At 34.3% G+C, this 144179-nt stretch overlaps 1 long non-coding RNA gene across 1 annotated transcript; it reads right to left on the bottom strand.

Moving 5' to 3' along the window:
- Positions 1-39081: 39081 nt before the first annotated feature.
- LOC103103727 (uncharacterized) lies at positions 39082-90532 on the bottom strand. Its single transcript, XR_470879.3, has 2 exons — positions 89289-90532; positions 39082-41712 (listed from the first exon to the last, which is right to left on the bottom strand). It is a non-coding gene; the product is annotated as an uncharacterized LOC103103727 (long non-coding RNA).
- Between the last annotated feature and the right edge of the window lie 53647 nt (positions 90533-144179).

Below are 144179 nucleotides of genomic sequence, written 5' to 3'. Positions count from 1 at the left end.
CATTTTGATCTTGTGCAGCTTGTGGTCTGGAGGCTTCTTCATGGTGGCTTCTCTAACAGTTCAGTTTCTGGATTCAGAGAGGAGCATGTTTCTTAACCTAAAATTCTTCTCAAAAAGGAATTTAAACTTTGCAATTTAAATAATGATATTTTTTACATTCCCCCTGTTAAGAGGGTGATTAAAAAAATAGTATCACTTAGGGATCCATGCCTGAGATATGAGGCATATGAATCAATTGGCAAGAGATATTAAAAAGATATCAGAAAAATCCAAAGAAAAAAAGAAAAAAAATTCTGTATAAAAATATAGACTATCAAAGTCTTATATGGAAAAATTCCAAGTAAAAGAAAAATAAATCTATAACAGGTCCTTCAATCAGGGCCCAATCAAAATGATCGAATGTAAAATTGAGATTTGAACTCTGGACTCCATTCCCCAGGCTTCCTTGCTAGCTCCCAGAATGCCCTCTAATCTCACTGAATTCTCAGGTGGGCCGAGATCAAGAAGGGATTTAACCTGATTGCAAAGGCTTTTGTGCTTTCTTTTGGACTTCCGTTTTGGGGCAGAGGCAGCTCTTCCATGATGTGAGATTATCTTGTCTAGGCCTCTCTGGCCTAGGCACATTTTTCTTATCCTGTATTTTCTTTAATCCTTAACTTTTAATAAACCTCTAAAAAATATAATACTCCTTGCAGAGAGAAGCTAATTTCTACCTGCCTCAGTCTCCCCTAAATTTTAATCTTTAAATCTTCTATAGAGTATTTACAATAATGTCTATTCCATCCTCTCCATTTTCATGGCCACCAGCCTAGTTTTGACCCTCTTCATCTCTCATCTCAATGATTGAAGTTTAGTCCTAATTCATTTCCCAACCTTTTCCCTAGTCTCTACCCTCTAATTCATTTTCCATGCAGCTGGAAAATTGATATTCCTAAAAGAAAAATGTAAAGCTTATGCTCAGTGCCTCTATATTTCCTCTAATAAAAGGAAGAAAAATTCATTTGATGATGTATTTTATTATTTAACTTCAAACATCTATCCATGTATTCTCTATTTCACCTATACTGGTTTACTTATTTCATATTCTGTCTCATCTTTTGGACCTTTCAATGGGATGTTATTCTATCATCAACCTTTGTAATATTCTTTCTCCTCTATCAAGCTTTTTGGAATGCCTAAATCTCATCAAGGTTAATTCCTTTTTCTAATGTATCTTGATTTTACCATTCTCTTCCCACTGAAATCGCATTGTATCAGGGGTATTGATAAAAAACTGGATCTATCTATGCTGATCAGACCCTTCTCAGAAATTTACAGTCTTAGCAAACTGCCTAGAATAAGGAGAAGTTAAATTACTTGCCCAGGGACGCAGAGCCAATTTGCATCAAAAGCAAACCCTGACCATTGTATGCTAATAGAAGAATTAAAGCACCTTGAGGGCAGGGATTCATTTTGTCTGGTATATCTCCAGAATAATTCCCAACATCTCACACATATCTGACACTTCATAAATTCTCTTGAATTGAAGGTTTGGTGTGCCTTTGAGAAATTACAAAGGTTTGTTTTTTGTTTTTAATTATGCTAAATTGTTTCTCTAAAATGAAGGCCTATTCATTTCAATGCAAATGTTTTACTAGGATAACAATGACATATAATAGACTCACTCACATTTTTTAAATGCTTATAATATATCATAATGAAGAGGTACACACAGGAGATATAAACAAGTTGCAAAATGTAGAAAAAGATATTGATAAAAAATGGAGAAATAGATGTCATCAGAAAACTCTATGAACACAATGCTTTGTCTGGTCATATTGTAAGAGTGAAGGATAACCATTGGAATTGATCTCATAAGAAATCTGCTATCATAGTGAATATCAGAAGTTCCAGAATAAAGGTTTCCACATATACTGTAGAGTCTTTGTTGCAAACTTGTGTGCAAATATGGAAAGAGTCAAATAAGACTAAAAGGAATGGTTATCATGTCTCAAATTTAACAAAGCACAGATCTTTTTGTTTGAAGTTGAGACAAAAGGGAAAGGCTTTTCAGAATAGGTGGCTAGGAAGAAAGCTCTGGTTTTCTGATATTGTTCTAATTCTCACCATTGATGTCCCACAGATGTGTGTATATGTATGTGCATGTGTGTATGTGTCTGTGTGTTTGTGTGTGTAGGCAAACCTATGTACCTGGATGGTCAGCATCTTGGTAAGTTCTCTAACTCATTAAAGATCACCTGCTTCTGCCTCAGCTGTATTAATTGAGCTGAGAACACACTTTAGTCAAGACTTAATGCTTCATACCAAAGTAACCACAAATTTCTTGCAGAGAAACAGCTATACCTTTAGATGCAATTGAGACATGCCAAAGGTTCTCATAGTTCCTATAACTTCTCAAGGGACTTCAAAACTAGAAGTGTATCCTTATTTTTCATATGTGTATTTACTAATTTAAAAGGTTATGAATAATAGGATGATAACCTCAGAACTAGTAATTAATTAGATTCCATCTACTTCAGATCCTTTATTTGACTGCTGCTACTCTTGCTGTTGGGTCATTGAGCAATGCTCAACTCTTAGTAACCCTATGAATTATGTTGTCCATGGAATTTTCTTGTCAGAAATATTGGGTGTGTTTGCCATTTCCTTCTTCAGTGGACTAAGGCAAACAGAGTTTAAGCAACTTGCCCAGGGTCACAGTACTAATAAGAAAGTAAATCTAGATTTGAACTCAGATCTTCTTGACTGCAAGGTCAGTGTTTTACACACTGGTCATCTAGCTGCCCCATGCTCCACTGCTGAGACAAGTTTAAATAGCTTGCCCAATATCACAGTTAATTAAGTAGAAGGAAGAGCATTTATGTATTCCCAGGTCATTTTGCTCAAAATTCATAGTTATTTCCATTATAATATGCAATTATTCCCTAAAAGAAAAAAAATATGGCACAAAGTTGATACTTTATCTCAATACCTTCTTCTTGGCAATGGGAAAAGTGGAACTTGGCAGCTATATTCCAGTTTTCTCTATTAAAGAGTATATGCCTTTAACTCATATGCAGTGCATGAGAAGATAATCCTATATAAATACAAACCACTTCTCTATTAAGTGCATGAATCTACTGTTGACCACCAAAATGGAGAATAATTCTCCATTAACACTTCAGTTTATTCTATTGCATCTCTTTTATAAGTGACTCAAATATTATATAAAATTCATAAGCCAAAAACTAATCTAACTATAAAGAACTTGACTAGACAGCTGAGTCAACAAAATTAATGTTGTGGCTGGCTTTTTAGGAAATTTCTAAACCAGATAGATTTTTTAATAAAGACTAAGCTAGAAGAGATTATGTATTATTTGCAACCTTACATCTATATAAAATGAAAATTCTGTAGATTTCACATATAAGGAATGAGTTGATTTTTTTTCCTCCAGTAAAAAAGACAGACTCATCCTATTGGGGAGGGCATTGAGACTCAGAGGAGAATATTGAATATAATATAAGAAAGCCTCAAGTTAAAATTAATCTTACTATGATTTCATTTCATAATGTCAGTAACCTTCCTTTGGGAAGTCAGAAAAACAAAACACAGATCAAGTCTAGTCAAGTCAAGAAGCAAGCTTACTATCTGCTGGGAATTAAGCTAAATGGTGAAGAAAAGTAGCAAGTCAGACAAACATTCTGGACCTCTATTTACTGATCTATAAAATGATCTTGATGAACTAGATGACTTTTAAGTTCCCTTCCAGCTCCAAATTTATTATCGTATTATGATCCATAGCACATGTTTGGTTGTGTGTGACTCTAGGAGGGCAAACAGATTCACTGGGCATCCAGTCCACAAAACTGACCTCATAAACACTACTGCTTTTTTACATTTCTTAAACCTTTATCTTCTGTCTTAAAATCAATACTGTGGATTAATTCTAAGGCAAAAGAGTGGCAAAGGCTAGGCAAAAGGGGTTATGACTTGTGGAGGTTCACACAGCTAAGAAATGTCTGAGGTCAAACTTGAACCCAGGACCTCCAATCTCTAGACCTGACTATCAACTGAGCCACCTAGCTGCCTCCCATAAGCACAGCTTCTTAATAAATATAGAAATATATAATTTGAAAAAAATACTTTTTAAAATGAGAAAATATTGGGACAGTGATTGGTAGATGTGATAATTGAGGGGAGGGAACTTGGATGGTTTCCTTAAAGATAGCGGGGTCTGAGGACTGAGGTTGGTTGGAGAGGTTTTGCTCTGAGAGGTTGTGCTCTGAGAAGCTTGCTCTGAAGGAAGCTGGAGGTGGAGGCCCCTGAGACTGTTTCTCCATTTTGGTCACATATAGACTTCCGGTCAAGATGGAGGCTTAGAGAAAGCTAAAGTTCAGATCTACAGAAAACCTTTCCCAACTGATCTCAAACTATAAGCTCCTAAGGCACCGAAATTCAAAACGATCAACAGCATAGACCCTGGGAATCCTCCTCCTGGACCTGGACATGGATCAAAAGGTATGGCCACCCTCAAAAGTCAGAACCCAAGATCACTTGGACCTAAGGGGTATGAGTACAGAGTCCAAGGCTCCTGGAAGCCTCAGCCCCTCCCCCCTCAGAGAGCATGGTCCTCTGAAACAACAGCAAACCTCAGGGCCAACAAAAAAGCCTCACGGCTAGCTATTCTGAAAGCAACTTCCAGAAAGCAACCCAACCCAGTCCAGTCGACGGGGCACCTTAGCAGCAGGGAAACAGAGAGAGCCAGGTGAGAGTGTGGCCCGCTGGTCCGACCCTTCCATTCCAGTTCCAGTGAAAGTCATTGCCTTAAGGCATACACAGTTTAACCCAGGGAAAGCTCATAGAACCAACAATCTGCCCAGGACTAAAGCCTCTGAACACCAGACAGAGATAAGAAAAGCTAATCCTCCCCATTCAGAGATGGCAAACTCCACAGAAGCACAGAAGCCCCAAAATCCCAAGAAAAATAAGAAGAAAGGGGAGACATTGGACACATTTTATGGAGCCAAAATACAAAATACTGAGGAGATAGAAGATGATACACAAGAAAATGCTCCGAAATCTTCCAAAGGAAATGGAAACTCTCCACAAACCCATGAAGAATTTGAATCAGAAATGACCAAAAAGATGGAAGCCTTCTGGGAGGAAAAGTGGGAAATAATGCAAAAGAAATTCACGCATCTACAAAACCGGTGTGACCAAACTGAAAAGTAAAACCAGGCTTTAAAGGCCAGAATCAGGCAACTGGAAGACAACGATTGTGTAAAAGAGCAAGAATTAATAAAGCAAAGCCAAAACACCAAGAAATTAGAAGAGAACATAAAATATCTCACCAACAAGGTGACAGATCTGGAAAATGGAGGGAGAAGAGATAATTTAAGAATAATTCAACTTCCAGAAAAGCCAGAAATAAACACCAAACTCCACATCGTGATACAAGATATAATCAAAGAAAATTGCCCAGAGATTCTAGAACAAGGGGGTAATGCAGCCACTGACAGAGCTCACAGAACACCTTCTACACTAAACCCCCAAAAGACAACTCCCACGAATGTAATTGCCAAATTCCAAAGCTCTCAAACAAAAAAAAAAATCCTACAGGAAGCCAGAAAAAGACAATTTAGATATAAAGGAATGCCAATCAGGGTCACACAAGACCTTGCAAGTTCTATTCTGAATGATCGTAAGGCATGGAACATGATCTTCAGAAAGGCAAGAGAGCTGGGTCTTCAACCAAGAAACAGCTACCCAGCAAAACTGACTATATACTTCCAAGGGAAAGTATGGGCATTCAACAAAATAGAAGACTTCCAACTTTTTGCAAAGAAAAGACCAGAGCTCTGTGGAAAGTTTGATACCGAAAAACAAAGAGCAAGGAATATCTGAAAAGGTAAATATTAAGGAAAGGGGAAAGGAGAAAAATGTTATCTTCTTCTTTTACTCAAATTCTCTTCTATAAGGACTACATTTATATCAATCTATGTATACTAACATGTGGGGAAAATGTAATGTATAAATACGGGGTAAAGAAAGACCAAATAGAATAATCTTTCTCACACAAAGATTCACATGGAAAGGGGAGGGGAGAAAAAAACTCCTATAAGGAGAGGAAGAGAGGGTTATTTACTTAAACCTTAATCTCAGGGAAATCAACTCTGAGAGGGAAAAACATCCAGATCCATAGGGATCTTGAATTCTATCTTACCCAACAAGGGTAGGGAGATGGGAAAACCAAGGGGGGGAGGGGGAGAGGGAAAACAAAAAGGGAGGGAAAGAGAGGTGAAAGGGGGAGGGAACAAAAAGGGAGGGACTAAAAAGGGAAACATCAAGGGAGGGGACAAGGGGGACTGATTCAAAGTAAATCACTGGACTAAAAGGTAGAGCCGAAGAAGAAAAGGTTAGAATTAGGGAAGTATATCAAAATGCCAGGGAGTCCACAAATGACAATCATAACTTTGAACATGAATGAGATGAACTCATCCATAAAATGTAGACGAATAGCAGAATGGATTAGAATCCAAAATCCTACCATATGTTGTCTTCAAGAAACACACATGAGGTGGGTTGACACCCACAAGGTCAGAATTAAAGGATGGAGTAAGACCTTCTGGGCCTCAACTGACAGAAAGAAGGCAGGAGTGGTAATCATGATATCTGATAAAGCCAAAGCAAAAATAGACCTGATCAAAAGGGATAGGGAAGGTAACTATATTTTGTTAAAAGGGACTCTAGACAATGAGGAAATATCATTAATCAACATGTATGCACCAAATAATATAGCATCCAAAATTCTTTTTTTTAATTTTATAGTATTTTATATGATCATTTCCATGCATTATTCATTAAAGACTAAGATCATTTTCTTTTCCTCCCTCCCACCCCCCATAGCCGATGCGTGATTCCCCTGGGTATCACATGTGTTCTTGATTCGAACCCATTGCCATGCATTAGAGTGTTCGTTTAGAGTCTCTCCTCTGTCATGTCCCCTCATCCATTGTAGTCAGGCAGTTGCTTTTCCTCAGTGTTTCTACTCCATCAGTTTGTCCTCTGCTTATGGATAGTGTTTTTTCTCCTAGATCCCTGCAGATTGTTCAGGGACATTACACTGCCACTAATGGAGAAGTCCATTACGTTTGATTATACCACAGTGTGTTTGTCTCTGTGTACAATGTTCTCCTGGTTCTGCTCCTCTCACTCTGCATCACTTCCTGGAGGTTGTTCCAGTCTCCATGGAATTCCACCACTTTATTATTCCTTTTTGCACAATAATATTCCATCACCAACATATACCACAGTTTGTTCAGCCATTCCCCAATTGATGGGCATCCCTTCGTTTTCCAATTTTTGGCCACCACAAAGAGCGCAGCTATGAATATTTTTGTACAAGTCTTTTTGTCCATTATCTCTTTGGGGTACAGACCCAGCAGTGCTATGGCTGGATCAAAGGGTAGACATTCTTTTATCGCCCTTTAGCACCCAAATTTCTAATGGAGAAACTAGGAGAATTGAAGGAAGAAATAGACAATAAAACCATATTAGTGGGAGACTTAAACCAACCATTATCAAATTTAGATAAATCAAATCAAAAAATAAATAAAAAGAGGTAAAAGAAGTGAATGAAATCTTATAAAATTAGAATCAATAGACATATGGAGAAAAATAAATAGGGATAAAAAGGAATACACCTTCTTCTCAGCACCACATGGCACATTCACAAAAATTGACTATACATTAGATCACAGAAACATATCACACAAATGCAGAAAAGCAGAAATCATGAATGCAGCCTTCTCAGATCACAAGGCAATAAAAATAATGATTAGTAATGGTACGTGGAAAACCAAATCTAAAACCAATTGGAAATTAAACAATATGATACTCCAAAGTCGTTTAGTTAGAGAAGAAATCATAGAAACAATTAATAATTTCATCGATGAAAATGACAATGGCAAGACATCCTTTCAAACCTTTTGGGATGCAGCCAAAGCTGTAATCAGAGGTAAATTCATATCCCTGAATGCTTATATTAACAAACTAGGGAGAGCAGAGATCAATCAATTGGAAATACAAATGAAAAAACTAGAAAGCGATCAAATTAAAACCCCCCAGCAGAAAACCAAACTAGAAATCCTAAAAATTAAGGGAGAAATTAACAAAATAGAAAGTGATAAAACTATTGATTTAATAAATAAGAGAAGATCTGGTACTTTGAAAAAACAAACAAAATAGACAAAGAACTGGTCAATCTAATTAAAAAAAGGAAGGAAGAAAAGCAAATTAACAGCATTAAAGATGAAAAGGGGGACAGCACCTCCTATGAAGAGGAAATTAAGGCAATCATTAGAAATTACTTTGCCCAATTATATGGCAATAAATACACCAATTTAGGGGATATGGATAAATATATAGTAAAATACAAACTGCCTAGACTAACAGAAGAGGAAATAGAATTCTTAAATAATCCGATATCAGAAAATGAAATCCAAAAAGCCATCAAAGAACTTCCTAAGAAAAAATCCCCAGGGCCTGATGGATTCACCAGTGAATTCTATCAAACATTCAGAGAACAGTTAATCTCAATACTATACAAACTATTTGACATAATAAGCAAAGAGGGAGTTCTACCAAACTCCTTTTATGACACAAACATGGTACTGATTCCAAAACCAGGCAGGTCAAAAACAGAGAAAGAAAACTATAGACCAATCTCCCTAATGAATATAGATGCAAAAATCTTAAATAGGACACTAGCAAAAAGACTCCAGCAAGTGATCAGAAGGATCATTCACTATGATCAAGTAGGATTTATACCAGGGATGCAGGGCTGGTTCAACATTAGGAAAACCATCCACATAATTGACCACATCAACAAGCAAACCAGCAAGAACCACATGATTATCTCAATAGATGCAGAAAAAGCATCTGATAAAATACAACACCCATTCCTATTAAAAACACTAGAAAGCTTAGGAATAGAAGGGTCATTCCTAAAAATAATAAACAGTATATATCTAAAACCATCAGCTAATATCATCTGCAATGGGGATAAACTAGATACATTCCCAATAAGATCAGGAGTGAAACAAGGATGCCCATTATCACCTCTACTATTTGACATTGTACTAGAAACACTAGCAGTAGCAATTAGAGAAGAAAAAGAAATTGAAGGCATCAAAATAGGCAAAGAGGAGACCAAGTTATCACTCTTTGCAGATGACATGACGGTCTACTTAAAGAATCCTAGAGATTCAACCAAAAAGCTTATTGAAATAATCAACAACTTTAGCAAAGTTGCAGGATACAAAGTAAACCCACATAAATCATCAGCTTTTCTATATATCTCCAACACAGCTCAGCAGCAAGAACTAGAAAGAGAAATCCCATTCAAAATCACCTTAGACAAAATAAAATACCTAGAAATCTACCTCCCAAGACAAACACAGGAACTATATGAACACAACTACAAAACACTCTCCACACAACTAAAACTAGACTTGAGCAATTGGAAAAACATTAACTGCTCATGGATAGGACGAGTCCTACCCAAACTTATTTATCTATTTAGTGCCATACCCATTGAACTACCAAAATACTTCTTCACTGATTTAGAAAAAAATCATAACAAAGTTCATTTGGAAGAACAAAAGATCACGGATATCCAGGGAAATAATAAAAAAAAACACATATTTTGGGGGCCTTGCAGTCCCTGACCTTAAACTATATTACAAAGCAGAAGTCATCAAAACAATTTGGTACTGGCTAAGAAACAGAAAGGAAGATCAGTGGAATAGACTGGGGGAAAGGGACCTCAGCAAGACAGTATACGATAAACCCAAAGATCCCAGCTTTTGGGACAACAATCCACTATTCGATAAAAACTGCTGGGAAAATTGGAAGACAGTGTGGGAGAGACTAGGAATAGATCAACACCTCACACCCTACACCAAGATAAATTCAAAATGGGTGAGTGACTTAAACATGAAGAAGGAAACCATAAGTAAATTGGGTAAACACAGAATAGTATCAAAGCAAGACATAGAAAGAATCACAAAATGTAAAATAAATAATTTTGACTACATCAAATTAAAAAGCTTTTGCACAAACAAAACCAATGTAACTAAAATCAGATAGGAAACAAACTGGGAAAAAATCTTCATAGAAACCTCTGACAAAGGTTTAATTACTCAAATTTATAAAGAGTTAAATCAACTGTACAAAAAATCAAGCCATTCTCCAATTGATAAATGGGCAAGGGACATGGATAGGCAGTTCTCAGATAAAGGAATCAAAACTATTAATAAGCACATGAAGAAGTGTTCTAAATCTCTTATAATCAGAGAGATGCAAATAAAAACAACTCTGAGGTATCACCTCACACCTAGCAGATTGGCTAACATAACAGCAAAGGAAAGTAATGAAACCTGGAGTGGATGTGGCAAAGTAAGGACATTAATTCATTGCTGGTGGAGTTGTGAAGTGATCCAACCATTCTGAAGGGCAATTTGGAACTATGCCCAAAGGGTGACAAAAGAATGTCTACCCTTTGATCCAGCCATAGCACTGCTGGGTCTATACCCCAAAGAGATAATAGACAAAAAGACTTGTACAGAAATATTCATAGCTACGCTCTTTGTGGTGGCCAAACCTGGAAAACGAGAGGATGCCCATCAATTGGGGAATGGCTGAGCAAATTGTGGTATATGTTGGTGATGGAATACTATTGTGCTAAAAGGAACAATAAAGTGGAGGAGTTCCATGGAGACTGGAACAACCTCCAGGAAGTGATGGAGAGCGAGAGGAGCAGAACCAGGAGAACATTGTACACAGAGACTAATACACTGTGGTATAATCAAACGTAATGGACTTCTCCATTAGTGGCGGTGTAATGTCCCTGAACAATTTGCAGGGATCTAGGAGAAAAAAAAAACACTATTCATAAGCAAAGGATAAACTATGGGAATAGAAACACTGAGGATAGCAACTGCCTGAATACAGCGGTTTAGGGGACATGACAGAGGAGAGACTCTAAATGAACACTCTAATGCAAATATTATCAACATAGCAATGGGTTCAAATCAAGAAAACATGTAATGCCCAGTGGATTTACGCATCGGCTAAGGGGGGTGGGGGGAGGAAAAGAAAATGATCTATGTCTTTAATGAATAATGCTTGGAAATGATCAAATAAAATAAAAAAAAAAGAAAAAAAGAGAAAATATTAAATTCAACACAATGCCATTACTATATATCAGATTGGGTAACATCATATCTGTCATTACAGTCAAAACTTCATACTTGATGGTTTCAGGACTTATAAAATTTGATATTAAATGCATTTTGATGAGAAAAAAATTATCTCAGTACTTGACATTTGTGTGTACTCCACATGCTTACTAAAACTTGTTGGCATTGTAATCTTGGGAAATATAGGACTGCTTCAGCCAAAACAAAGGATAGCATGTTAGTTTGGGAGCATAAAGAAGAATTTAGTATTGAGGAGATGCAGGTACTTCAAAGGGAGCAGCAACAACTAGCAGTGGAGGAATTTTCTCCAGGTGAGGAAGAGGCAAAGAAGGTTGTTCCTATTTATTTCATTCATCAAGGATATGTGTGCAAAATTGGTGGAAAGGAGATACCTTGTTGAAAAATATAACCCTGAGAAAGTTTTAACGAGCAGAATTGTAAATTTTTAAATGATAAGATTATTTCCCACTTTAGAGAAATTTTGAAATGCATACAATCATTCGATAATTGTCTTTGAAATTTACACTTGGTGAGTTTCAAGCAGGTACTCCAGAAGGGTAGTTGCCCTCAGAGTTCATGAAGCTGACCCCTCTTCCAGAAAATAATATTTCTCCTCCCCAGCAGCCCTTAGACCATGAAGTCCTCTCAATACAGGTAAAGTGAAGTTAGAATTATTGTATGTAATCTTATTATTGTTTTTTATTTATGCCTTTGTATTATTAATGCATATTTAGTCATGCCATTATTGCCTATAATGCCTTAGTCTGAAGGGATTAATTCAACTTATGTTGTTTCTTATGGAATAAATTCATTTGGTACTTGATCCTTTTGGTATTAGACTTGTGTTATAAAATAACTTAATAACAAGTACTGAGGTACCTTTGTATTCCCTTTGCCAAAGATAACACTAAATTGAGAAACTCTTATGAAAGAATTAATTTGTATAGGGAACTGTGCCTACATACTATGGGAGAAGAAGACTTTAAATATCACCCACTTGTTCCCTATTTGATCTTTCACTCAAATACAATTGTATATACACTATTTCAAGTAATTCTTTTTCAAGAATCTATGGATTTCTGAAGCAAGAGAAAATCATTACCCTAAAGACATCTTTCTAGTGAAAGTTTCCTGAGATAAGGAAATGATTGGGAATGTGTAATACTTCCCCAACCCTTTTCTATATTTCCCATGACATCTAGTTTGGACTAAGTTTTAAATAATGTTGAAGGATTTTTGATTATCTAAACTTAAATAGAAATGGATCTATCATTTCTTTATCCTGAACAATCCCTCAAATTGTGGTCACAACCAATCCATGCATTTCTATCCTGCAGAATTTTTGTCTGTATATTCCTAAAAGGTCAACATTAAAAAGAGGGGTATCACTCAACATACAAAATAGAAATTGTAGAGAGATATTTATTAAAGTGCTGTAAATAATATTATTTATTATATAATATAATAAATTATTATTTACATATGAGTTTTGATGCAATATCCTAGGATTGTGGTAATGATATGTTGACATTAAGACCATTTAAAGTTATGAGTTTTCATTTCTTCAGGGCTACACTTGTCTGTAAGTTTTTCCTGATTTCAGTTTTCCTTCTTTATTTTAAGAGCATCCACAAGTTATTAAATGTACAGACATTGTTTTATGAAAATTTATAGGAGAAATGTTTAACCTCGTTGGTTTAAAACTTCACAAGCCCTGTATTTTATTTATATTTTGTAATTATAGATTTTCAAAAAAAGCCCTTAGTCATTTTAGTTATTCTTCAAATTTTGGTTAATTTTGTTATAATTTTTAAAGGTCCTGGTAATCACAATTCTGTGAAAACTAAAATTCCTATAGGATAATAAAATTTAACGTTCATTGAAAAGGAAGTGTAAGACAACTTATGAAGAAAATGATATGTATTAAGGATCTTATCAGCATTGCATCACTTATTGGGTACTCTATAAGGTACAAATTATTGTACTAGTATTTGGGGGAATTAAAATAAATCTTTTTAAAATAATCAATTCAAATCCACCCTAAGAGTTTGTTTTCTCCATTGGTATTAGTCACTTTTATTCTTAAATAGAGTCAGTAACCACACATTTACATACATACTATATTCCAGGAACTGTGCTAAGCAGCAGGATGAAAATAAAAGACAAAAACAGCTCTTGAGTTCAAAGAGGTTACAATGTAATGGGGGAAACAATATGAAAATAATTACGTACAAGCAAGTTATAAACAAGATGAATTGGAAGAAATTTCAGAGACAAGTCATTGATGTTAAGGAACACTGGGAAAGTCTTCTTTTAGAACAGTGGTTCTCAACCTCTCAATTTGTAGCAATGAGAATACATAATGCATATCAGGTGTTTACATTCCAAATCATAACTGTAGCAAAATTACAGTTTTGAAGTAGCCACCAAAATAATTTTTTGGTTTGGGGTCACAGCAACATGAGGAACTATATTGCGGGGTCACGGCATTAGAAAGGTTGAGAACCACTGATTTAGATGATTTGGTTTTATCTGAAACTTAAAGGAAGTTAGGAAAACAAGAAAGCAAAAATGAGGAGGGCTCATATTCCAGGCATATGTAAAACTCCATGAAAATGAATAGAGTTTTGATTTAAAGTGTCTTATAGATGGAAAAGCAAATGGTATAAAGTGCCTGGTTTGCAGCAAAAATAGAGCCAAGGAAGATATAAGACCAGAAATTGGAATATGAGATTTCATGGTTAGATATATACTTTATGAATATCACTTTGATGGAAATGGAGGATAGCTGGGAATGAGTAGCAACATAATATATGAAGACTAACCAGGAATCTATTGCAATATTTCAGGCATGAGATAGTGAAGGCCAGTGTCATTGTTGTGGCAAAGTCAGAGTGGAAAAGGCAGCATATGTGATAATAATGGCAAAGGTGGAATCCCCCATATTTGGAAGTAGATTTTATATGGAATGGAAGAATGAGAAAGAGGGATAAGTTGAGGGTAACATTTGCATTTTAAGCGTGGTGACTGGGAGAATGGTGTTTCTCTGGACAGTTAAATGAAATTTAGTAGAGGGCATATGGATGATAGATAAATAGAGTTCAATTTTGGAAATGTTGAACTCAATATTTCTACAGATTATCTATTGCATGAGGTCTACAAGGCAGTTGGATGTGCAAAACTAAAGGTCAGGAGAGAGGTTAAGTCTGGATAAATAGCTCAGAGAATCTTCTGAATGATTACCAGCTGTTACTGTGGCTAGAGTACTAGACTTAGAGTTAGGAAGACCTTAGTTTAAATTTTTCCTCAGATACTTACTAGCCATGTGACACTGGGCAAGTTTGCTCTCTTCTGAAAAATTGGGTTAATAATAGAACCTACCTACCTCCTGGGATTATTATGAGGATCAAATGAGAATACATTATATATAATTATATATAATCTCTCTCTCACACACACACACATATATATATATATATATATATAAACCTTTAGAAACCTTAAAACCTTATATAAACATTAGTTTTCATCATCATTATCAAAGATAATAATTGAATCCCTGGGAACTTGTGAGATCCCTATGTGAAATAATACAGAGAGAGAAGACACACTATAGAGTGTTGGGGGACACTCAAAGTTAATAGATATTAAGTGAATGGAGATTCGAATAAGGATAATATGGAATAATCTGACAAGTAGCAGAAACCAGGAGAAAATAATGTTAGAAAAATATGAAGAGGAAAGTGGATCAAGCTGAAAAGGATAATCAGTTCTACCAAAGTAGAATATAAAGGAAAGGAGGAAGCATGTATAAAGCACCTAACATAGAGGGGCAGTTAGGTGATGTAGCAGAAAGAGCATTGGGTCTGAAATCAGGGAACATGAACTCAAATATGGCCTCAGATACTTACTGGCTATGTGGTTCTGCACAAGTCACTTAACACTATTTGCCCCAATTTTTTTCATCTATAGAGTAAGCTAGAGGAGGAAATGACAAACCACTCCAGTATCTTTGCCAAAATAATCCCAAATGGGATCACAAAGACTCAGATATGATTGAATGACTCAACAACAATAAGAACAAATATATTCCAGACATTTTGTTAATTATTTTCTCACTGGCCTCACAAAAACCCTGTGATGTATATTCTGTTATTAAGCTGATTTTACAGTTGAGGAACCTAGAGCAACCAGAGGTGAAGTGATTTTCAAAGAGTAATATGAGTGGTGTCTGAGCCTGTACTTGAACTCATCTTCCTTATACCAGGCCAGCATTCTCTTCACTGCACCACCCAACTGCCTCTAAAAAGGCTAAGAACAGCTCTAGAAAGATGAGGATAGAGAAAAGTCCATTATATTTTTTGATCAAGAGGTTAGAGATACCCATGACAGAATAGTTTTAGTTGTTTGTAATGGAACTTAATTATAATTCAGTTGAATTACAATCCAAGTAATAGAGATTAAAAAGACAAAAATGAAACATTCTTTTCTCAAGGAGTTTTTGGTCAAGACCAAAGAGAAGTCAGGAAGCATATGTGAGTGATAGGCCCTGTGCTTATAAATATTATCTAATTTGATCCCCACAACAATTTTCTGGGTTGTTGATGCTGTTATTATCTCCATTTCATACTTGAGGAAACATCACACCATATCATCCTACAATTGTTCAGCTCAGTCAAAAAAAAAACCAAAAACATAGTAATGAGTCATTTCAGGGAAAAAAGTCAAACTTCTTGGGAATTTAGACAAATCCAGGGTTGCTTGCTTATATTTGATTGATCTTATGCAAATGTGTGCCTCAAAGAACTGCAAGAAAAGACAGTGCATTAACAAAAACTGTATTATTGATTGGCCTAGACTCTAAAGATCTTGGAGAAGAAACAGTGCTCTTGGTAATATATGCCAATCTTTATAGCAAGGCTGTAATATTACGGTCCTTCTGACTACAAATCTACCTTTCTTAATCTTGGGGACATCATCTTTAACAGATGCCAACTGAGTTTTTTACAAGAAAAGTATCTGTGGTTTCATTTATGATGTAATGTATCTACCACCAAATACCTAATAGACAGCTTTATCTATAACTGGAGGATTCTAGAATCATTGATATATAGTTAAAAGATCAAAATCAATACTCTATGGCAAAAGGACCATTGATTTAGGATAGAGGCCAGAGAGACCAATGACTTCATTTTACAGACAAGAATCTACAGTCCAGGAAATTAAAATCATTTATCCATCCTCCCATAGATATTGAATGGAAAATGTAGGATCCTATACCTAAATGCTCTGCCTCAGAATATACAACTCTTTCCCCTCTAACACAAATTTTCCTTAACTTATGGTGTGAACAAGAAAGTTGGGATCATATGATTTATTTAGAGTTGGAGAAAATTATGCAGATCCTCATGCCTGGCCTCCACTTTTTATAGATGAGAAAGTAGTGGTTGAATGAAGGGCTAGGTCATATTCATGACACCAGTAGTCCAAAACCTAAATCTTGATGAAATCCAATTATCCAACTCCTCCATGAACTTTGGATCCAATTCTTTTTTCACTATACCAGGATATCATCCTTGTACACCATATAAAATTAAGTACATAAATCAAAAGTTCATCAAATGTCCAAAAATTTTCATGAAGCTTTCCCTGATTACTACTGGGATCAAATAATTCAATCTTGAATCTTATGCTTTATTAGTCCATTCACTCATTTTTGTGTGTATGTTCTGGCTCACAAAGAAAACAAAACACCATGAGATTATGTACAGCATCTTGAACATTTTCTGTACTGTCTACATCTAGCATGGACCTAGCTCTGAATATTTGTTGATTTTATGAATACAACTCAAGAAAAAAACTAAACATGGGGAGAGAATAGGGGAGGAAAAGAGCAGAAGAGATTGTGGATTTCTTGGGTGAGTGCTACTAATTGATAGAGGTACATCTGAACCTTGTGTTTCATAAGAATATAAGGTAAGAGTACTTCTTATAAACCTAAGGAATTGTAAAGTTCAGTTACCATATTCAATTAAAAGGACATGAATCAAGAAATCTTTTCATACATTTGCAAGATTTGGAACAAATATATTGTTTTTGATGTTTTCATGTATAATGTAGTTTGGTATATCTTATTTTATGAATGTATATTACCTTCATTACAAGGGCTATTCACATGCTATGTATATGTTAGCAGTTTCTTTTTATTATTGAACTACTCTATTATTGTTTCTTTAATTGATTACATTATTATTTTACTGTGCCTCCTAGGGAAAGGAAAAATCAATAAAAACAAACCACTGTAGCATATTGTTCCCTTTTGGGTACATTGAAAATGTTAGAAAATTGTTTTCTTAATCACTTAAATTTCTCAGATGTTAAGGTATGATATATTATTTTATGAAAATGTCATATAAGCATGGATTTTCTTCAGCAGAGGTCTGATAAGGGAGTTATTCATTTATTGAGAAGTGAAAATTTCATAGAACAGTTTATGTACATAAATCCAATATTTTTTATTACTTTTTGTTGATGGAAAATTCTAAATTAACAAAATAAAACAGAGCATAGAGATGATATTCAAAAGTACTTGTAACTATTTTAAATGGAAATATTTTAATAGTTATTAAAGATTGCCGTGCCTAGAGTCATAGAATCATCAACAGAAAAGTTAAGCATTTAAAAATTTATTTTTAATCTTGCTATTTGTATCCTTTGCATTTACATCACTTCAGTTCTGAATATATCCATTCATACACTCCAATCTGCAAGTTATCTTTTTTGAAAACAACAAACAATAATAAGTAGAGAAAAACAGTTCATAAAAATCAACCAATTTTTTTTATCAAGTTACAAGGTAGATGTAAAATCTTTACCCATAGCTCTCTACACCAGAAAAAAACAGGAAAAAACAAAAAAAAAATGAACACATTTTAAATAGTCATTTTACTTATATGTCATTTATTTTTTTCTGTTTTTTCCCCATTTATAATGTTTTAGTCATTTATATTGTTCTTCCTGACTCCACTTAACTTTAGTTTGCAACTCATACTTCTTTGTATTTATAATTTTTAAAGCATAAAGATATTCCATTTGTTTAGGCTTTTCCCATAGACATCTTCTTTTGTAATTATTTGTTATCCCCAAAAGAGCTGATATGAATATTTTGTTATGTGTGTGTGTGTGTGTTTGTGTGTGTATGTCTTTTCTTACTAGCTTTTACTTCTTTGGGGAAGAGTTATGGAAACTTTGGGTTAATGTGTAGAACAACATTTCAGTGACTTTTTCTCAAATAATTCCAAAGTAATTCGTACAATGGTGGGACAAATTAAAAGCACTTATTCATTTCCCTATCTTCCCATCAATTAGTGAATATTTTAACCTTTTCCTACCTTTGCCAGTTTTATTGATGGGAATGTAAAACATATTGCATTGCATTGATTTAGACTTATTTTAATATTAGTGAATTTGGAGCATTTATTCATATGGCTCTTAGTATTTTGTGGTTCTCTGAAAACTATTTGTTTAAATCCATAAACCACTCAAGCACTTGGGAATGGTTTTGGTGTTAATATCATTCTGTGAATTATTTCCCTTTCTCTGATAGATACTCTTTGTTTTTGTGTTTCTCCCTGTCCTTCTGTTTATCTCTGACTCTGTCATACACATTGTGTGTATGTGTATATTTGGTTTTTTGCTGCCATTCTTTAATAGGGAGTATATATGGACTTATTTGTACATGTATATTATATAAGTATGTATACCTACATATATAGACATATATATGCACATGTCAGTAATATATATGTATATATGTCTCTCTGTATGTATGTGAATGTATATATGTATATATACATATATATACATATATACATGTAGGTACACATATAACCTTGATAAAAGAATGGCAGCTAAAGGAGTTAATTTCTAAGATTTAACTAAGAATGCCCTTTGTTTGTTTACAATATATCTCTACTAATGAGTTATGTGTAAAAAAATATACATGTACTCATGTATATAAACCTAAATATAGTAGGGCCCCTATAGTCACTGATTCTTTAGTATCTACTGGTTGAGATTGCTATGATTAGTCATAGGGAAAAATGAAAAAAAATTAGAATTTGTAAAATTGAAAAAAAATGTAAACAGTTTATAACTTTTAAATTTACCACCAAGCAAGTGCAGGCCATCAGATGGTACACTATCAGCCTAGTACAAGACATCTCCCTTTGATAGAGACAGAGAATTCTTATGTGGTTTTTATCCTTTGTTTTCAATGAGGACCAGTGACATCAAAAGGCAATATTCTGAGTGGAGCATGAATTAGATATAAATGAGGCAGAACTATTCAAAATCATCTCTTCCAGTCATCAAAATCCAGTGATACAAAAAAAAGTCAGGAGAATTGGTAATGGCTGAGCTATAGTAGATGACCTCTGTGTCTTTAATGTCTGACCAAGTGCTAAGCACTCCATAGCACCTACTTCAGCCTCCCTCATAACCCTTGGACCAAATTGTTCTCATCTGCTCATTCCAGCAGGGAATGCCTTAATATGCTTGGAGTAGACATCATCCCCACACTTGTGATCCATAATTTATCCTCAACATGATTTAGCCCATCTGTTAAGATTATTTAAACAGAGCATGCTGCATGCTATAGCTTCTTGGAACCATTGGTGACAGTTGAGTGTCAGGTGGACATCAAAGTTAAGTGAACAGACCTGAAAAAGGCACAGCAAGCTCTCACATCAGAAGTACTGGTCATCCTTAAACATCCATTTACTCCAAGAGGAAAAGAGTACAATATTTTTTGATAATTTACAATGTACTTTACTATTACTGTATTTAATGTTTGGAATTTATTAATTACACTTCATATATAAATATAGATACACATATATATGAATGTACAAAAAAATCACAGTATATATGGTGTCAGAAGGTGTTCCTTTATATTCATGGTTTCAACCATGGTAGGTAGGTCTTGGAATGAATTCCATTGGACACAGTTACCTTAATATTTGTGTGTATTACATTATCAACAATATTTTATTCAATTTTTCCTGAGTCAGTTCCATTTTTTATTCTAGTTGCATTCATTATCTTCATTTTCTTCAAAATAAATTTAAAATAAAAATTATCTATTTTGTCTTCAGTAACTGCATCTATTTGATCTTGTAATATTCTACTTTTAAAATTTTTGTTCAACCATTTTGATTGGGTTATCTTAATTTGAACCTATAAACTTTGTGACCTAAATTTGATTTTTCTTAAAAACTTTACGGTTTTCCTAGAACTTATTTTCCCATAGGAACTTTTTCTACAAGTAATTTGTAGCCTTGTGTTTATAATTTTACTGTAATATGAAATTTATTGGTTTCTAATTCTTTCTCATCAAAAAGGAAGAAAGGGGAGAAGAAAGGAAGAGAGCATTTATCAAGTTTTACAAATATTTTCTCAGTTAATACAACAGTCCTCAAATTTAGGTGCTATTATTATCCCCAATATACAGAACCAAGAAATTTGAGGCATTAAAAGGTTGAACATATTATTTGTTGTATTTGTTGTATCCATTGAACCTCCTTGATTAATCTATTCTCTAGATAGATAGATGTAAACTTAGAGAGATAGATATAAAGAGAGAGAGATAAAAATATAGATACATACACATAAGCATACTTCTCTAAACATAAATACTTATATGTATATATACTTCAATGGATACATGTGTTGTAAAATCTAAAATTATATCTCTAATAAAATATTATAGTTTATGAGGTTTATTAAAGATCATTAGAAATCAGGGAATAAAGAGAATACAAATAAAAGCCACATGCTCATGGCAGGTTAGTCATTTTCAAATTTTCCCCACTTTACCACCATCAATGCTGATGATGCTACATCATGCAGTAAAAGAGAATCTGGGAGGCATTACCCCCAATTAAATACAAATAATGTGATCCTGCCAACATGGACACTCAGGAGAGATTATAGGGGATTTTGGGAAATACTAAGGACTTCTGGGGAATTAAGTCAAAGGTTCAAATCTCAATTTATACATTCTCACCCTGAGAGCTGAGGAAGACTAGTCTCTCAGATGGGTCTTGTAAACATGCCAACTTTGAAATTACAATAATTTGAAGAAAACAGGAAAAGAGAACAAAACCAATAATTGCGAGGCACATTGACAAAAAGCCATTGGGGGAAGTCCCCTTCAGCATAAGAGTTTGCATACAAAACAAATACATTCAACCCCACACAGTTCAAATCACCACATTTATATAGTGTCAGGCCCTTGCTAAGTTCTGAGACTGGAAAGGCTTAATTTCTATTAATAGCCCTTTGAGTTTTTAAACATTTTGTCCCTCCAGATAAATTTTATTATAAAATAAACTCTTTAAGTAGCCCTTTAGTAATAGGATTGATGTAACACTAAATATAGTAACCATTTCATGTAGTATTTTAATTTATGATATCTCAACATGATATAAATACAAGTAATGGATAACCCTCCAATTATTTAAGTCATTCTTATTTTAATCAAAACTTATTTTGCCATTTTATTTGGAATTAGTATGCCTATGTAGGTTGAACTCCAGATATACTATCTAGTTTAAGTTTATTGTGAATGAGGACTTGTTTTTTATTATCTCTTTTTGTTTTATCTTGTGATCCAACAGAAATTTATTGATTTTTGTGGATTTATTTTATATCCTCATATTCTGTGATGATTTTCTGAGATTTTCTAAGTAAATCCATGTAATCTTTAAATTTCAATAGTCTTCCTTTGCCAATGCTGATGCATTCATTTCTTTTATCATTTTTAAAAATATCTAAGATTATCAGATAAGAATAATGAAATTAGAAATTCTTGCCTTACTCATTGGGAAAGTTCCAAGTATTATCTATTTACAAATACTGATACCTAGATATAGATCATTTGTAAGATTTCAGAATGTTTCATGTCTTTGCACTGTCAGATTTTAAGCATAAATATGTTTTGTTGAAGAATGTTTACTTCAAAATTTCAGCACCTACTACATGGCAGACACTACTGTATGTCTGGGGTTATTATCATATGATTTATGATTTTTGTTTAATACAATGTTTTTAAAAACATCTTATAAAATGTAAATGAATCTTTTATATATGGAACAAGTTTAATTTGTCATAAATTGTAAACATATGTATTTTGATCTAATTCAACTTTTCACTCAATGATCATAGGTTTTATTAGTCTGAAATTATCTTTTGTTTTATCCTTTCCTAGTTTAGGGATTAGAACAGTATTTGTCTTATAAAATAAGTTTGAAAAAAATTTTTCTCCTTTTCATCTCCTTTCACAAGAAGATTTTTCCAGTCCTCCTAAATCACATAAATTGATCTGCCTCATTCCCCTTCCAGAGTTACTAAAGTCCAGTGGTAAAACAAAAGACCACATGACTGAATGTAGCCTAGGAAGCTATGAATGACCTTAGCACTTTTGGTATCAGATCAAGCTCTAAACATTCAATAATGCTTGTTTCAGTAGCCCTCTTGGCCATTGGAATAAACTGTTTCATCTACCCATTCCATCAGGGGAAGTTTTCATATGCTTTGGAATGACACCTTATATGTCCCTGATGGGTTTGGGGCATTTCAGTACCCTCAACCTGGTTCAACTTGTCTGAAGAGATAATTTTAATATAATGTAGTCACTACCCATGTGACAAATTTTTAGAGTCAAAGAAAAAAGTTGGGTGCAAAATATATCTCAAAGGTAGATAAGTAGCTCTGAAAAGGCTTTAGCAACTTAGAAGTGCCAATCAGAGTGCTCAGCTTAGATTCTGGAAGACTCATTTTTGTGAGTTTAAAATTGTTGTCAAACCCTTGCAACTGTTTTACCTTAGATGAGTCACTTAACTCTGCCTTAGTTTCCCCATCTGTAAATAGGTTGGGGAAGGAATGGCAAACCACTTCACTATCTTTGCCATGAAAACTACAAATGAGATAAAGATTTGGACAGACCTGAAAATGACTAAACAACAAAAAAACCCTAATAAAATATAAGTTTCTTGAGTTTCCTCCATTAAACTGTGAGTCTCTTGACAGTGGGGTGGGGAGGATAAACATACATAAATACATATACATATATACATACATTATGTTGTTAAAATTTTATGTGGTTGGACATGAATATATTAACTGGGTGGTCGCTAGGGATTTTATTACTAAATCCCAAAATGAATTACGAAAGTAAATGTAATTTATGATAGTTTATTTACAATAAAGGAGGATTTAAGAAATGAGAGAGAAAGAGAAAACTCTGGCTTCCTCTGAGCCAGGTAGAAATTCTAAGGCCCTAATCAGGGAAAAGCATCTCAAGATGATGGGCCTTTCTCAGAGGTTTACACCTCCAGAAAGGCAGGGTCACTAAGTCAGCCTTTCACTCACCAGCTGTGACCATCTAAAAGGAAAGCAGTCTGAGGTCTCCTGCATGAGTTCCTCCAGAGATCCAGTTCCACAGCCATGTCCGATTGTCCCTCTTCCAGTCTCTCCTCCAAGTGACACTTCTTCACTCTTATAATGAATCTTGAATACTCTAATCTCCTTTCTCAAATCTCTTTGAATGATCATTCTGGCCTCTGTGGTCCTCTTTTTAAAGATCTTTTTCTCTTGTGTCACCTTCCCTAAATTTCACATCCACCAATCACAGCAGACGTTTCTCTCCAGGACTGCCCATTCTTTAGTTCACACCTTCTTTGGTTAGATTATACATTTTTTGGTTAGATCACATCTTTTGTAGTTAGTTCACACATTTAGTAGTTAAAATGGTTAGATCTACTTCAAATACTGATTTATCACCTTTTTGGGGATTAAAATCTAAAAATTAGATTGTGGATTACAATTCAATATTACCAATAAAGGAAGAGCTAAGCACCTTCATTGTTATTTACTTGTATATGTATAAGTGCATACTTTGCTTTGGCTTACTTTTTCCTATCCAGCTTTTCTATTGAAAAAATCCAAGATTACAACTTGAATATTGGTTATGCAAGTGCATATATATATATATATATATATATATGCAGATACAAATGAGTTCTCATATCTTGTATGTGCACTCAGGTTAATAATGAATATCTATTAAACAAACACACACACACTTTATTTTATGCTACAGAAAATGCAAATAACAGCAATAAAACTAGAAATAGCATGTAAATCAATAGTCAGTACAATTCTTTCCTCTCCCAAGAAAGTTCTCCCTTTTCTCCTGGGTCTTCTCAAGTCCTCCAGGCTAATTATACCACCTGTTCACTTGGAATTATTGTGGCTCATACTGAATCAGGAACTTCTAATATCTTCATTCATTTTTAACAAGCCAACTTTGTGTTTCCTTGGTCAATGTGAATTGTTAAAAGTAGTTTTGGGGATATTTCTCATAATGGGAAAAATTAGGAGAAGCTATTTTGAAATAAATAGATTCAATGAAGGTTGAGTGAAGGCCTGCTGAGGAGGAGTCAAAAGTTTCATGTGGTAAACCTGGCCACCTTAGAGTGTCATCATTTTAATCAAGGTATAAAGAACTATATAGTGTCTCATATAAAGGGTAGAGTCCATATGAATCAATTTGAATAAATGCTAATTTTCTTGGGGTGAGAGAAGGTGGTGCTAATAGATCATGTTAAAATATTTGGACATTAACTTAAAATATTCTCTTATGCCTGATATTTAGCAAATTTAATTGATTTGTATTTATGTATTATATAAGTATTATAAATATATATGTTTATGTAATCACTTAGGAAAAAAAGGAATTTTATGTATGTGTATAAATATATATATGTACATCCATAGACATATATATTTAAAAATATACATATTACCATACACATGAGTATCTGTTAGCTCAAATGATTAGTAGAACCATAGTTTTTAGCTATAAGCAGGTGATATAATTGTGATTTGCCCCCCAATTAAATCATATAATAGTATTTTGTATACTTCTGGAAACCACATTTTAAAGGATTTTGATGATTTAGAGATTACTCAGAATAAAAGCATCAGAATTATGAAGGGCCTTTCCTTTCATTCATATTATATGATGATCATTTGAATGATCAAATTAATTGAGAATATTTATCCAGAAGAAGTGAAGATTCAGCAGGTACTAAGTTGTTGCCTTCAAAAATCTAAAGGGCTCCCATGTGGAAGGAAGGTTATACTTCTCTTTGGTTCCAGACAGAAGGATCAGGAACAATGATGCTCAGCATTATTAAGCAACTAATAAATACTGTTAAGTGATTTAATTCACTTATCCAGTGTTTCAAGCTGTAAAGAAGCAACTTCATACTTGATTAATGGTAAATCTCTTTAACCTTTAAGGATATCCTGAAGTGCCATGGGATGACTCTTAATATCATTTATTCTCTAATTGAAGGTCCTCAAACATCGAGTGTGTGACCCCTTTTTTACCATGTCATAGTGAAGTTTGTTTTACACTACACATTAGACTAAATTATCATCAGAATTCCTTCCAACTTTTAAGTACTCTGATTCTGTAAGTTATCTTTTTGGGATTAGGTCTTATAAATAGTATCATGAAAAGTTCAGTTAAAATTAAAAAAAGTACTCAATTGAAAGCCTCTCCTGCCTGGATGAATGATGGTATCATTATCATCACAATTTTTATCATAATCATTTTCATCTTATTTTTATTTCTTTTTATTATTATTATTATTATCATCATTATTAATGTCTATGTACTTTACATACATTCCCTTCCTATGAGCATACTCTGCATGTACACTTTCCCCTACTGATGGTCTGATAATTTATAGGAGAGTTTATCTTTGTGGATATAGGATCATCTTTTCTTGTCACAAAATTTTCCACATTTATTTATTAAAAGAAATGAGTGAAATGGCATGATGTAAGTCTTCAAAGTTAGGATGAATTATATTCATAATTATCCATGAATCTAAATGAATTAAAAATGATTGTAATTCATCCCAAAAGAATAAGGAGTCATATGTAATTAGAGTTTCAAGAGAGAATTTGATCCAGGATGAAGTCTTCAGGAATACCTGTATGTAAGAGGAGAGATATAGCTGATATATCTACAAAGTTTGAAAAGTAACAATCCTTAGGAGCCATTCCAGTGATCTCTCAAAGGGGAGAGTCCTTCTGTCTAAGTGTGAGTTTTCAGTCTAATAATTGATGAGAGGCACTGCATGCTTAATCCTGTGTCAGGCATAACACCGTGCTCTGCTATGGCACAGAGGTTGGTTTATAGGTTCAGCGAGTACGTGCTTATCTGGCACATAATCATGTTTCAACATAAATGTTTCCATAGAACCTAACAACAGATGCTAAGCCTAAGGAGATAGTCAACAAAACATTGTTGCTATACTAAAGATAAAGATAAATGATATGAGTAGGGTGATTTGGAGGTTAGTCCCTCTCAACCTAAGATATGACCAGTTAGGGGATTCATTCTTACTTTTGGTCAGCTTTCACAATCAATCACAATTACTTGAGTAGATGGGTAACAAAACATTTTGTAGCTAAGTACAGGGTTAGAGGATAATTTAATGACAGACCAGATTTGGGGTTTCTCTCATTTTGCAAATTCTATTTTTCTTGTGTTATTTTAAAGCACCTGACAATGTTGCTTGGCCTCTCTCCACAAACAGATTCAGCGGAGTGTGTCTTGTAGATCTGGGCTTGAAGTTGATTGATGTTCTTGGCTTGCCTGGCTTATAATGGGAGTGAGTGAAACTCGCTGGATAGGGAAAGGAGGTGAGTAATGGGTAATAATCTGTAGGTTTTAATTCTGTGAATGTAATATTTCAGGGTAATAATCTGGGGGGATTAAGGTGGTATATATGTGTATTAACCTTGTAAGTATTTGCTCTCACATTATATCTCCTGTATTAGGGAGAGAAAAATAATCATAACAATTCCATTAGTAAGGGAAGTTAGAGGGAGAAGTTACACAGAAGGGGGTTCAGTGTGTACCTGCATTGCAGTCTCCATTTACCCAGACTGTGACTCTATCAGACAGCAGGGCTGATGGCTCTCCACATCTCCTCCTTTTTTTAATGGAGTGACTTCAATTCATCTTGGGCTTGATGTAGGGTAGAACTTAGTTATAGATGATGACTCTTGTGCACTGTGGACTCCTTGAGCAATGGCTTCAATGGAAGTTGCTAGGGATGTAATGCTTAAAGTGGCTTAAACTTTAGGAAATTAATTGTAGGGTATTAATGTCTAAATGTTGTTCAACAACAAATACAGTGAAGGGATTAGGACAATTGATTAAAATACATCCTGACAAGAAATTCTAAAAATCATGGGTGTATCATCCATGTCTATAGGACCACCAAGAATGTCAGAGTCACTGGTATAAAGTTGAAGGCAACAATGCAATCAGGAAGTGAAAAATCCCTGCTTGTGCTTGGGCTGCAGGTGTCTTGATTTGTTCCCAAGTTTGTAGAGCGTTCTGTGCTGTTGTCTTAACACAGTCTCTCTGTATCTGCATTGCCTTCATTGCCTTCCTGCTGGGGTGTGTCAATGCAATTTCTTGTTGGGGTGGGGGTTATGGTGAGGATATGTCCTAAAGGTCTCAACCTTTACTGTAAAAGTTTAGATTATATTTCACTTATAAATAACTAAATTATTCTTGTGACATTTAATTGTAGGCCAATCAGAATCTCAGAAATGCAGGGAAAAAGAAATATACATATTATTATATCATATATTATATATATTAGAAATACACATATACAAAACTAAGCAGCAACTATCAATAAAGTCAAAGTATAATAGATGTGATTACTTTCTTCTCAAAGAACAAAAATTTTCACCCATAATCAATAATACTCCAATTTCAATCATTATCATAATTTGGAAACAGGTTGCTTGTATGTTCACACAATCAAGCAATTGCCAAAATATTTATCTGAAATAAATGTAAGGTTCTCACTAACTTTTCTGCATTAAAGCTTTATTTATGTACATGTCACTATAGTGGTGAAAAATTATCCTAGCCTATTTTAGAGTGTGTTTAAATTTAGCATAATCCTACTTATGATAGAATTTTTAGTTCTCTCTAAGAATCTTTTTTACTGCAGTACAAAAAAGGGAGGGGTAACAGGTAATTTAGTGTAACAGGAGAAAGGGGGGGGGTGAGGACTCAGAATGAATCATCAAGTTTGTATCCTAGCAACTCTAAGCAGTTTCCTTTGAGGGGTTAATACACTTAACTTCAAAATGTGATCCTAAATTTATATCACATAGAAGCATCTACAGGAAAGACTGCCATGTTGATATAAAAAGGTAATCTAAATATTTTCTCAAAAATGTATCCTAACCACTTAAACTTTAAGTCTTTCAACTCTAATATATTTGCATTAGCATCTAAAAGAATTGATCCAATTATTCATACATCATTGCATTACTAATTTAGTTTGACTAACTTTACCATATCAATTGTTGTGACTAAGGGGGAAATCATTTTAAACAGGTAAAAGTTCTCAATTACCTTACCTAAACTTTGGAGATATAATTTGAAAGTCCTGAGAAGTCAATTGACAGCTAGATTAGATCTTGATCTGGTAATAGAATATGTTTCAACAAAAGTTAGAGTAACAGGAATTTTAAGAGTTTATTTGAGTATGTCCAAATACTATAATTTCTATATAATACTATTAAGTAAAAATATGAGCTTTTCTAAAAACAAACAAAAAAGGGTCTTTTAGTTGACACTGCACAAATGGTATAAGTGATAAAACTGCAAAAGTCCAAACTACAAATTCAGAATTCTAAAGAAGCTCTGGTAGTAAAAGAATTAGAAAAGATTAATATTATGAAAACTAAGACAGGGGAGAATATCTAGATGGATGAGGTGGTTGCCAGTATCAAAAGCATTGTAGAGATTTAAGGATAAGGACTGAAAAAACATCATTGAATCTGGAAATAATCAGATGGTTCACGTTTTGATCAAAGTAGCATAAATATCATGATGGAACTTGAAGTCATAAGTGCATAAGGCAAGAGGAAGAACAGACAAGAACTTTTGCTTAAACTTCTCCCCACTCTTAGAATGCACTGACTCTCTCTCTTTGCGAGGTCAATCTCTTTATTTCCTTTAAAGCCCACATCCACGTATACTTCTTGTTTTAAAATTTTTTCTCTATTTTCTTTGCCTGGTCATGACATATCCATTCCAATAGGTGAGCTATAAATAATAAAGTGAAAGAGCATCACAAATAACTGTTGGTCATTGTAGAGGGAGGAGAAATCATTTATTTGTGATAAATAAGGATGAAAGGCAGTCACTGGTTATTAGCACTAGCATATATAAAACTACCTTTGACATGGTGTTTCAAAGACAGAATGTATACACCAGTAGAGAGAATTAAGCAAGATATGGTGTACAGTGACAAATGTAGGTTCCTCTCCATTTGTACTACAAGAATTTTTATGGATTAAAAAAAAATATTTTACTGACTCACTGGACAATCTGAAGATTCTGACATGTCTGGATCCTCTTCAACATAGACATTTTTGTACTATATTAATGTTTGGTAGAAGTGAATGTCTGAAGGAAGGGTTCATTCACAAGAAAAGCATTTCTGAAAGTACATGAAAATCCAGCTACATCCTAAACTGCATAAATATAAAGGCAATAAGACTGAGACCTCACACACTCTTTTGGGATATGTATTTAAAAGCTCCAAATAATACATAGGAGATGAAAATTCAATTTTGAAATTCATTTTATATGTGGAATATTCACATTCATTAATCTCTAATTGAAGTTATAAAATGATTAAATATTTGTGCCAAATGTCTCATTATATTTATTAGACAATTTCAAGATAGCTGAAAAGAAACTGTGATCATCTGAGACTCTATGCATGAAGAAGGAATAACAATTAATTCTTTAATTAAGCTTCTGTTTATACTTCCTCTTTTCAGTGCAATTGTTTTTCTGTTTAATTAAGTTTTGATCAAAAGTATAAGCACATGAATGTTTTGCTGAGTTTAGGTTTATGCTGAGGAGTGCAAGACCTGCAAAATGCAAAGATTCTTTAGAAATATTAACATACTTTCTTTTGCAGATGATTATAATCCAGAGAGGTTTTTAAAGCATATGTGAAAATGACTATTTCCCTTTTCACTGATACCATACCCATATTTCCCCAGTCCAAAATGTAGTAAAAATTAAAAAAAACAAAAGAAAAAGAAAAAAGTAAACTCATTTATCCTTCCCATTATTTATCAATAAGTCCTATATCTTCCTGTCTATGTTATACTCAACAAAGCCAGCTACACTTACTGATTCCACTTACTCTACACTCACGAAAAGTGAAATCCCCTGCAATGTGGCTTCTGGCTTTATTAATAACTGTCTCTAAAGATTTTGAATCTCTAACAGCTCTAAAATAGCATTTCTTGAGCTCTCTGCAGTGTTTATGGGTTATTTTTTCTTTCTACCTATTTCTTCCCATCTTTCTCTACTTTCATGACACTGCTCTCTCTACTCCCATGTATAAGCATTATTTTGTTATTGTTGTTGGTGGTGAATGTTTATGTAAATTACTACCAACAATTGTAGATATCCCTTCCCCCATCATCTGTATCGGGATTCCTTCCTTTTTTTTTCATTCTTTCCTCTCTCCTTTGATACTTTCATGACCACTCATGGATTTAATTATCATCTATGTGTAATTGATCCATATATGTATATATTAGACCTACAATCTACCCTTTACTCCATTCTAGCAATACCAACTCTCTTATGTAACAGTTAAAAATTTAGGGAACTGAGGCAGGTAGAAATTAGTTTCTCTCTGCAAGGAGTATTATTTTTATGAGGTTTTTTAAAGATTAAGGATTAAAGAAATTACAGAAGAAGAAAACACGTGTCTAGGCCTACAGAGAGGCCTAGACACAACCTCAACTACATTATCTGCTTGCAAGTGGAAAACAGGTAAGAAAAGAAAAAACAAAAGGACCTTTTCAATCAGGTTAAATGCCTTCTCAATCTTGGCACACATGAAAATTCAGTGAGATTACAAAGCATTTTAGGGAAGTGGAGCAAGGGCTTCTGGGGATTGAAGTCCTGGATTTGAGTCTATTTTTACACTTATTAATATCTGTAATTGCATAATCCAATACATCTTCTGGCATCATTCTTTTACCCTGATTACCTTTCATGAGAATATCCCTCTTCCTTTTCACTTAGAATTTTACTTCTTGACTGACTTTTATGATTCAGTTATAACCATCACCTTCTTCAGAAGGCCTTTCTCTGAAAGTTCTCCACCCACATTTCACAATACTATCTTTTTTTACCCTTCTTTGAATTATCAAAGTCTAACTGCTTCCCTGGCATATTATAATCTCTAAATAAATGCTTGTAGATTTGACGTGACTTGTTGATTAATAAATAAATGTTAAAATTGGATTCAAGAATGATAAAATGCTTGACTATTCATGATTCTCTTTCTAAACCTAAATCTCTTCAGACAAATCACTTAAATCCTTTTCATTCCTATTTAAAATAAAGATAATGCAGTTTTGAACCTACCTAATAGGGATATTTCTAGATTAATGAGTTAATATATGTAAAATGCTTTAAGCCCTTTGAAAGACAAAGTACAACTTTCCAGAGTAAAGGATAAGATCTATTATTTTGGTTTGGCATTTCCAGCAAGATTAATTTTAATGATCTCTTTTATCCCTCCATAGAAAATTTACTACAAGTTCAGTTTAATATTGCATCTCCAGAGAAAATATATTTAGGTAAATTTGTTCTTTCTAACCAGACTGTGATACAGATATGATACCTTGCTATTTCTACAATCAAAGTGCTACCTTTTTTGATGAGCATATGAAAATACAACAGTTTTTTTTTTCATACTCTTGGAGAGCTAAAAGAAGAAAAAAACAAATACAGAAAAACAAAATTAGATAATTTATTCCTATCCTCTTAGTTTACAGATGAAGAGGCAGTGGGTGAGATAAGTTAAATCCCTTGCAGGGTGACACAGGTAGAATTAAATTAAGTATAATAACCCATGAAGGAAAGAAGGAAGGGAGGGAAGGGGGAAGGTAAGTATGAAGGAAGGAAGGAAGGAACAAAGGAAGGATGGAAGGAACAAAAGAAGGAAGGAAGAATGGAAGGAAAAATGGAAGCATTTATTAAGTGTCTATTATGTGTTAAACACTTGGTTAAGAGCATTAAATATATTTATGCTATAAGTATATCCATATATGTATGTAAATGTTACATGCACATGCATGTTCAACATACATATATGAGTGTTTATATATATGCATATAATTTTATGTTCAGCACAGCACTAAGAAGTAGGCACTATTATTAGCCCCACATGCAGTAGAGAAAACAGAAGTAGACAAACATTAAACAATTTGCCCAAGGGTCAAAAATTTTCTGAAATTGGAGTTGAGCTCAGATCTAGATTTCAAATTGTGGTTCTCTCTCAACCTAGCTTCTCAAGTAGTTGGATTCTTTCTGATATTCTTTCTTCTCTTTCAAGCTACTTGCCTGTTCATGATCTTTATTTTAAAATTATCTTATGGTAATATTATATGGACTGTAATATAACATAATATATATTTCTATGTTCACCAAGTTAAATAAGAGATATTTTGCTTACACAAGGAAAAATATATGAAGGCAAAAAACAAATTTGAATAGGAGAAGGAAATAATTCAAGTTGATTTAATATGATTAGTCTGGACATCTTTTAAGTTTTATAGTGGTAAGAAATTAAGCGATAAGATCACAATCAAGTTTATTAGCAAATTCAAGATATAAACTTAATTAAAACCTCATACAATGACAATGATATAAAAACAAAAACCCAGATTTTATAATTGCCATGATCTTACTGTCTTTATTTCTGAATCTTTTGACTATATAGTTTACATGTAAAGAGTAATCAAAGAGTAATTGTAATAGTCTAGAGTGTATTATGCTTTTTGCTAAATTAAAAAAATGGATAGAAATTGATTCCAGATGAAGCAAGAATAAAAAATGATCTAATTAAATGAAAAAAGAGGAAATTATATCTCGAGAAAAGGTATCATACCATAGATAATGAAGTAATATCAGTATTACACACACACACACACACACACACACACACACACACACATATATATATATATATATATATATATATATATATATATATGTACACATATGCACACCAAATGGCTTAGCAAGCAAATTCCTAAAGAACTTACAGGAGTTGCAATAGAAAACTATACTATAATTCTTTCATTTTCTTCTATAAAATGTATTTAATGCTTATTTTTACTTTTGATTTTTTAATGTATTTTGCCTGATTTGGGGACCCATAAATATTTTTAAGGTATCAGTAGTAAAGCCTTTCTTTGCATATACATATCCTGACTCTTACTTGAATTTTTCATTTACTTGGTCACCATGTCACACTGGCATGTTAAAGACCCTTAATTTTCCTCAGGTAAATGTCTTTTCCCATAAATAATTTTTAAAAAACGTATTTAATTGTTGTTGGTATGTTACCATTTTATTTTTTCTCAAAATTAAAACATCTATAAAAACATACTCTACTATCCACCCTAAAGTAATATTCATAAGTTTTATTTTTTAGAGATTTTTTTCCTTCTAAATTAAGTAGTTTCTAATAAAAATAATATAATACACAAATAAATCCAAAATAGACAAAATGGTAAAGAATATAATTAGCATATATTTAAAACTAATAACTATCTAGATAGTAATAGTTTTATTTTTCTGTGATGCTTTCAATAATTTTATCCTAAGGATATCTTATATTTATATGGTAATGATTATTGTTATACTCAGTAATAATATGTAGTGGACATAGTGATGCCCTAGTTGTCCCATAAAGAGACAGGTTACAAAAACTTAGCTCATTATTTGTTTTTGGCCCAAATACCACTCCCCAGAACATGCTGAATCAGTTTAAAATGTCCTTGGGAAATATTTACCAAAATAAATAAGAAATATATTAAAACATGGATAATATTACCTTTTAAAATGAAGTTAATTTTTACCCCAAGGGAATCTTCATGTACAAATTACTGATCCTCTAGTTCCTGGAGGTTCTTTGACACCTCTAATCTAAAAGAGCTAGGTCCAAAGACTGCCTTTGTTACATACAAGCTATATGACTATTCACTTAACCACCTAGTAGTCAAATCAACTCTCATTATCTAAAAGTGACTGGTCTATAGCATTTGACATAATTTCTGTATAGGGGGATCCAACTTCAATGAAATCAAAATAAAGACTGAAAAATAAAATATTCTATGTGGTTGTCTGTTATGTTGTTTTTATTATTGTTTATCATGATCCATTAATCCACTCTTTTGAAATTTGTTTATTCCTGTCATTGGTAACATGGATAATTTCTGTATTTCTTTTTTTGTGAGGTTATATCCAATGTGATAATTATGTCATATACCATGACATTTTTGCAGTTCTTATGCTATTATTAAATTTAACAAACTATTATTAAATATTATTGTTTTCCATGAAGATCATATAATAGATATATTATAACAGATATATCTGTTTCTCCATAGTCTATATAACACTGAGATCTATTAATTTTATATCTTTGTGGAAGTAATGACCATAAAATATGCCCATCTTCCAGAGTTTGAACAATCATTTCAAGTGGATATTTATGATTTTATTTAATCTTTTGTGAACTGGCCATTCTCCTTAACTTTTCTTTTGACATATTGGTATTTTTTTTAACTTTTGTTATTGCTGGAAAATATTATATTCTAAATCAGTAAGAAATAGGTAATAATTAAGGAAAATAAGTTGCCTAAATTAAAGTGTTCACACATTTGCACTGATATTTTTTTTTATTCTAAATGTATCATTTATATTGGATGTAATTCATTTTACATGATGTAATCTTTTTTTTTTCCTAATTGCTAAATATATAGTTTTCCTCTCTCTGTCTCTTTCTCTGTCTCTCTCTCCCCAGATATATAGAAAGGCAGATATAATTATATAGATAAAAATATATTTATCTTTGCATAGCAGTATATATGTTTATAAATACCCTACATAAATCTCTATTTTATTATTTTTAAATGTTTAAATTATCAAAGCAATTGCAATTAATGGTACTATATTCTATAAGTCATATAATCATGCTTTTATCAAAATTTTATATTTAAGAATGTATTAAATACCGGTCTATTGCTTGTTCTAATCATATGTGGAATGATACGTATTATTATAATGAGTATTATTATAATTATTTTATTCTGTTCCAATTATATATTTTTTTCTGTTTATGGTCCAGGTCTAGGTTGGCCATTATGAAATGAATCACTTGCTACTACCAAGAACTAAAGAAATATGTGTTAAACTATGTAAGCTCAATTTAGGATGTAAATGTGAATAGTATAACTTAAAATTACTGCTTTGGTAAGTCCTATATGCAAATTTTGAAATACTCTTCAGGTTCTTTGGGGAGTATTCATCATGATCTTAATCATAATGTAGTTTCTCTACCTGCATCCTTATAAATCATGAAACTTATTTTTTTTTCTTTTGAAGTGAAAAAGTTGTCTTCCATTTTTGATGCAGACAGGACTTCAACTCTTTCAGGATACCTCTAAGACTAGAATGCCAAAGAACCCCCAAAATCGAAGACATATAGATTTATAAAATAAAAGGCTGCAATAAAATGTATTATGCTTCTGGCAAATATAGTGAAGGAGTTGCAAAAAATGATTTATGACCAAGTAAAAGTGAAAATAGATAATGTCAAAAAAGACAAATAGGGAGATTTCATTATGCTTAAAGGAACAATAGATAAAAATAAAATCTATATTAATTATATACAATACTGTATTGTGAGACATATTTGCCAAATGCAGAAAGCATCCAGTGATCACAAAAAGGGAAGAGGAAAACCAAAGATGAAAGAGATTCATGGAATTTTGGAGGAACAAATATTTATGATATATTATTGGTGATCTGCTTTTTTTTTTCCCCCAGAACTTCATCCAAAATCTATGAAAAACACTTCCATAGATTAGCATAGACCATTATCATAGTGTCCAGAGGGCTTTGAGCTGGCCCAACATAGAAAAAAATATGACAAATAAAATTCCTTAATCAGGAGTCAGTGACAATATTTGGAGACAGAGGAGAAAGATTGCACTGTGCCAGACTTATCTAGTTCCCAACTCCTAGGTGGCATGTTGTTGAAATTGTAAAGTAAAACCTGAATTATACAGTTTCTGACTAGGTTCTCATATGTACCCAATTTAGTTTCAACATAGGGAGTAACCTTCTAAAGACTAACCTCCTGTTCTATTTTCTTTGAGACATGAACACTGAAAAAGAAACAGGACATTCTTTCAAGATAGGGCATACTAGTATTTATTTCAAACTTTAACATTTTATCTTCTCTTCTGCCTTCTTAGCCATTGGTTGAGTGACTACAAACAAAATATATATTTAAATATGAATGTGACAATGAAATCATAAATAATGTAATTCAAGAACAAATTATAAACAATAACTATTTGAAAGGATATTATAATGAAATAATGTAACAAAAATTTCTGCAAAGGAGCAATTCTCAGACAATCATTAATATATTAATTACATGAATAAATCATTACATGTATTCATTAACAAAGAAGGAAAAGAGAATGAAAGAACTGAATATATATTTAAAAAAATAAACAACAAGAAATAAACAAAAGAAGAACAAAAGAAATATTAAAATTTCATATGTAGATTGGCTAATCAATAAAATCATAGAAATGATCAAAGTAAAGGATTACAGGACTATTAAAATATAACTACTTTTTGTGGTGGAAAAAATTGGAAATTGATTGGGATACCTATCAATGGGAAATGGATAAAAAAGCTATGATATGTGATTGTGATTCAATATTATTTTGATATAAGTAATAACAAAGAGGATAGTTTAGGAGAAACCTGGGAAGAGATATAAAATGATGCTCACTTTCTTTAAGAGAAACTGGAAAAATATTGTGCACAGTAACAGAGTTATATTGATGTGAAAGACTTAGCTACTTACAAGAATCCTAGACAATTTCAAAGGTTCATGGTGGAAAATGACTACCTCCAGAGAGAAAAATGTTTAATTCTGAAAGCAGATTGAAGAATATTGATTTTATTCACTTTATTTTTGTGCTTTAAGTAGCAACCTGGACAATATAGAAGTACGTTTTGCGTGACTTCATATTTAGAATTTATATTCTATTGCTTGACTTCTCAGTGGTAGGGGAGGGAATGAAGAGTAGAGGATTTTAAATTTAATTTCTTAAAGTGTTAAAATAAAGGAATAAATAAAAATAAAAAAGCCTAATAAATTGATAAACATTTAAAGTTTTAATTAAAGTGGACAAATAAGTGAATGGGAGTGATCAACACAAAATCACAAAACCAAATTAAAATGATAATCAGTTCAGATTCGGTAGTTATTTGCTAAAAAATATAAATTCTCAACCAATAGACCAGATATAGATCTTAAATTGCCCAATCTCAGAAATGAAAATAAGTTCAACCATAAAGGGACTATCCAAAAATACCTGAAGGCAGGAACTAAAACAAACAAAACAAAATCTTGGATTATGATGCAATGAACTACTTCCCTGTGAAATAGATCAATTAGATTTGGAGGAGTTTTCAGTAAGAAACACAGCGGGAATAACATTTAAGTATTTTGATTTTATTTTAACAGAGAGGGAGAAGGAAGAAAGAAAGGAAAGGGATAAAGGAGAAATATTAACTTCTTTCACACACACACACATATACTATCTTACTTATTCTACCTAATTTCTAAGTTATCTAAAGGCAAAATCTTTCAGGGAAGAGTACTTTATAAAAGAGTTCTTGGTGAGCAAAGTCCACAAATCCCAGAAGATATGTTCACAGATGTTATTTCCCCAGTTGTATTAGCCAAATTGAATCTGCAGTCAAAAAGATGATTAAAGAGAGGACCATTCCAGTTGAAGAGGATAGAAGAGGACAATGCAGATCAAGAGGAGAATTCAGGAAATTAATGGACATTGTTAAAAGACTGAAAACTCATCCTCTGTACTGACTGAATCTAAGAACAGCAATAGAAAAGCTTTCAGAGATTCTTCTGGTATATATAATGATATATCTCCAGTATCAGTACATTGGCTTGTTGCTCATAATTTACACAATAAATCCCTACCAAGAAGATTCATGGGGCAGTCTGGCATACAAAGAAATGCATGCTCCGCACATAAATGACCTAAAGTAATCATTTTATGTTTTAATTTTGCTATTCTCTCTGGTCTTCCAGTTGGTTCTATTACTTCCATGGTACCAATAGCTCTAGAATCCTTAGGAAGACTTTGCAAAACTGATTTACTGGCTCTAGTATCAACCAAAAGATTATGTATCTGATCACCTATTGTAACAGATATATATGGTTCTGTGTTCTTTGGAGGTTGAAATGTTTCTAATACTGGTGCTAGCACAATAACATAAGTACAAAGTTCAATCATTTCCTGTCCTTCGAAGTTTATATCTGCTCGAACTACATGCTGTTCCCAGTATTTTGCATCAGCAGGTTTTACAGTACTCTCATTGGTCCTTATATTCTCCCCCTTGGTATAATTGTTCTCATTTACAATTTCATTATTATTCAGTTTATATTCTTCACTAATTTTCCTTATTTCACATTAATTAGGATTTTCTACTAAATTTATAATACAATTTTCTTTACCCTTATAATTATTTACAATAATTGTATTATTCTTTGATTCATTTAATTCATTTATATCTTCATCAACTTTATTATCAATACACTCATTTTCATTTATACTCAACTCATTATCCTTTGATTCAATTACAGATTTATTCTGGGTAAACCTTCATAACAAACATACACATTGGCTCTGGTCTCCATTGCCAACCTGGCTATACTTTGGCCTAGCTCCAGACTTTACCCAATCCTGCATAGTCATCAGATCTGGGGCTTGGGTTCCTTGGGAACAGGCATTTTGGTGCTGATTTACATTTCTCATTTGATAATAATTATTATTATTCCACTGGTTATTTCAATTATTATAATGATTATTGCTCAAGTTGTTATTTTTATATTGCCTATTAAATCCACCATTTATGTTCATCTGTCTTAAATTGGATCTTATACCTGCAGTCTCTGAAAATGTGCTCAACACAATCACATAAAAAGCACCTTCTGGGACCTGACTTTCTGTCACTAGATCTATAATTGTTCTTAGGCTACAAAGATCTTAAAGCAGACACTGCCTTGACCTCATTTATTTCACTCTCTTTGGCTTTTATCTCTGCTTCCCTAAGCTTCCTTTTTAAGTCCTCCACTACAGAATCTTTTTCTTTATATCTATCTTCAGTGTCATTAGTCAAGTAAGTTATTTTATGCCTGAGATCTTCCAGATCCATTTCTTCCTAGTTGGGGTAATTATTTTTAAAGAACTTAATCTTGGGGATTGCATTTTTAATATAGACCCTTTTTATGTGAGCTATTGTTCCTTCCTTGAACACATCCATATTTAGGAATGTCTCATCTGCTTCTGTAATTCTGTCTTAAAAGGCTGTAGGTATTTCAGTGATATTTTGTTTAATTGATTCAAATTTTGAACAGGCATTTGGTCTTTTAGGGTGGCTTCCCATGACCTCAGTGATTGCTTGCCTACACTCTTTCATTCTATCATATTGGATTTTGCTCTTCTTACCCACAGGGTAATGCTCTGGCCATGATGGTAGAATGGGGTCCTCCCTACTCTCATCAATAAATCTGTTACACTCTCTGTCAATAGCTCCTTCATCAATAATGCAAAGTTATTGTAGTCGGGATCCAACCAAATCTATTGATCTCTTCATTTCTTTTATTACTCATTTTGGTTCTTTGACAAAGCTAGGAGGTCTTCTTTTAATGGACTCCTGGTCCTCTGCAGTGAATCTCTTGTAAGTTTTAACTTGAAATATTTCATCCCTAGAGACTATAGACATAGGGTAGCCATCCTACTAGCCTCTTCTTGCTGTAATTTATTTAGTTGTTTCATTTCCCCAGTGTTTCCAGTATTCCCACACTCATGTTCCTTGTTTAACATCTTGTATTCTTTTATATATAACTCCATCTGGTCCAGCTGTTGTTTCATTTGCAACACCCTCAATTTAAGTTCTGAATCCTTAGTTACCCAGATGTATTTTTTAAGCATTTTAAGCATTTTTAAGCATTTAAGCCTTTAAGCATTTGCTGGTGTAAAAGATTGCCACTCTACACTTGAACAAGACATACAAATAGATGCAAACAATGGGGATATGTGACAGGACAGTTTTCATCTTAACTTCCATTATAGTTTTCATCCATTCATATTCTAATATCATTCTACACATATTAGAAAATAACATAAACACAATGTAAGGGATATGCAGAATGCAGTTCAAAAAGATCATTACAATATTCATTATTATATCTCCTGTCATGTTTACATTCATAGTGAAAACATTTTACACTAGTAAATTAGTGGTATTATACTCCACTGTGAATAGATTTTAAATAAAATATTACAAAAAAGTTAAAATTTGAAAAAAATGAAATTTTCCAATATGGCCACCCAAGATGGCCACCTTGTGGGATATGTGGGAATAGGTCTTTTAATATTTAAATGCTCCCACTAGCTTGCCTACAGTCTTAGAATTCCACTGACTCCACTCAGTGGACTGTCTACTGAGTGACTTTCAAATGTTCCAACTAACTGACTTTCTCTGTTTAACCCTATCTAACTAACTAAAAAAATACTAGATTCAATTTAGGTTTTACAGTCTACCTGGCTCAGCCATTGTAAGAGTACAATTAGATTTGGAGGGGTTTTAGGGAAGAAACACAGGGAGAATAACACTTAATTATTTTGATTTTATTTAGCAGAGAGAGAGAAGGGAGAAAGGAAGGAAAAGAATAAGGGAGGAATCATATATATATATATATATATATATATATATTATCTGACTTATTCTATCTAATCTCTAAGTTATCTAAAGGCAAAGTCTATTAGGAACCAGTATCTTACAAAAGAGTCCTTGGTGAGCAAGATCCAAAAATCCCAGAAGATAAGTTCCCAGATGGCACTTCCCCATTTGTATCAGCTTCTCAATCTCTGTCCAGCAGAAGACTGGAGTCTGACTTCTTATCCTCAGGAAAAGATATTCACAGGCTTATAACTTGAAATGTGATCCTCAAGTTGCTTCAGAAAAACACACCTGTCTCCTTCCTCTCCCAGGTTCAGAGAGAGAGAGAGAGTCAGTCGCTCAACTGTCCCTTAGGGATTCTACTCCACCAGGCTCCAGGAAAAATTCTGATCTCATGCACTTGTCAATCATTCTTATGCACTAAGCATTATATTGCAACACCTGAAACAATAAAGAAAAATATATCAATTTTAAGAGAATCATTAAAACATTTTATATATTATTCTAAATATTCCCATATAAAGTTTTATCAGACAAATATAATCTTACTATATCCAAAGTGGAAGTAGAAAATATATTGATAAAATAATAACCAAACATTATGAATAAATATGGGCTCAAATTTTTAGTCAAAATCTTTTAAAATATATTATAGAAATTTATTCAATAATTTATTCATCATGACCAAGTGGGATTTTTTTCCAGGGATGTAAGAATAAGAATGGTTTAACATTAGAAAAAATCAACATAATCATATTAAAAAATTTAAAACCTATCAATAGATGCAGAAAAAAACTTTGAAAATATGTAGCATTTTTAATACTTAAAACCCTACAAATTATAGATTGAGAGGGACCTAATTTAAGTTTTTACCCTCAACTTCCTGAAAAAAAAAGTATTCTTTATTTTTAAAGTTTGAACCAAATTCTCACACTCCCTCCCTGAAACAACAAAAAAATATGATATAGATTTTAAATGTGGAATAGTGTAAATCATATTTCCATGCTAACCATTTGTGAAAGAGAATTTGAACAAGAGAAATGTGAAGAAATAATGTGAAATATGGTATTTCTCAGTTGTAATGAGAGGGATTTTTAAAATATCATAAATATATACTTAAAACAAAAGTCAATATTCAAATACAATGGATATATATCACAACCTTTCCTCCATTAAATATAGATACAAATATCATTACTATTATTCGCATATTTCTTGAAATGCTACCAATAAATGGAAGAGGAAAATAAAAGAATAATTATGAGTAAGGAGAGTTAAAACTATACTTACTGGCTAATATGATAGTATGATTGGAAAATCCAAGGTAATCAGCAATTATTCATGGAGACAATACATTTAGCAAATGAGGAGAGTACAAAATGTTTTCATGAAAATTAACATCACTTTTATATAATAATAATAAAAACTAAGAGGCAAAAATAGAAATCAAAATTTCATTCAACATCACTACAAACTTAATTAATTATTGGTTTATTGATCTATCAAAGAAAATAAAAGACTTGAAGAAATTCAATTGCAAAGTGCTCCTTAAAGAAATAAAATGCAACTTAAGTACTTGAGGGAATATTCAGTATTTGAGGCTAGGCCATGCCAATATAATACAAATATTAATATATCAAAATTAATTTTACTTTTAATATTATGCCAATATAATATTATACCTCCTTACTGAGGCAGGCATTTTAATTAACTTAATAACTTAATAAAATGTAACAAAATTCATTGTAAAATATTAAAAATTGAATTGAAATGGTGGAAAGAAGTTGAGATAAAAGGGGAATAACATTCCCAGACATTGAACTATATAACAAAGCATTAGTCATCAAAACCATTTGGCATTGGTTAAAAAGTAGTGGTATATATACCAGCAGAAAGGACTAGACAAGGAAGACAACCCAGTGTTTGATGAAGTGGAAAACAAAAATGATCTAAGAATAAAACTTCTTATTTGATAAAAATTGTTGAGAAAAAATTTGAAAGTAGTCTTATAAATATTAGTCTGAGAAGAATATATAAAACCCCATTCTAAATGGATACATGGCTTTAATATCAGTGATCAAAATATTTTTAAAATATATAAAAAACATTTTAAAAAATGACAATGGAGCAAAAGTGATGTGTGTTGGAGTGGATGTCGAAAAATTGGGACCCTATTACACTGTTGGTGAATCTCTGAGTTGATCCAACTACTTTGGAAACAATTTGGAATTACACCCAGAGAGTTATAAAACTGTATATCCTTAGACTCAGCAATGATTATGTACACATGAAAAAAGTAGGTTAAATACATGAGATTTATGATTTCTTGTATGTACAATCCATTTTTTTCTTTCTATATGGAAATGTTATATTTTATTTAGTTTTCTAAAATTTAGAATTAAAGGGGAAAAAGAAAAAAATGACCCTCCTTCTGTATCAGAAAAATCTTTTTTTTCTTTTTTTGTTTTTTGTTTTTTGTTTTTTGTTTTCTTTTTTATGGGGTATTTAAAGTTCCTTATTATAAAGTTTGGGAAATTATGTATATTCTGGTATTAAAAAATAAAATAGGTTGATATAAAAACTGTAAACAAAAAGATCTTATACCTCTCACAACTATGGGCAGAAAATGCATTCTTAATCTAACAAGAGTAAGAAACAATTATAAAATATGAAACATAACAGATTATAAAAAATAAAAATAACAGTTATATTAAAATATCTACATAGACAAAATTAATGTATATAGGATAAATGAGGAATAGCTGAATGGGAGAATATCTTTGTATCAAATTTCCCTGAGGGAATTTTGATACTCAAAATATATAAACCACACATACATAGATACATACACATGTACACATACATACATACTAATAAAAGTCCCCAATCATACCAACATAATTCGGGCAACATTGTTTTGGTCTAGCAAAGAATTCGGTAGACAGCAGATGCTCCTTGATTAGAGAACAGCTAAACAAATTTTAGCACATGATTATACTGGAATACTATTGTGCTGCAAGAAATGGTCTATGTAATAAATATAGTAGAAGTTTGAAGGATCTATATTAACTGATGCAGAGTGAAGTAAATAGAATCAAAAGAACAGTGAAGTAAATGAAAAAACAAAAAATCACCGCACTCAAAAGCAAAAGCAAATGCAAGAAAATTATAAAGATCAATCACTACCTAAAGGAAGGTATAAAATAACCATATTTCCCATTGTGGAGGTGAGAAATCCATAGGTATTATGTTATTAATTGTAGTTTTTCTGCTTTTTTGATATATCACTTTTACTATTTGGGGAGGTTCCCACCCTTAATAGATACCATTTGATACATCATCTGTGGCTATAAGACGGAGAAGAAATGATGTTATTCATAACTATAATGATGTGAAAACAGAAGACATCAGTGAAACTTATTTAAAATTAAAAAATGCTGAAAATATATTTTAACACCAATAATTTTATAATTCCCCTATAGAGATGGCTTCAAGATTAATGCATTAAGACTGTATTTAGTGATATAAGCACTTATTTTTTTTACATTGATCTATTGTGGAGGTTTTGTGTTTTTAGTTAGTTTTACAAATCAAAAAGAAGTTTCACCTTTATCTTGTTGGATTGTTAATATTTGTACTGATTTTTCTATACCAAGCTTTTCTTTTGAGAAAGAATATTTACTGATTTGGGGACAAATAATTTTTCTTAACTTTTGGTATAAGGTATATTTAAGCTTCTGTCCTTTGATAGAAACATTTTATGAAATTTTACTTTGAGACTATTGCTATATGTGATGATTATACTTGTTTAATCCTCTAAACTCAGTGACAAACTGACACTAGGCTAATGCTGGAGTCTTTTTCAGCTTTGTAGGATTTGCCAAATCATCCTTCTATTCCAGCATAGACTTTGAGAACCCCAGATTACCTCAATGTCTAGAAGAGATATAATAAAAAGACTTTAGAATAGGGAAAGAACTATAACCAATGCAGAGCTATTAAAGACTTACATAATACTTTCTTCATGACAATGTGAGAAAGATAGTAGAAATATTATTATTCCTATTTTACAGAGAATCAAATCTAAAGCAAGATTATAAGACCCCCAGTGTTGGACCAGGTATGTGTGTTTTAGGACAAGTCACTCCATTCTTAAATTTACATTGTGATCAATGGACTTAGATTTAAATAATAAATCAGTCACATACTATCTATGTCACTGGGCAAATTGTTTCCTGTATTGGCATGTTTCCTCATATGTAAAATGAAGGGATTGGATTAACTGGTATCTAGAGTGCCTTCCTTTTCAAATTAGATTTTATTAATATGTTTTGCTTTCACAACACCTATATTTTCTTTGACATGTCTTCCCTACTCACTCTCTGTGAGTAATGCCTTAAAACAAAATATATTTAAATTATATGTTAGACATGACAGTTTGGAAAGGAATGAGTGTAGTTAATTTCTTGCATCTTTGAGGATATACTTGTTCTTTATAATTCAAATAATCAGTTTTCAAAGATAGTGTTTGCTGTTCTTTACATTTCCATTGTATATGCTATATACATAATAGCTTTCATATACATAATGTAAATGGAAAAAACCATCACAGAATGAAATTTTCATACATGTATACACATATGCTCTGGCCCTACTTGTTTCCCATTGTATTATAACATGAGTAGAATTCATGCTGTATTCACCATCTTCATTATATATTTTTATAGTATGTTTTACATTCTTATATCACAATGTATTTATCCCATCCCCAATGGATGGGCATTTACTATAAATTTTCATTGTTTCTTTTCTACCACAAAAAATTATTGCTCTAGATATCTGGCTATCTAAATGAAATTTTCCTCAGTTAAGATTCTGTGATACTATGAATATATTGATAAGATTGTAGTATTCCCCTGAAGATAGAACATACGGCTCAATAAAATCATATGTCTCTGAAAGAAGAAAACACACACATGTGTAATGATAAGTGCAAAATAGGAAATGCAATCTTACATGCATACAAACAAAGAAAGCAAAACACTAATTCTGCTTTCAGTTCACCTGTAGATATACTCAAATTTACTTTTGGGTAAAGCCTAGCCTGTGTTTAATGCAATAATTCAATATAACAATAACCTATAATTTCATCAATTGCAGAAACTCCTTTCACAAAGCAGAAATAATGTCTATGGATTAGTAGAGTATCATAGATCAATGTTGTGTCTGAAAAACTGATAAGTGTACATACATTCAATATGATATTGATCCTTCCCTAAGGGAAGTAGAGTGGCCCTCAGATGCCAGGCATGCTATATATCTTTAAGACTAGGTTTTGTCAGAACTGGTGTTCAAAAGAATAGCTTTAGGATACAAAGACCAATCTCTATTCCATATTTAATCATTAGAATAGGAATTTAATGGAAGGTTACAAGGGATCCAATATATTTTTTAAATGTTTTTGAAAATTTGCCAGTGATCTGGTGTGTAATCTTTCCTGAGAATCCACCATTCAACAAGAAAAAAAAAAACTAAGCAAATTAATGCACATATTTGGAAATGCTTCTATAGAATTACTTGATATTCATTTTCTACAGTGACTATGGTCTTATACCATAATAAAATAATAGTTCATGGGAGATATGATAATACCACAAAGAAATATAACACTTTAAGTAAGGGATAAAAGAAGAAACAGATAAAGTTTTAAAATATAAAATCTTTCCTTTCAATGGTTTTTAAAGAATACAAAAGTGGAGAATATGTATAAAAATAATTATTTTTTAGACTAATGTATCAGCGGGTCTTTCAACATGTTGAGATTTAATGCTAAATGTTTTTAAAGTTATGTTTATAGTCCATTTTTTATCTTACATATTAAATATCTCTTTGGTGGTTTTGAGAATGGTCCATGTGACCTCTGTTATGCTAATAGTTCTTTTAATTGTTAGATCTTCATGTTGATAGAGCCCTGGTCCTAGAATTAGGAAGTATATAAGTTTAAGTTTGACTTCAGATTTCAACTAGCTGTGCAATCTTGGGCAAGTCATTTACCCATTGTCTGTTTCAGATTTCTGAACTCTAAATTAGCAAAAATAATAGCCCCTGAGACAGCTGGATAAGCATGGTGGTCAGCTAAATGTGGCTCTCACCAACATACACCGACAAGGATCACCCCAAAGGATTTTAAGAATCTTTATCAGAGGATCTGTAGAGTGGGGCACAGCAGTGAAGGTGTGTAGGATGGGGGCTTTACTCGCCTAAAAGAGGGGAAAAGGGCTTCCACCCAAACCCAAGTGGATCCACCCTCCCCCATCCACCTATAGGGCCAGAGCCAGGGCCAACGCACGCCGAAAAGAATGAGCAAGGGGCACCTCTGAAATGAGGAGAGGGCACTTCTGTGCCCTTGGGAGCTAACTAGGATGGCAGGGGACCCCCCCCCCCACCCAAGGCAGCTAGGTAGAAAAACTCAAGACGTGAGAGAGCACAGACTTCAGGTGCCCAGAGCCAGCATGCCCACTGTAGCAAGGGAGTGAGACAGGAGTGCCTCTGGAACAAACAGGGAGAGTTTTTGGGTCCTTGGGAATTGACTAGGAATGCAGTGGACCCACCCCTGAAATTAGCTAAACCAGAAAACCAGGCGGGCAAGAAAGCACAGACATTGAGCACCCCCTGGAGGAAGGTACCAAGAAAAGCCTCAAAGCACTGAGGAAAATTAAGAGCCTGCTCATTAAGTCAATACACAAAAAACCTGCTCAGTAGACTCTGATTTTTGACTAAAGTGGGAACTGAAAGCATCCAGAAAAAAATGGCTAACTGTGCACCAAGAGCCTCAAAATCCCACCATGAAATAAAAAAGGAAAGCTGTTACCCTCGAAAATTTTAATGGAGGAAAAACCAAGGCTACAGAGGAAATACTGGATGAAATTCAAACAAAGGCAAAACCGAAAAAAAAAAAAAAGAAAATTGTCCACAAGCCCTGGAAGAGACTCAAATGGAGCTTATTATCAGAAAGATGGAAGCCCTCTGGAAAGAGAAGTGGGAAATGGTTCAAAAAGAAAATCAAGAAATTATAATAGAGAACCAAAAAATTATAGCTGAATGCCAAAAGATTAAAGCAGAAAACCAGGACTTAAGGGCCAGAATTGAGCAACTGGAAACCAATGATCTTGCAAAAACAGCAAGAATTAATAAAGCAAAGTCAAAAAATTAATGAATTAGAAGAAAACATAAAATATCTCACTGACAAGGTGACAGACCAGGAAAACTTAGGAAGGAGAGACAATTTGAGAATCATTGGTCTACCTGAAAAACCAGAGATTAATAAAAACCTCGATGCTATACTACAAGAAATTATCGAAGAGAATTGCCCTGATATTCTCTAACAAGGGGACAAAATAGAAATAGAAAGGGTTCATGGAACACCCTTTATACTAAATCCAACTATACTATACTAAAGACAACCCCCAGGAATGTAATCGCCAAATTCACAAGCTTCCAAGCTAAGGAAAATATCTTACAAGAAGCTAAGAAGAGGAACTTCAGATATAGAGGATCCCCCTATGGATCACATATGACTTAGCAGTGAACACTCTAAGAGAACACAAAACATGGAAAAAGATATTCAGAAAGGCAAGAGAAATGGGTCTCTAACCAAGAATCAGCTACCCATCAAAACTGACTATATACTTCCAGGGGAAAGTATGGGAATTCAACAAAATAGAAGATTTCCAAGTATTTGCAAAGAAAAGACCAGAACTCAGTGGAAAGTTTGACATCCAAACACAAAAAGCAAGAGAAACACAAAAAGGTAAATATGAAAGAAAGGGAAAAGGAGAAAAGTTTTTTTTTTCCTTTTATTCAAACTCTCTTCTATAAGGGCTACAATTAGATCAAATTATATATACTAACAGATGGGGGGAAATGTTATGTGTAACTTTCAAAAATTGTATGCAATAATAGAGTAATTAGAAGAATCACTCATAGGGAAAGATCAGGGCATTAACATGATTTGGAGAAAAAATAAAACAAAAAGTAAGAAAAAGGGAGGGGGAAATCGATGATGGTACTAAGATATACTTGATGAAATATAAATAAATTAAATAGAATAGTCTTTGTCACACAAAGATAAACACGGGAAGGGGAGGGGAAGAATTCTCTTATAAGAAGGATTGGAAAAGAATTGGTATTATTTAATTTTATATTACATTACATTAAATTACATCAAAAGAAATGGTATTACTTAAACTTTACTCTCAGTGAAATCAACTTTGATAGGGAAGGACATCTAGATCCATTTGGAATCTTGAATTCTATCTTATTCAACAGGGTAAGGGAGAAGGGAAAACTAAGAGAGACTGAGGGGGAGGGAGTACAAAAAGGGAGGGAAGGAGAGGGGGGATGGCAAGGGAACAAAAAGGGAGGGGCCAGAAAGAGAATCATAACAAGGGAGGGTCTAGGGGGACTGATTTAAAGTAAATCACTGGTTTTAAAGGTTATAGCAAAAGAAGAAAAGTCAGAATTAGGAGAGGATATCAAAATTCTGGGGAATTCACAAATGACAATCATAACATTGAACATGAATGAGATGAACTCACCCATGAAACATAGACAAATACCAGAATGGATTAGAATCCCAAACCCTACCATATGTTGTCTTCAAGAAACACACATGAGGCGGGTAGATACTCACAAGGTCAGAATTAAAGGATGGAGTAAGACCCATTGGGCTTCAACTGACAAAAAGAAGGCAGGAGTGGTAATCATGATATCTGACGAAGCCAAAGCAAAAATAGACCTGATCAAAAGGGATAGGGAAGGTAAATATATTCTGTTAAAAGGAAGTATAGACAATGAGGAAATATAACTAATCAACATGTATGCACCAAATGGTATAGCATCCAAATGTCTAATGGAGAAACTAGGAGAATTGAAGGAGGAAATAGTAAAACCATATTAGTGGGAGACTTGAACCAATCACTATCAAATTTAGATAAATCAAACCAAAAAATAAATAAGAAAGAGGTAAAAGAGGTGAATGAAATCTTAGAAAAATTAGAGTTAATAGACATATGGAGAAAAGTAAATAGGGACAAAAAGGAACACACCTTCTTTTCAGCACCACATGGTACATTCACTAAGATTGACCATACACTAAGTGATAGAAAAAACATGGCATACAAATACAGAAAAGCTTAAATAATTAATAAATCCTTTTCAGATGACAAGGCAATAAAAATAATGTTCAGTAAGGGAACATGGAGAGGAAAATAAAAAATAAATTGGAAATTAAATAATATGATGCTCCAAAGTTGGTTAATTAGAGAACAAATCATAGGAACAATAATTTCATTGAAGAAAATGACAATAGTGAGACATCCTTTAAACCTTATGGGATGAAGCCAAAGCAGTACTCAGAGGAAAATGCATATTACTAAGTGCATATACTAACAAAATAGGGAGGGCAGAGATCAAGGAACTGGACATGCAAATCAAAACACTTGAAAGTGAACAAATTAAAAAAACCCAGAAGAAAACCAAATTAGAAATATTAAAAATTAAGGCAGAAATTAATAAAAGTGAGAGTGATGTAACTATTGAACTAATAAATAAGACAAGAAGCTGGTAATTTGAAAAATCAAATAAAATAGACAAAATACTGGTCAACCTAATTTTAAAAAGGAGAGAAGAAAAGCAAATTAATAATATCATAGATGAAAAGGGAGACCTCACCTCAAATGAAGAGGAAATTAAGGGAATCATCAAAAACTTCTTTGCCCAATTATATCGCAATAAATAGGCCAATCTAAATGATATGGATAAATATTTACAACAATATAAATTGCCTAGACTAACAGAAGAAGAAATAGAATTCTTAAATAATCCTATATGAGAAAAATAAATCAAACAGGCCATCAAAAAACTCCCTAAGAAAAACAACTTTAATAATTAAAATAGGGGAAGACAGAAATTGTTGCAGATAAAAGAGTGGTTGCCTTAAATTGTAATTGCAGAAAATATGGTTCAAGAAAATGTCTCATTTTAAATCAAATAATATAAGATGGTAGCCAGGGAAAAATTCCCAAATATGAAATATTCCCAAGGCAACTGGGTTTTTATAGAGATTTTAGTTAATACAAATGAGGAATTAAAGAAAAGGAGAGAGAGAAAAAAGGAAATAATGAGAAAAGAATAGGCCAGCCTAGGCCAGCCCTGGCCAGCCCAGGCCCAAAACCTAAGAGAAAGATCAGTCAGTCCTTTATCCAATCACCACAAAATTTGTCAAAGCAAAGATTCTAGTGTTCAGAGAGACACCAGCTCAGCCAGCTCCATCGCCAGAGAGAGATTCTTCTGACAGTCCGGAGACTTTCTTGAGCCTCTCCGTTTAAAGGGAATTTTCTCCTATGTCACCTCCCCTAAGTTCTCACATCTACCAATCACAGTAGATGTTTTCCAAAGGACAGACCATTCTTAATTCACACCTAAGAAGGCTTAAATCTTTGATTAAGTTCATACCAGAAAACCTCTGAGTAAGTTCTTACCTCTTTGCTCCTTGTAAATTCACAAGTTGCCTGACCTTTATAGGTACTTAGGACCTTTTTGTATTAGATCTAAAAATAGTCACAGCTTAAGAACTTTTGTCTTACTATAAGTATGGGTTTAAGTATCTTTCATTGTTCAGCAAGGAGTTTCTTCCCCTAAAGCATGCTTAAGTAGGGGTGGAGTAGAGATCTCACATTCCTGATCTAAGTAAAGGTCTCACATTCCTGATCTAAGTTCCTTCATTTTTTAAAGTGGGGAATGGTCTTAACCCATTTTGACTGTGAGAACTTGTCAGGATCAGAAATAATTGACCATATCAACAAACAAACCAACAAAAATCACATGATTACCTCAAGAGATGCAGAAAAAGTCTTTTATAAAATACACCCATTCCTATTAAAAACACTAGAAAGCATAGGAAAAGAAGGGTCGTTCCTAAAAATAATAAACAGTATATATCTAAAACCATTAGCTAACATCATCTGCAATGGGGATAAATTAGATGCATTCCCAATAAGATCAGGAGTGAAACAAGGATGCCCATTATCACCTCTATTATTTAACATTGTACTAGAAACACTAGTAGTAGCAATTAGAGAAGAAAAAGAAATTGAAGGCATTAAAATAGGCAACGAGGAGACCAAGTTTTCACTCTTTGCAGATGATAGGATGGTCTACTTAAAGAATCCTAGAGAATCATCCAAAATGTTAGTCGAAATAATCAACAACTTTAGCAAAGTTGCAGGATATAAAATAAACCCACATAAGTCATCAGAATTTCTATATATTTCCAACACATCTCAGCAACAAGAATTAGAAAGAGAAATCCCATTCAAAATCACCTAAGACAAAATAAAATACTTAGTAATCTATCTCCTGAGACAAACAGGAACTATATGAACACAACTACAAAACACTCTCCACACAACTAAAACTAGACTTGAGCAATTGGAAAAACATTAACTGCTCATGGGTAGGAAGAGCCAATATAATAAAAATGACCATCCTACCCAAAATTATCTATCTATTTAGTGCCATACTCATTGAACTTCCAAAAAAAAAAAACATTTTACTGAAAAAAAAATAACAAAGTTCATTTGGAAGAACAAAGATCAAGGATATCTAGGGAAATAATAAAAAAAAATACAAAAGAAGGTGGCCTTGTAGTTCCAGATCTCAAACTATATTACAAAGCAGTGGTCATCATAAAAATTTGGTACTGGCTAAGAGACAGAAAGGAGGATCAGTGGAATAGACTTGGGGTAAGTGACCTCAGCAAGACAGTCTATGACAAACCCAAAAATGCTTTTCGGACAAAAATCCACTATTTGACAAAAACTGCTTGGAAAACTGGAAGACAGTGTGGGAGATATTAGGTTTGGATCAGCACCTCACACCATACACCAAGATAAAGTCAGAATCGATGTATGATTTGAACATAAAGAAGGAAACTATATGTAAATTGGATGAACACAGAATAGTATACTTGTCAGACCTTTGGGAAGGGAAAGACTTTAAAACCATGCAAGGCATAGAAAGAGTCACAAAATATAAAATCAATAATTTTGATTACATCAAATTAAAAGGTTTTGTATAAACAAAACCAATGTAAACAAATTGAGAAGGGTAGCAACAAATTGGTAAACAATCTTCATAACAAAAACCTTTGACAAAGGGCTAATTAAACAAAATTATAAAGAGCTAAATCAATTGTACAAAAAAAATCAAGCCATTCTCCAATTGATAAATGGCACGGGACATGAATAGGCAATTTTCAGCCAAAGAAATCAAAACTATTAATAAGCACATGAAAAAGTGTTCTAAATCTCCTATAATCAGAGAGATGCAAATCAAAACAACTCTGAGGTATCACCTCACACCTAGCGGATTGGCTAACATGGCAGCAAAGGAAATTAATGAATGTTGGAGGGGATGTGGCAAAGTAGGGACATTAATGCATTGCTGGTAGAGTTGTGAATTGATCCAACCATTTTGGAGGGCAATTTGGAAATATGCCCAAAGGGCAATAAAAGACTGTCTGCCCTTTGATCCAGCCATAGCACTGCTGGTTTTTTACCCCAAAGAGATAATAAGTAAAAAAGACATGTACAAGAATATTCATAGATGCACTCTGTCATGGCAAAAAAATGGAAAATGAGAGATGCCCTTCAATTGGGGAATGGCTTAATAAATTATGATATATGTTGGTGATGGAATATTATTGTGCAAAAAGGAACAATAAAGTGGAGAAATCCCATGGAGTCTGGAACAACCTCCAGGAAGTGATGTAGGGAGAAAAGAGCAGAGCCAGGAGAACATTGTACACAGAGACTGATACACTGTGGTACAATCAAATGTAATGGACTTTTCCAATAGTGTCAATGCAAATTCCTGAACAACTTGCAGGGATCAAGGAGAAAAAAAAAACTACCCTCAAGCAGGGGACAAATGGTGGGAGTAAATACACCGAGGAAAGGCAACGGCTTGACTAGAGGGGTGGAGGGGATATGATTGAGGAAAGACTCTAAATGAACAACCTAATGCAAAAACCAATAACATGGAAATGAGTTCAGATCGAGGACACATGTTATATATTATACCCAGAGGAATCATGCATCGCTAATGGGAGGGAGGGAAGAAAATGACTTGTTTCTAATGAATAATGTTTAAAAATGGCCAAATAAAATAATGTTTAAAAAATAATAACTCCTTCCTTGGAAGGCAATAGAATTATGAGTTATTAGAATTATGAGTTATTAACCTTTATTAATAGTATTTGAATCCAAGTTTATGTGATTAAAGTTTTCTTGTCCTCAGAATGTCACCTGATCTTAGTAATACCCTAGGGAAGCTGGAACTAGGCACAAGAAATTTTGGGTTTCCCCAGATGCTGGATTTATCCCAAACATTTTTATTTTGGGTCACCATACTGAGGACAGGCTTTGGATTCACTTGAATGTAGGTTTTGAGATTCCTTAATATGATTTATATGTGATTCATGTGCAATATCTTTTCAGTTAATTTGTGTGATTTGTGCTGAAATTTTCAAAAATATTATAAAGTGCAAACATTTCAGGATCTAGGGAAAAAATCCATTTCTTCCTTCTGACTTCCTCTCTGACTCTCTTTCTATGTCTGACTCAGTCTGTGTGTGTGTGTGTGTGTGTGTGTGTGTGTGTGTGTCTCATTCTTTTCTCCTAAAGAGCCTAATAAGTATATTTTTAAACTATTTTACATTTGCATATTTCTTTTTTTTCAAACAACTGGAACAAATGAAGTAACCTTAGTAGAGCACTTAAAAAAATGGCAGGTACACAGTAGTCACTATATAAATGCTTACTCCTTTCTGAACCTATTAAACTTTGTCTAGGTCCTTAGCATAAACTTACCACCAGTGGCTATCTTTTTCCTTTTTGTTTTCATGATATCTTTGAAATAACAGTGGTATACTCAGGTATTATACCTGTTGTCACTCACTCTTCCTTATACCCATTCAATTTTCTTTTAAATCATTCATTTTCCTATTCAAATCTTTTAATCCAGTTCATTGAAAATCCTTATTTCTTATGTGTTGCAGCCTGCTCATAACTATTGTGCACATCTCAATTACCCTCTCCATGAACCTCATTTTTAATTCTTCAGAGAATATAGTATTCTATGATTTGCAGTCATATGGCAAAACTTGGAGAGTATACTAGATGTGCTTACAAAGGACTCTGAAATTTCAGTAAAGGGGATAAAGACAGGAAAAATCATTGGGATTTAATTGAGGTTTAAGTTGATATGTGTTGTTGGGAACATAATTGTGTGGGAGGCCTGTGAAAAATTGATTTATAAGGCATCAGCAGGAGGGAAAGGTGTCAAACACATAGAAAAAATAATCAGACTTCATTTATATAAAAAGTGACCAAAACAGCAACTACTAGCCTATATATCTTTTTTCCCATTTACACGTTTTTTCCCTTGATAATCACCTATGGAATCAAAGCAATCTAATGGATATTTTTGGTTAGAATTGATGCTATTGATGATGTAATCATGATATATTTTAGTGTGGAATTGGAAGACTTTTCCAAATTATATTTCATAATATACCATCTCACAACTGGCTTATATATATATATATATACATATATATATATATATAATGGAAAAGGCTAATTTATTTCTGTTTGATGATTATGCAAAGTATTTTTGGTGGAGTAAAATGACAGAGAACTTTGGATTAGAGAGAAGAAATTACTTTTTACCAAGGGGGAAGCTCTTCTAGAATTATATACTCAATGGCCTATAGGCACTAATAGGCCAATGTCTTATCTAAATTAAGCAGTTATATTGGGACAGAGGTGGAACTTTAACACAGATCTTAGGTCTTAGTACATGTTTCTTTTTAAAATTTTGTTAGTATTTGGGCCTATCAAGTTTAGTATTTTATCAGTGCCTTAGATCTCATCATATGTAGAGATTACACAAAACCAGGGTAGAAAATCAATCTAGTTCATGTAATATTACAAAAGGAGATTTAAAGAATGGAATATTGAACTGAGATCAATGAGATAAACTTCAGTAATTATAAATGTAAACCTTGTACTTGGTTACAACAATCAAGTCCAAGAAAGGGAAGATATACATAGACAGCAGATATTCTGAAAAAAGGTCTACAAATTTCATATAAGCCAACAATGTAATGTTTTAGCCCAAAACGACCACCTTGAGCTACATTAATAAAGTCACACTTCTAGTAAAGAAGATGGTAGTCTTATTACTCTGGCCTCATCAAATTCATCTGGAATACTATATACAATTCTGTGCACTACTTTTTAGAAAAGTGAGTGTCCAGAGGATAATGACCATGATATAGAAAGACTCATTGGAGAGCCTATATGAAGAATTTCATGGTATTGGGGAGTAAAGTCATGAAATAGCAGGAACCCTATTTGTTTAAGAAGTAGAACAGTGACCATAAAAGTAGTGACTGGACTTCATACATGATCATACCACATTAGAGGCAATAAAAACCAACAGGTCCCAAAATCAAGCTATGAAAGGAGGAGATAATAAACAAAACTTAGGTCAAATCATTCCCCTCCAGCAGGTGAACAGACCCAATTCTAACATAAAGTATAAGATCAAGAAACATTGTAAAATAAGCAAAAAATTTTATACCCATAAAAAACGGCTTTGGTGATAAGAAAGCCTAAGAGAAAACTTAGAAGACAATTACTACAAAAATTACAAAAAAATTACTAAAAAACATTATAAGCAAAATCTTAAAGAATAACAATGATGGACTGCAAGTAAAATTAGAATTCTTCTAAGATAAAGATAAAAAGAGCAAACAATAAGTGAGCAATAGAGGAAAAACTGGGGGACATGTGAACTTTATAAAATACTGTGAAAAGAAAATTGCCAGTTTATTAAAAAAGGCACAAAAATATTTAAGAAAATAACTTCTTAAAAGTTAGAGAATTGGCCTAATGGCAAATAAAATACCAAAATATTGAAGAAAAAAATAAACTTAAAATCCTTTACACTGTTTTTCTCCATGTCACTGTTTAAATTGAGGTGATGAGAAAATTCATGCCTTGATATGCTGCAGTACTTTTTATTATACGTTTTTTTACATATCAGTGTATTCAAAAGTGGCATGAGTAGAAAGAGTGCTAGGTATTAGTTTTTTAATCCATAAAATGGACTGGAGGAGGAAATGGCAAAACACTAGAGTCTTTGCCAAAAACATTCCAAGTGAGGTCCCAACAAATCAGACACAACTAATAAATAAATGAACAATAACAACAAAAATTTAAAAAGGAGAGTAAACTATTCCCTACACTGATTTCCCATAGACAAAATAAATTTAGAGTTACAAGTAGAGAAGAGAAACAATAGTTATAGAGTAGAAGTTATAAATTTTAAAGAAATATAAAAGTCTGATAATTTCATTGTCCAATGTCCAAAAGCTATAACATACAAAAAGATAACACTAGCTGATGTTGTGCTAATATATTAAGGCATAAAATATTTTTTCACAAAATCCCTATTTGGTCTATATTATAAATATGATTCTTTCCATCCATCACACAGATAAGAGAACTGAGGATCAGAGCATTGAAGCAAAGTGATTGTTGACAATGTAATAATTGGCAAAATCAGACCTCAAATAGAGTTCATGTGAATCCAACTACACTGCTCTTTCCTGCACATGAAATTTTATAACCTCAAGATTATAGAATGTTCCACATCAAATTATTTTCCCTCCTGCTATTCTCCTTGACAGCTTTATTTCACAGGCATTCCAGTAGACCTTGTCTTGAATTTCCTCCATGACACTGTAGTGTATTCCTCATCCAAGAATAAGTATTCATTACAATCACAGGCACTGGAACAGAGTTGGAAGGAGAATGAAAGTCTTTTTGACATTTTTTTCCCAACCATTTAACAGCTGTGAAGATGAACAGATGCAGTTGATTAGCTGTGCAATGTTGCTGATTCTTGGTAATTGTTATGAGTATTGAAATGTGTCTGAAATGATATGCTTGGTAATATCAATTTCTGCAGCATCTTATTCCTATTCATCACATTTGTAATTCTTCTGTTTACCCAGTTCATGGGAATTTTCCTTTTATGATTGTTTAGCTTTCATTAGTCATCTCTTCCGTTAACATCCCAAGCTGTGGCTACATTTGTTAGTAAATGATAATGAACAAGAGACATGAAAAGAAATAGGTTTCTCAACCTGAAGAGCTAAAGCTGATAAAATTGAAGTCATGGTTAAATGTTGGGCCCCTGGTACTGTAATAAGCTTGAGATGTGAAGGGTCTATGCCAATGCATGTCCAAAGAAGTGAGTGGAGCTATTTCATTCATTCGAGTCAGAACATTATTGACTAATTTCAAATTTCTCTCCCTGAGCAAAACAATTGATTTTGGTCTCTTATTGGGTGTGATAGTAACCCCTGATAGCCAAGATAGGAGTGCATGGTCTTGATCACAGGAGGGTTAAGGTAAAGATGTGTAGAAAGATAAATGTAACTGTACATCATCATAATGTAACTTGTGATCAATTAAACAGAGTGAGAGAGGTTATCAGTTTCCTATGACCATGTCCCATTATTCTGATTTCTAAGAGGTAGGCTTGTATCCTCATCATGGGAAATTAAATATTAACCAATTTGACTATTCATGAACATAATTTGAATAGCCTAAAACAATATTTTCCAGAGATAACCTTTATCCCCTATTTGGGAAACAAAGGTCATTTATCTGAAATGAACTGAAAAAAGCATAGTATCCAAAAGGAGGGAGGTCATGATCATGGTGTTATCTGTTATCAACAGACCACATCAAGAGAATGGTATTCAAATTTTGCATGATTCATTCTAGGAAAGGGATTTACAACTAGAGTTTGTCCATATTAAGGTGATCCAGATATTAATGGACCTTGAGACTATGCCCTGTGAGGGCCAATTAATGAATATAGGAGAATTTAAGGTAGAAAAGATAGTTGTGGTTAGTTCTCTGGAGCAGAGGACACAAGCAGCCCACAAAGTACTTCCCATGTGAGATTAAATATAATTGAGAAATGAAAAGCAAAATAAATATATTACCAAAATTATAATAATTATTTGTGGTTTTCTAATTCAATATGCAGTCCATAGGAATTGATTTGAATTTGAGTTTGATACAACAATCCTGGAGAGTTTTCATGTTAAAGAAGGAATCAATCTTTTTTTTTTGACCATTTAGGGCAAAATCTGGATGAATTACTGACATTTGAAGAGAAGCTGATTTCTATACAAGGAAAACTTACCTAATTTATATAAAGCTCTATTATCTATATCATAATTATAATTACCCTCCTTACATGAGTAAAGATATGTAAAATTGAATAAAATAGCAAGGATCTATGATTTACTTAGTGGGATGCCAATGCAGATCTTAACCCATATACAACAAATGCACCAAATCATTTGACTGTGACTCAGAATAATCAAGTGAGTATATGTGTATATACAAATATATTTACATAAATATATACATACATGCAAATGCAAACATACAGTCATAAAAGAATTTAAATCCAGGTCTTTTTTATTCCAAGTCTACTTACTTTATCCCCTATTTCAATCTGCCACAGAATTGTAAGCAAATGTTAGAATATATTCACTGAAAAAGATAATTTATCTAAAATTTGTATAGCTAAAAACACAAAATAATTACAGTCTCAACATTAAGTAATCTTAAAATTAAACTAAATTTTATCTCAGGGAATCATTCTGGGAATTATGTGTATTTTAATTTCTTATAAATTTGTTTTTAGCATTCTTATGTTCTTAGCATTCATCAAAAATGTCATTCTATGACTCCATTTAATAAACTTCATTTAATTATTTCATTTAATTTATAGCTCTTAAAAGTAAGTCCTATGAAGTTTTCAAATCATTTTTTTAAGTTTCTAAATACAAATTAATTTTAATTATGTATTGATACAACTCCTCCCAGAACAGTGAGAAAGTTAGAGGCTTATGCCATTTCGAAACCTGTATGTAACCATCACAGATGATAATATTGTGAATATCTGAAGAGAAATTGTTTCAGAGTATCATTTTATATAAAATGTCTATACAATGTTTCATTATGATCTTTCTACAACTATTTCCTCTCGTACAAAACATGAAGAATAACAGATCAAGGTTCAATTTGGAGGGACCTGAGCAAAAGTAAGTACTACATGTTGATTCCCAGTAACCTATGGCTGGGGAAGAGGAGGGCTTGGATATATAGACTGGAACAGAAAATACTATGATCTTCATAGTCAAGCAATGCCCTCATAGTAATATCTCCACTACCTTTTTCATAGGCATACTTTCTCCTTACTTTCCCCTCCACCTCACCCCATCCAAATGGCTCTAAGTGTTAACATAATTAGACTTTACCTATGTAGAAATGTTGTAGTTGAGTTCACATGTTTATTTTCTCTAGATCCCTTAGTTTTTTATCTTATTTTTGTGTCATGGAACTTTTTAATAGCCTAATGCAGCCTGTGGTTCCCTTTTTGGGATTAGGTTTTAAATGCTTCAAAATAAAATATACCAAATTACAAAGAAAGCTAAAGATTAGTGCTTTTAATGACATTAATTTTCCCATTCAAATTCACAGACCCCATGAAAGCTATACATATGTCTCTTCCTCTAGAGTTAATTATCTTATGAAAAAAAAACTTACAGACTACTCTTTAAATTCTAGAACTTCAGGGATTTAGGATTTGAGCATTCTTAATTTAAAAACATATCCATTTCATTGATGTATTTTGATGTTTTATTAAATTCACTTTCCCCATGACTCATTTTCACCGTACTCTATCTCCTTTTTTTATTGGATGAGGGTCTCATGCATTTCAAATGTCTAGAAAACTTCCCAGTATTCCAATGAATCAGAGAATCTTGCCTGAAACAAGTGATACTGATGTCTTTATTGGGAGACAAGCATAAACTGGATAAAGATCAATATTTCTACAAAGAAAAAGACTATTAATAGATTTCACAATATATAAAGGTAGCATTTGGAGAATAACAGTAAAAAGTCATTATGAAATATTGCCATTTTGTTATATATAATTTCTATGTTTGATCTCACTTCCTACTGGATTTTGTGTGTACTGATAGAAAACTTCCGCAAACTTCTTTTGGTGCTCTTTTCTACCAACAATATCACTTTAGTAAATTCAGTCTCTTTAAAGTATATTTACATTTGATTGAATGATTCAAATATGGAGACAGAGATACTAATGTGTGTTTTTGACCCTTGACAATAGAGATCTCTCCTCCCCCACAGAGCTACCCATAGAGCTTGGAAAGAGAATATTTAAAGCAAAGTGGAAGTTATTATAATCACATCAGACCACATTGAACATTACTAGAATTTTATTGTTTCTGGTTTTAACATGCAGGTATTCATACATTTTATTCTTTCATTTACCTTATTAGTGTAACAATTCAACAGAAAAATAACTCATCAAATGAATAACCAGGATTTCAACTTCTTTTCCATAATTTCAAATTATTGTCCAGAATGTTTCAGCCAGTTAACATCATTCTTCCTAAATATCCCTCATACATAATGTTTAAGCTTTTCCCATATTTATTATCTTTCACAAGATTATAAAAATGAGGTAATGTTTTGGCCATAGTCCTCATCTTTAAATTGATAGATTTGGATTTGTAGACTTTTAGATGTGTTCCAGATTTACATCTATGATTTCATGAGGTCATACTAGGAGGTTGTTTTATTTTACATTTTTTATAAATTCACAAATGCATATGGTTATTAATAGCCTTACTTTTATATTTATTCATATACATTAACCATTTAGGAGCTTAATGCTACTCCTTTTCAATAATCCTATATATGTTAGCCCCTCTGTACTAGTAGCCATATTTATTGTCTCTATACATGTTTAAAAGTCTTTCCCCAAGCAAAGAATTAATTTACTCATTCTAGACAGACCCTTAAGGATTTGATCTTGCTTCAAGGTTCAGTTGAGATGCCACTTTCTTCATAAAATTATCAGTCATCTTCCTATGTACCATTCATCATCCTGTCTTCAAAATCCCTTAAATTTACTTATCTCTGTGAACATTGTATTCCTCAGTAGAAAGGAACTATACTAAGGGTAGAGACTTCATTACTTTTTTTTTTTCATTTATCTGCAGTGCTTAGGAAAATGCTTTGAACATTGTGGATGTTTAATTAATGTTTATTCAAATGAATAGATATCACTGAATGGCAAAAGAAATGATAATTAAGTAACAAAAATACAAAATAAATACTGTTCATTTCTTGTACACTAGTCATAAAAAATACACACACACAGAAATGCTGGAGGTTTTAGTAGGTTGAATTTAAAATGACAAAGATAAACACTTGAAATCGATTCATTGATGTTTCAGAGTTTCCATTATTATGTCAGGGTTGTTACAATTCTACCTGACTTTGGCTATGGAGAATTATATATGGGACATGCTAGATCTTTTCTACATTGGAGATGGAGTTTTCTATGAAAAACACAATATTTATGCTATCAGTAACTAAAAGAGATCAATATTATATCTTCCAGAATCTGTAAGGTTTCCCACATATGAGGCCAAGTTTTATGTGCTTTTAAAGAGAAGGTCCATCATTTGGCCCTATGACCTAATCATATTTCAAATGTTTCCTTCCTTCTGTATTTTGTATATCCTTCCTACAAGTGGCCCTTTTCTCTTCAAAGAAGACATTGTAGTTGGGGAATAATAGAGAAAATAAGACCTTTTTATTGTGTATATACCAATTAATTTCTAAATAATCAAGAATTGCATTAGCTATTTTTAATTTTTTAAATGAAAGAGACATTTAAATAGCAACAATTTCATTCAACATGGATTTAGCTACTGAAACCATAATAAAAATAGTCATTAAGGAAAGTTCAATTGTTTAAATTTCAAATGTACAACAAATAAAGAGTAATTTTGTTTAATTTCATTCTATAAGTGTTATACCATGTGATTCTGAAGTCAGGAAGGAATTAAACTCATACCGTACAATCTTTACTGTTTAATAATGGCTTCACTTAAAGGGGAAAAAAGTATCCAGAACTCAGTTTAAATATCTTCCCATTTGGGGTAATAATACTATTCAATGCAATGATTATATCAGCAAGAAAACAGTTTGCTTCAGTAGTTATAAATATTACAAGCAAAGCAGGGGCCCTTAATGAATGTCAAGGTTAATTATCTAGCTGTAATGGCCACTGTGGAGAACACTACTGCTGTTACTACTGTAATTTTAGCAGAAAAATTCTCATATGCTTAAACTTGAAAAGACAAGACCATAAAAATCATCCACATTAAGACAGTGGGATATTTACAAATAACTATTACATTCAAAACTATTGTCTATCCCTTTCATTTGATTCTGAAGCATGATTACTCAAAGTAGACAATATTTTACCTCATTGGACAAGCATTTTTTTAGCTAACTGTAGGAGATTTATATAGCCCTTCCAGGTGGTTTATTCTATATTTTTAAAAAATTCATTAATATGAGTAACATTGTGTGGTAAAGAATACTACAGATAGCATCTTAAGCAAATCAACTCTTTGACATTGGGTAAATCAATTTATGCTTTTGATCTTCATCCTAACCATCTGTGAAAATGAGAGTTCAAACAGGACAATATTTAAAATCTCTTCTACTTCAAGCATTCTATAAAGTACTATACTAGGATTGGGGTGGGCTGCAGAGAATAAGGAGGAGGTTCTTAGCTAAAACAATTTTTCTTAGTTAAAAGTCAATCTTTTAGTTAAAAGATAGAATAAATGTTAATAATATATGAGCAAAAAATAAAATAAAACAAACAAAACAACATATGAAGGAAAACAGTAGACTGAGAGCTATGCCTAGAGACAGGGAATCCTGGCTTCAAATCTGCCCTCAGAGACTTCCTAGCTCTTAGATCCTGGGCAAGTCACCTAATCCTCATTGCCTAGCCCTTATCACTGTTCTGTCTTGGAACCAATACTAAGTACGGAGAGGAAGACAGAAGATAAGGGTTTAAAAATATGAATAGTATATATAACTGACAAATTGACTGTGGAGGTCATTTAAAATCAAGATGAAATTCTCCAAGTCAAAATCTTTTATTTCAAGTTTAGCTTCTAATATTTACTAGCTGTAACATCCTGAACCTCAATAAGCCTCAGTTTTTTTTTTCTCTCTGTAAAATGTGAGTAATGATACTTAACTACCAGAGATTTTGTGAGGATTACAATTACTCCCTCCTCAACACTCCCCCAAAACAACATAAAACTTACAGTTAAACAAAACAGTCACTATGATTGACAAAATAAACCTGTTTCTATAGTCTTCAACCCCTCTGCAGAAAAGTGAGAAATATGCTTCATCATTAGCCCTTTAAAGTCAAAATAGCCTTCAACATTGATCAGAATTCTGAAACTTTTCAATGTAATCTTCTTTTGCATTGTTCCATTGCTGTATAAAATGTTTTCAGTATAGTCATTTCACTCTTCAGCAGTTTGTATGTCTTTTCAAGTTTCTCAGAATTCTTATTTTCAATACCAAATATTGTTCTGGGGTTTTCCATTAAATATGTACTCTCTTCTTTTCCTTTTCTTTGTTAATATACAAATATGCTGTTAGAGATATTCTTACATATTCTTACATATATGCAAGAATATCTCTAGCAGCATATATATATATATATATATATATATACAATATATATATATGAGTAAATAGTAATGTACCTGTTTTACCAAAGTTCCTCTAATATTTAACATTCTTACTTTTCTCCTCTTTTCTGTTTGGATGAGATAGGTGTGAGATGAAACATCAGAGTTATTTAATTTACATTTATCTTGTCATTAAATTTTCACCAAGAAATCTGCATGGGACTAGATAGATTTGGGTAGTATTTTTATTTTCATTTTAGAGAAAAGGGAAAATTGGACTTAAAGTAATTAATTGACTTGTCCATGGTCATATGACTGGTTAATAAGCATCAAATCCCTAAACCAATTGTACAATAAATCAAGCCATTCTCCAATTGATAAATGGGCAAGGGACATGAATAGGCAATTTTTAGTTAAAGAAATCAAAACCATTAATAAGCACATGTAAAAGTGTTCTAAATCTCTTATAATCAGAGAGATGCAAATCAAAACAACTCTGAGGTATCATCTCACACCTAGCAGATTGTCTAATATAACAGCAAGGGAAAGTAATGAATGCTGGAGGGGATGTGGCAAAGTAGGGACATTAATGCATTGCTGGTGGAGTTGTGAATTGATCCAACCATTCTGGAGGGCAATTTGGAACTATGCCCAAAGGGCGATAAAAGACTGTCTGTCCTTAGATCCAGCCATAACACTGTTGGGTTTGTACCCCAAAGAGATAATAAGGAAAAAGACATGTACAAGAATATTCATAGATGTGCTCTTTGTGGTGGCAAAAAAAAAAAGTTAGAAAATGAGGGGATGCCCTTCAATTGAGGAATGGCAGAACAAATTGTGGTATATGTTGGTGATGGAATACTATTATGCTCAAAGTAATAATAAAGTGGAGGAATTCCATGGGAACTGGAATGACCTCTAGGAATTGATGCAGAGCAAAAGGAGCAGAACCAGGAGAACATTGTACACAAAGACCAATACACTATGGTACAATTGAATGTAATAGACTTCTCTATTAGTGGCAATGCAGTGATCTTGAACAATTTGGAGAGATCTATAAGAACACTTTCCACAAGCAGAGGAAGAACTGTGGGAGTAGAAACACAGAAGAAAAACAATTGCTTGAATACATGGGTCGAGAGGATATGATTGGGGAAGTAGACTCTAAATGAATATCCTAATATAAACACCAAAAACATGGAAATTGGTTCTGATCAAGGACACATGTAATACCCAATGAAATTGCACAATGGCTATGAGAAGGGTGGGAGAAGTGGAGAGAGGGAAATAATGTGATTCTTGAAACCAGGGAATAGTGTTCTAAATTGACTCAATAAATTAATAAAAAAAATAAGCATCAAATCCTGGACATAAACTTAGAATTCAGAATCAGAAGTTAGAGAATGTATTCTTTCCAGCACACTTTGTCTGAAAAATATTTATAGGTTAGAAAAAATTTTAAAATATATATATTTAGAATAGACCTCATCCATAGACTGTCCTATTTTGGAATATGTAGGAAAATAAATTTTATTCAAAAAGTCTGGAAATAACTGTTCAGCTAGGCCAGGTCTCTTTTGTCTCCACTCTACTCTCTCCATAAGATTGGCACCCCCATCCTGCTATAGAAGAATTCCTCCTGAAATTTCCACTTTGTGAGAGGGCATAGGCTATCATGCCTTAATTCTCTTCCTCATGACTATGTTCATGACTTCATATCCACACATCCCTTTTCCTTCTCACACCCTTTTCAGTTTGTATCAGTAATTGGTATTTTGTATTCCCTTATAAGACTGTAAGCTCTTGAGATCAGGGGCTTTCTTACTTTTTACTTGTATTTGTGCCTTCAACATTTATTGTCTGGCATATACTCAGAACTTAAGAAATACTTGTTTCCTCATTTCCTAGATCAAGGAAGTATACTGTAGCACCCTTCCATTAATATGTTTCAGATAACAACAGTCTATATATTATTTCCCAAAGAAGCAAAAGAAATAACTGACAATAAATTATAAATCCCAGAACTGAGAGTTAATATCTAGAACCTTTTAAGTAGGAAGAGGGACTTAAACCCTTATAAGAGATTATCAGAAAGTATATGAACACAGTTCAAAACAACATTATTTTAAATAATGAAAAATATAAATATAATATGCGCTCCAAGTCTAGAATGATTAAACAGCTTTTCATATGAACATAAAACAATATAATATCCAGAGAAGAATAAATAACTATAAAGGAATCAGAACCTTGAAAAGACTGATAAGAATTTAAAGTAAAATAAAAAATGCAAAAAAATTATAAACAATTAATTTTTTAAAAAGTATAGAAAACAATGAAAAGCAACAAAATGCTGATTAAAGACAACCAACAAATTTTGGTACTGTGAACTTTAAAAGTACTCCACCCTACTCAGATAGCACTTTAGGGGAAGATAAAGTTGTAATCTCCTGATTGAACAATGAAGGTACTTAGTTCTCACCTTATTTATAGTGAAGCTAGAACTTTAAGGTAAGTCTATTTTTATATCTTAATACAAAAAAGTGTTAAGTAACTATAAAGGTTAAATTAATCACAAAATGGTCAAGTAATTCACAAAAGATGAACTTAACAAAGAAGTGTTAAATAAATCTAAAGATATAATCAAATCAAAGAAGATGAGAACTAAAAGTATGGGCAGTCCTGGAGAAAAGCCTTTGATATGATTTGTAGATGTGAAAATTTAGAGGAGGAGTCACAAGGGTTAAAGGTCTATATATTTGGGATTTTTGCTCTCTCTGGCACCTTATTGGCAGTGGAGAGTTAGCTGAGAGCAGTGTGCTGTGCCTTTTGGCATCTTAACATGGCTACAAGCTATTGTCCAGTTCAGTGGTGAGTTTCTGGCTAAGTTTCCCTCCTTTACTTTTCCAACTTTATCCCCTTAGAAGCCTCTAATCTTCTTCATAAACCTAGAGGCAGGAATTTCAAACTCCCCCTGGCACAGACCAGGCAGAAGGAATCCTATATCCTCTTCTCTCCTTCTCCTCAAATTCCTTCCCTCTATATTAATTAAATTGCCATAAATTTCCAGACTAACTTGGGTATTTTATTTGGGATTTTCCCTGGCAACCAATTAACTCTAGATTTTAAGTCACAACCCTAAAATTATCTTTACAGTACCAAAGCAACAAATTACAAGTCACTCAATAATCTTTTACTAACAATAAGAACACTTTAAATTTTCAATTTTAAAATTTCCAGATCTCAGTTGAATATGTTCTTTGACTATTCTGTCCTGTTGTTTTATTTTTAAATTTCTGGATTTCTAGCAATAAGATGATATGTGACATATGATCTGTATTTAATAAATACTTTCAGAATTCAATTTGAGCTTCATAACCATCTCATATGATAGATCTGGAGGTCTTAATGTTCACCATTATACAGGTAAAGAAATATTCAGAGAAAACAAGAGATTTGTACAGTCACACAAATAGTGTATTTCATGGGGTGGGATCAGAACCTGTTTGCTTTTTTTCAGGACTTTTTGAACAAATCTCTGTGCACCATGATATATTGTGTTTCTATTTAAAAAAAAAACTATTAAACTGAAAAGGTTGTAAAGGTTTTCTTATCACTAGCAATAATTCCTTGGGGAGATTTTGCTTCATTATTTTAGATAATGTATTCTGTGAATAAGAGGTAGGGAGTGTTCAAATGTTTCTTGAGGTATTTTGAATCAAAATAATATAACCCATCTGAAATCTTAAAAGAATGAAGAAAGTACTTTCATTTAGCAACTAACATAAGATATACTGTTGTTACATAAAATGTGTTGGGTACATAAATCAGATATTGTTTCTTTTTTAGCTTTGAGGAGATAACATAAATATATTTTTAATCTAGTAAGTTATTTGAAGATTTACATACAGTATAAAGGGTAAAATGTCATAATGAAAAAATTAAGTATCATCCACATATGTAGATTTAAAAATAAAAGTGACCTTAGAATTATCTAGAGTAAAAAAATGAGGGAATTACTTCATTTAAAGATGAGGGTACTCAGAACACAAAGAGAATTGAATTATCCAAGTTCACAGAAGCTGTATGTATCAAAACAAGTATATGTACATAGTTTCTTTGGCTTCAAATTCAGTGAGAAAATTCAGTCCAAATGTTTTTAGCTGTTCAGAATATCTAGTAAGATATTCTGTTCCTCTTGCAACTTGACTAATTATTTTTTAATTGATGGGTGATTTCTATATGTTGGAAGACAGTTTTCATACTGACAAATTATTGGAAAAATCAACAAATTTTGTATCCTCACATTTTTTGGAAAACTCCTCAATATAGCAACTAGTTTTTGAATTACACTTGTGATTCACAAAAGGTAGGTTTTTTCTCCCTCTAAGTTATGAAAAATGCACATAGTTTAAAATGCTATAAGAATAGCCTTTGCCTTGAGGCGTGGATTTTTCTCAGCATTTAAAGAAGGATGTTACAGTGAAAATTATGATTTATTGTTTCTGTAATTAACTTGTTCATTTAAAATTACATAATAATAGGGCTTTCATATATCAAGTTTGAAATTATAGCAAAGATTCTTATACAGTTACAAAAATTACATTTTTGATGTTATCTGAGAAGGGAAATTTTCTGATTTGTGAATGGGATAGAATATATAAAAAGCAAAATGTTTAAGATGCTTGTCTACATGTGTGTAGGTAGATATTATATACAAATATGCTGATGAAATATATATATATATATATATGTGTGTGTAAACATATGGGCATCTATTGAAATTTACTCTCATTGATTATACCAATATATATGCATGTGTTTGCAAATTTTCTTAATAATGGCAGCACAGTGGATGCCCCAAAGATTAGTAAGTGGAAGAAATCTTGGTACATTAATGTAATTGAATATTGTTGTTCCATAAAAATACAAATGTTACTAACTTTGATAACCATGTAGAGACATATAAACTGATGCATAATAAAAAGTACCCCAAAATAATTAAAGAAATAATCAGTAAATTTTGGAAATGAAAACAACCTTAAAAGCATCAGAATCCATGATATGTACTGTCTAATTTTGATCTGAGAAAATTGAGAATGAGCCATAATTTTCTCTACTTGATAATAAGGTAAAGCCTTAGAGGCATTGATTTCGATATAATGTCAGATATAGTCACCAGTTTCATTAGTCTAACTAATTACCTCTGTCAGAAAAGGGAATTCTATTGGGGGAAGGAGAAATTGGATGTGGAATTTGAAATAAAAAAATAAAAGAAATCCTTATCAAAATATACAAGAATGCATTAATAAAATATGAAAAATGTTTTATTTTAAACTGTTTAATTTAAAATTTATTTAAATTGCTATTCTACACTTGTCATTTGTTACATTTTATTTCAGTTGAATATCTATGATCACATATTTTTCTATTTAACTTCATAATATTGATAATCAAAGTATCATTGAATTTTTTGTCTCTATAAAAAAGCTTATATGTTCCTAACACATTCAATGATGATATACTATTGCAAGAAAAAAATTAAACCTGTATTTTGCTCCATTGAAACAAACAAAATTTTTAAAAAGTCCCACATGCACAGGAGGATTTTAAATTTATTTCATTACTGTCAAGGAGGGAATCAGTGCTGATATGATTCCTCTTTAAATTTATAAATGCCACTTTAAAATGTTATTGCCTAGGAAACTTTTATATAGGAAAAGATAATGAAGGTTTCACTAGACAACCTATTTATTGTAATAGTGCAAATATGAAGTCTATTAGGAAGATATGTTGCTAATAAATTATTTCTTTTCTTTTTTTCTCATTGTAGAATTCTGTTTTATGATTTTCTCCTTTAGGAGATCATGGTTGAGAGGCTCAATTGAAATAACTTTCAGCACATAGGGAACTACCACCAATTACCTAATTCTTCAAGGCCAGATGACTGAACACTCCAATTTCTCTCCTTTCATTCTGGTACCTCCTTCAGGTTAATTTCTTTCTGATTCTTTTCCAGTCTTCTATTTTTATTGTTCATTAATTATGATTAGGTATTTTGCTCCCATCTAAGACCTCAGAAAGATCAATTTTACCCCCAAAATCATTGTACATGTCCTTTGAACCACAAACAACATTCATGTTATTATGTGTGCTCTGAGGACAAAGATCATATTATTCAGAAAAAAGAAACCTTTATTCTCAGCATTATGCTCTGTAAATGCTATACAGGTACCTTGTTAATATCATGTTATTTATGTTTATCCTCTTGGACTTCAACTAGGAGTGAAGAACAATGGAGATATTGCATTTAAATTGTTTTAACCTTTCACTAGGAATATATATGTAAGGATTGATTTATTGGTTTCATATAAAACATTGCCTTGAGGAGCTTACAATCTAGTTGAAGTATTAAGTCTGAGGAAAAGAAAAGTAAGACCAATAAGATCAGTGCTTGTCTTTTTGGTTTTTGCTGTCTTAAGGTAAGAGAGATAAAGATTATGCCATCTGGACTTCATCAAATGATAAAGCTAGCTCTAGCTAGAGATACAGCCAAGGGCAAGTAATCCAACCACCTCACCTTAGAGATAAGGAAACTGAAGTCTAATGAGGTCAAATGAAATTGAACAAGTAATATGGAAGAGGGCCTTTGAATCCATGTCCTCTGACTTCAGTGCCTTTGTTTTTTTCCATCATTCAGTTTGTTCTTTTCTCATATTTCTTTTAGCTCAGAAGACTTCTGACTCTTTATACCACAATAGGAAAAACATTGGATTGAAAGATTGAAGACACAGTCTGAAAAGAATCTATTTCTGTAAGTCGTCGGTAGCCTACCATATATTACATTTTCTCATCATTAAAATAGAATTATAATACTGAAAACTTCCTCAATAGTTTGAGACAAGCACTTTGTAATTGTAAAGCAAAATAAAACATCTTTAAGATATTAAGTTGGCTGGGGAGAATTAATATGGAATCATTAGCATATAGAAATAAGAAAACTGTCCCATAAGAATTGAGCCTTTCTTAAAAATCATTTAGTGACCACATATTAATTCTAGAAGAAGATACAAATTCATTAATGTCTTTAAAGTTACCATAATCTAGTTCTCATCTATATTTCTAGTCATTTCATATTGCTTCTATTTTTGATATTTTCTCTTTCAATAAAACTAGATTGTTATCTATTCTTCCTATACAACATTCTAATCCCTACTTCCATACTTCTGATGAAATAGTTCCTTATTTAACCCAATTATGAAAATCCATTGATACAACTCTCTCTTCATTGGCAGAGATGAATACCCCATTCCTCTGTGAAGATGTTGGGGAAAGTTGGGAAGAAAGTCTAAGAGAGGAGAGATTCACTTTCATTTTTTGTTCTTTTGTTTTTCCTTTAATTCTTTGCAAGCTCTGTAAGTCACTTTGAATGTGTCAGGCTTCCAGCTTCAAAAGAGATGCAAGATGCAAATCTCTCTTGAGACTACTAAAGGAAGTGTCTAGAAAGAAGTCAAAGTGAGAAAAGCTGGCAGTTTCTATCATATCCCTGTCTCCAACTCCTTAAAGTAGAAAGTTCCAGGAATTTTCTCCTCTATGTGAGATTTGGTATTCTGTCTCTCTGACTCTCTCTGTCTTTACCTGTCTGTCTATCTCTTTATCTCTTTTACTTAGCTCCCAGTAGGGGAACTCATACATTCTGTATGTTGGCCATATATTCTCCCATCTATTCTTTCTCTGATTTCTTATTTGTCACACATGAATAAATACATTTATTTGCTAATTACTATTTATTCTCATTGTACAAATGTTATTCGATGGCAGAAGAATTAAACCTATGATATGAAGCTTAGGTCCTCCTTTCCCCATTAAGGAATAACAGTCAGATGTTTAGATTGATTCTGAAAACTACTTCCTTTAGGCCAAATACAATATTTAAGGAATTAAACAGTCTTAATTTTAGCCTGATATCAAATGTCCAAGATTATGGTTCCAATCTCTTGCTTTCCCTTTTAACACTAAAGTCTCCCTTGGAGTAAGGTGGAGGAAAGAGTCTAAGGATGTCTATCTACACTACATTTCTTTGGGTCAGTCAACAACATTCCATTGCTATATTTAGGGGACAGTCTTTTTATAACATAATAACTTAACCTAGAGATTGGTTTCAGTAACTGATTTCTCTGCTCATTTACCACAACTAATATTTTGTATGAGTTCATTGTCAGTATTGATGAAGAAGCCTCTATTAGTGTATTATTAAATGTGTTTCAACTCTAAAACTATAATTCTATCCCAGAGTCTACATCAACATCAAAATTAGGATAAGACAACATTCTTGAATGACACATTATCAAGAAGAGCAAATATGAAGAAGTTATTCCACCATACTTGATACTCTTGGAATAAAAGTGATCAATTACATTAATTAATGCATAATTTAATGGTGTTAATTTTCTACATCTTAGTATTAATGGGGGGGGAATCCACAGGAAATTTGAGGGCAATAACAAAAATTTTTTCTCAGGGCTCAAGTACATTTTTATACAATTTTAATCAACTTTGATATGCCAAAATATTTTTGAAATTATTCATAGGAGATCAATTATATTGGCAATTCAATTAGTAATCATGGCATCTGTGTAGCATTAAAAATAAACCTCAGACTAATGGACAAACATTTTACCTAAAATTAGATTAGAAATGTAGATTTCATTTTCCCTCAACTGGGGAATGGCTAAATAAATTGTGGTGTATGATGGTGATAAAATACTCTTGTATTATAAGGAATGATGAAGAGGATGATTTCAGAAAGAACTGGAAAGACCTTCATGAACTGATTCAGAGTGAAATAAGCAGAACTAAGAGAACATTGTAAATATTAATTGTGGAATGTTCAAATGTGATAGACTCAACTCTATCAGCAATATGATGATTCAGAACAATTCTGAGGGCCTTATGAAAAAGAATACTATCCACGTTCAGAGAAAGAACTGTTGGAGAGGAATACAGATGAAAGCATATTTTGAGGTTTTATTTTATAAGATTATTCACTTACAAAAATGAGTATTATAGAAATATGTTTGGTGTGATAATACATCTATTACCCAGATTGAATTGCTTGCCATTCCAGGAAGGGGAGGGAAAAAGAGAGAGAGAGAGACACTTTGGATCATATAACTGTAGAAAACTGATGTAGAAATTTATCACATATAATTAGTAAATAAATAAACCTCAAACAATAAATAGAAATAATATAAAAAATTACCCTAAAATGTAGACTTCAAAATCATATTAGAAATCATTGAGCCTAACACTTTATTTTTCATATTAGGGAATTGAGGACTAGAAAGGTAAAATGGGTTATTTCTGATTTTACAAGGTAGTAAAGGAACAAAGCCAGGAAAACTTGTCTGAAAAACTTTTTTCAGCATATCTTTTTCATATTGATACAGATATAAGCCCATGATTGGTTATTTGGAAAAAGTGAATCCTCTTAGCATCAGAAAAGTTTGATACAGATATGGCATTGCAGTAGTAATAGGTTCAGGTTGTCTTTTTCAACCTCAAAGTCAAGTAAAGAATTTAAATAATTCAAGCAAAGGAACAAAGTTTCATCATAATTTGCATATATTTTCTGCATCAGAAACTAGTATTCTAATACACATAACCTAATGAATTAATTATGCTATTTTTATAAAGGTTGGGGGAGTGAAGAGGAAACATAGTGTGTCTTCCTTTCTTTGTCTATTCAGAGCTGCCAAGGCAAATGTTTTGGTCAAAACTGATATTAGTGCCCATCCATAACAGTAACAACAAAAATAGTTTCAGAGCACATGACTATATATATGCATGATTTTCTCTGCAAATCAAAAGTTTCTGATTTCATATTTCTAACTTTGAGGATTCTGAGAAAGTTGCAGAATGCAAGGGGGCAGTCTAGGCTATGTGGTTACATAAGATAGCAGATGGCATTTGGAACACATTATGTGTACTGAACCTAGACAGGGTATTGTATTACACAAATAAATTTCAAATGAATAAATGAGAATGTTTTCTAGATACATTAAGAGGCAAAGTATCATTATGATATTCTAGACCATACAAAATTATTTATATGGAAGAAGGATTGATAGACACTGCTATGCCTAATGCAGCACAAAAAGAGGCTGAGAAATAAGAGACTTATGTAAACAGTGCAAGGGTTATTTGAGTACAGTAATTGAGCATTTGCAAATATATATCCTCTTTCCACATTCGTTACCATCAAGAGACCTACCATATGACAAAACCTTCTGTTTTAGTTCCCTTCCCCCATCCCCAGAATCTGATCCATCTGCAAAGTAAATTCATTTTGCTGGAAAGAGGAGCGATTTTTTTACAGTTCTTTTTTGCCTTCAGACCAAATTCAGTCCTATGCAAGCCTATCTTCTTATAAAAAAGACATCAGGCTTTCTGCCAATGTCTCTGGCTCTCATGTATATGTATATGTGTTGTGGAGGAGAAGATTACTGAAAGCCAAAGTTTGGCTCATGACTTGAGCTTCTGAAAAGTGTAAGAAGGTACTCAATGTACAATGTGGATCAGGTTTAGGAGAAGTATTCATTTCCTCCATACAAAATAAATATTTAAAATCTAAAAGGCCCCTTAAAGCATACCGAAACAGATCTAAACAATGATATAGTAATCAACAACTGCCATGGTATTTTTCTTGAAGGTTGGGGACAGAATATAAAAATATGAGACAATTTCTAGAACCACGTAACAACTGTTTCACCTATACCTCACATCTGTACTGCCTAAACATTCTCTCAAGTTTCATAGCTTCTGACAAAGCATGGAACAGATTGGATTTATCAGCTTATTTGTACTCATTGCCTCCTTCAAGTATTTTTGTGACTGTGATGACTATCTCTGGCAAGTAATAGTGGCAGTGACTGAAAGCCTCAGAAATTCTGGACCATTGAAAGTCATGAGATGAGGTGCAATTGTTCATTGCAGCATCAATATTTTCGTCACCTGTTCTCAGGAAGAAACGGAAGGGGAAGTCAGAGAATAAAAACTTGGGCTTGCCTATGCAGCAGATGTAGAGCAGCTCCATGTAGAGAAATTGGTTTAGCTGCCAAAAGGTGGAGTGGGGAGAAGGAAGGAAGAAAAACCCTACCTTATAAACATAGGAAATTACAGGGAAACAGTTAAAGAAAAGAAAAGAAACAAAATAACTCTAATAGAAAGTATTTCTCCTTTTAAGGTCTACTCAATGTTGGGTAGATTGGCAATTCCCTTTGATGTAGTGCTCTTCTTCTACTGTTGCTGTCCTGGGGCGTAAAGGATTGTGATATCATCTGAAAGTCCTTCAGTGGTAAGCATACATATCTGTGACTTAAGTGGCCATGAAAGCTCAGGTTGTCTCATGCATATTATAAGGGTTAGTCCCTATAGGTCTATTCCCATCGATTTTCATAGATGTGCTTCAGTTCACCTCCTGAAAGCTAGAACCAAAAAGTCAACCATGTACTTAGGTACCTTTTTTCATTCTTGTTTTTGTCTTCACCCCATCATATAATGTATCCTCACATCCATCTTATGTCTTAAAATTTTTCTTTCAAATCTTTCTGACATTCCCACAGAATGTGTGTTAGCTGAATAACAAATGTAGGCTTAAATTTCTACAGTAGCATCCGAGTTGCTCTATTTAGACAATTAATAAATATTTAATGCCTAACCAATATGTCAGACACTGAGATAAGTGCTTGAAATACAAAAGAGAGACAAAAGAGAGTCTTTGCTCTCACGGAGCTTATGATTTAATGGGGCATGTAATATTTAAATAAATACACAAAAAAGAAACCTAAACAAATCAGAAATAATTAAAAGAAGGAAAGCTCTTCCTATAGAATCATCTATAGTAATCATATAGTAATCAGTAGTCAGAGCAGAGGAGGAAAGGGGAAGCAACAATGAATATCAGCTCCATTATGGACAATTTTCCAGTCATCTTGGTTCAACAAAACTAAATCCAGAGCCTTAATATCAGAAAGTGTCTTCAGGGGATGGCATCTCTCTGTCAGAATCATTGATAGGGGGCCTGATTAGCATGGAATTATTTTGGTAGTTCTTTTGAAGAGCTCTAGGAAACAATGTAAATTACTTTAAAAAGCAAACAGCAGAGAAAAGACTCAGTCTTTTCACATGGTAAGGTACCTATATTATCTTCTAGGACTAGGAATATAACTGAGTATACAGGAAGGAAACAAAAGGACCTGGTGTTCCTCTGGAAAATGTAGTTCTGAGAATCAGCATGAATTTTCATTCTGCCACAAGATTTGCAAAATTGTTGGTGGTGATGGTAGGAGGATGCAGGAGAGAAACTGAGTCCAGGTAACTGAGGCAGAAATTCAGTTTGGCTTCAGAAAAAAATAGTAAGCAGTATGTGTAAGTGCAGTGGATAGTGGATGCAGAGCAATCTCTGTGTTATGAAATGTGAATTCAGGAGTAGAGTAGGAGCATTGCTGGCTAGCACCTCTTGTTTATTAGAAGAATAAAAAAATCAGAGTGGGACCAAAATGAATGGAAGCTGCTGTCATGTCTCCTGGAAATGGGGAAAAGGAAATGAAGGTTCAACACTCTGTCATTCAGGAAATGGTACTCAGAGGTACATTACTTACATAGTCCTTGGTGCTCAACTCAATCATACACATATTCATGAATGGATGTTTCCCTTTGAGTTAATAGTTCTCATTTTCTGGTCCAAGAGAAGTTAGTCTTATCTTTATTCCCCCAAATGCTCTCCCTAGTTGGTTCTTTGCTGACCTGGGCTTGTGCAGAAGAATGAGTAGAATGGTCAAGAGGAGGCCATGAAATTAATCCAAGGTCCAGATCAATGCTAACATCGTACATAAAGACTTCATTCACCACTTTGCTAAAGGTTTATCTCTCCTCTGGGCACTGTTTTGTACTTATTCTCAGTTTGGTATGTAATCACAAATTGTCACATTCTTTTCTTCTACTATTGAGTATGAAGCAGAGAGGAATACAGAAAAAGACACACACACACACATATATATATATATATATATATATATATATATATATATTCTTTTTTAATTGGAACATGAACTTTGAGTTTGAGAGTAGGAATACCATATCCTCATTTTCTTATTCTCTATTTGCATTTAACATAAACCACTAGTTTAAATGAACTGAATTCTTTACTGCCTTCACCATGTCTAGTGTTCTCTATGTAGAGTCAACAAAATTGCTTAGAGACAATGAGATAGTCCATTTCACAGACCTGCTTTAAATTCAAGTCTTCATGATTTGAGCTTATTCCTCTTTCCAATATGCATACTACCTTTCAGGTGAACAGTTTGGGAGTATTCTCTGATATCTACATGCTTTGAGCTTCCAAGGGTCCTTAATTTGTTATGGTTTTTATTGGTGACCTCAAAGAACTAGAGTAGCAGCAGATCTGCAACTGTAGTTTGTAACTTTCATGCTTTAAATGTCTGACCATGATTTAAATGTTAACTTTCATCTGTCTTTTTCCTAAACTCTCATAAATTGAAATGGACCTTTTCTAAGTTGCTGGGATACAAATATCTTAATTTGTAGTGTTTTAAAAGAGTCATAAAACTGACCCTGCATGTTATAGACCAATCATCCTCATTAATGTTGCTATTAAATCTCATGTGAGATTTTTATTGCAGTACTAGGAATCTAATGAAGGGATTCTGGAAAGGCTGATTTTTGAAAAATCTGGTGACATAAGCTACATAATAATTTTACTAATTTAAAATAAAAATATTTTACTGTCTACTTTCTGGCCAAGATCTTATTTTCATCTTAACAATTTAATAAAATGGAATTGTTTTTCAATTACATTACAATAACTTTAAAAATTCTTTTTGTTTCTTTATGTTTTCTTTAATTAAAAAATAAAATAAGATTTCAGGTTTAAGTCTATTTCCTCACATTCTCTGTGTTTGTGTTCAGTTCTGGGTATCACATTTATGGAAGGGTATGAAAATCTAGACAATATTTAGCTCAATAAGTTTCAAGTTCATGCTTTAAGAGCATCAGTGGAATAAACTGAAGATATTTAGCTTGGAGATGAGAATTCTTCAAGTACCTGAAGTACACATAGAGGAATAATGAAACATGCTGTGTTTATCCCAGTGAATACAATTGGGAAAAATGGACTGACATTTCAGAGAAGTAGATGTTATTTTTGATGTAATGGGGGAATTCTAAACTTAGAAATTAATTCAAAATATCTAAAAGTGAAATTTGTCAGGAGTAGGTTCCTTCATTTTGCAGGTCTTCAATCAAAGCCTAGATAAAAACATTAGGAATAATGAAAAAGGAAGTATTATGGGGGGGGGGGTGTATCATTTGAACTCTATTGCAATTGAGGCCCCTTCCAACACTGAAATTACCTTTGTCAGTCCATAATAATAATTAAGGATATTTAAGCAGAGTTCAATATGCTATTCAATTAAATCATCCTTTGATTAAGTGAGAACTATTTCTATAATGAGATTTATCACTACCAACTGTCTATATTTTGCGGCTGTAGATTATTACACATTAAGATTTCTATAGGAAAGGAGATAGCCATGCCCTTAGTGAATTTATGCTAGATAGTCATAAACTATAAAAATTTTAAAATTTAATTAAATAAAATACTAAATTGTATCTCTGAACTTATTGATTTGAAAGTGCTTGCTAATGCTGATGAATATAGGCCATTTATGCCTGCCAATCTGATGTGACATTTATTCATATTCTTCCATAATTAAACCAATTAAGTAGGTAATCATGGGATACATATAGTGCATTTAACATTGTTCCAAATATGTAAGGTTTAAAGGAATGTCTAATTCACAGTCTCTATTCTAAAGGGGCTTAGATGACATGGGGGTAGGGAATGCATAGAGATATGATTCAGTTAAACAGCCAAAGAAGTATATGATTAAGTGGCAAAATGAGAGGTAGAGACAAGAGGAGTTCATTTGCATGAAGAAGTAAATTGTTAGAAGGTTCTTTTGATTCAGGTGAATTGTTACCTTCTTATTCTTTCAATTTATCTTTGTTCTCATGTTAAATGTCAGCATTCATCTCACTTAAATTCCCTTCAAAAATAGTTTGTTGTATTTTGAAAGAGCCAATATTTTAAAAAGACAACTTACTGAATACTACAAGAATATTCCTGGAATTAAGCTTACAAAACATTTTCCAAAAGAATGCAGTTTTAATCTACTAAAACTTAAAACACCACACTAAGATTTTTGAGATTTTATAAGCACATGTATATACTATATATGCATACATACATATATGCAAACATAGGTACACCTCCTAGATGAATCATATTTAAGGAAGAATTGTTCAGTCATTTGAGTTGTAGTCATACTCATGACTTCATTTGGGGGTTTCTTGGCAAAGATAGTGGAGAAGTTTTCCATTTGCCTTTTCCAGCTCATTTTATAGATTTGGAAACTGAGGCAAACAATATTAAGTGACTTGCCCAGGCACACAGCTAGTAAGTACCTGAGGTCAGATTTGAACACTGATCTGGCTTTCTATTAGCTTAATTAAGGAAAAAAGATAGCCATAATTCTAGTCTAGTATCTCCCCTGTCTCCAAGCACAACTTTCTGATTCCCCTTCTAGAGGAATTAGAATCTTCCCTGGAGAAAGGTGGAGGGAGAAGAGGCTACAGTTATCTATTCTGATTGTCTTTGAGGTATTCAAGGAAAGATATTATCTAAACAAAGGTGTTACATCACAGATATATATAAATATACATATATCTATGTATATTAATTCTATATATCATGTTGATCTAATATTTTTGTTTACTTGTTTAATTGGAAAACTCCCATTTAACAGTTAGGATGAGATTATTTTTCCCTTTTTATCAACTTATCTTATGTTTCTGAGTTGAAAAATGCTTGCATTCTTGAATTTCTATTCTCTATTTATTTTGAAGAACATCCTGTTATTCTTGTTATTCTCTAATCTTTCTTTTTATATCTGAAGTTTCCTTTAAAGGCTCCACTTCCTCTTCTGTCACAGAAAATTGAGTGTGCTCCAAGTTTTCCTCTTTAGAAAATACATTTCTATTTATACATTCTTTCTCTTCATCAGAAGTTGCATCTCTTAAAATGGTTGCAATTGGCACTTTTGTGAAGAAAACATTCATGTTTGCTTAGGTCATGGAATTTAAAATTGGAAGGCGTATTAGAGATCATCTTCTCTAATGCATAAGGTTCTGCAACATCCCATGTTCTGAACCCAAGGTCTTTGAATTCTAATGTCTCCTAGACTTTTCATGTGTTTCACTTACCAAATAAATATATAGATATCTAAATTGATTCTCATTTATTCCCCCAACCTATTGAATGTCTTCTCAGTAAGAGTTTCCCATGTATGTTAATTGATTTTAATCATCTTTTTAATCATCAAGATTTAAATCTAGGTCATATTTCTCACTCCTTTTCCAATTCAACTACTCTTTAAACCCTACTGATGTCCTTCATAGTGTCTCCCACATCATATCTAGGCTTCTAATGCTATCCAGAATTCCTAGTTCTTACCACATGTCTGATTTGGACTATTACAAAAATATTCTAACATCTCTAAATCTTCAATCTTTCTGCCTCCCATCAACACTACACACTACAATGTTAATCATTGTAAAGCTCTAATTTCATAATTTCTGGGATTTATTAAAAAACTCATTATACTTCTAATTTCCTGCAAACTATCAAGAATTCTTAACCTGAAATTTGCATCAATCTGATAGGTCTTAATTTTATCTCTTACTATTACTACATCTTAACCATCAGCTCCATCCAAAATTGCCTACTCAACCCCTTTCCCAATCTTTGGTTTTTCATTTTAATTTTGTACATTCCTTGCTTGGAATCATCTTTTTACTATTTAAAAAAATAATTTAAATTCCTATTCACCATTTTCTATCCTGTTTTAAGTATCATTTCCTCTGAGAATCATTGAAAATTCTGGTACATGAAAATATCCTCCTTTGAAAAGTTTTATTAATCATCTAACAAAAGTCCTTGATGCTCATATCCTATCTTGTCTATTAGTTACATTTTTTTAATGAATGACCTTTATCAATGTCTTTCTCTGATGCTTTATCATGGTGTGGGAGTGATTCAGTTCTAAAAGGCTGTCAGCAGAACTTAATCTCTGGAAATTCCAAGAAAACTAGAAACTTTAAAAAGAGGTTTCCATCAGATTATATATCTGCTCTTTGCAGATCAAACTGACTAAATTCCTATATATTCATAACAGACTGGTTGCAGAATGAGGAATTCTTTCACCACATCAACTCTGATTTTCTGTCTAATGTCATAGAGGGGATGTGATTTCTACTAGTGTAAATTATTTAACTTGATAAAAACCTAGAGTCCTCAATGTGTTGAAATCAGGTTGTAATTTTTCACCATGTCTCCTTGAGTAGACTGGAAATTCCTTTATTTCATGGCTTGATTGCCTTTGGATTCCACAAATACCACTATAGTCCTGGAAATGTACTTTATTCTATAGTAGTGTTTTCCTCTCTCATATTTTTATCCTTTTCATTTATTTGTCCTTATCTGATGTTTTATTCCTTTTCTTCCTTCTCCTGACCCAATGTCAATGTGTTGCATTAGAAGAAATGAGGGAAAGTGTGAAAATATGTTTTCTTTTAAATAGGTTTATTTTGGAGGGCTTGAAAAATGTATAAATGAAAATTTCCAGGTGTCATGTGACATTTCGTATATGGAGATCAGAATATATGTAACAGTTAGCTCTCTGTGTATAGAAATGCTCAAACATGTTTAATTTTCTCCATATGTACTAACAACTTAGTTGAACTACTTACACTGTTTCTTTTAGCTCTTTAGGATCTTCCCAAAAGAAACATTATTAGAAATCTACTAACATTTTCAGTAAATTATTTAATTTTGTTTTTCTGGTAGATTCGTGTTATCATTATTTCTTTATATGGTGTCATTGTTTTGGTTTATGCCTTTAGTTCTCCACTTGGCCACATCAGGGATCTATTTATCTTTTAATCAAGTCAATACCCTGTAATAGTAATGCTCAAAATGTAGGAGCTATTTATGGCACCCCAAAGCATTCTTGAACTTTGTGTAACTATATAGAATTACACAAAACTGTCATCAAATATTGTGTTGCTAATGAGAATGAGCAAAGCTACAATTTATTTAAAGAGTTTACATGTTACTATCAGAGAGTTGCACCACATAGCAGCTATACATAGAATTTTCAACAATGAGGGACATATACATAAGAGAAGTTTAGAACACCAACACCCTCAATTTTTTTCTTTCTCAATATGTTATCAATGCCATTGGATAAAGGAAGAATTTTTGTCCAATAAAGACAAAGAGAACATTATGAGAGATGTAAAATAGATAACTCTGACTATGTCAAATTAATTTTTCACAAATACAACCAATAAAACACAGATTAGAAGGAAAACTACAAACTGAGAAAATTAGAGCACACATCTTCAACAAAGTTCTTATTCTCAAATATATAGAGAACAGTCATAAGAGTTATATGCTTTATATATATATATATATGTATATATATAACATAAGTTATAATAACACAAAGCATTCTTCAACTGACAAATGATCTAAGTATGTGAGCAGGGAACTCTCAGATGAAGAAATTAAATTTCTATATACTCATCTGAAAAATGCTCCAAATAATTATATTTTAATTTAATTTATTTATTTTAAAAATCCTTACCTTCCATCTTGGAATCAATACTGTGTATTGGTTCCAAGACAGAAAAGTGGTAAAGACTAGGCAATGGGGGTTAAGTGGCTTTTCCAGCTGGGAAGTGTCTGAGGACAGATTTGAACCTAAGACCTCCCATCTCTAGGCCTGGCTCTCAATCCACTGAGCTACTCAGCTGCCCCCTTTAATTTTTATTTTTAAATATTTTTCTCTAAGTCACTATTAATTAGAGAATTGCAAATTTAAAAAAATCTGAGTTACCACTTCACACGTATCAGACTATTTTTCAATTATGTTGATTCAATGGTTCTCGCCCAGTGAAAGTATTTTATGAAACATAAAGAATTAAAAAGAAAAAGTAAGTTAATGTTATTTTTGTTTATATTGGGCAGATTGGTGGGTACACAGAAACATGAACATGAGGTTCTTTTAATTTGATAGATTACATAAGTGTTCTACTAAGTTATCTAGTCAAATAAATCAATTACATCAAATGAGGACTCACTGGATGTGAGATATTGTGCCAAGTGCCAGAGATAAAAATAACATTTTTTAAAAGATGAATACTTGCTGCTTTCTTATACTTATAAGCCACTGCATATAAGATAAGTAATGAAAGTAAACTTATTATACATTAACTCTTATTCCTATTACACAAAACTGAATTTTATGTAGAACTGTGTATCTTACTATCTTATGTAAAAACTTAATTAGTATCATATATTAACTACATAATTTTTACATATATTTTGGTCTTGTGCCTGATTTCACCCACTCATTCATTGTATTAAGATCTAGTGTTTGAGCTCCTTGACAACAAGCATTTGGACAATTATTTTCATTATTCTGCCTTTGATAATTATTGCTATTTTTCCATCCATTATTGCCGGGAACCATAAGACCATGCTATTTGACATGGTCACACGTGGAAACTTGGAACTGCAAAGCAGCCCCCAGGAAGGATGGAAACATCCACTGAACCCCCTCCCACAAGTGACTTTCCTTATTAACATGCCCTCATTATTGGAATTGCTATTATTATTCTTACTTAGCCCCAGAAAAAAAATAAATGAGAGCAACATGCTTGCAGGGTTAATACAGATGTCCCACTTTATCCCCCAGATCATTACCCTAAAAAGATTACATTCACAGAATTAAAACCTAAAGATCAGCACCCATTTCCCCTCCCTTTTCCCTCTTAGCAGAGGTACACTCAGAGGCCCCACACCCACTGTTAGCAAATCACACAAGCACCACAATCAATCACTCCTCTGAAACACAAGTTTCTAACACACTTTGTTGTTCACTCTGTTTACAATAACCAGGCAGCATTGCCAATGTGCCTTAATGAAACAAAAGAAAAATGTAACTTGGAAATGGAGAAAATTCCTGATTTCAGTCTGTCTTAAATTACCCTCTAACCCCATATCTACCTATGAAATGTTTTGTTAACCATCTCCTAAGTAATTGTGATTGATTGTGAAAGCTGATCAAAAGAAGCAATGATTCTCCTAGCTAGACATCCCACAGGTCAGGAGGAACTAACCTCCAGATCACTCTATCCATGCCATTCATCTCCGTCCCAAACCTTCCTGTTGTAGCAACATAGTGAATGATCACAGAATGTTCATTAAGTGATTTGTTAAAGTTTGACATATCCAATTATCTGTAGAAGATCATGTATTTTGAAATAGTTGTGTGCCAGAAAAGCATGTACTCACTGAATCTGTAAAATAAACCAAAACCCATACAATGGCAGAACACTGATTGATGCCTTAGCACTCAGTTGTCTCTTCTCTTATTTGCCTGACTGTCCCACCTAGTCAGAAGGACCCTCCTCTTTGAAAAACCACAGGTTCAGCTCACAAAACTATTATTTTGTCTCCATTCATTTTTATATTTTCTATTATATCCATTGCTCCTATTTAGCTGTCTTAAGACTTGTCTGCTGTACCAAAAATTTCTCACAAAATGTCCAACATGATTGCAAAGAAAACATCTCTAAGCTCCATTTCTCCTTTCCCTAAGTACATACTGATTCTTAGGCTGCACTGATCATAATGCTGCAACATCTTTCACCTCTTTTATTTCACTGCCTTTTGCTCAACCATTGGCCTCTTTCAATAGTTTCTTTAAATATTCAATGATTGTATCCTTATCCTCATTACACTTCCTTTATCAGCAGCATAAACATAGGTAGCCTTTCTTTTGAGCTCCTCTAGACTCATCAATTCCCAGTCCATAAAATTTCTTTATAGCTTCACAGGCATTGTTGACAAATAGCCTTTTGATGTTGGCAATGGTTTGATCTGCCAACATATCCAATCCTAGTTGTAACTCAGCAGCCTCAGTTAAGCAAGCCAAAAAACTAGTTGAAATCTCATCAAAATTTTGTTTAACCTTTTCAAATCTAGACCACACATTCTGGCTCCCCTATCCCTGAGAGTAAAGGTAAAATCAGACCAGGGGATGACACTTCCCTATCAATCCTATTTTCTCTCTTATAGTATGGCAACTTCTTGTAGTCTTGGCACAAATGGGTAAGTGAAATATTACTACATTTTGTCCTATAGTCTTAAGGGATAGACATTACTTTAATTGAGCCCAGATTCAAGGACCTGTTAGGAATTTGATTTTCTTTTACTTAGAACTTTTACACATAAGACATTGATAGTTTATATTTCATCCAGAAATTTTCTTTTTTATTTGGATTTTTTATGTTTTTTTTTATTTCTCTTCCCAATTAGTTCATACACCTCATAACTCAGCCATGCATTCCTAAGTGATCCCTGTGTTTTTCAATACCCTCTTCAGGAGAGAATGCATAATTATTCTAAATTGCAAAGGTTAAATTCTTTTTGTAAACCTTAAAATTTCTTAGACTTATAAATGTTGGAAATTTCACCATTGGGAAATTTCATACTTGGAAAATTTCTTACTGATAGTCTATTGGAATATGAACCCCATTGGCATGGGAGGTTCCTTCTCCTCCCTACTTAAGATTACTTTAGGACAGAAACCTTTTGCTGAACAATGGAAAGGGCTTTGACCTATGCTTAAGCATAGAACAGGAAGTTCTTTGAGTCATGATTGATTTTAGAATTGATACAATAGAGATACTTGGAATGACATAACCAGGTCTTGGAAAATACAATTTCCACCCTACTCAGTCCTAACAGGATTTAGGAAGGGCTGCAGCATAGATCAAGATTTAATTATTTGAGAATATGACCTTCAACAGCCATGGGCAAAGCCACAGACCTCTGGGCAGTCCTGGGTTAAGGTAGAGCCACCATTTGCACAGGGAAGACATGGACAATGATTGGAAGATGTGAGAACTGAGGGGAGGGAACTTGGATGGTTTCCTTAAAGAGAGAGGGGTCTGAGGACTAGAGGTGGTTGGTTGGAGAGGTTTTTGTTCTGAAAGGTTGTGCTCTGAGAAGCTTGCTCTGAAGGAAGCTGGAGGTGGAGGCCCCTGAGACTGTTTCTCCATTTTGGTCATGTGAGTGATAGGGACTGATCTCTTTTCTTTGCCTCAGCTATCTAAGGGCTTGGGCCTTTTGGCCCAGCCTAAACAGAAGGGGTATTTAAGCCCTATTCCCTTCTCTCCCCTTTCTCTCTCCCTCTCTCTATCTATCTCTAATACCTTTCTTCCTCCTGTTTGTAATTAAACTCCATAAAAGGTTGACTGCTGACTTGAGTTTTCATTTAGGAATTACATAGCTGAATTCCTTGGCGACCTTAAATTAATATATATCAGTCTTTTAAAGTGATTTCCTTGTCACATTTTTGAGAGTAATTTTAGGTTAAGAAACACACTACATCTCTGAATCCAGAAAGTGAACTGTTTGGAGAAGACACCATGAAGATGCCTGCACAGAGCACATGTTGCACCAGAAGATCCAGAGTGAACTTTGGGATATGGTGATTTGAATTATGTGGGGTTGAATGCCTTTGTTTTGTGTGTATATGATTATGCTAAATGGGACTGCCCACTTTTCATCATAGAGGCTTTTTATCAATGCCGCTAGCAATCATTGGTTTTGTTCTCTTTTCCTCTCATCCTCAGATTATTGTAATTTCAAAGTTGGTATGTTTAAAAGACCCACTGGAGGGACTAGTCTTCCACGGATCTCGGGGGGGGGGGGATGCATAAATGAAGATTTTGAACCTTTGACTTCATTCCCCACAAGTCCTTAGTATGTCCCAAAATTCCCTATAATCTTTCCTGAGTCTCCATGTTGGCACAATCATGTTATTGGTATTTAACTGACTGTAACTCCTCCCACGCCCTCTTTGGCAGGATGCAGCAATCAGCAGTGATGGTGATAAGGTGGTTATTTTGAAAATGGCTAACCAACCATGGGCAAGTAGTTTTTATTTTGTACCCTCTTTATTCCTTGATTTCTAATGATCATTTAGTAAGCCACCTAATATATAATTTTTTTTATTATTTGAGATTAAATTGCAATTTTTCTAATTTATACACAATTGCTAAGCACAGTAATATAACAGGGAAATAAGAGCAAACTCTCTGCATAGTTAGCTCCATAAAAGGTTTTAACACATCCTAACCCAATAAAATATAACACCAATCTGGAACCATAGTAAATATTAAATAGGGTATCCATAACACACACTTGTAAATCATTTCCATTATTCCCTGTATCATGGTTGTAATAATACAAGAATAATGGGAAATATAACAATGTATATACAATAGGTTGAGTGAAATTAGCTGCTACTTTGAAAAGAAAAAAAAAAGTTTTTTTTGTAACCAAAGATGTTACTTGGTTTCAGCACTGGGACAGAAGTGACCCTTTAACATTTCCTTTTAACACTCAGGTGTCAATCAGACACACTGGTGGACTTCAGCACCTTGGACAGCTGCTTACTATAGCATGAGCTAAGTAGAACCTTCTGCCTTTGACAGACAGGTCAATAAAATTCTAAGGCTGCCAACTGCCAGCTCACCCACTGACACCCAGATTATACTAAAAATCCCTTTTTAGCCTTGCCCAAATCAATTAAAATTTGATCTACCTGGCTCAGACAACTGAAATAATTATCTAAGCTAACTGTTGTTAACTGTTGGATTTTAGGGGATGGCACTTTAGGCCAGTAACCTGGTGTGGGAAGGATAGCCAAGCCCAGGGCAGGCAGAAGTGGACCCAGAGATAACACATACATACAAACACAGACCCCAAGATTATAAATTTGGGGTATTTAATACAATAAGGATAAATTGGAAGGGATTGGGGTATTTCTTACACTATTAATAAGTATCTACACCTCCCCAGATATACAAATCTCTCCAGAGAGTTTGCTTCTGAATGGTTCCCTACTCTAGACTTATACCATCTATATAACCCAAAGATACTATACTTACTAACTAACACAAATACCCCTTCGGTAATCTAATTAAAAGGATCTGTGTACAAGTCTACAGGGCCCAGTGATAGTCTCACATTCAGCTGTTAGTTGTCACAGTACAGGAACTCTGTAGATGTCATAAGGATAGCAGGTACAGGATACTCCAAAAAGCAAGTAGTATTTGATGAATAAAATTAGCAGTCAAATCCACAGGTCCGAGCTAGTCCTCCTCAGGTCCACCCAGAAGGGAAAAAGCCACAGTCCTAGGCTTAACTGTCTTCTCCTCAACAGCAGCTCCTATCCTCAGAATTCCAGAACTCTGGCCCTTTTCTGTCAGTCTGCACAGTCAGTATATATTTTAACTTTATCTACAACATTAGTCACTAGGCATTACAGTTATGAAGATAACACCAGCAATTAAATGTTTTTGAAATGTAATCCTTGTACCTTATAGTACCTATTGTTACAAGGGAATCACTTTAAAGACTGATATATATTAATTTAAGGTCGCCAAGGAATTCATCTATGCAATTCCTAAATGAAAACTCAAGTCAGCAGTAAATCTTTTATGGAGTTTAATTACAATAGGAGTAAGAAAGGAATTAGAGATAGAGAGAGAGAAAAAGGGAGAGAAGGGAATAAGGCTTAAATACCCCTTCTGTTTAGGCTGGGCCAAAAGGCCCAAGCCCTTAGATAGCTGGGGCAAAGAAAAGAGATCAGTCCCTATTACTCACGTGACCAAAATGGAGGAACAGTCTCAGAGCCCCCACCTTCAGCTTCCTTCAGAGCAAGCTTCTCAGAGCACACCGCAACCACTCCGGCCAACTCCTCAACCACCCCGAGTCTTCAGACCCCCCTGATCTTTAAGGAAACCATCCAAGTTGCCTCCCCTCAGTTCTCACATCTACCAATCACTGTCCATCAATTTCCCTGTGCCAATGGAGGCTCTAGCTTAACCCCTTTCTAAATCCTGTTAACCTGAGTAGGGTAGAGATTGGAATAATTAAATTTTGATCTAGTCTGCAGCCCTTACTCAATCCTGTTAGAACTGAATAGGGTGGAGATTGATTCCAAGTATCTCCATTGTATCAATTCTAAAATCAATCATGACTCAAAGAAATTCCTGTTCTATGCTTAAGCATAGGTCAAAGTCCATTCCATTGTTCAGCAAAGGGTTTCTGTCCTAAAGTAATCTTAAGAAGGGAAGGAGAAGAAACCTCCCATGCCAATGGGATTCACATTCCAATAGTCAAGACCCACTATCAATAGGAAATTTTTCAAGTATGAAATTTCCCAATGGTGAAATTTCCAACATTTATAAGTCTAAGAAATTTTGAGGTTTACACTATGCCTAAACCTAAAGTAGAATCGCCCATATTTTGTTGCCCTTCTTTCTCCCTACTCATATCTGGAAATTGTCCTATGAACTGCTATTTGAAAGAATAGCCTTTAGTTTTGCAATTCTTTTTGAATTCTGAAAGTGTGCCAGCTATTTCTAAAATTTTCTCAGGCTTTTCCAAAGTTTTCTCACTTTTGAAGATAGCACATAGAAACAGTCTGCTACTTATTCAGTGTCCATATGGGCTTTTAGTATTAAGATTCATTTTCATTGCTTCTTTTTCCTCATCTGAAACTAAAGAAATATGACACTGATAAATTAGAATTATGAAGGAAAATTGCAAATACATAGAACAACAAAAATCCTAAATAATAATTATAAAGCTAGAATTTGTAATTCTCTGCAGCATGTAGGTAAATACAATTTCCCTTCTTTGTGGTCATGTTAGAAGTTCAGCTGAATCATTATTAATTTCCCCACAAATCTTTCTGTTCAAAGAGCAGGACTTCTATTTCCCACTGTGAGCAGAGTCACTGCAGGTCAATTTGAAACAGGTCCACCAGGAAACTATATGTTGTGATTATTGGAATCATTTCTTCTCCTGTTGTCTGTCTGGAAGAATCTAAGGACCTTGATACATTGCTATCATAGAACAAGAGCCAGTTTCTAGGTAGGGGCATCATGATTGAAAAAATGAACAATTAGTCTATGAATGTACTTTTTCAAATATCCATATAAAGAGCAATATATACAATGCCTTATGGGTCATAATTACTGACTGTACAAAAGAAATAAAAATAGAATTTCAATCAACATGCAAGGTCATTGCTGCTTTTTATATATGGTTTTGTTTAAAAACATCCATCTTGGACTTCCGGTCAAGATGGCGGCTTAGAGAAAGCTAAAGTTCATATCTCCGGAAAACCCTTCCCAACCGACCTCAAACTATAAGCTCCTACGGCACCGAAATTCAAAACGATCAACAGCATAGACCCTGGGAATCCTCCTCCTGGACCTGGATCAAAAGGTATGGCCCCCCTCAAAAGCCAGAACCCAAGATCACTAGGACCTAAGGGGTAGGAGCCCAGAGTCCAAGGCTCCGGGAAGCCGCGGCCCCACCCTGCTCAGAGAGCAAGGTAGTCTGAAACAACAGCAACCCTCAGGGCGGGCAAGACAGCCTCACCAGCTGGATCTCGCTATCCAAGTCTCAGTGAAAGTCACTGCCCTCAGAGCTCTGGGAAGCCGCGACTCCTTCCCCCACAGAGAGCAGGGTCATCTGAAACAACAGGAACCCTCAGGGCCGAAAAAACAGCCTCACAGCCAGCTATTCTAAAGGCAACTTCCGGAAAGCAACCCGACCCAGTCCAGTCGAGGGGGCACCTTAGCAGCAGGGAAGCAGATAGAGCCAGGGGAGAGGGTGGCCCCCTAGTCAGACTCTTCCATTCCAGTTAAAGTGAAAGTCATAGCCAGAAGGCATACTCAATTTAACCCAGGGAAAGCTCATAGAACCGAAATCTGCCCAGGACTAAAGCCTCTGAACACCAGACAGAGATAAGAAAAGCTAATCCTCCACATTCAGAGATGGCAAACTCCACAGAAGCACAGAAGCCCCCAAATCCCAAGAAAAATAAGAAGAAAGGGGCGAATTTGGACACATTCTATGGAACCAAAATACAAAATACAGAGGAGATAGAACACGATGCACAAGAAAATGCTCTAAAACCTTCCAAAGGAAATGGAAACTCCACAAACCCATGAAGAATTTGAATCAGAAATGACCAAAAAGATGGAAGCCTTCTGGGAGGAAAAGTGGGAAATAATGCAAAAGAAATTCACGCATCTACAAAACCAGTTTGACCAAAGTGAAAAGGAAAACCAGGCTTTAAAGGCCAGAATCAGGCAACTGGAAGACAACAATCATGTAAAAGAGCAAGAATTAATAAAGCAAAGCCAAAATACCAAGAAATTAGAAGAGAACATAAAATATCTTACCTACACGGTGACAGATCTGGAAAATGGAGGGAAAAGAGATAATTTAAGAATAATTGGACTTCCAGAAAAGCCAGAAATAAACACCAAACTCCACATCGTGATACAAGATATAATCAAAGAAAATTGCCCAGAGATTCTAGAACAAGGGGGTAATACAGCCACTGACAGAGCTCACAGAACACCTTCTACACTAAACCCCCAAAAGACAACTCCCAGGAATGTAATTGCCAAATACTAAAGCTCTCAAACAAAAGAAAACATCCTACAGGAAGCCAGAAAAAGATAATTTAGATATAAAGGAATGCCAATCAGGGTCACACAAGACCTCGCAAGTTCTACTCTGCATGATCATAAGGCATGGAACATGATCTTCAGAAAGGCAAGAGAGCTGGGTCTTCAACCAAGAATCAGCTACCCAGCAAAACTGACTATATACTTCCAAGGGAAAGTATGGGCATTCAACAAAATAGAAGACTTCCAACTTTTTGCAAAGAAAAGACCAGAGCTCTGTGGAAAGTTTGATACCTAAAAACAAAGAGCAAGGAATACCTGAAAAGGTAAATATTAAGGAAAGGGGAAAAATGTTATCTTCTTCTTTTACTCAAACTCTCTTCTATAAGGACTACATCTCTATCAATCTATGTATACTAACATGTGGGGAAAATGTAATGTATAAATAGGGAGTAACGAAAGACCAAATAGAATAATCTTTCTCACACAATGATTCACATGGGAAGGAGAGGGGAAGAAAATTCCTATAAGAAGGAGAGGAAGAGAGGGGGTTTTTACTTAAACCTTAATCTCAAGGAAATCAACACTGAGAGGGAAAAACCTCCAGATCCACTGGGATCTTGAATTCTATCTTACCCAACAAGGGTAGAGAGAAGGGAAAACCAAGGGGGTAGAGGGGGAGAGGGAAAACCAAAAGGGAGGGAAAGAGAGGGGGGAGGGGGAGGGAACAAAAAAGGATTGACTAAAAAGGGAAATATCAAGGGAGGGGACAAGGGGGACTGATTCAAAGTAAATCACTGGACTAAAAGGTAGAACCGAAGAAGAAAATGTTAGAATTAGGGAAGGATATCAAAATGCCAGGGAGTCCACAAATGACAATCATAACTTTGAATGTGAATGGGATGAACTCACCCATAAAATGTAGACGAATAGCAGAATGGATTAGAATCCAAAACCCTACCATATGTTGTCTTCAAGAAACACACATGAGGCGGGTTGACACCCACAAGGTCAGAATTAAAGGATGGAGTAAGACCTTCTGGGCCTCAACTGACAGAAAGAAGGCAGGAGTGGTAATCATGATATCTGATGAAGCCAAAGCAAAAATAGACCTGACCAAAAGGGACAGGGAAGGAAATTATATTTTGTTAAAAGGGACTTTAGACAATGAGGAAATATTATTAATCAACATGTATGCACCAAATAATATAGCACCCAAATTTCTAATGGAGAAACTAGGAGAATTGAATGAAGAAATAGACAGTAAAAGGATATTAGTGGGAGACTTAAACCAACCATTATCAAATTTAGATGAATCAAGTCAAAAAATAAATAAGAAAGAGGTAAAAGAAGAGAATGAAATCTTAGAAAAATTAGAATTAATTGACATATGAAGAAAAATAAATAGGGATAAAAAGGAATACACCTTCTTCTCAGCACCAAATGGCACATTCACAAAAATTGACCATACATTAGGTCACAGAAACATAGCACACAAATGCAGAAAAGCAGAAATAATGAATGCAGCCTTCTCAGATCACAAGGCAATAAAAAATAATGATCAGTAATGCTACATGGAAAACCAAATCTAAAACCAATTGGAAATTAAACAATATGATACTCCAAAACGATTTAGTTAAAGAAGAAATCATAGAAACAATTAATAATTTCATCAAGGAAAATGACAATGGCGAGACATCCTTTCAAACCTTTTGGGATGCAGCCAAAGCGGTAATCAGAGGCAAATTCATATCCCTGAAAGCTCATATTAACAAACAAGGGAGAGCAGAGATCAATCAATTGGAAATGCAATTGAAAAAACTCGAAAGCGATCAAATTAAAAACCCCCAGCAGAAAACCAAATTAGAAATCCTAAAAATTAAGGGAGAAATTAATAAAATCGAAAGTGATAGAACTATTGATTTAATAAATAAGACAAGAAGCTGGTACTTTGAAAAAACAAACAAAATAGACAAAGTACTGGTCAATCTAATTAAAAAAAGGAAGGAAGAAAAGCAAATTCACAGCATTAAAGATGAAAAGGGGGACAGCACCTCCAATGAGGAGGAAATTAATGCAATCATTAGAAATTACTTTGCCCAATTATATGGCAATAAATACACCAATTTAGGAGAAATGGATGAATATATACAAAAATACAAACTGCCTAGACTAACAGAAGAAGAAATAGAATCCTTAAATAATCCCATATCAGAAATTGAAATCCAACAAGCCATCAAAGAACTTCCTAAGAAAAAGTCCCCAGGGCCTGATGGATTCACCTGTGAATTCTATCAAACATTCAGAGAACAGTTAATCCCAATACTATACAAACTATTTGACATAATAAGCAAAGAGGGAGTTCTACCAAACTCCTTTTACGACACAAACATGGTACTGATTCCAAAACCAGGCAGGTCAAAAACAGAGAAAGAAAACTATAGGCCAATCTCCCTAATGAATATAGATGCAAAAATCTTAAATAGGATACTAGCAAAAAGACTCCAGCAAGTGATCAGAAGGATCATTCACCATGATCAAGTAGGATTCATACCAGGGATGCAGGGCTGGTTCAACATTAGGAAAACCATCCACATAATTGACCACATCAACAAGCAAACTAGCAAGAATCACATGATTATTTCAATAGATGCAGAAAAAGCCTTTGATAAAATACAACACCCATTCCTATTAAAAACACTAGAAAGCATAGGAATAGAAGGGTCATTCCTAAAAATAATAAACAGTATATATCTAAAACCAACAGCTAATATCATCTGCAATGGGGATAAACTAGATGCATTCCCAATAAGATCAGGAGTGAAACAAGGATGCCCATTATCACCTCTACTATTTGACATTGTACTAGAAACACTAGCAGTAGCAATTAGAGAAGATAAAGGAATTGAAGGCATCAAAATAGGCAAGGAGGAGACCAAGTTATCACTCTTTGCGGATGACATGATGGTCTACTTAAAGAATCCTAGAGATTCAACCAAAAAGCTAATTGAAATAATCAACAACTTTAGCAAAGTTGCAGGATACAAAATAAACCCACATAAATCATCAGCTTTTCTATATATCTCCAACACAGCTCAGCAGCAAGAACTAGAAAGAGAAATCCCATTCAAAATCACCTTAGACAAAATAAAATACCTAGGAATCTACCTCCCAAGACAAACACAGGAACTATATGAACACAACTACAAAACACTCGCCACACAACTAAAACTAGACTTGAACAAATGGAAAAACATTAACTGCTCATGGATAGGACGAGCCAATATAATAAAAATGACCATCCTACCCAAACTTATTTATCTATTTAGTGCCATACCCATTGAACTACCAAAATACTTCCTCACTGATTTAGAAAAAACCATAACAAAGTTCATTTGGAAGAACAAAAGATCAAGGATATCCAGGGAAATAATGAAAAAAAACACATATGATGGGGGCCTTGCAGTCCCTGACCTAAAACTATATTACAAAGCAGCAGTCATCAAAACAATTTGGTACTGGCTAAGAAATAGAAAGGAAGATCAGTGGAATAGACTGGGGGAAAGCGACCTCAGCAAGACAGTATACGATAAACCCAAAGATCCCAGCTTTTGGGACAAAAATCCACTATTTCATAAAAACTGCTGGGAAAATTGGAAGACAGTGTGGGAGAGACTAGGAATAGATCAACACCTCACACCCTACACCAAGATAAATTCAAAATGGGTGAGTGACTTAAACATAAAGAAGGAAACCATAAGTAAATTGGGTAAACACAGAATAGTATACATGTCAGACCTTTGGGAGGGGAAAGGCTTTAAAACCAAGCAAGATATAGAAAGAATCACAAAATGTAAAATAAATAATTTTGACTACATCAAACTAAAAAGCTTTTGTACAAACAAAACCAATATAACTAAAATCAGAAGGGAAACAACAAATTGGGAAAAAATCTTCATAGAAACCTCTGACAAAGGTTTAATTACTCATATTTATAAAGAGCTAAATCAATTGTACACAAAATCAAGCCATTCTCCAATTGATAAATGGGCAAGGGAAATGGATAGGCAGTTCTCAGATAAAGAAATCAAAACTATTAACAAGCACATGAAGAAGTGTTCTACATCTCTTATAATCAGAGAGATGCAAATCAAAACAACTCTGAGGTATCACCTCACACCTAGCAGATTGGCTAACATAACAGCAAAGGAAAGTAATGAATGCTGGAGGGGATGTGGCAAAGTAGGGACATTAATTCATTGCTGGTGGAGCTGTGAACTGATCCAACCATTCTGGAGGGCAATTTGGAACTATGCCCAAAGGGCGATAAAAGAATATCTACCCTTTGACCCAGCCATAGCACTGCTGGGTCTGTACCCCAAAGAGATAATGGACACAAAGACTTGTACAAAAATATTCATAGCTGCGCTCTTTGTGGTGGCCCAAAACTGGAAAATGAGGGGATGCCCATCAATTGGGGAATGGCTGAACAAACTGTGGTATATGTTGGTGATGGAGTACTATTGTGCTAAAAGGAATAATAAAGTGGAGAAGTTCCATGGAGACTGGAACAACCTCCAGGAAGTGATGCAGAGCGAGAGGAGCAGAACCAGGAGAACATTGTACACAGAGACAAACACACTGTGGTATCATCGAACGTAATGGACTTCTCCATTAGTGGTGGTGTAATGTCCCTGAACAACTTGCAGGGACCCAGGAGAAAAAAACACCATTCATAAGCAAAGGATAAACTATGGGAGTGGAAACACCGAGAAAAAGCAACTGCCTGAATACAGAGGTTGAGGGGACATGACAGAGGATAGACTCTAAATGAACACTCTAATGCAAATACTATCAACAAAGCAATGGGTTCAAATCAAGAAAACATCTAATGCCCAGTGGACTTACGCGTCGGCTATGGGGGGTTGGGGGGGGGAGGAAAAGAAAATGATCTATGTCTTTAACGAATAATGCTTGGAAATGACCAAATAAAATATATTTAAAAAAAAAATAGATGCAGAAAAAAGCCTTTGATAAAATTCAACACCCATTCCTATTAAAAACACTAGAAAGCATAGGAATAGAAGGGTCATTCCTAAAAATAATAAACAGTATATATCTAAAACCATCAGCTAATATAATCTGCAATTGGGATAAACTAGATGCATTCCCAATAAGATCAGGAGTGAAACAAGGATGCCCATTATCACCTCTACTATTTGACATTGTACTAGAAACACTAGCAGTAGCAATTAGAGAATAAAAAGAAATTGAAGACATCAAAATAGGCAAGGAGCAGACCAAGTTATCACTCTTTGCATATGACATGATGGTCTACTTAAAGAATCCTAGAGATTCAACCAAAAAGATTATTGAAATAATCAACAACTTCAGCAAAGTTGCAGGATACAAAATAAACCCACATAAATCATCAGCTTTTCTATATATCTCCAACACAGCTCAGCAGCAAAAACTAGAAAGAGAAATCCCATTCAAAATCACCTTAGACAAAATAAAATACCTAGGAATCTACCTCCCGAGACAAACACAGGAACTATATGAATACAACTACAAAACACTCTCCACACAACTAAAACTAGACTTGAGCAATTGGAAAAACATTAACTGCTCATGGATAGGATGAGCCAATATAATAACAATGACCATCCTACCCAAACTTGTTTATCTATTTAGTGCCATACCCATTGAACTATCAAAATACTTCTTCACTGATTTAGAAAAAAACATAACATAGTTCATTTGGAAGAACAAAAGATCAAGGATATCCAGGGAAATAATGAAAAAAAAAACATATGATGGGGGCCTTGCAGTCCCTGACCTTAAACTATATTACAAAGCAGCAGTCATCAAAACAATTTGGTACTGGATAAGAAACAGAAAGGAAGATCAGTGGAATAGACTGGGAGAAAGCGACCTCAGCAACACAGTATATGATAAACCCAAAGATCCCCGCTTTGGGGACAAAAATCCACTATTCAATAAAAACTGCTGGGAAAATTGGAGTCAGTGTGGCAGAGACTAGGGATATATCAACACCTCACACCCTACACCAAGATAAATTCAAAATGGGTGAGTGACTTAAACATAAAGAAGGAAACCATAAGTAAAATGGGTAAACACAGAATAGTATACATGTCAGACCTTTGGGAGGGGAAAGGCTTTAAAACCAAGCAAGACATAGAAAGAATCACAAAATATAAAATAAATAATTTTGACTACATCAAACTAAAAAGCTTTTGTACAAACAAAACCAATGTAACTAATCTCAGAAGGGAAACAACAAATTTGGAAAAAATCTTCATAGAAACCTGTGACAAAGGTTTAATTACTCATATTTATAAAGAGCTAAATCAATTGTACAAAAAATCAAGCCATTCTCCAATTGATAAATGGGCAAGGGACATGGATAGGCAGTTCTCAGATAAAGAAATCAAAACTATTAATAAGCACATGAAGAAGTGTTCTAAATCTCTTATAATCAGAGAGATGCAAATAAAAACCACTCTGAGGAATCACCTCACACCTAGCAGATTGGCTAACATAACAGCAAAGGAAAGTAATGAATGCTGGAGGGGATGTGGCAAAGTAGGGACATTAATTCATTGCTGGTGGAGTTGTGAACTGATCCAACCATTCTGGAGGGCAATTTGGAACTATGCCCAAAGGGCGACAAAAGAATATCTACCCTTTGATCCAGCCATAGCACTGCTGGGTCTGTACCCCATAGAGATAATGCACAAAAAGACTTGTACAAAAATATTCATAGCTGCGCTCTTTGTGGTGGCCAAAAACTGGAAAACGAGGGGATGTCCATCAATTGGGGAATGGCTGAACAAATTGTGGTATATGTTGGTGATGGAATACTATTGTGCTAAAAGGAATAATAAAGTGGAGGAATTCCATGGAGACTGAAACAACCTCCAGGAAGTGATGCAGACTGAGAGGAGCAGAACCAGGAGAACATTATACATAGAGACTAATACACTGTGGTATAATTGAATGTAATGGACTTCTCCATTAGTGGCGGTGTAATGTCCCTGAACAATTTGCAGGGATCTAGGAGAAAAAAACACTATTTATAAGCAAAGGATAAACTATGGGAGTGGAAACACCGAGGAAAAGCAACTGCTTGAATACAGTGGTTGAGGGGACATGACAGAGGAGAGACTCTAAATGAACACTCTAATGCAAATATTATCGACATAGCAATGAGTTCAAATCAAGAAAACATGTAATGCCCAGTGGATTTACGCGTCGGCTATGGGGGGTGGGGGGGAGGAAAAGAAAATGATCTATGTCTTTAATGAATAATGCTTGGAAATGATCAAATAAAATATAATTTAAAAAAAAAACATCCATCTTACATGAAGTTATCTTGGAACTCATCTCTTTCTATAATAAGTAAATTAACAATGTTCAAGCCCATATTTAACAGTCCTCTCCTTCCCATTCATAGGTATCTTTATCTTATTCAGTGGTGTAGCAATTACTTAAATCATTAAATAAATAAAAAGGCTTAAAGACACACATGTACAGTGATGGAAGGAAATTTAAAGACAGATCACTGAAAAAGAGAAAACATTCCTTGTGGGAAATATGTTACCATGATTAAACATTTACTATTTTTATCATTGTATTGTTGTTCATGTTATTAAAACTTTTTATGGCATTCTTAGACTATTGTAAATCTGAAAGAATGCCAGAGGTCACTGGAAATGGCAGATATATGAAATATTTAGAAATTTCTCAAAACAGTAAGAAATTCACTGGGACAAGACTCTCTTTACATTATTTAATTTCACTTCCAATTGCAACAGCTAAGAAGGAGAGAGGAAGGAAAGAAAGAAGGAAAGGAAAAAAGAATGAAGGAAGGATCAAAGGACAGAAGGTTGGAAGGAATACATAATGGGAAAAGGACATGATTTAGAATCAGAGAATTTTAGATACATTACTGGTTCTTCTATTACTGTTGTGATTGAAGAAAATTGGGCACAGAAAGGAAGATATGATCCATAGAAAAAAAAGAGGAAGAAATCACATTGGAACACAGATCATCAGGGGAAGATAGAGAGGGAGTTCCATGCAAGTTTAAAGGAGAGACAGTTGGATCCCCAGTTGCCTAGAATTCATTCTTCTTCTGCCTGAAGATGGTTTGAGGACAGACCCCTTCATCTCCTTTCTGGCTATTACCTTACTACTTCTCCTGTGATCTGAAGGACTGTCAGTCTTGCCAAGAAGAGACCCTGGCATAGTTATTGTCATCTTTTCCCTGAAGAAAATATTTCATTTATTTTTAAGAGACTTATCTAAAGCCTTCATTCAAACAATTTTATAATTCAAAAGAATAGGGAAACCTTTTCCCCTTTCCTAATCTCATTAATATTCCCTTCTCCCCAAAAAGAATAATAAAAGATCCTTTAACTAAAGGATTTAGTCTAAAGGGTTGTTGTTAATAGAGGGAGATATTTGATTTACCTTTTGTGAGGAAATCTCCATTAGGCTTGCTTAGTTAGCAAAGAACACAAAGTGGAGGGGGGACTTAGTATTCAACTCTCAATTCCCTTCATCCAGTTACTTCCTGGTGTAACATCTTTAGATCTCCCCAATTATATCTCACCCAATTCTCCCCCTATTTCTATCTGACTTCAAGTAAGGTCCTATTCTTCATGAACTGATGAATTTTCATACTGATACAATTGTCATCATGGTATTAATTATTCTTCAAATCTTCCTCCTATTCTACCTATAAAACACCACCTACAATTATTATCAAAAATTCATTTTGTACAACAGCCAAAAAAACTGATGAAAAAAGAGGTGCTCATTCCCAGTTTTGTGTTTTTATGCTACTCTCTCACATCACCAATGTCCATTTGCCTTCTTTTTCACCTTTTCAAATTATATTTACAAATATGTATATATTCAAGATCAAGCTAATTGGCCACTTCTGTTCCAACATACTTTCCTACTACTTTAAATCTATACTGACCTCCCCTTTATTCACTAAGACACTAATTACAAATAATAAATTTAAAAGTCATTTAGTCTTCTCCATTCACTTTGTAAGTAAGAAAAATGAGGCTCCAGAGATCCTAAAAATCACAAAACCACCAAATTTCTGAGGTTTTGTGTCCTGAGTAACTATTTAGTCCAACAAATATCTGAAAAAAAGAATCCCTTCAGTGACAACCAACACCTGATAATTATTAGATTGGAATTATTAAATTAGAGGATAACTAATGAAGGGAAGAAAAGAGAAATGAAGGGGAAGGGATTATAAGCATTTATGTAGTAAATAAGTACTATATACCAGGTATTTGTAACAAATATTTTATTTTATAAAGAGTCTTTAATTTAATGAAAAGGATACACTTCTTCCCAAGGCAACTCATTTGAATTTTAATAGCTCTAATTGTTAGAAAAAAAATTTTTTGCTGAAGTTTTATTTTTTCTTTGAAATTTCCATTCATGGTTTCTGGTTCAGTTCTTTGGGATCAAGTGGAATAATCAATCCTTCATCAAGTATATATTTAATGCAAGAGAAAACATAGTGCAAAAGGTCAGAAAATGATGATTCAAAATTGTATCAACAGATAATGCAGAAAAACAAACATTTTTGAAAACATACTATTTTGGAATCTTGGAATCCAGAATTTTTCAATGTTTTACACAAGCTCACATACTTCTAATTTGAGCTTTATTACATCTTGTCTTCTTGTCCTTCCAGTTTCTTCCTTCTCTAATATATCTTTCTCAATTGCACAGTTACCTTCTTAAAATAAGTTTATACTCTTGCCCCACTCTCCCAAGGCCAGATTTTATGTTGGTCACTGGTTTCCAGGGAAACATTTTGACTTTGGGCCATCTCTTCTCTACTAACAATGAGGTTGAACCTCAATTCATTGTTTCTTATCATTAATATGGCTTTGCTATTAATAAACAGTTTCTGTTTAGTTATTTGCTATCAGGTAGTTTTTACAAATCCATGGTCTTTTTCCAAAGACACAATGAGGATAATTATATGGTGCTTACTTTGTGCCAGTTACTATACTAAGTGCTTAACATTTCTTAATTCATTTGATCCTTATAACAACACTGCAATATAAGTGCTATTGCTTTACCCATTTTTATGGATTAGAAAACTGAGGCAAAAAAGGATTAAGTGAATTTCCCAAAGTTACATATGCAGTAAATACCTAAAACTGAGATTTTTAAAATCTTTTTTATTTTGGTTACTTTCGGGTAAGCATGGCTACAGAGTAGACACGGCTTGCTTCCTCTCCTCAGACCCAACGACACAGATGACCTCAAAAGACCCTCCCAAAATAAAAAAAAAAAAAACAACAACCATCCTCATAAGAATGGAAAGACCCCACAACAAGGCAAGCTCTGAAGGTAGGTGGGATTCTGGCATCTCCACAATATAAGGGAACGAAAAGCTGACCCACCCTCCCCTCTCATCCCCCACCAAAAAGCTGGATCCGGAGTTAAAGTCAGCACTGGCCAGAATCAACAAGTGAGGGAGGGGCACCCTAGCACTGAACAACGGGCAGTCCCAGGTCTGGAGACCTGAATAAGATAAGGTCCTTCTCCTGAGAGTACTAACACCTGAAAACCCGGCAGGTGGGCCAAGGGAGCACAGATCTTGGGTGCCCAAAACTAGTGCGCTATAATCACCGAGTGTGTGAAGGGATCCCCTGACATGAGCAAGGGGCACCTACAGGGCTTGGGAGTTAGCCAAGACCACCAAAGGCTTTCACCTGAGAGCACTAACTCCCAAAACACAGACAGGCAGGGGAGGGCAGTCCCTGGGCTTCCCCAGGAAGACAGTGCAGCTGCAGAGAACCTAGAATTAGCCTGAGACTAAAGCCTTGACCATTAGACACTTATACTGAGAGCAAGTACTATTCATTCAGATTCCTGACTGGAAAGGGGAGGAAGAAAAAAAAACAAACAAAACACAGAGATGGCAAACTGTACCCAAGAACCCTAACACCCCAACAACAAGAAAAGCAAGAAGAAGGGGGTGACGTTGTATACATTTTATGGAGGGAAAACACACAAAAAAAACAGAGGAAATAACAGAAGAGGAAGTGCAAACAAATGCTCCAAAACCTACCAAAATAAATGGCAATTGTTCACAAGCTCTTGAAGAATTTAAATAGGAAGTTATCAAAAAGATGGAAGCCTTCTGGCAGGAAAAAATAGGAAATAATGCAAAAGGAACTCAGTAATCTGAAGCACAAAAAAATGTAACTACCGAAACAGCTTTAAGCCTCAAATACCAGGAAAGACCAAATTGAAAAGGAAAACCAGGCTTTAAAGTTCAGAATCAGGCAATTGGAAGACAATGATCTTGCAAAGGAGCAAGAATTAATAAAGCAAAGCCAAAAGACTACGAAATTAGAAGATAACATAAAATATCTCACCAACAAGGTGATAGACCTGAAAAATAGAGGTAGGAGACACAATCTGAGAATAATTGGCCTACCAGAAAAGCCAGAAATAAATAGTAATCTCGACATCATAATACAAGATATCAACAAAGAAAATTGCTCCGAGATTCTAGAACAAGGGGGCAATACAGGCATTGAAAGAATTCACAGAACACCCTCTACACTGAATCCCCAAAAGACAATGCTCAGAAATTTAACAGCCAAATTCCAAAGCTTTCAAGCAAAAGAAAAAATCTTAAAAGAAGCCAAAAAAAGACAATTTAGATATAAAGGAATGCTAATCAAGGTCACAGAAGATCTTGCAATTTCCACTCTGAAAGAGTTTAAAGCATGGAACATGATTTTCAGAAAGGCAAGAGAGCATGTTCTTCAACAAAGAATCAGCTATCCATCGAAACTGACTATATACTTCCAGGGGAAAGTATGGACATTCAATAAAATAGAAGATTTCCAAGTTTTTGTAAAGAAAAGACCAAAGCTCTGTGGAAAGTCCGACATCCAAACACAAAGAGCACGGAAACCTTGAAAAGGTAAATATTAAGGAAAGGGAAAAGGAGAAAAATGTTATCTTTTTCTTTTATTCAAACTCTCTTCTATAAGGACTACAATTATATCAAATTGTATATATTAATATGTTGGGAAAATGTAATGTGTAACTCTCAAAAATTGTATGCATCATTAGAGCAGTTAAAAGAATCATGCATAGGGAATGATTGGGGCATTAAGATAATATGGAGAAAGGGGGGGTGAAAGAAAGAAAAAGGGAGGGGGTGAATCATTGATGGTACTAAGATATACTTCAAGAAATAAAAAAAAAAACTATGTAGAATAATCTTTCTCACACAAAGATATACATGGGAAGGGGAGAGGAAGAAATTTCCTATAGGGAGGAGAGGAAGAAAGTGCTAATTGGTATTTCTTAAACCTTACTCTCAGTGAAATCAACTCTGAGAGCTTAGAAACTCTAGACACATTGGGATCATGAACTTTATCTTATCCAACAGGGTAAGAGGGAGGGGAAATTAAGGAGGGGTAGGGGAGGGAGTATAATAAGTGTGAGGGAGAAGGGAACAAAAAGGGAGGGCTAGAAAGGGAGGTATATCATGGGAGGGGACTAGGGGGACTAATCTAAAGTAAATCACTGGTTTAAAAGGTTATAGCTAAAGAAGAAAGGTCATAATTAGGGGAGGATATCAAAATGCCAGGGAATCCGCAAGTGACAATCATAACTTTGAACGTGAATGGGATGAACTCACCCATAAAACCTAAACAAATAGCAGATTGGATTAGAACCTAAAACCCTACCAAATGTTGTCTTCAAGAAAGACATATGAGCTGGGTTGATACTCACAAGGTTAGAATTAAAGGATGGAGTAAGACCTTCTGGGCCTCAATTGATAGAAAGAAGGCAGGAGTTGCAATCATGATATCTGACAAAGCCAAAGCAAAAATAGACTAGATCAAAAGGGATAGGGAAGGTAAATATATTCTGTTAAAAGGGAGTATAGAAAATGAGGAATTATCACTAATCAACATGTATGCACCAAATGGTATAGCACTCAAATTTCTAATGAAAAAACTAGGAGAAATGAAGGAGGAAATAGATTGTAAAACCATATTAGTGGGAGACTTGTACCAACCACTATCAAATATAGATAAATCAAACCAAAAAATAAGAAAGAGGTAAAAGAGGTGAATGAAATCTTAGAAAAATTAGAGTTAATAGACATATGGAGAAAAATATAGGGACAGAAAGGAATACACCTTCTTTTCAGCACCACATGGCACATTCACAAAAATAGATCATACACTAGGTCACAGAAATATGGCACTCAAATGCAGAAAAGCAGAAATAATAAATGCAGCCTTTTCAGATCACAAGGCAATAAAAATATTGATCGGTAAGGGTACAGGGAAAACCAAATCAAAAATTAATTGGAAATTAAACAATATGGTACTCCAAAATCATTTAGAGAAGAAATCATAGAAACAATTAATAATTTCATAGAGGAAAATGACAATTATGAGACATCCTTTCAAACCTTTTGGGATGCAGCCAAAGCAGTAATCAGAGGTAAATTCATATCCCTGAGTGCATATATTAAGAAACTATGGAGAACAGAGATCAATCAATTGGAAATGCAAATAAAAAAAACTGAAAGCTAACAAATTAAAAACCCCCAGAAGAAAACCAAATTAGAAATCTTAAAAATTAAGGGAGAAATTAATAAAATCGGAAGCGATAGAACTATTGTTTTAATAAATAAGAAAAGAAGCTGGTACTTTGAAAAAATAAACAAAATAGACAAAGTACTGGTCAATCTAATTAAAAAAAGGAAAGAAGAAAATCAAATTAACAGCATCAAAGACGAAAAGGGGGACATCACCTCCAATGATGAGGAAATTAAGGCAATCATTAAAAATTACTTTGCCCAATTATATGGCAATAAATACACCAATCTAGGTGACATTAATGAATACATGCAAAAATACAAACAGCCTAGACTAACAGAAGAAGAAATAAAATTCTTAAATAATCCCATATCAGAAAATGAAATCCAACAGGCCATCAAAGAAATCCCTAAGTAAAAATCCCCAAGGCCCGACAGATTCACAAGTCAATTCTATCAAACATTCAGAGAACAGTTAATCCCAATATTATACAAACTATTTGACATAATAAGCAAAGAGGGAGTTCTACCAAACTCCTTTTATGGCACAAACATGGTACTGATTCTAAAACCAGGCAGGTCAAAAACAGAAAGACAATTATAGACCAATCTCCCCAATGAATATAGATGCAAAAATCTTAAATAGGATACTAGCAAGAAGTCTCCAGTAAGTGATCAGGAGGATCATTCACTATGATCAAGTTGGATTTATACCCGGAATGCAGGGCTGGTTCAATATTAGGAAAACCATCCACATAATTGACCATATCAACAAACAAACCAGCAAGAACCACATGATTATCTCAATAGATGCAGAAAAAAGCCTTTGATAAAATTCAACACCCATTCCTATTAAAAACACCAGAAAGCATAGGAATAGAAGGGTCATTCCTTAAATAATAAACAGTATGTATCGAAAACTATCAACTAACATCATCTGCAATGGGGATAAACTAGAAGCCTCCCCAATAAGATCAGGAGTGACACAAGGATGCCCATTATCACCTCTATTATTTAACATTGTACTAGACACACTAGCAGTAGCAATTGGAGAAGAAAAAGAAATTGAAGGCATCAAAATATGCAAGGAGGAGACCAAGATATTGCTCTTTGCAGATGATATGATGTTCTACTTAAAGAATCCTAGAGAATCAACCAAAAGGCTAGTCCAAATAATCAACAACTTTGGCAAAGTTGCAGGAAACAAAATAAACCCTCATAAGTCATCAGCATTTCTATATATTTCCAACACATCTCGGTGGCAAGAATTAGAAAGAGAAATCCCGTTCAAAATCACCTTAGACAAAATAAAATACTTAGGAATCTATCTGTGGAGACAAACACAGGAACTATATGAACACAACTACAAAACACTCTCCACACAACTAAAACTAGATTTGAGCAATTGGAAAAATATTAACTGCTCATGTGTAGGAAGAGCCAATATAATAAAAATGACCATCCTACCCAAGCTTATTTATCTATTTAGTGCTATACCCATTGAACTTCCAAAAAATTTTTTACTGACTTAGAAAAAAACATAACGAAGTTCATTTGGAAGAAAAAAGGGTCAAGGATATCCAGGGAAATAATGAAAAAAATACAAAGGAAGTTGGCCTTGCAGTCCCAGATCTCAGACTATATTATAAAGCAGTGGTCATCAAAAAGTTTGGTACTGGCTAAGAGACAGAAAGGAGGATCAGTGCAATAAGCTCGGGGTAAGTTACCCCCGTAAGACAGTATATGAAAAACTGAGAGCCCAACTTTTGGGACAAAAACCCACTATTTGACAAAAACTGCTGGGAAACCTGGAAGACAGTGTGGGAGAGATTAGGTTTGGATCAACACCTCACACCTTACACCAAGATAAACTCAGAATGGGTGAATGACTTGAACATAAAGAAGGAAACTATAAGTAAATTAGGTCAACACAGAATAATATACATGTCAGACCTATGGGAAAGGAAAGATTTTAAAACCAAGCAAGACATAGATAGGGTCACAAAATGTAAAATAAACAATTTTGATTACATGAAATTAAAAAGGTTTTGTATAAACAAAACCAATGTAACAAAATTGAGAAGGGAAGCAACAAAGTGGTAAACAATTTTCATAACAAAATCCTCTGACAAAGGTCTCTTTACTCAAATTTGTAAAGAGCTAGGTTGATTGTACAAAAAATCAAGCCATTCTCCAATTGATAAATGGGCAAGGGACATGAACAAGCAGTTTTCAGCCAAAGAAATCAAAAGTATTAATAAGCACATGAAAAAGTGCTCTAAAACTCTTATAATTAGAGAGATGCAAATAAAATCAACTCTGAGGTATCACCTCACACCTAGCAGATTGGCTAATATGACAGCAAAGTAAAGTAGTGAATGTTGGAGGGGATGAGGCAAAGTTGGGATATTAATTCATTGCTGGTGGAGTTGTGAATTGATCCAACCATTCTTGAGGGTAATTTGGAACTATACCCAAAGGGATATAAAAGATTGTCTGCATGTGATCCAGCCATAGCACTTATGGGTTTGTACCCCAAAGAGATAATAAGGAAAAAGGCTTGTACAAGAATATTCATAGCTGCGTTCTTTGTGTTGGCCAAAAATTGGAAAATGAGGGTATGCTCTTCAATTGGGGAATGGCTGAACAAATTGTGGTATATGTTGGTGATGGAATACTATTGTGCTAAAAGAAATAATAAAGTGGAGGAATTCCAGGGAGACTGGAACAACCTCCAGGAAGTGATGCAGAGCAAGAGCATAAGAACCAGGAAAACATTGTATACAGAGACTGATACACTGTGATACAAGAGAGCGTAATGAACTTCTCCATTAGTATCAATACAAGGTCCCTGAACATTCTGCAGGGATCCAGGAGAAAAAAAAAAAAACACTCTCCACAAGCAAAGGAAAAAAAGTGGGACTAAAAACACTGAAGATAAGTAATTGCTTGACTACAGGGGTGGAAGGGACATGAATGAGGAGAGACTCTAAATGAACACCCTAATATAAATATCAACAACATGGAAATGGTTTTGAAGCAAGGGCACATGTGATACCCAGTAGAATCATGTGTTGGCTAGGGAAGGGGTGATGGGAGGGGGGGAGGAAAAGAAAAGGATCTTTGTTTCCAAGGAATATTGTTTGAAAATGACCAAATAAAATAATGTTTTAATTGGAAAAAAATTATTTCATTTCAATTTATTTATAATTTATATTTTATTTTATTTACATATTTTTAGAGAATTTTACCTCTAAGCTTTTCTATCTATTTCATTACCACCTTGCTTTCTATACTTAGCCAGAACAAACCTGCAGACATTTTCCACAATATATTAAGGGCATACTAACTCCTACAACAACTCAGGCTTTGGAATAGTAGGTTAGAACTAACCTCCATCATTAGATAGATGTGGTTCCACAATATGTAACCATGAACCATGACTCACTTAAAGCCTTTCTGCCCGAGAAAATCCTTCCATTGCCTTAGATGTCTACTGTCCTGAATATCATTCCCAAAGAGAAATCCTTTCTTCTTGGTACATCAAAACCTTCTGCAAAACGTGGTCTTGACTTTTACTCATAGATTCATATGGCTCACTATCTCAACCTTTCAAAACTTCAGAGGTTAGGTAGTCTCCATTCCCTCTCTCTACAGAGGGAAAGAAAATGGAAAGAAAAACCCAAGAATTTTTAAAAAAAGGTCAAATATGGAATGAAAGCCAGTTTCTCTAGAGCAATATGGTTTCTGAGGGAAAGAAGTTCTCAAGGCTTTCTTATTTATGGGTTGGTTTTTCAGTCAACACTGTGAAATAAGGAGTCCTAATTCTACCCACAATATAACTGAAGTAAAGAAAATATAATTGAAGTTGAGAACATCCATAAATGTCTTCAGAGCAAATTAAACCCCTTATTCTTGAATAATCCAATCAATTAACATTCATTGTTTTCTTTGTGCTATGTATGGAGGTAATTGCTAGGGACATAAAAAACAAAGGCATTTTACCCTCAAGGAGTTTGCAAAAAGTAGACAATCTATAAAATGTGTTAAGAAAGAGTTGCCCAGGATGGTCAGATAGAAATGGCCATTGACCTGCTTCCTTGGTCTAAAGCCAATTATCAATAATATTAGAAATCCACAGAAGCATGTAAGTAAGCTAAATAAAGATCAGGACTATGATACTTGATAAGCTGACTCTGAACAAAAGTACCCTGAATTCATGAGTTGACTCCATTTGACAACTTTTAAAAATTGATTTAGCATGTTGGACTTTGCCATTTGCCATAAAATTAATTTCTCCTGAATAACACCATTACAGGTTTGAGATATGGATGATAGTCTTTTCAATTTTTTGAAGACCATTTTATGACCTTTTCATTTTCCAGGTCTAAGAAAAAATTCAAACTTCAACAATAATACATACATTTTATGATGTTGTTCAAAATGTTACAGTTTATGTATAATTTGTATCCTATAAAATGCAATTGTTCCAATTGAGAATTATATTTGTTCACTGCATTATGAAACTACATTCTTGCAATCTATGCTCATCCCAGTTATGGCAGACTTAGCATCAAAAATGTCATATATGGGAAATCTAGAACTTTTTTTTTCTTCAAAGCATTTGATCTTACTTCTACAATTTAGAAAAAGTATTATTGTAGTTTTTATAACAAAATATAGTCATCATTATTCCTACAGTAGTAAGGAGCATGGCATAATGCTCAGAGATTTTTAATTCTTTCAGTAGCACTTCTTTTTTTCAGCACAAGAGGGAATCCTTCTTCAGCTATTCCTTTACTCTCAGTAAGAAGTAATTTGCCTCAGCTGACACTCCTAGACCTCTTAACCTTCTCTTTCTGCTTTATATTGGAATAGTAGAATTTTCCCAAGCCAGACAGTTTTAAGATAATCTCTTTAGCTGAGTTTTTACCACTTTTTCCATTGTTCTTCTCTCCTTAGGAAAGAGAAAACAAAACAACATATGCTCCTGATTTAATGATGCTATACCATTAGATAATGTATTCTAGAGCCAATAGTTCTTTAGTGATCCCATACATATCAGGATATATAGAGAATCATTCTCCTGCTTTAGGAACATCTGCCATGTCTACACTCATATTAAAAGTTATGTTATTACATACAATGCATCTTACAATAAATGATATAAAGTTTTATTTGTTATTAAAATTCTCATGGCTTGAGGAAGTTTGGCTTAGTAAACAATTTTTAAGTAAGTCAAGTCAATATAAGAGAACTTAGTCATGCAGTATAGTAGAAGGAGCACTGGTGGAGGAACTGGGAACCTGGCTTCATATCCCTAGACCATGATGTCTTAGCTATAGCAGGTATGACTAGAGGCAGCTGGAAATCTAGATTCGCCTAGACTGGCAGCCTCTAATTTTGCTATGTTACAAACTCCATGTAATCTAGCAACATAATCTATTCGCCCTATTCTTCCTGAAAATGGAACCTATGAACTTATTTTTTTTAGAATCATGACATTCTTTATGAATACTTCCCTCCAAGTTGTACAGTTGCTCTTAAGTGATGGATTCAGTTTAGTTAACTAGGATGAGAAATCATGAATTCCATTTTCCATTCCAGGTAAGGAGGTACTTAACCTTCTCATGTATTCACTTTCAAATATTCCTGATTAACATTCATCTGTTATTTGGCATATTGAAATAACTCAGGGGAACAGAGAGTCAGGGTTGTAGTAATACAAGGTTTCAAAACTTCGACATATAATTCCTTACTTAGAGTATTCAGTAAATAATACATTGAATTCTGGAAACAAAACTAAACAAACAACCCAATCATTACTTTGAATTTCCCAAATGGTTCACCAATTCAGATATATTTTTGAATAAAATGCAAATGAATGAGAGGATAATTTTGCTATTCAAAATTCTCCTGCTAGAGTTATAAATTTTATGATCAGGAATCGTTAAGGATTGTTTTATCCAATGTTCCTTTCTCCCTAATTCATACCCTTCTTCATATCCCTTTCCTTTAGGAGCCTTACTTTCCACTTATTGTTAGCAACACCTATTCACTAATATTTTATTTGATCATAGATTAAGGGGATATTTCCCTCAGATCAATGTATCATTTATTTAATGAGTCCCTCACCCCATTCTTAAACAACAATCTCAAAAACATTTTCAGGCAACGTCTTTTTCTTTGGCAAAGTATAGTGAAATTTTCTGAAGTCTTAGAAAGGCTGAGATTTTTATTGGTGGAAGAACCCTCATGAAGCAATTGTTTGAAGATTTAAAATAAACATTTTTCCATGTTGTGTTTGATCCCTTTTCCATTTTGTCATCACCTTTGAGGCTCTATCTCCTGAAATTATATAAATGTTTGATGAACTGAGTTAATTTGAATATTTGATGAATAAGTTAATTCCCTCCAGCTAGCATCACAATGCCTCCATTGCACCTTACTTCCTCTACTACATAGAGTAGCTTCATAAAATAGTTTTAGAGAACAGAAGATACCACATAGTCTGACCTCTGTATTTAAGGGGGAGCAATGGGGCACAGAAATATTAAGTGAATTGCCTAAAGTTTCACAGGTAGGAAGTGACAGAAGTAGTACCTGAACCCATGTGTTCTGTCTCCAAATTGAGTGGATATTGAATAGATACCCACTCAACTATAATGCCTCTGTTAGGTAAATATGATTTATCCAAGATTCTGCAAAAGTAAATGTGCATTTCAGGGCCTTGCATATATTAAACATTTAAGTATTTTGTTGAATTGCATTTAATTTAATTAAATTACATCTGTTCCAAGTAATATTCCTTTTTAATGAACTGTATGATTCTGGAATTCTAATAGAAATGAAGCTTACTGGTTAGCAGGGCAAGTGAAGTTTATTTACAATTGCTTTAAAAATCTCTAGAGGATGAAGTCACAATCATCATAAACATCCCAATAGTCATTTCTCTGACCTTTAAGAGATAAGCTGGTAGGTTTACAGACATTTTGATGACTTGGATGTTTTTCAGGATGTGGAAGCTTAGGCTTTTTGGCTAAGAGCTATCATTAATAGCATAACCTTGGCCTTAATTTTAAGTAACTTTAGTTCAATCCCTTAATAGCATGCAAGTCTTTTTTTTTCCTTTACAACTTTATAGCTGATGTAATGGGCTGTGATTTTGATTTTGAGTAGTTTCTAATTGGGAGAATTATTTTTATAGTCCATGTTCATAGAACTTCCATACGCTTCACTTTTCTACCCTGCTGTTTTCAATTTCATTTATATTTCACTCTCAGCTGGGTTAGTTTATACTATAATACAATAATTCATATTTACATTTCTTTTTTTTCATGTTGGGGAAATGGTGATTTAAAGAGTTTCCTTACAATGATATGTTTTCCTTCAATAAGTAGGAAGTATTTGATTTAGCCATGTCATTTCAAATTCATTCTCAATTAAGAATTCTAATAAATATTTTTATTATAGGAGAGCCAAACATTATTTGGTGGTAATTATTAAATGAGCTTTAAAACTTATTATGATAAGTATTCCTTCTTTTGCACTGGGAAGGCTATTGAAAATGTAAGAGAGAAATGTCTTTCTCACCAGTATTTCAGGGATAATGATATGCCTATTGGCATCTTGAATTTCAGAGTAAAATATTTTAGATCTCAACAAGTGTTGGGCTCAGATTAGAAAGAAGATTGAATTTGGTGATTGAGAACATTTGTTCCTAGTTTCAGTGCTGCTGTTTTCTATCTCTGTATAATTATTTAAGTCCTTTAAGCTCTCTAGGCCTCAGTTTTCTCATTTGCAATCAAGAGTACTGGTAAAATTTCCTTCTCTAGTATCACAAACATCATAGATAAATTATTAGAGGTGCAAGCTTTCATTTATTTTTTCCATCTCAATTTTTCAAATTTTCTGTTCTCTAAACCATGGCATTAAAAAAAAGAAAAAAGAAAGAAAAGAAAAGAAAACGTCAGTGAATTTTGAGCAAAACAAAAGAGAAACCATCCTGTAAGATTGTTATGCTACATTCTTCACAATGATCTATATATGCTTTGGAAGGAAATCAAATTACCTACAGATGTCTGTCTTCTGTGAACTATCCCTAGCAAAACCAAACAAATTGTCTCATGTAGAGAAAGAGAGGCAAAAAGTTAAATTATTTTAACTGTATTTAACAGGATGGATTCTTATTAGACAAGGTTCTGCTAACTTCAAATAATGCATAACTCAAAATAATGGCATGTATTCTAATTTACACCTTCAAACTTTATAATTATATATAGCAGTCTGCTAGTAAATACTTAACCAGATATCCACACTTCTAAGTTTAATTTCCATTATTAACATTTCCTACCACTTTAAAAAATCTAGATAAGTAACAAAATAATAAATCAAGTGAGTCCTGATTTGTACTGTTTCCCATTTTTCCAGGGTATACACAATCACAATGCAAGTTTTATAATTGGCTCTTAAGCAGATAAGAGCTGGCTCCAGCACACTCCTGATTATGTAAAAACTATGGCAATTGGTTCAGCCCAATTGAATTGCAAACATGAAAAAAACTTCTAGATATTCTTGTATTTCTAGAGTTAGGTCTTATTTATATTTTAATAAAAATAAAAATAGAGTAACTGGATTCTAAGAAGGTAAAACAAGACATTGGATGTCTTTTAGTGGCCAGCTTCTCACTCCTCTCTCAAATATTAAAGATTCTATATGTCAAAAGAATAATTTTAAAATCAATTTTGGATGACCTAAAATTTGTTTTAATCTAGAAAATGTTATCTGATGGACAACAAAATTTGATAAATATAAATTAAAGATTTTAAATGGGGATAAATCCCAACTCTGATATTGGTGAATAAAGTCTTGAAGCATAGAGATTACTAAGATTATACTCACAGAAACAGATCTTGGGAGATATCCAGATTCTGTCATTGCTAAATCTGTTCCTTGGCACCAATCCAATTAGAATAATTCCTTTGAAACCACTTTGCAGGACAGTCTTAAGGAGTTTCTCTATTGTTTGTACTCCAGATAAAGATGTAGAGTACATCACATCATAATGAATTTATTTTCATGATTCACAATGATATCAAAGTCATTCCAAGGAATTGTAACATTTTATCTATATTATAATTAAATATAGTAATTTCCTTTTTATAAATAAATTAAGAACAGCAAAGGTGGCAGAGTAGAGTGCTAAGCCTGAAGTCAGAAAAGTTGAGCTTAAATTTGGTATCAGACACTCATTGGATTTGAGATGTAGAAAAGTTTAACCTCTCTTTTGCCTCAGTTTCCTCATTTGTAAAATTAAAAAAAACAATATCACCAAACACCCAGGGATGTTCTGAGAATCAAATAAGATAATAAGTGTAAAGCTATTAGCACAGTGATTTACACATAGAAAAGGCTATATAAGGGTTAGCTATTTTTCTTATAAATATATATACATGTTGCTATGAATTTATATAACTTATATGTATGTTTATATTTATATATATGTACATACACATATACAGCATTTATTTTATTTTTTTCTAAATTTGATATCTCCACATTTATACCTTGTTTTCCAGGAACCCTAGAGAACTTATTACAATATCTTTACTTCTTACAAATATTCAGTCTCAGTCTAAAAAGACATTAAAGATTAAATTGACTTTACTTAATGCAACAATAATAAAAAGGCAAAAAGTGCTTGATACTGAACTTGTAGAAAATCAAATAATCCACATACCTTTTTGGGGGAGGTCTGCTTCCTACCTCACTAAGAACCAATATTATTTTAAATAATTATAATGTCACAAAAATTATGTATCTCTTAAGGAAAAATAATTTGAATTCACCAAAAATGAAACTCCCAATATAAGGAGAGATTAACCTCTCTATTATGTGAATCTTGAAATTTCTCAGACTTGTAAACTTACAAGGAGCAAAGAGGAAAAAACTTACATGGGATTATTCCCCATTTTAAACAGTGAAGCTACTTAGATCTAAAATGTGAGAACTCTACTTAGATCAGAAATGAGAAGACCTCTACTCCACCTGTACATAAGACTGCTTTAGGGGAGAAAACTCCTTGCTAAACAATGAAAGTACTTAAACCCATACTTATAATGAGGCAAAAAGTTCTTTAAGCCATGCCTATTTTTAGAATTAATACAATGGGGTGCTAAGTACCTATTAAAGGTCAGGCAACTTGTAAACTTGCCAGGACAAAAAGGTGAAAAACTTACTAAAAGGATTAGTTGACTCAGCTGTGTTTTTTCTGGTTCAAACTTACTAAAGGGATTAGTCAACTCAGCTGTGAATTCAGAATGGGCTGTCCTTTGGAAAACGTCTACTGTGATTGGTATATGGAAGAACTTAGGGGAGGTGACATAGGAGAAAACCCCCTATAGAAGAAAAAGGAATCTCTTGAGAAAGGATCTCTTGAGAAGAACGCTTGGAGAAACAGACTCTAAGGAGGGTCTCTTGAGAAAGAATCTCTTTTGAGGACAATCTCTTGGAGAGAGCTCTTGAGGTCAATCTCTTGAAGATGATCTCTTGAGAAGAAGTCCCTTGGGACTGACACTGGCTGGAACTCTCTCTGGGGAAACTCTGTCCCCTTGAATCCTCGCTTGAACAGATTTTATGGTGAGTGATAACTGACTGACTGATCTTTTCTTTTAGGACATAGGCCTGGGTTGGCTAGTGCTACCCTGGGCAGGTCTATTCTTTTCTCATTTATTTCCTTTTCTTCTCTTTCTCTCATTCTTTAAATTCCTCATTGTATTTTTAATTAAATTCTCTATAAAACCCAGTTGACTTGGGTATATTCATAATTGGGAATATTTCCTTGGAGACCACCTTAAATATTGATTTAAAAACAAGACACTGTAGTGAAAACAAATTTTCTGAGGTCACAATTTACTCACCCACCCTTTTATCTACAACAATGTATATCTTCCACTATTTTACTCACTACAGTTTACTACCTCAACCATTTTAATTATTACAGTTTGTCTCCCACTATTTTAACTCTCACAATTATATTTCTTGCTCTCATTTCACCTTGTCTTCTTTTATTTGTCAATCCTAGGCTCCCCTCTAGCACAAGTGCTTCTTTCTCCTTGGTCCTCCAGTGCTCTCTGGAAGACACAATGGAAACATCTATGGTTATGGTCCCTATCAACATTGCCACTGGTCAACTCTCCTCTTTGAAAGTTAAGGTATCTGTCTTCCTTTTCTCTCAGGACTATGGTTATTTCCTGCTCCACCACCATTCATGACTTTTTACCTTCTTTCTCCAGAAGTGTTGATTTCCTTAAATGACATAAAAGCATTTGAGTTACTTGATGATACCTTCCTAACTCATTTCACTTCAGTCTCATAGAAGGGGGGGAGGGGCGACATTAGACACTTGTGAAGAACTCTTTATGTGTACATTTCAGGAGCATCTTTCTGATGGAATGAGGAAACCAGATTTGAATATTCCTTTGCCCTGACTCAAGACCTCAAGATTAGTCACAATATCCATTGCACTATCCTAAGCTGTCCTCTCCTCCCCTTCATATATAAGAATCTCCCGATGATCCTTTTTCATGTCTGGAGATAACAAAACATCTAGGTCACTTTACTGCTTCTTTAAGTACCCCCCTATGTCCCACAGTTCTTCCCATATTCATATCACTTGTTACCCTAGCCTCAGACCCTGGCCAGAACAAGAAAATCTCTAGAGAAAGCTCAAGAAGGAGCTTAGTATATCTCGGGGAAATGTTTTAGATGGTAGGAGGAAGATAGTAAAATAAGGACTTTTGCCTCTATTCTCTAGCTGCAATACTCCCCTCTTACCATATGACCTATAGGAAAAGTTTTTGTAATCTTCTGTCTGATTTTCTTTACCCACTCATATTCCAGGAATTATTTAATATACCATTAGTAGAAAAATAACTTTAAATTCCTAGCTGACATGTAAAAGTAAAAATATTTTTCCTACTATTTTTACCATTCTCTTCTCTCTCCAAGATGGTTTAATTCCTGCAGAAACACTTATCTTACCTCTAGTGGGTATGCTCTGGAAATTGAAGGAATGACCATCAGTTGGGGTAAGGCTAAGCTCTTGGCATATGACTGTGATGGAATAACATAGCACTCCAAGAAATCAAGAACATGTTCATTAAAAAAAAAAGAAAACATGGAAAGACCTACATGAAGTTAGGAAAAGGGAAATGAGCAGAATCAAGAGGATATTATTTAATAAGCAATAGAAAATTTATTTGAAGAATGACTTGTGTATGTCCACCTCCAGAGAAAGAACTAAGAAATAGAAATGAACGAGCCATATTTTATATATACACATATTTTTTTTGTCAGATGATGTCTACTTTAAGGAGGAGCATTGAAGACAGAAGAATTACCCAGATATTCTAATGTACCAAATATACAAAATAATATTTTTTTTATTTCTAAACATTACAGTATAGTGCTGATGAAATTGGCATATGCTTGCCTTCAATATAAAATATCAAGTGAAATGGAAAAAATAGTTTATTATATTAATCACACATTTTCCTTTCCTTTGAAATGTTGCATTATGTTGAAGATGATGTATTTGATATATATATGTATATGTGTATATTTATGATTCATCTGTATTCATCAATTGTGGAAATATCCATAAAACATATTAAGAAGAACTGACATCTACATACTACTTTTATTTGCAAAGTATATAAAATGATACCATTGATTTAAATGACCTTTGAGAAATTTCATAAATCTCCAATACTTAAAGTTATGTTGATGGGGGAAAAAGCTGGAAAGGTAGGAAAAGGAAGGTAGCTGGGGTCTTGTTTGCTCCGGTAGGGAAATTGACTAAAATTTTCTTTGTAGAGTATAATTATGCTAGGGATTTAAATTAAATCAAGCCAGACTCTAGGGATAACCAGATAGGTTTATTGGGCTAGGAAAATAAAGGTTTGGAAAGGCTAGAGAAAATTAGATCTCTGGCAGCTATGCAGGAGCAAAAAGCTCTCCTCTCTTTCTCTGGAAAGTGCCCCCAAACTGGAGCTTCTCTCTCCTTTTTGTATCTTCTCAGGTACCTCCCACAAAGGAAGGGGGAGGTGTCTGAGGAAATTGGGCTTTTATTAATAGGAAAATAAGGATCTGCTATTATGAATCTTGTGATCTAGATATACAGGATTTATAGAAAGTACAGAGGAGTAAAAAGGTAAGATAGAGAAATTAGGTAGACTACTGGGTAGCAATGGAGTCCTGGGATAAAGTTGGAAAGGAATGAATTCAAATTCAGCTTCAGACATTTGCTCCCTGTGTGACATTCTACAAACATTTAATTTCTGTTTGCCTCAGTTTTCTCCTCTATAAAATGAGGATAATAAAATTACCTACCTTGTGGGGTTGTTGTGAGGATCAAATAAGATAATATTTGTAGAGTGTCTGTGCCTGTATAATAGACACTATATGATGCTCATTTCCTTCCCTTCCATCTTGGTGGTAGAGAAGATTGAGTACTGGGTCCGTGAACTTTCTCTGTAATCTTGACTCCACTTGCCAAGGATGCATGCTGGAAATGTAGTCAGCAAAGCTTGAGTTGGAATCCTGCCTCAGCCACTTACTAGCTGTGTGATCTTAGACACATCACTTAACTTCACTCAGTCTTAGTTTCCTCATTTTTTAAATGGGGGGGGGGAATGACAGCTTTGCAAACTTAAAGCTTTCTCTATATGTTAGCTATTATTATTTTTGTTTCCCTCACTAAAAATATAAATAAAGCATCATCTTGCCATGGACAATGAATAGGTTTTGTAATTCTGACATTTTCTAAAATACAAATACAAGGGAAGTACCTCTAATAAACAATGAAAAATTAATATATAAGAAGATAAATAATGGTCTTGCGAATTGAGTAGTGGGTTTGGAAATAGAAAGAAATGGGTTCAAATATTTATTTTGTTTTCTCTTTACTATATGATCTTAGGGACAGACTCCTCCCTGGGTTTGTCAACTTAGAGATAAGCAGATTACAAACTGTTGGTAGATGGAATTCATACACAGACTGCCCTAGAACCTCAGATCTTAAAGGTATTTTCTGGTACTCTGAAAAAATCATTCAAAGGATGGAGGATTGGTGTTGACTTGCAGGAAGGCAGAATATTGGAGGCTGTTCCTGGCTTGTATTAGCTAGAGATCTGTAGACTGGTTATTTAGAAGGAATCTATAGAGAAGAAAGGGAAATAACCATCCGTCCTACACCTGTAGAAGCTAACCAGATAATTCACAGTAAAATGATTGAGTCTGTAAAGGCCTGAAGGTCAGGCATTGATCTATTCAGCGCTTTGGTACACCAAAATAGTCACAACACAAGGAGCTGAATTCCCTCTCTGATCTGAACCTTTGGAAAATTAAGACAGATGAAAAGGACACAACCATCAGCAATTTCTCAAGTCACATTAGTCTGGCTCCACCTCCTGCCAACTTGAGTGGCGGAGGCTTAGGAACTTTTTCTTTTCTTTTTAAAAGACTTGATTATTATCCAAAAACAAAAGTTCAGGGACGTGTGAATAGAATAAATACCCAGCAAAGCCAGATCTGCTGATTCCAGGGGAAATAAACCAGCTCTCAGGCTGTTCCATTATGTTCGGAGATCTTAGAGCAAAGGATGTTCCTGAGATTTTTCAGTCACCCCAACAGAAGGGCAAAATCTAAAAAGGCAACATAAGGACAATCAATTGTATTTAGTTCTCCTACACTCATGATAGGATGCCAGTATTTAACAAATGATGGTTAAATTATAATCCTGAAAATGGATTTGTTAAGGAATATTTTAGAAAATCTCTTCTACCTTTGAATCTTAATCCCGTTCCAGCCAAACTGCTCTGTTCATTGTCCCTTGAGAATACCCCTAACATAGCTTTCTATTGTCAACCACTTCTTCCCTGCTAACACTTTTCCTCCCACCTGGCCATCCTCACCCTGACTCTTCTTTTGGGTCCTTTATAAGTCCGTCAAGACCTCCTTTCGGATCAAATCTCCTCATTAAACGTTTGGTCACTAACTCCAGTGCTGCTTTGAACTGTGTGAGCACCTATTAGATGGAATAGCCCCTGAGCACGAGGTGCACCTTGCCCTGTACTGACTGCCAGGCTGGGTTTTACCAGGTGAGGCTCTGAGGCAAATCACACTGTGAAACCTCATCCCAATACCTTTCCCCAGTTAGAATTCCATGAAAATGAATATCAAAGGCTCCCCAGAAAGGGCCGAAAATGGGCAGGGGCATAGATATATAACCCATAGGCTTAAATATGAATGTCTATCATCTCTACATACAACAGTAGTTTTCATACACATTTTCATATACATGCCAAAGACTTCTTTGTCCTAACCTGTAGAATGGATCTGTGGTTACCTCAATTTAGGTAGTACTTGATGATGTCTTTTTCTGCCATTGCTCACTTATTAATCTATAGTCCTAGAGTGAATATAGTTTATTGAACAAAATTATGTTTATTAATCTATAGTCCTAGAGTTAGTAGAGTTTATTGAACAAAAGTGACCTTGGAGTCAGAAAGCCCCAAGTTCAGATCATTCATGCCTCTGATATAAACTGGTTGTATGCTCTCATACAAAAAAAAAAAAGAAAATCTTTTATAAGTATGTTTTTAATTATTTTTTCAGATTACATGTTGGTACAATTTTCAATAATCATTTTATTATCTTCCTCCCTCCAGATATTTCCTCTTCACAAAGGCAGCACGTAATACAGGTTATACATGTGTTATACAACATATTTCCATGTTCATCATATTGTGAAAGAAGCCACATATTGTTTGCACTAGAAACAATTTATGGAGGAAATAAAGTGAAGAATGGTGTGTGGAATGAAATTTGTGCATTATTCCCCAACATACATTGATTAGTATTAGTAATTATAGACTGGCAACTTCCTATAGAAAAATAGTGAAGTTAGGTGGTCTCCACTAGGAGGTATCAATTTCTCCTTTTGAAGAGTAAAAGAAACCACCTCCCCAAGCAGCTTTATACATTATATTAATATAACCTTTTAATATAAACTTTTTCAAATGTGACTAAAAGAGACTGCACTCTCTTCAATCCCCGTGGGAAGAAGTTTAAGGATGGTGTAATTCCTATGAAAGAAATCGCAAAACTTACAAGTTATAAATCTTGACTACATGTCCCGAATAATGTTCCAAACAGTGTTTTTGGCTTGAAATGTTGCAATCTGATAAATCCTTGGACAGCCCTAAAACCCTGACTCAACTAAAAACTACAAATTTAAGGAATATTCCCATATGCTTAGAAATGTCAGAAGCGCTGGGAAAGGATTGAGGAGGATAGAAGAAGGAGGGTAGAATAAAATACAGGTAATGGGAAAGTGGAGATAGCATTGTGTTGGATCCCTATAACATCTGAGCAAACCTAGGCATTAATGCCCACTGTTTCTGGGACCTCAGACTCTCCCCCCCCCCTCTATCTCTCAGCCCCACCTCCACCCTTTGTGAGGAATACTGGCTATGTCCAGTCAAATATTCCCACACCCTTAGCCCCACCACCACCACCTTTGTGAGAATACCAGTCCTTGCCCCACTCTGCTTCTGAGGATGCTGTTCAGACCCAGGCAGCATTCCTTGATCTCCTGTCTTCTCATTACAATGATTTTGGAGGTACAAGCCCCCCCCCCATTTCACTCCACACAATGGCATGCTTCAATCCATATTCACATATTGTTGGTTCCTTCTATCACAATGCACAGCCTTTTTTGTGGTGAGAAATTGTCATGGATTCTTACATTGCTTATAATAGTAAAGTCATCCACAGTTTATTATTGTTTAATATAGACAAAATTATCTATTTTACACCTCATAATGTTCTTTCTATATTATTTAGATAAAAATTCTTCTCTTATCCATGTATGTGACAGTTAATTATTGTATGCTCCTCTAATTTGTTTATGGTTTCACCCTTTATTAACAAATCATGTAAGTAATTATCCTTCTAATACTATATACAATATTTTTATATAGAAGACCTATAATTTCCCAACTATGTTCAATTAGATATTTAACTTCTCACTTACACTTTTATAGAGTTTAATGAAGTGAGAGGTGGACTGCATGACCCATAGTCAGAAATCTAGTATATGTCAAAGATCAGACTTGAGCTTGAGTTTTTCTGATTCCAGGATTGTCTACCTATGCACTACTAATCCATACTCTCATTACACATGCATGTACTTACATGTACACATGACTTCTGTTTCTTACTTTTCTGCATTTATGAAGACTAGCATCATTTCCATCATTCTCTACCCCATACATGCAATGTTGAATAAAGGTAGAGAAAACAATGCCACCATTATAACTGTATCTACTATAAATTTATGTTACTTAACCTCAATGGGACCTTTAGTGCTTCTGGGTAATCCTACATCTACTTTTTCTTATAAAGTTTCTATTACCCTCTTTATAGCAGCTCTTCCTAACCTTTTCATCCCTCCTACTTCTGCTTCCCCTAAATCTTTCACATGAAAACTTTGCACGTATTTTACTGAAAAAAGAGGCTATACACAAGAGATCTGTCTTATCTTTCCTCTTTATCTCATGTCACTCAGATTCTTTCTGCTATAATTGCCTCCCTCACTCATGTCTCACACAGGAGGTGGCCCTACTCCCTGACAAGACAAACTTCTCTACCAAGACAAGCAATCTCATTCCAAACTCTCTCTAGGAGATTGCCCCCTTCCATCATCCCCATTTTATCACTTATCTTCCATCATTCTCTGTCTAATGGCTGCTTCCCTACTGCCAACAAATAAGGCCATATCTCCCCCCCATCCTTAGAAACCCTCATTCCCTTCTTCCATCAAAGTTATCAACCTGAATTTCTTTTGCCCTTTGTAGCTAAACTCCTTGAGAAGGCTATCTGTGATAGATGCTTTCATATTCTTTATTCTTACTTCCTTCTTAATTCTCTCCAATCTGAGTTCAGATGACTTCATCATTCAACTGAAATTGCTTTCTCCAAAATGTCCAATTATCTCTTAATTGCCATATCCAATGACCTTGGCTCAAAATGTTTTTCTAGACTTTGCTGGATGCTTATCTAGGTCAGAGTGGATTTCACTTGGTGATCTTATCAGTTCCCATGGATTTAATTATTTTCTCTATGCTGATGATTTTCTGCTATACTTATCCAGCCATAACAGTTCTGCTGAATTCCAGGCTCCTATCTCCAACTGCCCTTTAGACATCTTGAAATTTAAGATGTCCAATATAATTTAAAATCATTATCTCCAAAACAAAATTCATTACCTTTTCTCTTAAAACATCCATCTTTCCAAATTTCTTTATTCCCCTCTTTATTTAAGTCCTAATCTTCTGTCTTAGAATTGATACTAATTATAAATTCAAAGACAGAAGAACAGTAAGGGTTAGGCAGTTGGGGATAAATGACTTGCCCAGTGTCACACACTAGGAAATATCAGAGGCCAAATTTGAACTCAGAACTTACCCACTCTAGGCTTCCTTCTCTATCCACTGAGCCACCTAGCTGTCCCATTCTCTATTACTCTTGAAGGTACCACCAGCCCCCAAATTCTTTAGGCTCAAAGCCTAGTTGTTATTTTCAACTCATCACTATTTCTCAGCCCTTTACCCCTCTATCCGATCTGTTGGAAAACCTGCCAAATTCACCTTTCAATATCTCTTGCATACAGCCCCCTCTTTCCTCTGATATTGTAACCACCCTGGTGCAGACTCTTAACACCTGTATAAAATGAGGGGTTTTCCTTCTTTTTACAAGGAAAAGGGTTAGAGTTATTTGAAATGAGGGGGTAGAACCAAGGTTGAAGGAAAATGGTAGCCCTGTCAAACTAAATCTACAGCAGCTGGATTCAAGGGGCCAGTGCCCGAACCACAAAAGCCTCTGCCCTTTCCCAACTGACTGCGGCTCTCTTAATGATCTCTAAGCTATTATATCTTAACCTCCTCTGAACTGATTTAGTTTAATTTAAGTGAGACCAAGAAGAAGCAAGAGGACTGCACTCAGGTTTTGTGTGAGTACTTTCCAGCCCCTCCTCACCAACAGGGATCTTGTTGGCAGGTGGAAGAAACAGTAGAATGGATTTCTTGGGGAATACAGATTCAGGAACTAAAGGCAGGAAATCTGGGCTTTCTCGTGGCTTTGGGAGATCCCTCAGCCACTCAGAAACTGAAATGATCAGCTTTCAGTTCTGGGACTGATAACCTCAGGCTCTCCAGAATCTCCCTCAGTCAAGGGTTCTCTCCCCACAATCCTTTGCTCTCCACAATGTCAGGAGCTCCTTTCCATCAACTGTAGAATTCCAAAGGTCTCCCCTTTCCAAACCCTACACACCTCATGCTGACTTGCTCTTAGTTCTGCCTGCCTCCAGTCTCTCCCCCTATAATCTATCTAGCCTTCATTCAGACATCGTCATTATTTACCTAAAAAGCAGAGTATCCTAAAGAATATGCCAATCCCTATTCCCTATTCAAGAAATTCCTGTGGTTTCTTATTCCCTCAAGAATAAAAAAAATCTAGTTCATTTAAAATCATTCCTAAATTACCCTCCACCTTTTACAGTCTTTTTATGCTTTCTCTCTTCTCCCCACCACCCACACATGCACACAAACTTGATCCAGCAATATGGGATGCCTTACATTCCCCTGAACAAGACATTCCCTAACTTCTATTTATTTTCTTCAAGTCCCAACTATAATCTGACCTTCCATAGGAAGCCTTTCCTGATCCCTTTAAATTCTAGGTCTTTCTGTCATTTATTTCCTATTTATCCTTTATATATCTTTTATTGTACATACTTGTTTGCATGCTGTTTCACCCTCCCCACATCCCCATACCAATACATTGTGAACTCCTTAAGGGTAGGAACTATTTTTTGCTTTTCCTTGTATACTCAGAATTTAGCAGAGTGCCTGGCACATTGCTGGTGCTTAATAAATTGACTGACTGAGTTAACAAGGTTTTAAAAGTGCCTCCTGGAAACTAATCCTGGCACTAGCCTCTAAATAAGACAACTAAATTACCTAGAAACAATATCAACTAATGTCTAGCAGAAAAAAAAAAAAGAATATCTATCATTATTTATCCAAGATCATTTCCTAAGCTTGAAAAAGTAGTTTTCCACTTCCATTATCCACTTTTACTCACTCCCTTTTCTAACCACTATGGAAATTAGTTTACTTACTGTTTATTCCAAATAAAAATTTATAAAGCACCATGGCAGATGCTTAAGGAAAATTTCAAAAGAAATAATTCTTTCTTCCTTGCGTGTATGATCTTATTGAGGAAGAAAGCATGCTTTTATAGGAAGCTTACACAAAGGCAGAAATATTTACAAATTATTGTTGAAACAAAAAAGCACATATGCTATGGTTTAAATTGTTTATACTAGAGTTTGTTGAATGCAAAATGGAAAGTTGAGTGGCTATAATCAAGAAAGAGTAACCATATATTTTTTGAAAAGTGGTTTAAATGTGATTAAAAGTTGGGGAAATGATCATTTTTCAATCAGAGTCTATTCTTTTTGATGGCAACAATGAGAGTTTTTTAAGAAACCATTTTAAACATGTTGGACTTTTAAAATGATTAGTTCTCATTTCTGACAAGCCACAAAAATAACACTAAGATCAAATTACAATAAACATGCTCTTTATTTCAAATAGCATTTTGAAAAATTTTAGATATGCAGTGTGTTTTATGCTTGAGTGAACTATAGAAAAAACATATAAGTCAGCTTGGACAGGCGTACTTCCTAAAGACCAATATAAAACAGAATTTCTACATTTCAAAGGAAAAATGAATTATGGATAATGAAAAGTAAAGTAGGGAAAATTCTATCCCGGACCAAAATATAAATTGATGGAAGAGTAAATTAAAACAAACAAAGAGTAAATAACAAAAACAGCCAGCAACTACTACAGTTACATTGCCATTGACAACATATTCAGAAAAGAGCACCAGATTTGGAGTCAGGAGACCTGAGTTCAAATTGTAGCAAAGTCTCTTACTACCTGGATCACTTTCAAAAAGTTAAGTTTATCTTTTTGAGCCTTACTTTCCTGATCTGGAAAAGAAAGGGTTGGACTTTATAACGGCTGAAGTCTTTTAAGTCTCTTAACCATTGTTCTATATTGTAATTTTGTAAGAAATACTGATGTTGCAGGATACAAAATAAACCCACATAAGTCATCAGCATTTCTATATATCTCCAACCCAGTGCAGTAGCAAGAATTAGAAAGAGAAATTCCATTTAAAGTCACCTGAGACAATATAAAATACTTAGGAATCTATCTGCCGAGACAAACACAGGAACTATATGAACACAACTACAAAACATTTTCCACACAATTAAAACTAGATCTAAACAATTGGAAAAACATTGATTGCTCATGGGTGGGATGAGCTAACATAATAAAAATGACCATCCTACCCAAACTTATATCTATTTAGTGCCATACCCATTGAACTACCAAAAAAAAACTATTTTACTGAATTAGAGAAAACCATAACAAAGTTCATTTGGAAGAACAAAGGGTCAAGGATATCCAAGGAAATAATGGAAAAAAAATACAAAGGAAGGTGGCCTTGTAGTCCCAGATCTCAAACTATATTACAAAGCAGCAGTCATCAAAACAATTTGCTACTGGCTAAGAGACAGAAAGGAGGATCAGTGGAATAGACTTGGGATAAATGACCTCAGTAAGACAGTCTTTGACAAACCCAAAGACCCCAGCTTTTGGGACAAAAATCCAGTATTTGATAAAAACTGCTGGGAAAATTAGAAGACAGTGTGGGAGAGATTAGGTTTGGATCAACACCTCACACCCTACACCAATATAAACTCAAAATGGGTGAATGACTTGAATATAAAGAAGGAAACTATAAGTAAATTAGGTGTACACAGAATAGTATACATGTCAGACCTTTGGGAAGGGAAAGATTTTAAAACCAAGCAAGACTTAGAAAGAGTCACAAAATGCAAAATAAATAATTTTGACTACATCAAATTAAAAAGGTTTTGTACAAACAAAACCAATGTAACTAAAATTAGAAGGAAAGAAACAAATTGGGAAACAATCTTCATAACAAAAACCTCTGACAAAGGTCTAATTACTCAAATCTATAAAGAGCTAAAACAGTTGTAGAAAAAATCAAGCCATTCTCCAATTGAAAAATGGGCAAGGGACATGAACAGGCAATTTTCAGTTAAAGAAATCAAAACTATTAATAAGCACATGAAAAAATATTCTACATCTACTATAATCAGAGATGCAAATCAAAACAACTTTGAGGTATCACCTCACACCTAGCAGATTGTTCAATATGACAGCAAAGGAAAGTAATGAATGATGGAGGAGATGTGGCAAAGTAGGGACATTAATGCATTACTGGTAGAGTTGTGAATTGATCCAAACATTCTGGAGGGTAATTTGGAACTATGCCCAAAGGGCGATAAAAGACTGTCTGCCCTTTGATCCAGCACTGCTGGGTTTGTACCCCAAAGAGATAAGGAAAAAGACTTGTACAAGAATATTCAAAGCTGCACTCTTTGTGTTGGCCAAAAATTGGAAAATGAGGGGATGCCCTTCAATTGGAGAATGGCTGAACAAATTGTGGTATATGTTGGTGATGTTGGTATTGGAATACTATTGTGCTCTAAGGAATAATAAAGTGGAGGAATTCCATGGAGACTGGAACAACCTCCAGGAAGTGATGCAGAGTGAGAGAAGCAGAACCAGGAAAACATTGTACACAGAGACTGATACATTGTGGTACAAGAGAACGTAATGGACTTCTCCAGTAATGGCTTTACAATGTCCCTGAACAACCTGCAGTGATCTATGAGAAAAAAACAAAAGCAAACAAACAAACAAAAAAAACTATCCTTAAGCAGAGGACAAACTGAGGGAGTAAAAACACCGAGGAAAAGCAACTGCTTGACTACAGAGGTTGAGGGGACATGAAATGAGCACCCTAATGCAAATACCAACAACAAGGAAATGGTTTCAGAGCAAGGACACATGTGATACCCAGAAGGATCCTGCGTTGGCTAGGGAAGGGGTGGCAGGGGGTTGGGGGGAGGAAAAGAAAATGATCTGTTTCCAATAAACAATGTATGAAAATGACCAAATAAAATAATGTTTTAAAAACTAAAAAAAAATACTGATGTTTCTTCATTTTGGGTTGATCTTTTTGGCTCATATTTTTTCTGAAGGATGCACAAATATATAGACATCAATGCATATATTCCCATATATTATATGTATACACATATATATTTTTCAGTAAAATAAATTCATCTTTTGATCATGCCTCAAAATACACATCTTTATGAATTTTAAGTTCAGTTCTATGGCAAAAAGTTGAGTTAATGCCAATCATTTTTATAGTCCTCCTTCTTGATATCAAGTTCTTTCTCTCTGTGCTGGTCTACCACATCTCAGGAACCAATCAAAGTCTCTCTGACCTGGACCCATAACCCCTAGTTCAGGGTTGCTAATTGGCTGGCTCCAAGGAGCAGAAAGTTCATAATCCTGGGAGGAACTGATTCTCATTACATATAAGGGAATATCCCACATGAACTACCAAGACTTTTAATTAGGTACTGAAAGAATGATCAGTTAATACAAATGATAAAGCAAGCATCAAGACTGAAACAATACCCTGTGATCAATTGGAGATGATGGATAGGCATTCTTAATACACAAGATGAATAATTTTTAAAAAAATATTCAGAAATACTTTGGAGCAAAAACACATTTAAAATATTATTTTAATTATTTTATATATTCTTTTTTAATCTTGCAGTTCAAATGATCTCTCTAGCCCTTCTAACCCCTGAAAAAACAAGCCATATCCTATCAATTATACATGTGAAATGATGTAAAATATATTTCCATGTTAGCCAAGTCACCAAAAAAGAGGAAAAACAATGGAGAAAACAATGCTTCAGTTTCTTATAGGTATGAGGTTATCCTTACATTTGTTTTAATTAATAATAATTAGAGCAGTCTTCAGGAGTATAGATAAATTTGATTTCTTCTTCTGAAAACTGTTCAAAACCTTTGACCTTTCGTAAATTGGAGTATAGCTCTTATTTTTTTAAATTTGACTCAATTCATTATATATTTCAGAAATGAGGTCTTTTTTAGAGAAATGTGCTGTAAAAATGTTTGACATTACTTTACTGTCTTTAGTACTTCTAATCAAAATGTTGTTTCCCTGCTTATCTCTTTTAATTAGGTCTTGTTTTTGTTTTGTTTGAAGTCATGATTGTTCCCCCTGCCTCCTTTCTTACTTCAATTGAAGCAACATACCTTCTGCTTCACCTCATAGTTAAGTATATGTATGGGTCTTTCATTTTCCAAGTGTGTTCTTGTAAACAACTTATTATTGGGTTCTGGTTTCTAATCCTTTCTAATATATGCTTCCTTTTTAGAGGTGAGTTTATCCTATTCACACTCACAGTTATGATTACTATGTATTTCCCTCCTACCTCCTGTTTTTCATGAATCTCATCTCTCTATTTCTGTCTGTCTCTGACTCTGTCTCTGTCTCTGTCTCTGTCTCTGTCTCTCTCTCTCTCTCCTGTTACTCCTCCTCAAAAGTCTATTTTTGCTTCTGATTACCCTAATCTCCCCACCCCTTTCCCTGCTGGGTAAGGGAGATTTCTATACTAACTTTCTATTTCTAACTTTATTATAAGTCTATTCTAAGTGAATACTCCTATGTTGTGTTGCTTAATTTTGCCTTTGGACAAATTCCAATTATAACTAAAAAGACTAATTTGCATTGATCTCTGCATTTTATGTTTTTCCCATTAGGCCATACTTGTGGAATGAAAGTACAACTATCTAGTCAAATGATTTATAATCACTATTTCAAGAAGGGGGAGAAAAAGCAACAGAAAGATCCAAGGTTCTAAAAAGTAGATGGTTTTCTGGTTACAGGAAGTGGAATATGTAAGTCTGAATGTATTTCACTTTTTGACAAGCTGCCAAACCATTCCCATATAGCCAACCAAGTCTTCCCTTACTAGAAGGCTCTTTCCTCCCCCATATGATTCTGGAGAGTTACTTGATTCAAATGGAAATAATTATTTTTTTTAATTCCCAATTCTTAGAAATCATTTCTATTTCCAATTTGGAAATCACTGAACTTCATCCCACCAAAGGAAGGTCTCTAACTCACTATAATTTTATTTCTCTCATTCAGAATCCTAAGACTTCATCCTAGAAGGAAATTTCTCCTCATTGGTATTGTATATGTAAGACAGGCAGCACAGGCTTCATGATGACAGGAGCCCATTATCATATCTATGGTCCTACCCATTCCTTTCTTACTATTGCACAGTGCTAAGAAAGTATGATCAACTATGAAGATAAATTTTAAAAAATAAAAGAGACAGGCTAATAATGAAATATATCAATAAAATGATTAGAACAAAACTGACCAAATAAATACAAAATAAGTGGCATTCAAGCAGAATGATACATGGTTCCAGTATAATGTGAGGCTGTTCCCTCTGTGCCCCAATTAGGAGTTGTACAAAAATTCCTTAGATTAGAAACCTTCCACGAAACAGACCTTGATGATGTCAGAGAAATAATATCTTCACCCTTCCTCCTTTCACTTTATAACAGAAGCAAAGTAAAAATGTGCACATCTATTTCTCATTCTAATGAACTAAACCCTTAACTCTAAATTCACAAGAATTTAAATCTTTAAATATCATCAGGGAAGAGAAATATGCCAAGGAGGTTCCTTCCCAGTCTGAAAATACAGACTGACTCCTACACAGGGAGAGTGGCTTAAGCTCTGAGTGGACATTTGACTTAGCTGCTACCTGGAAGTCAGTTCAGGGCTCCTTGCACTGTTAATTAGGGAGGAGAAGCCCTTCAGGACTAAAGGCTGGACACTATTATTCTGTATAGTCATGTATTATGATGTGGGACTGTTAAGACAGATAAAGTATTAGCTTTACCCACACTTGTCCTGCATCCAAACATGCAGAGTACTATTTCATTGTTCGTTAACTGAACTTCATGGAAGGTAGTCTACTTTAAGTGAATATACAAATTGATCACTTTCTTTCCTTTAGGAATCATAGCAGATTTTACTCTACAATACATTGGAAAATGCTATGTGTGAAGTTCAAAGATAAGTGCCTTCTCATCATGCGAGCACACGTAATAAATAAGTATGACCTGGGAACACTGACTATCTGACACTAGTGTGTTTGAAGAACAAAAATAGAAGAAAGGAAGAGAGCAAAGACTAAAAAGGGGTGGGGGGAACTGTTAGCAAATCAGAGGATTAAGATCCACTGGAAACAAAACATTAGTTGCTTAATGCAATATGGTGGAAAGAAGCCACATTCCCAAGCTTCTAATTTTCATTAGGTTTGATGGGTAGCACTTCTCTTCTTATTTGAGCTCCCCATGTATAATTCTCACCCTTTGGTCTCTGAATGAGGTTTTGAAAGGAACAAGTAAGTTTTTCTCAGGTGTCTATGATGAGGTCTATGACAGAAAGACTGACATGTCAGTTAAAGGTTCAGCACAAATACCTTCAGGCTGCCCAAGAGGGGTATGCAGGTCATGGATATAGTCCTACTCCTCCTGTCCTCCTCCAGTTATGAGATATATCCATCACATCCCCATCTACCAGAGCTTATCTCTCATATGAAACAAACTGACTATTTCCAGGATAGAGTCATCTCAGGAATATCTTCATCCAGCTATAAAAGATGGTGATCTTTTCAGTTATTCTAGTCAATTGTCATGGTTGCAGTTTTTTATCTGCATAAGGGACCAGAACCCCGAAAAGGTCCATCTGTGTCTACTTAAGGATTTTTTCAGCTTGTTGTTCAGAGATCTCAAGGCTTAGATACAGCAGGGACTGCAAGCATTCCTGAGCATCAATGCATCCATTATTTTTTTCATCCAAATCTCAGTTTCCTTAGTGAAGATAATGATTAAAATTCTCAAAGTCCATCTGTCTACTGTGAAGATTGGATTTGGCTCTCTCCTGATTGTAACAATGAGGGTACTTAACTCTTCCTTGAGAGTGAGGATAAAATTGTAATCGCCTATCTATATTTTAGATTTTAATCCCCCAAAGTGTTAACTCAGTATTTAAAATAGATATACCCATTTTAACCACAAGAAGGTGTGAACTAACTACAAAAAAGTGTCAACTAACCACAAGAAGGTGTGAACACCCATGCCATGCATTGAGTGGGAGGTCTGTGACCCATGTGTGAAAGAGTGGGCAGTCCTGGAGAGGAGCATTGCTGTGATTGGTAGAGTAAAAATTTAGGGGAAGTGACACAAAAGAAAACGATCTTTAAATAGAGGAAATGGAGGCACACAAGAATCAATCAAGAATAAAGAAGAGTTACTTGGAGGAGAGACTGGAAAACAGACACTCAGACTTGGAGTGAAGAAGCTTGGCTGTGGAACTGGACACTTGAAGGGGCCTGTGTAGGATGCCTCAGACTGTTTCCTTTTAGATGGTCACCATGGTGAGTGAAAGGCTGATTTAGTTTCCTTGTCCTTTCTGGAGGTGTGAATCTCTGAGAAAGGCCCATCATCTTGAAACTCCTTTCCCCTGGTTGTGGCTTAGAATTACTACCTGGTTCAGAGGAAGCCAGAACTCGCTTGCTGGTTCTCCCTCCCTCCCTCCCTCTCTCTCTCTCTCTCTCTCTCTCTCTCTCTCTCTCTCTCTCTCTCTCTCTCTCTCTCTCTCTCTCTCTCTCTCTCTCTCTCTCTCTCTCTCTCTCTCTCTCTCTCCTTTTCTTTTCTTTTTTCTCTTTCTTAATATCTTCCTCTATTGTAAAAATAAACTACCATAAATTACATTTTATTTCAGTAATTCATTTTGGGATTTAGAAATTAAATCCCTGGCAACCACCAATTAAATATATTCAGGTCCAACCCATAAAAAAATTAATACCATCAAGGTCCATATCTCCAGCTTTCTAAATTTTCAGATCTTTCCTCTGTGTGGTACAGAAAGGGTTTCTACAGCTTCACTGACACACAGGTTACCATGAAGCTTGACACCAAACTCCTCAAAAAGTCTCTAAAGGCAATAAGACCATCCTCATAGAGTGCTCCCCCACAGGACTCCTGCCAGTGATGAGAAGGACGGCCTGCAAGGGACCCTGCAACAACAGAGCACTTTTTTCACATGAAGTGAGGCTACAGAGAAGCTGGAGGGTAGCCAGATCAATGAGGCAGCAAATAGCTGCAGAGCTCATAATCTTTGAACTAATTGTGATAAGAATGAGGGTCAAACATTGTTCTATTCCACTTCTTAATTTTTTCCTCCACTGTAAAAGTCCTTCTATGTGTCCTTTTTAAAAGGAAATAATTTCCCTCCTTCCTTCCTTTCTCTACCCTTATCTACCAAATCATTTCTCTTTCTTACCTCCTCTCCCCCCTTTTTTTTGGGGGGGTGGATCATCCCAAAATAACTAACACTCATCTTCTCTACCTATGGAAATTCCTCCTAAATGCACTAGTCATAATAAAGTTCTTTGGAGTTAGGTGTATCATCTCCCTCTACAGAAAATGAAAACAGTTAATGTTATTGAGTCCTTTATGATTACTCTTTCATGTTTACTTTTTCATGTTTCTCTTGGGTTTTCTCTTTGGAAGTCAGGGGTTGTATTTATTTCCCTTCTTTTCATCAGGAATGACTAAACGACCTCTATTTCATTAAAAATCCATTTTTCCCCCCTGAACAATTATACTCTACTTTGCCTTCCTGAATAACATATTCCAAGATCTCCACTCCTTTAGGGGTATATGCTAAATCTTGTATGATCCTGACATTATCTCCATGATATGAGTTGTTTCTAGGTTCCTGAGATATTTTAATTTTGAAATGGTTGTACTAAAATTTAACTATAATATTCCTAAGAAGTTTTTTGGCATATCTCTCAGGATATGATTGATGTATTTATTCATTTTTTAAAAGATTGATCTAAAATATCAGGGTAGTTTTCTTTAATGTATTCTTTTAAAAAATCCTTAACTTCCATCTTAGAATCAATATTCTGTATTGGTTCTAAGGCAAAAGAGCATTAAGAGTTAGGCAATGGATGTTAAATGACTTGCCCAGGGTCAAACAGCTAGGAAGTGTCTCAATCCATTGAACCATCTAACCAATAATTTATTAAAATAGAATATTTAGACTTTTTGAAAAAAATCATGGCTTTTAGGCAGTCCAATTATTCATAATTTAACTATCTCCAATCAATTTTTGAGGTCAGTTGTTTTTATTATATTTCACATTTACTTTTTCCCCTCCTTTTAACTTTATTTTATTGTTTCTTGATGTGTCTTGGAATCATTACCTTCTCCTTGTCCACTTTTAATTTTTAAGGACTCATTTCTTTCAGTGAGCTTTTGTGCTTTTTTATTCTGATTATCAAATTCTGCTTTTTAAAAGAAATCTTCAGGAAATTTTTGTAATGTTTTTATCATTTGGTTATTCTGTTTTTAAAGTGTTATTTTCTTAAATATTTTTGTGACTCTTTTACCTTAGGAAAAGAGTATTATATTTAGTATTATATTTTTTCATAACTTTCTTGTCTTATTTTCCTCATTGTTACCCTACCACTCATCTCTTTCTTTAACTCTTCCAAGAATTCTTGTCAGGCTTATGTCAAATTACTTTTTCTGTTCCCTGGCATTGTTGTCTATTTTCATGGTCAATTTCTTATACTATTTTTGCCCATTTTTCCAACTTATTTCTTGACTTTGAACTATACGTTATAGAAGAACTCAGTTTAGCTGAAGGTAGGAAGACACTCTCCAAAGCATCAGACTTTTTTGTGTTTCTGTTTTCATAGCCAATTCTGGGGATCTTTGAAATGGGTGTTAGATTCTAAAGGAAAGGTGTGATCACTGCTTTCCTGGTCTACTTCAGGGAGAGTTCTTGCTCACCTTTAACTGCAAGTGTTAGTGCTCCTTTCAGCCCTAGGAAAGTGACCAGGTCCCCTGATCTCCTGGAAAAGCAAATGCTAATGCTTCTTTCTGCTTTGAAATGGCCACCGAGGTCATTGGTCCCTTGGGACTGACCACCAACAACCCCTTTTCACCTTTATACTGTGACCACAATAGAAATAAAAAATAGCACCAAATGTTGAACCCAGTATCACTGAAAAGTGATCTATAATCTCTTATCTGATATTCTTACTTTCGCTTCAGTGACAGCTCCTAAAGCTTCTGCTGTCACTGCTATCAAGGTTAATTCCAAGGCCCACAGCTGGGGCTGGCACAGCATGTTCTCTGGGCTGACCACTACCACGGTGCCACAGATCTCTTCTGACAATCTCCTAAGTTATCACAGGATGGACAAAAGTCTCACCCTGACTTTTGTTGGCTCTGTCACATCAGAATTTGATTTGAGGTGTTATTTTAAAATTATTTGGAAGGGAATGTTGGGAAAGTTCAACTAGATTGCTGCATCTACACTGCTATCTTTGCTTTGCTCAGGAAAAGAAAAATTACCTCACATAATAGGGAAAACTATGAATATCACATAAGCAACATTAAATTAATCTAACTGAAAGGGGTTTGTGTCTGAATGGAATTACTGAAATCATTAAAATCCAAGAATGAATTCAAAAGTCCCTTTTTATTTATTTATTTATTTATGTAAATTTAGCCAATAAAATGACTACAAAGAAGTACTAAACATTATGCATATAAACATAGTAATATAGATGTCGATTGAGTACCAATCATTACTATACCAATTTACAGAAGATTTATCCTTATCATAAGCAAACGAGACACAAATGTATAATATGGAAGATAATGACAAGAATTGTGCATTGCATTGGCACAGGCTGTAAAAGATTGTCACCTAATAAACACCTAGCAAAATATGACCTGATGTGTAGAATCATTCAGTAAAATCTTGCTGTCTTTCATGGACTGACAGATGACAAATCTTCATGTTACAAATATAGATTTCAAAATAACCTGGAGGAAAAAATAATAAATTCTATTGTAGACATTTCATTATCACAGAGTGAACTGTTGGGAATAATCACATATATATCACATATATTGATTGATAAAACATCAGGGAAATGTTGATAATTAACATCATTATATCAAATACTCATCATCTCAGTTCAAAATATTATTTTAATGATTATGATGATATAATAAAAATTATTGCTGATAATTTATAATACAATATATGATGATTATTATTAAACAATTCATGGAAACATAGTGTTACTGTTTTTGTTAAGTCATTTCTTTCATGACCATCTCATCATGACTCCATTTGGGTTTTTCTTGGCAATGAAAAGGAATGATTTGCCATTTTCTTCTCCAGCTAATTTATAAATGAAGAAATTGAAGTAGAGTTATATGATTTGCAAAGGGTCACACAGCTAATAAGTATCTGAGATCATATCTGAACTCTCAAAGATGATTCCATATCTTGCACTCTATTCCTCTTATTTATTTTTTTCTGCTTCTACAGTAGAATTGTGGATGCTTTCAGTAAACTGACAGAGGATGAGTTTATATCCTCATGCTTTTATTCAAATATAAGTACAAATTTTTTTAAATCTCTCTATCCTATTTATAACTCCAGAAAAATCAATATAAAATTATAATACATTAGTGGATTTTTCTGGTACCATATTTATTTTTTTGAACCCTATTGAAAGATGAGAACCATCCTGTAAAAGTAGCAATAATGTAGGCAGTTGGTGGCTCAAATGGATAGAGAACCAGGCCTAGGGATAGGAGGTTCTGGGTTCAAATTTGTCCTCACACACTTCCTAGCTGTGTAAACCTGGGCAAGGAACTTAATCCTAATTACTTAGCCCAACCTGTTTTACTGCCTAATAACCTTATAACATACAGTTCATTTGTTTTCTAGGTGCTTTATATAACTTCATGTTATATGATCACGATGATCATAATTGCTATTTATACCCAAGTCTTTTGACTGTAAGGGTGATTCTTAACATTCTTGTCACCATCTTGTACTTTATAATTTTAACATACATGTGTTCCTTGTGTGACCACAGAATTGGGAATGCTGAGGAAATATTTTGCCTCCTGATTTTCTATAACATTAATGAATAGAGAGAGCAATAGGAACAATAGAGAAACAAAACCTTATGCACTAAAGAAGATAAAGTTATGTAATTCCCTGAAATGTATTTTAATTCCAATGCCTTCTGGGAAGTTAAAAGTTTGGTGATTAATGTGCAAAAGCTGGTCTGCTTAATTAATTTCACACTGTTCAGTTAGTCCAGGTTTAAATTAGAAGCATTACAATTTACAGACTGTAATCTCATTTGCAATTAGCACTTAGGAAATATTCTTGGTATAAGTGTTTTGGAGAATTGGAGATTCTGACTGAATTTCTTGAATTTACTGAGAAACCTCTTGACTATGAGTCTTGGAACTCTTTATGATTTTTTGCTATATAAGTATCAGAACCAAGTAAAAACTCACTGGAATTCACACAATGGGAACTTCTAGAAAATGGCTTGAAAATCATTCCCCCATTTAAAACTTGGTAAATTATGTAAATTATGGTTCATGAATTAACAGTTGTCAGGAGTCTGGATATCCTAGAGTATTCAAACAACAAAGGCCAAACTTTGGAGACCATGTAGATGGCAACAGTCCCTTTTTTTAAAGACATTACCCAATCAATGCCCATTTTGATAGTATGGCCACAAGCACAATTCTCCTCTGATGGATCTATATATGCATTCCTAGTTTTTCTCTTGGACTCCAGTCCCACAACACTGACTGCTCATAAAACTAGATTTTCCATAAACAGCCCAAGAACTATATTTCTAACTCAAGTCAGGTAAACAAGTTTTTATTTTACATTCATTACATGACAGGTACTATGGTAAATGCTCAGCACACAAATACAGAACATGAGAGGTCAATAAACAATAAGAATTTTTATACCAACTTCTATGTGCCAGGGACTGGGGTAAGAGCTTTAGGAATATTTTATTTGGTAAATAGAAAGAAAGACAATAGAAAGAAAGACAGCATCTTCCCTTAAGGAGCATTCTTCATAACAGGAGAAGACAACATATAAAAAAGCACAATGAAAGAGGGTAGGATAAGATGTTCATACAGGAATATAGGACAGAAAATCTATGACAAATCAGGAACACAGGCTAGAAAAGAGGGAAGACACAATTGACCTGTGAATTTTCTTAAAATGGAATTCTTAGGAGGATCTCACTAATCAGAAATTGCAGGGAAAGAACACATTTTCAGTGTTGGAAATTCTGCTTCCTCATCTCATGCCTTCTGCCTGTCTCCTCCTTCACCCATGTCTCACAGGAAAAAAAAGCTTTTTCTTTACCAAGATAATCAATTCACTACATGGACAATCCATTTTATTTCACACCATTTCTTTTCAAAGACTGACCTCTCCATCATCTTCATTTTCACCTATTTTCAATGTCTTGATTTAAAATTTAGTCTAATTTCTAGGTCTAATTAATTCCTAGAAATATGACAACTTTTTGACATTTCCATATATGTGAAAGATATGTTATTATTCAAGGTATAGAGTCAAATAAAGAGCTCTAGATTTTATTTAGGATAAGTAGACAAAATGTGTGCATATATATACATATACACATAAGTTTACATCAAATTATTTGTATGTCTGTGCATACATATAAAAACTTATATATGCATATATATATAAATATGCATAAGTATAGGGTGATCCAATCAAATCAATCAAAATCTGTCTCTCTCTGTCTCTATCTCTCTGTCTCTGTCTCTGTCTGTCTGTCTGTCTGTTTCTTTCTCTCTGAAATGAATATAATAATCCAGTCATAGTTTAACAAGGATAATACTTTCTAGCTGTTCATGAAGCTATTCTTCCCAAGAAACCTAAAAGCAAGTATTTATATTTACCACTGTTGGGGAGACCTGAAAGATATACTACTAGGAGATGAAACATGTTCATTAAGAGACATAACTTTGATGGAACAAGCAGCCTTATCGTCTAGAAGCTATACTGGTCAGTGGTGTTGGGTATAGGGTATTCCTGGTATAGCTTATACTAGCTGCCAGCACGAAGGGAGTTATTTTCTCATGGATTCTGGCTATTCTGAGCTGACTGGCCTTCACAGGAAAGCTCAGTTCTGATTTCTACTTTCCCAGGGAAAAACAGATTTTTCTGGTCAATGACTTAGTTTAACTCACTTTAATCGCTCCTTTTCTTTTGTGTGGGTGAGTCAAACCCTTGACTCACCTTCTGTGAGCACTGGAGGGTGGTGAGACTGCAAGGCCAAACATTTGACTGCCTCTAGGAGCACATGGACATAGGACATAAGTCAATTTATTAAGCAGGGGCCAATACCAGGCCTCTGGGGGATCAGCTGGAGATCTTGAGCCTCACAGGGAGAAGGGGAGAGGCTCAGAGGCAGAGCAATAGTTGCGCTGCCAATGCATCCCCCTTTGGGGCCAAGAAGTTTTGTCCTGTAAAACAAGCTTCATCAGGGTGCCCTAGTTTCCTGTATATTATTCTCCTGACCTCATGAGCCACTGAGAGGTCTATGAGGGAAACCCCCAACCTCCTTCTCTGCAGCGGGACCTCCTGGCTTGTCTGGCTCCCTGGGGCTCCCACCTCCAGGCTCTACAGAAAAATTTACCAGGCATGTTGCAGGAAGTGGGCCCTACTGATAGACAAGTATATAAAATGCTCTTTAACCAACATCAGTTCTCTGTGTATGCCACCAACCAGCCCCTGTAATAGCCAGCAAGATCCCTCCAGCCCAATCCCAGGAGGCTTCATTGTCCCATTTCAATTCTCCCTCTACTAGTAACAGGGTCAAACCTTTGTCTTGGTGTCAGGTAAGGCTGTATAGGGAGAGCAAAAGAATTTTCCTGCCTATAGTCTGCCTGAAAAAAACTTCTACACTATGGGGGTATAATGTCCCATGCCATCCCCTCTTCCAAATATCTAAGGGAGAAGGGGCAAAGGTTCCAGTCTGCTGTAACTTCTTCATAGCTGATAAGGGGCATAGCATTCTTAGGATAAGGGGGATGGAGGCACAGGGTCTGCAGGGGCTTCTGCAGTGAGTGCTTAGGTCCTGAAGGCTGGGAGACCTGAAGGACCTCCAGTGACTGGTACCCTTGACCAGCAGACAGCTCACAAGGGGGAGACTCAGTCTCTAAAGCAGAAACCAGGACTGGGGCAAAAACTAGAGCAACAGATATAGACAGAGAATTAGTACAATAGAAATTGATATTAACCATTAACATTTTGACTTTGGAGCCAACAGACATCATCTCCAGAAATCTTCCTCTGACAGGAGTTGATTCCTAAGTTTCATTTGCAGAATCGACATGTGATGTTTCTGTTAAAGAATATTCCTTTGCAAAGCCCACATTTACATAGCAGCAATAACCACCTGAGTAACAAGATTTCAAAATTAAATTTCTTTACCCTAGACCCTGAAGAAAATCCAGAAATCTTTGATTATTTCTTTTCCAAGCACAAAATCCAAACTTTAATCTCGGAAAACCAAGGCTACACATACAAGCCATTTATTAATAACACTACCTAGTTCTCAAAGTATGTTCCCTAACAATTTGATAATTTTCCATTATTAAACTAATAGGTAGTTTGGGGAAATGGAAACTTTTATTTCTGCAATTTGCATTATGTGCTGATTATGGGAACTTGTCACTAAAGAGAAGGCAGACAGGGAAAACATTTCCTCATGTCCCAAGGGACACATAGTGCCACATAGGCCAAAGCTGTCACTGGCTCATGCCATCATTGTGTCACTGAAGGAGTAGCAGTCTAGATGGTCAGAAAAGGTCCAGTCCAAAGTGAGCCTTGAAATGCCTCCATAACCATCCCAGAACATTATCTGTACTTTGTCACCTTTAGATCCCAGAAGCCTTCTTTTTCCTTAAATGACAAGTCTCACCCATTACAGCTCAGAGAAATTCTGCTCATCACCAGTCCAGAAACAAATTTCTATATCCTCAAACAAAGGCTGATTACTCAGTTGTTCTTACATATTTTGGCAATTAAAAACACAAATGCTGAATTGAGTAGCTCCAAAGTAAATATAAATAAGGGCTGGATCATCTCCTGGACCTAGGCCATCTGAAGGACTAAGACAAGGCCATACAGGAATTGCTTCAGGGTAAATTTGCAGAGAAATTCCAGAATCATTTGTGATTTACCAATACCACATACATTTATTTTAGAAATTATCCCTAGGCTTTTTAAGACTTCCGGTTAAGATGGTGGCTTAGAGAAAGCTGAAGTTCAGATCTCCGGAAAACCCTTCCCGACCGATCTCAAACTAGAAGCTCCTAAGGCGCCGAAATTCAAAACGATCAACAGCACAGACCCTGGGAACCCTCCTCCTGGACCTGGACCCGGTTCAAAAGGTACGGCTCCCCTTAAAAGCCAGAACCCGAGATCCCTCGGACCTCAGGGGTAGGAGTGCAGAGTCCAAGGCTCCCGGAAGCGGCAGCCGCGCCGGGCTCAGAGAGCAGGGTCTGAGGAACAACAACCCTCAGGGTCTTCTACCCAAGTCCCAGTCCGGGTGAAAGTTACTGCCTGGGGCTTCCGCTGCAAAGAGCCGGTTGGTCAAAGAGCCGGTCGGTCCGGGTGAAAGTTACTGCCTGGGGCCTCCGCTGCAGAGAGCTGGTCAAAACAACAGCAACCCTCAGGGCGGGCAAGACAGCCTCACGGGCTGGATCCTGCTATCCAAGTCTCAGTGAAAGTCTGTGCTCTCGGAGCTTGGGGAAGCGGCAGCCCATCCCCCCGCAGGCCGACGAAACAGCCTCACAGCCAGGGATTCTGAAGGCAACTTCCGGAAATCGAGCCAGGGGGAGAGTGTGGCCTCGTGGTCCGACCCTTCCATTCCAGTTCCAGTGAGGCATATTCAGTTTAACCCAGGGAACGCTCATAGAACCAACATCTGCCCAGGACTAAAGCCTCTGATCACCAGACAAAGACAAGAAAAGCCAATCCTCCACGTTCAGACATGACAAACTCCACAGAAGCACAGAAGCCCCAAAATACCAAGAAAAATAAGAAGAAAGGGGCGACTCTGGACACATTCTATGGAGCCAAAATACAAAATACAGAGCAGATAGAAGAAGATATACAAGAAAATTCTCCAAAATCTTCCAAAGGAAATAGAAACTCTCCACAAACACATGAAGAATTTGAATCAGAAAGGACCAAAAAGATGGAAGCCCTCTGGGAGGAAAAGTGGGAAATGATGCAAAAGAAATTCACGCATCTACAAAACCAGTTTGACCAAACTGTAAAAGAAAACCAGGCTTTAAAGCAAGAACTAATAAAGCAAAGCCAAAACACCAAGAAATTAGAAGAGAACATAAAATATCTCACCGACAAGGTGATAGATCTGGAAAACAGGGGGAGAAGAGAAAATTTAAGAATAATTGGACTCCCAGAAAAGCCAGAAATAAACACCAAACTGGACATGGTGATACAAGATATAATCAAAGAAAATTGCCCAGAGATTCTAGAACAAGGGGGCAATACAGCCACTGACAGAGCTCACAGAACACCTTCTACACTAAACCCCCAAAAGACAACTCCCAGGAATGTAATTGCCAAATTCCAAAGCTATCAAACAAAAGAAAAAATCCTACAGGAAGTCAGAAAAAGACAATTTAGATA

Source organism: Monodelphis domestica, chromosome 7 (assembly GCF_027887165.1).
Source record: "Monodelphis domestica isolate mMonDom1 chromosome 7, mMonDom1.pri, whole genome shotgun sequence".
NCBI lineage: Eukaryota > Metazoa > Chordata > Mammalia > Didelphimorphia > Didelphidae > Monodelphis > Monodelphis domestica.
This window is presented reverse-complemented; position numbering and strand designations above follow the sequence as displayed.